Below are 144179 nucleotides of genomic sequence, written 5' to 3'. Positions count from 1 at the left end.
GTTTTATTTGATTCGGGTGAGGATAGAAGCTATATGAGTAGAGATTTTTGTGCTAAATTAAGTTGTCCATTGACGCCTTTAGATAGTAAATTTTTACTCGAATTAGCAAATGGTAAATTAATTTCAGCAGATAATATATGTCGGAATCGAGAAATTAAATTGGTTAGCGAAACATTTAAGATTAATTTGATACCAGTAGAGTTAGGGAGTTTTGATGTGATAATCGGTAAGGACTGGTTGAAAGGAGTGAAAGCAGAGTCGTTTGTTACAAAAATGCAATTCGCATTATACGAGAAAAAGGAAAACCCTTAATGGTGTACGGAGAAAAGGGCAACACGAAGCTACATCTTATTAGTAATTTGAAGGCACAAAAACTAATAAGAAAAGGTTGCTATGCTGTTCTAGCACACGTCGAGAAAGTACAAACTGAAGAAAAGAGCATCAATGATGTTCTCATTGCAAAAGAATTTCCCGATGTATTTCCGAAAGAATTACCGGGATTACCCCCACATCGATCGGTGGAATTTCAAATAGATCTTGTACCAGGAGCTGCACCAATAGCTCGTGCTCCTTACAGACTCGCACCCAGGAGATTAAAGAACTGCAAAGCCAATTACAAGAACTTTTAGAGCGTGGTTTCATTAGACCAAGCACATCACCGTGGGGAGCTCCTGTTTTGTTTGTCAAGAAGAAAGATGGTACATTCAGGTTGTGTATCGACTACCGAGAGTTGAACAAACTTACCATCAAGAACCGCTACCCACTACTGAGAATCGATGACTTATTTGATCAACTACAAGGCTCGTCTGTTTATTCAAAGATTGACTTACGTTCCGGGTATCATCAAATGCGGGTGAAAGAAGATGATATTCCAAAGACTGCTTTCAGAACACATTACGGTCATTACGAGTTTATGGTCATGCCGTTTGGTTTAACTAATGCACCAGCTGTGTTCATGGACCTTATAAACCGAGTGTGTGGACCATACCTTGACAAGTTTGTCATTGTTTTCATTGATGACATACTTATTTACTCAAAGAATGACCAAGAACATGGTGAACATTTGAGAAAGGTGTTAGAAGTATTGAGAAAGGAAGAATTGAACGCTAAGTTTTCAAAGTGTGCATTTTGGTTGGAAGAAGTTCAATTCCTCGGTCACATAGTGAACAAAGAAGGTATTAAGGTGGATCCGGAAAAGATAGAAACTGTTGAAAAGTGGGAAACCCCGAAAACTCCGAAACACATACGCCAGTTTTTAGGACTAGCTGGTTACTACAGAAGGTGCATCCAAGACTTTTCCAGAATAGCAAAACCCTTGACTGCATTAACGCATAAAGGAAAGAAATTTGAATGGAATGATGAACAAGAGAAAGCATTTCAGTTATTGAAGAAAAAGCTAACTACGGCACCTATATTGTCATTGCCTGAAGGGAATGATGATTTTGTAATTTATTGTGACGCATCAAAGCAAGGTCTCGGTTGTGTATTAATGCAACGAACGAAGGTGATTGCTTATGCGTCTAGACAATTGAAGATTCACGAACAAAATTATACGACGCATGATTTGGAATTAGGCACGGTTGTTTTTGCATTAAAGACTTGGAGGCACTACTTATATGGGGTCAAAAGTATTATATATACCGACCACAAAAGTCTTCAACACATATTTAATCAGAAACAACTGAATATGAGACAGCGTAGGTGGATTGAATTATTGAATGATTACGACTTTGAGATTCGTTACCACCCGGGGAAGGCAAATGTGGTAGCCGATGCCTTGAGCAGGAAGGACAGAGAACCCATTCGAGTAAAATCTATGAATATAATGATTCATAATAACCTTACTACTCAAATAAAGGAGGCGCAACAAGGAGTTTTAAAAGAGGGAAATTTAAAGGATGAAATACCTAAAGGATCGGAGAAGCATCTTAATATTCGGGAAGACAGAACCCGGTATAGGGCTGAAAGGATTTGGGTACCAAAATTTAGAGATATGAGAGAAATGGTACTTAGAGAAGCTCATAAAACCAGATACTCAATACATCCTGGAACGGGGAAGATGTACAAGGATCTCAAGAAACATTTTTGGTGGCCGGGTATGAAATCCGATGTTGCTAAATACGTAGAAGAATGTTTGACGTGTTCTAAGGTCAAAGCTGAGCATCAGAAACCATCAGGTCTACTTCAACAACCCGAAATCCCGGAATGGAAATGGGAAAACATTACCATGGATTTCATCACTAAATTGCCAAGGACTGCAAGTGGTTTTGATACTATTTGGGTAATAGTTGATCATCTCACCAAATCAGCACACTTCCTACCAATAAGAGAAGATGACAAGATGGAGAAGTTAGCACGACTGTATTTGAAGGAAGTCATCTCCAGACATGGAATACCAATCTCTATTATCTCTGATAGGGATGGCAGATTTATTTCAAGATTCTGGCAGACATTACAGCAAGCATTAGGAACTCGTCTAGACATGAGTACTGCCTATCATCCACAAACTGATGGGCAGAGCGAAAGGACGATACAAATGCTTGAAGACATGCTACGAGCATGTGTTATTGATTTCGGAAACAGTTGGGATCGACATCTACCGTTAGCAGAATTTTCCTACAACAACAGCTACCATTCAAGCATTGAGATGGCGCCGTTTGAAGCACTTTATGGTAGAAAGTACAGGTCTCCGATTTGTTGGAGTGAAGTGGGGGATAGACAGATTACGGGTCCGGAGATTATACAAGAAACTACCGAGAAGATCATCCAAATTCAATAACGGTTGAAAACCGCCCAAAGTCGACAAAAGAGCTACGCTGACATTAAAAGAAAAGATATAGAATTTGAAATTGGAGAGATGGTCATGCTTAAAGTTGCACCATGGAAAGGCGTTGTTCGATTTGGTAAACGAGGGAAATTAAATCCAAGGTATATTGGACCATTCAAGATTATTGATCGTGTCGGACCAGTAGCTTACCGACTTGAGTTACCTCAACAACTAGCGGCTGTACATAACACTTTCCACGTCTCGAATTTGAAGAAATGTTTTGCTAAAGAAGATCTCACTATTCCGTTAGATGAAATCCAAATCAACGAAAAACTTCAATTCATCAAAGAACCCGTCGAAATAATGGATCGTGAGGTTAAAAGACTTAAGCAAAATAAGATACCAATTGTTAAGGTTCGATGGAATGCTCGTAGAGGACCCGAGTTCACCTGGGAGCGTGAAGATCAGATAAAGAAGAAATACCCGCATCTATTTCCAGAAGATTCGTCAACACCTTCAACAGCTTAAAATTTCGGCACGAAATTTATTTAACGGGTAGGTACTGTAGTGACCCGAACTTTTCCATGTTTATATATATTAATTGAGATTGATATTTACATGATTAAATGTTTCCAACATGTTAAGCAATCAAACTTGTTAAGACTTGATTAATTGAAATATGTTTCATATAGACAATTGACCACCCAAGTGGACCGGTGATTCACGAACGTTAAAACTTGTAAAACTATGCGATGAAATATATATGGTTATATATTTAGTTAACATGATTTTATTATAAGTATGTATCTCATTATGTATTTTAACAATGAGTTATATACATAAAAAATGAGACTATTAATTTAAGAAACTCGAAAACGATATATATAACGATTATCGTTATAACAACGTCTTACTAGGTACATATGAATCATATTAAGATATTGATACACTTGGTTAATTATGTTAAATGATAAGTAAATATATTATTAAGTGTATTAACATTGAACTACATATGTAAAAACAAGACTACTAACTTAATGATTTTTAAACGAGACATATATGTAACGATTATCGTTGTAAAGACATTTAATGTATATATATCATATTAAGAGATATTCATACATGATAATATCATGATAATATAATAATTTAAAATCTCATTTGATATTATAAACATTTGGTTAACAACATTTAACAAGATCGTTAACCTAAAGGTTTCAAAACAACACTTACATGTAACGACTAACGATGACTTAACGACTCAGTTAAAATGTATATACATGTAGTGTTTTAATATGTATTTATACACTTTTTAAAGACTTAAATACACTTATCAAAATACTTCTACTTAACAAAAATGCTTACAATTACATCCTCGTTCAGTTTCATCAACAATTCTACTCGTATGCACCCGTATTCGTACTCGTACAATACACAGCTTTTAGATGTATGTACTATTGGTATATACACTCCAATTATCAGCTCTTAGCAGCCCATGTGAGTCACCTAACACATGTGGGAACCATCATTTGGCAACTAGCATGAAATATCTCATAAAATTACAAAAATATGAGTAATCATTCATGACTTATTTACATGAAAACAAAATTACATATCCTTTATATCTAATCCATACACCAACGACCAAAAACACCTACAAACACTTTAATTCTTCAATTTTCTTCATCTAATTGATCTCTCTCAAGTTCTATCTTCAAGTTCTAAGTGTTCTTCATAAATTCCAAAAGTTCTAGTTTCATAAAATCAAGAATACTTTCAAGTTTGCTAGCTCACTTCCAATCTTGTAAGGTGATCATCCAACCTCAAGAAATCTTTGTTTCTTACAGTAGGTTATCATTCTAATACAAGGTAATAATCATATTCAAACTTTGGTTCAATTTCTATAACTATAACAATCTTATTTCAAGTGATGATCTTACTTGAACTTGTTTTCGTGTCATGATTCTGCTTCAAGAACTTCGAGCCATCCAAGGATCCGTTGAAGCTAGATCCATTTTTCTCTTTTCCAGTAGCTTTATCCAAGGAACTTAAGGTAGTAATGATGTTCATAACATCATTCGATTCATACATATAAAGCTATCTTATTCGAAGGTTTAAACTTGTAATCACTAGAACATAGTTTAATTAATTCTAAACTTGTTCGCAAATAAAAGTTAATCCTTCTAACTTGACTTTTAAAATCAACTAAACACATGTTATATATATATATTATATGCTAACTTAATGATTTAAAACCTGGAAACACGAAAAACACCGTAAAATCGGATTTACGCCGTCGTAGTAACACCGCGGGTTGTTTTGGGTTAGTTAATTAAAAACTATGATAAACTTTGATTTAAAAGTTGTTATTCTGAGAAAATTATTTTTATTATGAACATGAAACTATATCCAAAAATTATGGTTAAACTCAAAGTGGAAGTATGTTTTCTAAAATGATCATCTAGACGTCGTTCTTTCGACTGAAATGACTACCTTTACAAAAACGACTTGTAACTTATTTTTCCGACTATAAACCTATACATTTTCTATTTAGATTCATAAAATAGAGTTCAATATGAAACCATAGCAATTTGATTCACTCAAAACGGATTTAAAATGAAGAAGTTATGGGTAAAACAAGATTGGATAATTTTTCTCATTTTAGCTACGTGAAAATTGGTAACAAATCTATTCCAACCATAACTTAATCAACTTGTATTGCATATTATGTAATCTTGAGATACCATAGACACGTATACAATGTTTCGACCTATCATTTCGACACATCTATATATATTTCGGAACAACCATAGACACTCTATATGTGAATGTTGGAGTTAGCTATACAGGGTTGAGGTTGATTCCAAAATATATATAGTTTGAGTTGTGATCAATACTGAGATACGTATACACTGGGTCGTGGATTGATTCAAGATAATATTTATCGATTTATTTCTGTACATCTAACTGTGGACAACTAGTTGTAGGTTACTAACGAGGACAGCTGACTTAATAAACTTAAAACATCAAAATATATTAAAAGTGTTGTAAATATATTTTGAACATACTTTGATATATATGTATATATTGTTATAGGTTCGTGAATCAACAAGTGGCCAAATCTTACTTCCCGACGAAGTAAAAATCTGTGAAAGTGAGTTATAGTCCCACTTTTAAAATCTAATATTTTTGGGATGAGAATACATGCAGGTTTTATAAATGATTTACAAAATAGACACAAGTACATGAAACTACATTCTATGGTTGAATTATCGAAATCGAATATGCCCCTTTTTATTAAGTCTGGTAATCTAAGAATTAGGGAACAGACACCCTAATTGACGCGAATCCTAAAGATAGATCTATTGGGCCTAACAAACCCCATCCAAAGTACCAGATGCTTTAGTACTTCAAAATTTATATCATATCCGAAGGGTGTCCCGGAATGATGGGGATATTCTTATATATGCATCTTGTTAATGTCGGTTACCAGGTGTTCACCATATGAATGATTTTTATCTCTATGTATGGGATGTGTATTGAAATATGAAATCTTGTGGTCTATTATTATGATTTGATATATATAGGTTAAACCTATAACTCACCAACATTTTTGTTGACGTTTTAAGCATGTTTATTCTCAGGTGATTATTAAGGGCTTCCGCTATCGCATACTTAAATAAGGACGAGATTTGGAGTATGATATTGTGTAAAAACTGCATTCAAGAAACTTATTTTGTTGTAACATATTTGTATTGTAAACCATTATGTAATGATCGTGTGTAAACAGGATATTTTAGATTATCATTATTTGATAATCTACGTAAAGCTTTTTAAACCTTTATTGATGAAATAAAGGTTATGGTTTGTTTTAAAATGAATGCAGTCTTTGAAAAACGTCTCATATAGAGGTCAAAACCTCGCAACGAAATCAATTAATATGGAACGTTTTTAATCAATAAGAACGGGACATTTCAGCCCAGGTCTTTGAGATTACCAGGAACATCTCTGATGAGGATCCTTTCCCGAGCCTGGCACACCTGGATTTGCCATCAGACCTTTGTCTAGATTCACTGCTAGGCCCTTAGTTGGATATAGGACAGCCGCTTGAGTATTTACAGAGACTTGAGGATGACAATGACCCCTTCGGACCTAATGGATACTTCGCAGACACCGCTCAGCACATTGGCCAGGATAGTATTCCGTAGAATACTCTACTTTATTTACTTTTAGTTTTATCTTTTTTGTGATGACCCGAAAAATTTCGACTAATTTAAACCAATTCTCTTTATGATTTAATATTATGTAAATATACATATATGTATGTATATATATATATATATATATATTATAAGATGTACAAGTAAAAACGACTTTCCTACAGTAAAACATTAATTGCTACAGTAAAAATGACTTTGCTACAGTAAAACACTATTTGCTACAGTGAAACCGTATTTTGCTACAGTGCTACAGTAAAACACTATTTGCTACAGTGAACACTATTTGCTACAGTAAAACACTATTTGCTACAGGAAAATACTATTTGATGTCGACGAACTAGCAAACAAAAACAGAAAAGGCGGCCATGCGATCGCATGGCAAAAACACTGAAAACTCATGCGATCGCATGAGCTACAGTAAATCGAAAAGTACTATAAAAAGGCCAGTTTGTTCGACGAAATACTTCACAATATATTTTCTTATGTAATATAAATTTTAATTTATAATTATAATTATAATTTTAATTTAAGTTAATAATAATAAAGTATATTCGAGGGTGTTTTAATTCGGGTTTCAAACCGCTTTAAGCTAAGGAAATATTGGGTATTGTTTGGGGTATTGTTCTTGAATCCAAGGCCAACCATACAGTCATCTACCGTCATTACGTCTACGCAATTTGCCTACAATATTGAGTCTCAATATTGAACTGTGAGTTTATAGTCTCCCTTTTTAAATACTTTAAATATTTTTGGGCTGAGAATGCATGCAATTTATTTTAAACGCGATAAGACACAAGTACATACTAAATTCTACACTGAGTTAAACCGGAAATCCCTTAGCTTTGGTAACTAGTAGCTGCCAGTACATAGGATATGGACTGGTGGGCGCGAATAATTGTATATGGATCCATAGGGCTTGACATCCCCGTCCGAGCTAGAGCGCTAGCCTTTTAACGGACGTATGTTATTTGAGTTTAAGACACGTTGGTTTGCGTGTATTAAAACGAATGGGGTAATTATCACTATAGCGTTAAGTTTAGTTACCAGGGTGCTCTGTTACGTAGAATCTATTGATAAACTTTTGATGAAATCTTGTGGTCTATCTTTATACATGTTTATGACTCGAGCAATTAAACCTATAACTCACCAACATTCGTGTTGACTTTTTTTAGCATGTTTTATTCTCAGGTCCTTAGAATGCTTCCGCTATGATGTGCTTGTTGCCTCCATGGAGTCTCTCATGCTTTGTACAAAGTTTATTGCATTCAAAATAAAACTGCGTTGTGTAATAAATAATTGGACTGTGATGTCAACCTGTAAATTAAAGACTTATGTATTTCGGGGTTTTGCTTATACCTAAGCACTCGCCCACATGTTTATAACTTTCTATGTTTAGAAAGTCACTTATTTTAATGAATGCAATATTTTATCAAAACGTATCATGTAGAGGTCAAAACCTCACTGTGGAATCAATGATTAACGTGCCGCGTCAATAGCGATTTTGACGGGTCGTTACATTTTTAAAGCATTGTATTAAAATTTTGTACATATAGTGAAAATGTTGCCTTTCTCTTTTTGTTCTTCATACAGAATTTTATCAAAGAGGCTAGTCATTTCCAGCACTAGGAGACTGACCGTAGGAAAGCCCAGCACTAGGAGACTAACCTGACCATAGGGAAGTAATCCTTCCTCAAATCTCTTTCAATTATCGCGCACTAAAATCTCTAAGTGTGGGGTCATCCCCGCACTAAACTTGGAGATTCTAGAAGCCTTGTCCTTAATATAAAATATATATAAAATATTCATTTTCAGAGAACATTAGGGACAATGTTCTTCTAAGTGTAGGGTATTGGGTAAAGGTTTAAAGAACAACTAATTTAAAGAACAGGTAATTTAAAGAACAAGTAACCGTAAAACGCTAAGTTTTGAAAAATTCTTTTGTCTAAAAGTGACTAGCAAGGAATATTTAGGGTAATTTCGAAAAATTCTTACCTTGTTTTACCCAAAAGATTCTATAAAATTGTTAGAAATCAATTTTCGGAACATTCACTAGAACGGAACGATTAAGCTGAAACTCATGATTTACGTCAAAAGATTTCTTTCGAAAAAATATGTCAAAGGCTACGCATGACCAAGCACGACCCTACTCCCAAAAAGTGAGGACTCTTAGACCCAAAGTATCTGTATGACCCATCAAATCTACAGTACTTTGTCAATTCAATTGATGAGCGTGCCGGTTTACGGTTTGAGTTAGAACTTGTCTTGACATACGTTTCAAAGTCAATGGTTAGTAAGCGTCATACGTGATGCAGGTGTGATACTCCTTCCGAAATCATTCTGAATAGAGAAGACAAAAAGCCATCCGTTTCCGTTTCCACTCCACGCAATTTAAAACCGACCAACTTACATAAAGAGTTGATGAATCAGAAATATTCACCCAAATTCACTCCCAAAATATACTACCCATTCACCTTCATTCCCTTTCCGCTTATCAAAAGATCCAGAGATTAACGAAGAGATAGATCGATCAAATTCGCTTCAAAAGCACTTGTTAAAAGAATCCGAACCCCTGACTATTTTTGATAGGTCAAAGACCTATTTTCGGTGAATTATCACTTCCTCTCTGGGCACCAGGAACAAATAGCAAAAGTTATGAAGAAAGGGTATGCCAAAAAAAAAATTTGATGAAAGAGCAAAGTCTCTAAATAAAGGCAAGAAAAACCGGAGAAGTTGCCTAATGATACGCATAATGATCCGTCTCAAAATAGGCAAGCATCTCGACAAAAATCTTACTCGGTACTACACATCCCAGGTTGCCGACTCCTTTCTCGACATCCGTTTGACATCTTCCTGGATATTCTACCATGACGGATAAATGGCAAGACCAAAAACCCGGATGACATACACACAACCGGCACCATACAGCCGGTCATGACAATCATAATCAAGCGTCACGAAACCAGTCATCATAATCACAACCGTTAAGAAACACTTGGAACAAGTGTTCGGCGAAGACCCACCCGGCGAGACTGAGAGCACCGTGATGCCTTAACCGGAATCAACCTGCCTTCAGTACCATCACGGCATTCCAACCCGACATGAAGATATTCTCCCGGGACAAGCACTCTGTCCCGGAGAAAGTGCACTATCCCGGAGAAAGTGCACTACCACGGAAAAGACGCTTTGTCCCGGAATGATCACCTGATAACGGAACGAGCATGCAAGCAAGTTGCATGCCACATCAGCCCGCAAATCTAGGGAAGTTCGTTATGATCTGTTATTCCCCACGAAAGGGACAGGTGCCACGTCACCCCTCGGGATTGACCAAGTTTGTTACAACCATGAAAGGGACATGTGCCACGTCACCATTCCCTCCTAAACATCTATAAATACATAAAAAAGATCTTTCATTCGCACAACACTGGATGCATTAATGTTACTCTGCCCAAAATCAATTGCGGTAACATCACTCCAGTCGTTAAACCAATTTCGGCCGGCACTCCGATCCTCGTCGGAATTAATCCTCACTCTTAGATATTAGGTTATTCGATTCCAATCGAATAAGGCTAATTTAATCGATTGTTTTACTCCCTTGGAATCCAGATTCCAAATAGGGGTTTGCACGATTATTGGAGTTAAAACAGCCAACCTACTCTTTTTCCCAAATCAAGCACTCAAACTCGAAATCTAATCACGCTTAACGATTTTGGTTTGATCAAATGGCGCCACCTAAAGGTACGAACAACACAGTGAAACCAAGTAGCAAAACGGCAAGCAAAAAAGGTACGAACGACGACGTTCAGCCACCTTCGAACAAAGGAAGCTCATCACCGATGGAACCACATCAACCTCAAAAGCAGTCAATCGCTCACATTCACTCCGGTGACGCGTCAGGAGACGAGATGAATGTCTCCGATAACGATGAGCATACACATGAGGGATCACCGCTTGGTGGAGACAGGTTGAAGCTCGGCACTCTTGGTCTCAAAACTGGAGGATTAAGCGGCATCGGATCGTCCCAGAACGACACCGACATGATCACCAAAATGATCTCAGTCGACGTTGAGAAGCAAGTAATCAAAAAGCTGAAGTCCATGCTGAATGATAACAGTCTAGCAGAAAGGCAACAATCTCAAACTCTAGACGTTCTGAAAACTGGTTCGATGCTAAACATCGGTGCGGGAAGTGGGGGTGTCAATAAGGAAGCGCAAACGCATAGTTAACCGAGCTTCTCGTGCAAGCTGCACCGCCGGCGTACAAACATTCCCTGTCACAACCCGCTGTCCAGGGGAAAGCACTTGAAAATCTCTTCGCATTAATCACCGGTAACAAAGCAAAGCGACCGGTTGAGACGTCAGCTACTAGCCAGAAGTTGTGCGAACGAATTCTAGCTGCACACTCCCCGCTAACATCATCATACCGGTCACTTTGGGGATGTATAATGGCACCACGGACCCAGACGATTTTTTACAAATCTTTGAAGGTGCCATGAAAACCCAACACTGGAGTGACGAGGTGGTGTGTCATCTCTTTCTGACGGTACTACAGTCGGCTGCCAGGGAGTGGTTTGCAAAGTTACCACCTAATGGAATCACTTGCTTCGCGGACTTGCGAGAAAAGTTCCTTATGCAATATCAGAACCTCCGCCGACACACGTATACGCACCTGTATGCTCACAAAATCCCAATGTACCGGGGAAAGAAGATCGAAAGCTTCATCACAAGGTATATGCTGGAATTTCAGAAAATCCTAGGACTCCCGTAAACACAGCAAATTTCCGAATTTATCACATGCCTGGACAAAGACGCACACCCGTCACTTGTCTCAGAACTCCGTTGGAACATCCGAGTACATTTGCAGATGTCGTAACGGTAGCCAGGCAATACCAACACTCGGGAAGGAAGAGGCAGGCTGGGTATCATTGAGAAGAGAGGAAAAGAGAAGAAGAGAGGAGAAGCGACAGCAGGCACCGCCATGACAGTAGCAGGCGCAGTGAAAGTCACAGCAAACATCACAACAGTCACGGTAAGAGTCATGACAGCCATAGGCATGACAAGAGCAGCCGAAAACCGTATGATAAAGGGTCCCTAATCGACAGCCTCTCCAAAACTCCAAGGGAGATACTATTAACAGAACCTGTAAAGGCAAAGTTTACTCCACCGGCACCGCTGGAAAAGTGTGACGGTCAAAAGTTAGACAAGTATTATGAGTTCCATGAAGACAATGGCCATGACATCAATGAGTGCAAGGCGCTGATACGCGAAATCATCGCCAAGATCAAAGCAGGTGAACTCAACCACTTGTTGTCAGGACGGAAGTTCAAAAAGGCTGACCCCAAAAAAACATTCAGCTGGTAGAAGGAAGACGGTAAAAAGCGAGAGAAGGCGAAGGATAAAGTTGTTATCAACATGGTCAATGTTCAGAAGGACGAGTTTGCCCCACAGAATTCCTAGAAAGATGCTACCATCACTTTCTCGGGAATACCGACACGGTACTCGTGGGATGAACCGGTAGTCATTACCGGCCTGACAGATGGATTCCCGGTGAACAAAATGTACACCGACACGGGAATTGAAGTCGAAGTGCTATATGCTCATTGCCTTTCCCAGCTCCAGAAGCGTGTCAGAAGAAAGATGAGACAATCTAACGCCATCATCTCTGGATTCTATGGTCGCACTGAAGAAACAATTGGAAGGCTCAAGGCAACGATCACGGTGGGTACTCGACCTTATCTTCGTAGTGAAGTCATCGACTTTTATGTCGTTAAATCTGTGACTGCTACGAACGTGATACTAGGAAGACAATTCTTCAAGAAGTTTGGTGCCATAGCGTCCACTGCTCATGGCGTACTCAAGCTCCTAACCCGGCAAGGCGTGATAACGGTTCAGTCCACCCAACACCCTTTTCCCGGTAATGAAGACATTCGATACAGACAAAACACCGAATCATGGAAGACACCACATGTCATGGAGGAAGAGCATGTTTCTGTTCTTAACAGGCTAACCTTTTTCTCCACGACTGCACATCCCGGTAGCAGAAGTTCAGACATGCTTCATAAGGCAGAAAAGGCAATTGCCGGCCAACGTCGCCGGTCAGAGTGGGAAAAATCATTTAATGAGAAGGCTAAAACCCTTAATCCAACACTCAAATGTTCAAGGACCGAAAGTCGCGAGAGTTCCAACCGAGACAAGATAGCGGTTTGGGAAAACGAAAGTGGCTGAATGAAGCAACCGATATTACGATGGGTACCATGGTTGAAATTGATCACCTCAACTCACGGTTATCTTGATTTTTTATCTTTTTCTTATAATAAAAGAACTGATGTATGTTTCTCCTTTTCAAGGAATCAATAAAAAGCTTTTTACCATTTGCAATAACTTTGTCATTATGTTATTCACAACAATTTTTAAACAACTATAAACAGCTAGCGGCAAAACGGATTCCGACATCCACATAAGTCCCATGCACGTTGTTTTGTACCCCCTAAAGAGGTGATTGCCTAGCCTTCGTTGGTACAAGTTTATACTGATAAACGACCAATGAGTAGATGGCATGAACACGCGTGACTGCACGGTGTACATGCCAAAACTAACACAAATGTATTCTAGGCATAATACGAAGATATGAACTAGTTCAACTCAAGAAAAATGGACACAATACACTTGAAATTAAAATTTCATTAGCTACGCATGATTCGTTACAAATCTTGACAGAAGTACACAACTACCACGGGACAAATGTTACAAAAATGGACATCCGTGATACATGCCCCGGATTCAAGGCAAATTCCCAATAAAACGGCGAACTTATATTCTGGCAATTGATCGACCGACATACCCCCACCCAACGTACGGATTCCGATCATCAAAATTAGGTATTCACTGTCGCCCGCGCCATAGGACCTTCCTGGAGGGTATTCGCTTTAAATCCCTGGCTTGAAAACAAGGTCAGATTCAAGATAATGCCTCCATGAAAGCGAAAACGTATCGGACGCACCAGGAGCAACAAGAACAAGACCAATGGCCCAATCACGGACGACGGGATAGCACACCTTTTTCAAGGATGACGGAAACTCAGATCTCGGCAGGACAAGCCGCCCTTTCTGGTTAAAACTGACCACGCAAGTATTACAAGTCACAAGAGCTCGGACCTAACCAGCTCACGCCTCATCAACAAATGGGGCGGAAACAAACCTCAACATATCCAGGAAGTACCCCCCTTAGGGTCAATACCTATGTGAACATATAGCTAAACATCAAACTCGGAGAACGATCAGACAAACTCGTTCCTCCCGGTAAAGTCAGATTTGCCCTCGGCTAAATCTTCGACTAAACCAACAAGAGTCGCCCGGCACCATAAAAAGCACGAGTATATCATAACGGGTTTCTCGTTTATTTCACGCGAACAAACAAAAATAAAAAGTTAAAGGGATTCACAGGTAACTTCCCAGTTACGGTTGCAAAAGATTCCTTCAAGACAGAATACGCCAGTATGAAGATGGAAAAATAAAAAGCGTATGTGTCACCAATACACTGTATAAACATTCATTTCAAGACAGAAGACAAATACAGATTATTTCATTGCTAAGCATGAAAGTTACACGTACAAAAGTTGAAAACCCTAACAACCTATGGCTTTCAGCATAAAGATATCGAGTCTCATACAAATAAAAGGAAACTCTCGTATATGGTCTGTCCAAGATCTCCCTGAAAAAGAAGAAAAGTGGGCACATATGTTGAAAGAAATCAAAAGCTCCCAAACGAGCAATCACCAACATGGCCTGGCTGGTATTGGGAAGATCGCAGGACAGGAGAGCGTCTGACGGCCCCATAGGTCGACATTCGAGTCTCAAAATCAACTGGAAGCACAAGAAACAACTTTCGTTCGCAAGGGATGTGCATAACACATCATTATCCGAGCGCAAGAGAATCGTATTCCTTGAGTCTGGAAGATCGAACAACCCAGAGACCAGTCGGATGACATAAGATGCATCGAACGACCACCGGCGTCCGGTTGCTTCCAATCTATCCGCAGTTAAAGGCGAAATACGTTCGGAAAAATCTAAGGATTCGAAACAAATCTTCAGACCCAAATCGAAGCCTGAAACAAAACAAAACAGCAATAAGAAGATAGAACAAGAAGAGAAGATAGAAAAAGAGAAGCACAAATGCTCACCAATGTCGTAGGTAAAATGGCTCAGCAAGTAACGGCAACGCCGTCCTTCGTGTATCAATAACAACAACAACAACAACAACATCAATAATTAACCAAGCAAAGAGGTTATTCATAACATCAAAAGACAACTTTTAAAGCCTGAGAATTTATAAAAGTAAGATGGTGCTGAAGAACAGAAATGTATAACAGTTGAAAGTAAAAAAGTGAAAAACTCAAGAGAAAAGCAAGGCTATTTATAGCCACCAAGGAAATAAGAAGTAATGACGAAAGTGGAAAAATTGCCCTTTGGAAAATGTTCCAAACCATCGATAAAAGGAAAAAGCATAAAAAGGAGGCGCATTTGCAGAAACTGTCTTTTCACGCTGACAAGCATTAAATGCACATCCAATCAGGAAGCGTGGCATTGTCTCGGAAGTTTGACGAAGGTAACCGTTCCGGCTACCCTCATCAAACTGGGGGGACTTAATGATACGCATAATGATCCATCTCAAAATAGGCAAGCATCTCGGCAAAAATCTTACCCGGTACTACGCATCCCGGTTTGCCGACTCCTTTCTCGACATCCGTTTGACATCTTCCTGGATATTCTACCATGACGGAAAAATGGCAAGACCAAAAACCCGGATGACATACACATAACCGGCACCATACAGCCGGTCATGACAATCATAATCAAGCGTCGTGAAACCAGTCATCATAATCACAACCGTGAAGAAACACTTGGAACAAGTGTTCGGCGAAGACCCACCCGACTAGACAGAGAGCACCGTGATGCCTTAACCAAAATCAACCTGCCGTCAGTACCATCACGGCATTCCAACCCGACACGAAGATATTCTCCCGGGACAAGCACTCTGTCCCGGAGAAAGTACACTACCCCGGAAAAGATGCTCTGTCCCTGAATGATCACCTGATAACAGAACGAGCATGAAGCAAGTTGCATGCCACGTCAGCCCTCAAATCTAGGGAAGTTCGTTAGGATCTGTTATTCCCCACGAAAGGGACAGGTGCCACGTCACCGCTAGGGATTGACCAAGTTTGTTACAACCATGAAAGGGACATGTGCCACGTCACCATTCCCTCCTAAACATCTATAAATACATAAACAAGATCTTTCATTCGCACAACACTGGATGCATTAATGTTACTCTGCCCAAATCAATTGCGATAACATCACTCCAGTCGTTAAACCAATTCCGGCCGGTACTTCGATCATCGTCGGAATTAATCCTCACTCTTAGATATTAGTTTATTCGATTCCGATCGAATAAGGCTAATTCAATCGATTGGTTTACGCCCTTGGAATCCAGATTCCAAATCGGGGTTTGCATAATTATTGGAGTTAAAACAGTCAACCTACTCTTTTTCCCAAATCAAGCACTCAAACTCGAAATCTAATCACGCTTAACGATTTTGGTTTGATCATTGCCCAAAGAAGAACTGCCGAAAGAGCCGAGAAAAATTCTAGACAAAAGTCTTAGCAAAATCCGCATCTTCCGAAGAAACCTTTTATGGAATTTAAGCGATTCTCTATCCAAAAATGGATGCTCTGAAGAATCGATATCTATCAATTCTCTCTTTAAATCAAAGATCTGGACACCTTTTCACCTTTCCACAAAACTCCTCAACCAACCCTATAACCCGTCTTCCTCTTGAAAGAATGCCTAGGAAGAAGATCAGTGTCGTCCTTACTTAACCGGTGGAGATATCGATGCTTTACCAAGCCTATGATGAGAACTGTTACACGACTGGCTTCTGAACAGCAATACAATTAGATTAGGGCACCCTAAACACTTGAGTGATATGAGTGATCCGCTAGTGAGGAGCCTGATCATGTATACTCTACATCTGGAAGTTGGAAAGTACGCCTTTTTCACTATAAGACACGATTAAAATCTAGCGACCAAAATCATAAAATCATCGAAGTTCGAAACTTTTTCTAATACTTTCGAAAGATGTGACGGTTTTTGATGAAGGCATAATAAAAGAATCCAAGGGTGGGTGAGGAAGAATCTTTCAGAAAGAACCTTATATTCCCGCTTTTTGCTTGAGGACAAGCAAAGCTAAGTGTGGGGTATTTGGTTACGGCCAAAAAGTCACGTTTTTACCCCCGATATTAGGCCCTAAATCCATAAAGATCCAAACTTTATCGCAAAAATAATTGCTTTGTCAGTTAATTTTGTAGATTAAGTAATTACGAAGGCGATGCAAAAAGAATCAAGTAAAACGGAGCTAAAACGAAGAATCTAGAGCGAAAACGGTGAAAGACAAGAAATCAAGTTATGATCCAGTGAAATCAGCTGACCAGGCAAGCCAAATGGCTTGCCAAACGAGCTGCCTAAAGGCTTTCCTGTATGTCAAACGGCCTGCCACACGGCCAGCACAAACGGGCATTGCAAACGGGCAAGGCTGGCAAACGGGCTCAGCAAACGGTCTGCCAAACGGCCTGCCAGCCGTTTGCTGGCAAAATTCAAGTCTATTTAAAGGGCTCTTTCTATCCATTTCAACATACACTAAATTTACAATTCATTTTATATTTTCATATTTTTTGGTTAGTTTTTAGTAGTATCTAGCTTAGCTTTTATTTTCTGGAGGATATCCCGGCGAGTCCCTGCGATCTCGGGCAGATTTCTTCAGGCTTTTCAGGTTTTTATCCGAAACGTTTGTCTTTTGTATTAAACATGTATTCTTACTTTTTATGTTTAATAATGCGTTTCGATATTACCATGTTAGCTTTATTAATCTATATGTTGCCATGATAGAAGTTTGGGTTAGCGTAGTTATGTTAAATTAGTACGGTTACTATTGTTATGCTGAACTTGTGAGTCTGATAGATTTGTATGCTAGCATCTTAAGGATTGACCAACCTAGGTTGTGATCAGGACTTGTCCACCTATATGAACTTAGCTACTTCATAGGATTAAGACCATTGGTTATACTGTATCTGAAGATTCTATGAACTCGGTATGGCTGGAGTTCTCGAGAGGCATTTAATGCGCTTTTATGACACAGAACTTAGGAATTGAGACATGAATGACCTAGTATGCCTATTGACTGTTCCAAGGAGACCTCTCAGGAGCTGTTAAGATCTAGCTAGTACCTTGACTATATGATCCAAACCTATTGCATGTTCTTATTTGATTGTTACCTTAGGATTAAGTCATATCAACTATCTAGGTATCTGCTAGGTTTCTATATGCTTTACTTTCAGTATATCAATTGTAATGTTGTATAATGTTTGATTTGGTATGATCTCATTAGTATGATGAAATGGTTGTTAGTTTTCATTTAAGATTTTGTCAACTTAACCCGACAGACTCCTTCCGTTTGTGATCAGTGTTCAATCAACACGGCACGTTGTTATTCAGTTAACTAAACTGATAATGAGGGTTAGGATTATAGCTTAACTCACTAGTAAACCTAGTACTTTACTAAGGATAACCTCTGAGGCATAGTTACCTTTCAATTATACGACCATGTGACATACTTTTCACTACTCAACAAGAACTCTGAGAGTCTAGAGATAAGTAGTTGTGTAATTGGCTCATCCAACCAGATCTGCACCATTCCAATCATAGCTTTAACATCAACATAATTACCTTTCCCTAGCCCAAACTAATATCTTGGTCAACATTTCCCTGATCTGCATACTCTGGATATCCTTCCATTTTATTTACTTTTCCCGCAATTAGGACCTTTAGCTTAAACCAACTACTATCCTTTATCCAGGTAATTTAAATAAAAGACAATTATCCACTTGATCTTCAATTCGTTAAACCATTCAAAAACACGATCCTAGGTTAACTTACACCTTCTACATTAGAAAGTTAAAAGTAAATTTAGGCCCCGCACAATATAAATAAAATAAACCCCTGTTCGCTACTCTGATCAGCTGATTCCAACGCCCTGCGGCCTAATGACACCGCACGAATAAAGACCGTCTGTTTCGGTCATATCAGGAGGCATCGGAACGGGACCGTTTTCAATGAACCATTTTGTAGTATTTTAATTTAGTTGATGTAATTAGAACTTTTTCATTTAGATGGCTTAAAAATAAGGGTTATAAAGTTCCTAATTTAAATTTATGGCTCTTACCCCTTTGCAACTTCTCTCTTAGCGCCTTGTTAGGGAGTGTTTTTCTTTAATAAAATTTATTCTTTGACCGTTAAGGAAAAAAAGACTATCAAAATTAAAATAGACACTTCTGATGGGACGAAATGAATAATATATAAGTAGTGTATTACCATGTTTGAAAAAGCATCGAGATTCAAACTAATAACTTCTTTGATATGGCATTCAATCATTTTGGCATCATTATTTGACAGATACATCAAGTAGTGCATAATGAAAAATAACGTGTTATTTGTTATAAAAGTCATGGATGCTAATTTTATTATTATTATAAACATTGTATAGTAGTTTTTTTTAGTATATATATGTGTGTTATGAGCACATAAGGTGTACACCAAAAACATATATAAAACACCTACTTCTCTCATATTCCCTCTATATACTTATTAATAGTCTACAGTCAAGAACCAGGCCACTAAAGGAAGTTATAAGCCTACAAAATTATAACACGTTATCAGCACGAAGTGCTCTGTATAATCAATGTTTATCTAAGCAAGCACACGTGACTAATCTAGGTAAGAAATTGTTTAACTTTTATTAACTCCACTAACATTTATATTTATGTTATTTAAGTTATATATGGTCGGTTCTACCACCTGAATTATATTTCTGTAATTTAACTTTTATTAACTCCACTAACATTTATATTTATGTTATTTAAGTTATATATGGTCGGTTCTACCACCTGAATTATATTTCTGTAATCTAACTTTTATTAACTCCACTAACATTTATATTTATGTTATTTAAGTTATATATGGTCGGTTCTACCACCTGAATTATATTTCTGTAATCTAACTTTTATTAACTTCACTAACATTTATATTTATGTTAAGTTATATATGGTCGGTTATACCGCCTGAATTATATTTTCTGTAATCTAACTCTTATTAACTTCACTAACATTTATATTTATGTTAATAAGACCTCATGATTGTACGCAACACGTCATTTGACAACACGGTACTTTATGTACGCAACACGTCATTTGACAACACGGTACCATGGGTCGAGATTAATTCCGATCGATACGAATACGATGGGGTTTTTATATGTTATCTAACATTTATGATTACTTATGCAATTAATCATTATTTATTTCATGCATACTAATGTTTATTCTTAGATTTATAATCTTAAAAGTTAAAATAAGAAAAAGTAGTTTGTATTTTTATTAAAGGTAAATCTTAAAAGTTAAAATAAGAAAAAGTAGTTTGTATTTTTATTAAAGTAAATCTTAAAAGTTAAAATAAGAAAAATATATTATAATAATATATATTATAACTTAATATATATTATAATAATATTATTAATAATATAATATGAACCTATATTCTATCCTTCCCTTATGGTTTTATTATTTGTAATCATACCATTATTCCTTTGTTTGCTACTTATGAATCTAAACTAATTCTAATTTCATGTTGTTATTTGTCTATAAAAAAATATTGATTATGATTATGATTATGATTTATGTTGTTCATCTTTCTGAAAATAGAAAATGTCAAACTTATCAAAGCTTGAGTTTGATGCCTTAGACGTATCGGGAACAAACTACACATCATGGGTTATGGACGTAGAAATAAATCTTGGATCATTGGGTATTCTAGAAACTTTAAAAGAAAATAATACTTGTTCCGATCAAGATAAATTAAAATCAATTGCTTTTAATCGCAAACATATTGATACCACTTTAAAACATATGTTTCTCACTATCAAATATCCACATGTTTTATGGGAAAGTATCAAGAGTAGATTCGATAATCAAAAGGAAATATTACTCTCAGCTGCGAGGGAAGAATGGAGAAATCTAAGGTTCCAAGATTTCAAAAAGGTAAGTGAATACAGCTCGGCCATGTTCAAGATCCGTTCAAAGCTTCAATTCTGTGGTCAAGAAATAAGTGATGCTGATATGATGGAGAAAACTTTCTCCACAATGCATTCTGCAAACATAACTGTGCAAGAAAATTTAATATTGCAGAATTATAAAACTTTTTCCAAACTTCAAACTTATCTCTTAGTTGCAGAAGTTAATAAAGAATTACTGATGAAAAATCAAGAATCTCGTCCTACCGGTGCGCTAGCATTTTCTGAAGCTAATGCTATTAACAATAATAATAATAAAAGAAGAAATGCACATGGACGAGGGCGTGGACAAGGTCGTGGCCATATTGGCCAAAACCATCATCATGGAAATTACCATAACAATAATAAAAATCATAACTATGTTCGAAATCACCCTTATGGTAATGGTCGTGGTGGTGGTCGTGGTCGTGGTGGTCGTGGTCGTGGACAAAGAAATAATAATCCAAAAAATTATAAAATTCAAACACCATACAATCCCACAAATCACAATGTTGAAGAAGGCTCTTCAAAGAATGTTGAAGATTCTTGTTACCGATGTGGTAAAATTGGCCACTAGTCTAAAAACTGCCGAACAAATCAGCATTCTGTTAATCGGTATCAAGAATCCCTAAAGGGAAAACGAAAAGAAGCAAATCTTGTGGATGACCTTGATACAAAAATCACTGAGCCAACTTGTGACTACTTTAATGAATAAATTTCTAATATCTATATATATAGATATCCTATTATATGTTTCCGTTAAATAAATGGTTGTAGATTTTCAATCTATACCATATCTAGTTTACTACATATTTCCTTATTATGTGCTATCGTTTGTAACATGTTTTGAATGTAATATATTGATGAATTATGTACTCATTATTTGTTTCTCATATTATTTTTTTTTTTTTTGAAGTTCATGATGTATACTGCTGGAGTAAAAAATCAGTCAAATGGTGGAGATATTTGTATTGCAGACAGTGGTGCCACTCACACCATACTCAAATCTAAAAAATATTTCACAGACTTGAAAGCAACGGAAGGAACTATACATACTATATCAGGTCCTGTGGACTTAATAAAAGGAATGGGAAAGGCAAAATTCATGTTACCAAATGGTACGAATTTTCTGATAAATAATGCCTTATTTTCTCCCATTTCAAAGAGAAATTTGTTAAGTTTCTCTGACATATACCAAAATGGATATGATTATCAGTCCGTGACAACAGAAAATGAAAAATATTTAAGTATCACTGATAAGAATCGTGTAATTGAAAAACTACCAAGACTTCATTCTGGTTTACATTATACACATATAAATGTACCTAAAGTAAATGTGGTAGTTAAAGAAAAATCACGTGATCATGTAATGATCAGTTTGTGGCATGAGAGATTAGGCCACCCAGGATCAACAATGATGAAAAGAATAATACAAAATACACATGGACATCCATTGGCGGATCAAAGGATCCCTCATGATGCACTTATCCCATGTACATCATGCTCACTTGGAAAGTTGATAATAAGACCATCACCTCTTAAGGTTGAAAAAGAATCACCAATGTTTCTTGAAAGAATTCAAGGTGATATATGTGGACCAATTCATCCACCATGTGGACCATTTAGATATTTTATGGTTCTAATAGACGCATCTAGTAGATGGCCTCATGTTTGTCTATTATCAAGTCGAAATATGGCATTTGCAAAATTTCTTACTCAAATTATTAAATTGAGAGCACATTTCCCTGATTATACTATTAAAAGGGTGAGACTAGATAATGCCGGTGAGTTTACGTCTCAAGCATTTAATAACTTTTGCATGTCTATTGCGATTATTGTTGAACATCCCGTTGCCCATGTGCATACACAAAATGGTTTAGCTGAATCATTAATTAAACGATTGCAGCTAATAGCTAGACCATTGATAATGCGAACAAAACTCCCAGTATCTGTATGGGGCCATGCAATTTTGCATGATGCATCATTGATTCGCATTAGACCAAGCGCAAGTCATACATATTCTCCCTTGCAACTTGCTTTTGGCCATCAGCCAAATATTTCCCACCTTAGAACATTTGGTTGTGCGGTTTATGTCCCTATCGCACCACCACAACGCACTAAAATGGGTCCTCAAAGAAGGATGGGAATATATGTTGGATATGAAACATCTTCAATAATAAGATATATTGAACCCATGACGGGTGATGTTTTTACAGCACGTTTTGCTGATTGTCACTTTAATGAAACATTATTCCCTAGATTAGGAGGAGAAATAAAAAATAAAGAAAATGATGTTTCATGGTGTGAACCTCAATTAATGTATCTTGATCCTCGCACAAAAGAATGCGAGACCGAAGTTCAAAAAATAATGCATATGCAAGAACTTGCGAATAAATTGCCTGATGCATTTACAGATACAAAAAGAGTGACTAAATCATATATACCAGCAGCAAATGCTCCAGCTCGAATTGAAATTCCAAAAACTGGCAATAATGTCATTCTTGAGTCATTGCCACGCCAGAAACGTGGGAGACCAATTGGTTCCAAAGATAAAAATCCTCGAAAAAGAAAATCAGCTGATAATGAGGTAAAAGAAAGTGTTCAAGAAGAATTACAAATCAATACTCCTTCTGCAGAGGAGATTGATGATGTCAATACGGAATTTTCAATCAATTATGCACATTCAAAAATATTATGGAACCGAAATGAAATGAAAAATCTTGATGAGATATTTTCATATAATGTTGCATATGACATCATGAATGATGATGATGATCCAGAACCAAAATCTGTCATGGAATGTCAAAATAGACATGATTGGGATCATTGGAAAGGAGCAATACGAGCTGAATTTGAATCGCTAAATAAAAGAAAAGTTTTTGAATCTATCATTCTCACACCTAAAGATGTGAAACCTGTGGGATATAGATGGGTTTTTGTACGAAAAAGAAATGAGAAAAATGAAGTTACAAGGTATAAAGCTAGACTTGTAGCTCAAGGTTTTTCTCAAAGATCAGGAATTGATTATGAGAAAACTTATTCTCCTGTTATGGATGCAATTACTTTTAGATACTTAATCAGCCTCGCAGTTTCTAAAAATTTAGAAATGCATCTCATGGATGTTGTGACTGCTTATCTTTATGGATCACTTGATAGTGATATATATATATATGAAGATACCTGAAGGATTTAAGGTATCAGAAGCAACCAATGCAAAACCCAAAGAAATGTACTCAATCAAGTTACAAAGGTCTTTATATGGGTTGAAACAATCGGGTCGCATGTGGTATAAACGATTAAGTGATTACTTGATAAGCAAAGGGTATACCAATAATCTTATTTGCCCATGTGTTTTCATTAAGAAAACAACATCCGGATATGTGATCATAGCTGTTTATGTTGATGATCTTAACATCATAGGAACAAATAAAGAGATCCATGAAGCCATTCAACTTCTAAAGAAAGAATTTGAAATGAAAGATCTCGGAAAAACCAAGTATTGCCTTGGTTTACAAATTGAGCATATGCCTAATGGTTTACTTATACATCAAACAACATATACTGAAAAGATTTTAAAACGTTTCAATATGGACAAGGCAAAACCGTTAAGTACTCCTATGGTTGTTAGATCACTTAATGTTGACACTGATCCATTTCGTCCCTGTGAAGATCATGAAGATATCCTGGGACCAGAAGTACCATATCTTAGTGCAATTGGAGCTCTTATGTATCTTACAAATTGTACAAGACCTGACATTTCTTTTGCAGTTAATTTGTTGGCAAGGTTCAGCTCAGCTCCTACCAAAAGACACTGGAATGGGATCAAACACATATTTCGATACCTTCGAGGAACTACTGATTTAGGATTATTTTATTCTAACGAATCAAAACAAGATTTGGTTGGTTATGCAGATGCAGGTTATTTATCTGATCCACATAAAGCTAAATCTCAAAATGGATATGTATTCCTAAATGGAGGTACCGCAATATCATGGCGTTCTCAAAAATAAACACTTGTTGCAACATCATCAAATCATGCCGAAGTGATTGCATTACATGAAGCTACTCGGGAATGTTTTTGGTTGAGATCAATGACACAACTCATTACTGATTCTTGTGGACTAGAACGCGATAAAAGTCCAACAACTATATATGAAGATAATGCAGCTTGCATAGCACAGATGAAAGAAGGGTATATCAAAAGTGACCGAACAAAACACATACATTCTAGATTCTTCTCATACACTCAAAATCTCATTAAGGACAACGTGATTGAAATGAGATATGTTCAGTCCAGCAAAAACTCTGCCGACCTTTTCACCAAAGCACTTCCAACTGCTATTTTCAGAACACACGTTCATAATATTGGCATGAGACATGTCCAGAAAATGTAACAATTCAGGAGTAGCCTACTTGAGGGGGAGTCAACTCTATGCTGCACTCTTTTTCCCTTAGCTAAAGTTTTATCCCAATGGGTTTTCTTTAGCAAAGTTTTTAACGAGGCAGTACTAGTTATTCTATAATAAAATTGTCATCCAAGGGGGAGTGTTATAAAAGTCATGGATGCTAATTTTATTATTATTATAAACATTGTATAGTAGTTTTTTTTAGTATATATATGTGTGTTATGAGCACATAAGGTGTACACTAAAAACATATATAAAACACCTACTTCTCTCATATTCCCTCTATATACTTATTAGTAGTCTACAGTCAAGAACCAGACTACTAAAGAAAGTTATAAGCCTACAAAATTATAACATTATTAACTTTGTACAAAAAATGCACAATTTTAATAAATTTATCAAAATCTATAGTAAATATTTTATCATTAGCATCCATATTTAAAGCATACCATAATAATATGGCCCTATAACAATATAAGTATTGGAAAACCCAACTAAAAACTAGTCAAAAAACCTTATAGCCCATGACAGGTGAGCCCAGGTTGGAATAACCCACACTAAGCAACTGATCCATAAACTTTGTATACACTTTTTTAAAGATTACTAAAATACACCATTCGTCCCTACACAAGTTGTGTGGACTCTTTCTGACTTCTTTCCTAGAAACGTTACCGTGTAAGTGAGATTACGACCCCGTACCTGAGCGCAAACATATTCGCACATGCACACATTCGGACTCAGATTTGTTCGGACGCCCTATTGTTTTCATGACCGAAAAAAACTTATGACCCCATGTATGGAGTCCACACGAACCTGCAAAAAAGTATGTGTGAACTTAATCTCGCACGTACCACCACCAAAATTGTGTGGATTAAAACCCACCAAACCCAAATATTTTTTTGTGTGAATTCAGTTACGACCCACAAAAACTCGAACATTTTATTGTCGAGAGTAAAGTTGGTTTGAAGACCATCAAGCACGAATTTGATTGCCTTTGGATGACGATTATATTCGAAAGTCCAATAGAATTCACGAACACGAGCTGGATAAACAGAAAGATTGTACTATATAAGACATTTGATAGAAAGTTCTTCAAACCGGTTGTACTCACAACAATGAAAGTGGGTGTTAGCTGTTCATATAAAACATCAACCATTTGATTCCTCTCTGGTAAGGATTGAATAAGAGAAATCTCGTCATTTTATTTATAGGCCTGAAACACTATCCAAAAAAATCTATAAAATGTCAAAAAATTATATTCAAAATCTTATCTTAAACCTTATCCAGATGACACACAATTCGCAAATGAGAGGCTAGTGACTTGCGTGTCAACATCACCATTCGACAACTATTCGCAAATTCCTGCTTGCAAGTCCTTGCAAATTGCAAATTTGCGATTGCGAGTGCATTTCAACAATCCTTTTTTTTTACAGTGAAATCTTATAAAAATGTTTGGAAAGATGACTTTTTAGTTAATTTGTCCTAATCTTCTTAGTACCAATTCCTATATATTTAATGGCAATCAAACATACACACCTCTAGATTCACATGTTACTTGCACCTTTCACCTACACATTATTTATACATTTCATCTAGATTATATTTGAACATCATGGTACCCAGTTTGACCCTTGTTTTGGCCTTTAGCTAGCCAGGGGGTATGTGTCCCAGCCATTTGTCAATACCACACAAAAGTCTGCACCAACTAAAAAATATGGAAATCAAGACTTTATATAACACCTTAATGTACTTTTTACAAGTATGTTTAACCCAAAGCTAACTATACATATATATATGGAAGAACACGGCGGGCAACGGTGGCCATTGGTGGTGCTAGCAGCATGCCCATTACAAGGCCACATGACTCCAATTCTTCAACTAGCAACAGCCCTTCATGCAAAAGGATTCTCAATAGCAATTGCTCATTCAATACAAAACCCACCCAACCCATTTAACCACCCTTCTGACTTCACATTTCTTCCACTTCCTGACAACATATCGGATGTTGATGACGCGGGTTCTTTCATTGATTTCACTAAAAGTCTCAACAGCAATCACAATAAAACATCATTCAAGGAACACTTGATTAGATTGATGAATAAAGGTAATAGGTACAAATCGATTGTTGTTATCTATGACAACCTTATGTTTTTCGCAGGGGGCGTTGCACTCGATTTAAATCTTGTGTCGATTCTTTTTGAAAGTAGTAGTGCAACTTTTTTTCTAGCGTGCTTTGCACGTCAGCAGCTAAGTCAGCATGGCAGATTTCTTGAAGAAGGTATTGGCACTTAATACGTATATATAATGCATTAATGCTTTAACTTAACACTGTTAACCAAATTGTTTTGTTTTTTAATTTATTTTGTTTTGCCTCCATAAATAGATAATAATAATAAGGTAAACTTCATTTATGCTCTTTACTTTTGCATATAAGACAAAAGGATAGATAAGATATAGGAGTTAAAACCGTAAAGTAAAGAAAAAGAAGTGTAATCATGAGATTTTTGAAACTGTGTTTTTTTATGACGATTAATTTGAGACGATGAGAGTATCATTTAGACTATTTGTTACGGGGAGTCGGGTTTTGTAATAAAAACGCTGCAAAACGACTGTCATGGGACGTTTTTATTCTTATTAGGTTTTTAGCGTGGGACAAAACACAAAAGGGCTTTGTGTTTGTGTAACCGAGTATAGTATATAACTCCTCTCCACTGCTACGTACTTTTATTTTGAAAGACAAGTATTTGAAATCATTGACGGGGAATAACCCACTCATCCGATCATTTTTCACGCACACACGCGCTTTCGAGCGGAAACCCGAACCGTAATATAAGGACCTTCCCGAGGGACAGAAGAAGTGGGCAGAAATCTTGAAATACGGGTTGGTAAAACCTCCACGCGGTCACCCCATAAATCGAGTAAGTACCCTGAAATGTTTCAAGGAATGAGGATCGAACTTGAGACCTCTCATCTCCATCAACACCGAAAGTGTTGGTGTACCACTAGGTCACAATGGAGGTACCACTACCATGCCGCATCACTCAGAAAGCTCTTCAGAAAGGCACAACGCCCACCAACTATTATCACATCACTCACATAAGTCTCAAAAACCCTCAATAGCCCCAATTATTCTTACATAGAATAAGGAAAAACTGACTTTGAGTGACTTTTTTTGGTTTTGTTTGCCTTTAATAGCCATATTTAAATATATGTAGGTATTCTTTTGAAGATCAGCAAGCTTAGTGTTAACTAACTGTTGTAGATGCTAAATCGATTTTAATACAAACGCTATACTCAATCTAATGCGTATAGTTCACCAAAACGACTTTAGTCGAATAAACATTAAATCTCGGGATCGAATAATAAAACATAATCACCTAAGAATAGATACCTTGAGATTTTATTCTTATTGGGATTGATTGGAATCGATAACACTCAGAGAGAATACGACTAGAGTTTGTGGAAGATGTGTAACCTGTGAATGAAACCCGACATCCTTATTAATATATTGTCAGCTCTTCTTCATGCGAAAGACTCTGACTTTCGTACAAAGGTCTTACACTTTCGTGCAATGACACTTCAACTATAATATTCTATCGTGCGATAGAGTGTTCATTCGTGCGAAAGTTTCTGACTTTTCGTGCGAATATACAGTCATTTTAACTTTGGGTCTACCTTTAACGATCTCGTTACCTAAACACCTAACGACCACATAAACACGTAGTAAACACAATCATTCAAGTAACGTAAAGACAAATATCTAAAACTCCATTGTCCATTTATAATACGGGGTAATGTTTAATATTAAATTAATGAAATAAACGTTACAAACGCAGCTGCTATAAAGGGACTTACATTATGCACTAACAACTACTTTATTCGGTTTTCGAATAATTCATACTCTGAACGGTAACAAATATAACTAGAACTCGAACTAAATGAAAAAAAACTGATTAATTTGTTAGATGTTACAGTAAATGATTTATGTAAGATTTACAGATTGGTGCCACGAATTAGCTCAATCAAGTTCGGCTTGTGATATTAAATGAGCCAAAATTTAACGAAAAAGATGTGTTCAATTAAATAATTATTGTTGAAATCAAATGGAAATCAAATTTAACTTACTTTTACCCGATCTCTATCGTGTGTATCGAACGTATATTTTTTTAGATCTCATGTGAAATTGACGTGGCATGTGATCAAGCACAAAAAGTGGTAACCTCATCCACGCAGGATGGGTGCATTATATTTGTTTATTTTAACAAGTTATCATAAAAATAGCAAAATCATGGTGTGTAACATAAAAGGGTATCCGTTATACCTGAATTTAACGAGAGAAAAAAAAAAGTTACACTAAAAAAAATATTAAAAAATAAGATTTTTTTAGTGTTTACCCCGCTCATAATGAAAAATTTAATAAATTTTTACACGCGCTCCATCTGTATCCGGATTCAAGTTCCACCATTGATCACTATGTGTTGAGTACATAAATAGACATTGTGCACAAGTTGATTGCGTTCCATAACTACTAGCAAGTTAATAGTTTACGTTTGTAGTAGGGTGTACATGTGTTTATTATCTCTTTAAAAAAGAAATATGTCATGTATTCTTTTGGGTTTAAGACAAATGAGGTATAGGATAATTCGTGCGTTGTTACAAAAAAAGATTTCGTTTTATATTTTGAAAGTTTATAAATACAATATGGAGTTGTAATCACTTGCATCAATAAATTTGCTTGAAAACAAAGGGACCAATGAGAACGCGACATGTGGCGCGAAAATCACATGTGATTTAAAAAAAAATTCAAAGTTTTTTTTTTTAAATTTTTTTTTTCGAAAAAAAAAAAATTTCGAATTGTTTTCCGAAAAAAAATTTTCGAATTTTTTTTTTTTAAATCATATGTGATTATGCATGTCAATCACATGTGATTGTAAACCTAATCACATTTGATTATGCATGGCAAATCCAATCACATGTGATTGTAAAATTCAATCACATGTGATTGTGCAGGTAAATCACATGTGATTGTAAAAAAAAAAAAAAAATTTAAAATTTTTTTTTTAAATTTCGAAAAAAAATAAAAAAAAATTTCAAAAAAAAATTTTTGAATTTTTTTTTTAATCACATGTGATTTTCGCGACACATGTCACGCTCTCATTGGTCCCTTGAATCTTAACTTAATTTATGGACTCAAATGAATAATCCTCATATCGAAATGATTTTGCTTAATATTCTGAGAGTTTATAATTAGAATCTGCATATCGACGATATATGTATGACCTTTTTATTAATATTAGTATTAATATTAATATTAATTAATATTAATATTAATATAAATATTAATTTAATTTAATTTTAATACTTATATACTAAAAGTGGTGGTTGTTTATGTAGTTTCAGTTATACCGGGTTGTCGTTTTGAGTTTGCGTTCACATTACAAACGGTCCCTCAACTTCGGTTATATTTACACGACGACCCCCTAAGTTTACACTTTTTCAAGGGTAAAAAGTGTAAATATATAATTTTATTAAAATAAAATAAATTAATTTCACCCGAATTTATAACGGGCCCTATCTTCTCGCTCGGTGCGAGTTAAATTTTTCCGAGACCACCGTTCAACTCGAAAAAATCTCACGAACCAACGAGACTAACTATACGCGAAAAGGACACTTCTCAAAAAACGTTAAACACCTCGAGCTATCTCCAATAAATTTCTTTCTGTTCGCCGCGAGTTAAATTTTTCCGACAGCACCGTTACACTCGAAAAAATTTATTGAACAAAACAAAACTAACTACGTTCGAAACAGATACTTTTTAAAAAACATTTAACACAACGACATCTAAAACGGCGCTTAACACATGGGCCGTGTTCCCCTCTATAAATACACAACGCTACGTTAAATATGAATACGCAGGCCGAAAGTCCCCGCCGCAACGCGCGAGCCGGTCTGGACTAGTTAAAACTATTTAAGAAAAACATATATATATATATATATATATATATATATATATATATATATATATATATATATATATATATATATATATATATAGCCATTAACTGCATGAATTCCATTTCCATCTTCTGGATTTCGGTTCTCGGACAATACTCATCAATCATAGCTGCTTTGAATTCCTCCCATGGCGTAGCATACGCCTCATCAATGCCTTTCGCTTGAGCTAACGTGTTCCACCACGTTAGTGCGCCGTTATATAGCGTGCAAGACGCAAACTTGGTCTTGTTGTCCTTCGAACAATTGCTAACTCGGAATACTGATTCAAGTTTCTCGAACCATCTGGTGAGACCAACCGGTCCCTCGGTTCCACTGAAGTTATGTGGTTTGCAGCTCTGGAATTCCTTGTAAGTACACTCATTTCGAACGGGTGGGATAACTGGTGGTGGTGGCGGTGGAGCTTGGAGGTTTCTTTCTGCTAGGGCTGCGGCTACACGTTCTTGGATCATCTCTTCAATTTGAGCAGCAGTAGGTGTGGATCGACCGTTAGCCATGGTATTCTATACAAACATTTTGACTCAAGTCAAAATTCAGCATTCAATATATAATAATATAGTATATAACAACCAACATGTAAACAGCACAACACATGTTAATTAAGTAACGCAAGTTGATACAAGTACCGCAAAACACCATACAGTAACGTAAATAGAACACTTGTGCAAAAAGTAACATCACAAAGTTTCCATTCATTAATAATAAGTTTCATACATCATGATAGATTCGTACAATACATAAGTGAAATATGAAACTACAACTAGATTACATCATGAAATCTAATACAAAAGGTCCTACGGTGAAGGTGGGTGTAGGATGTCTAAAACCTGAGCCAACTGCTCCTCGAGCTCAGTAACCCGAGCTAGGAGGGTTCCCACCTCCCTTGTCAATTCCTCGACAGTGGGAGATGGTGGGGCAGGCGGTGCTGGTGGTGCAGGCGAGGCCGGTGGAGCGGATGGTGCAGACCGCACGAAACGGGGTGCAGATGTCCCGGCTCCAGAAATAGTCAGCACGTAACGAGGTGCCTTACGTATGAGTGGGTCGGCAGGGTACGGCACAAGCCGCTTACGGGCAGTAACCCTCCGACGCCGACCAAAAGCGTCAGTGAAAGCACGACCTCCATTCACCCCTGGAATGATGGTGCCATCAGGACGGTACCGCTTCTTCGGCGGGGTGGAGGGTGCCTGTATAGGTACGTCATCAAGGTTCTCTTCGTCGGAGTCACTTTAGTCATCTGTAGAGGAGTCATCGGATGAAGGATCATCAGAATCATGTGGTGGTGACACGGGTGGCTGAACTGGTAGTCCGAAGGCGGCCAACATCTCTCTGTGTCTGCCTGGCGGAATCGGCACTAAACGTCCGTCGGGAGTGCGTCGGCAAGGCGTGCGCATATGGTTACGAAATGGACCTTCCCCGAACTCCGCGGGAATCTCAATCCCACCGATGCGGGGCTGTGACCCCGAGGGTCCGGGAGCAGACGGAGCTGGAATCTCCGTAGGGCCTACGTGTCCATCGGAAGTAGCCACTGGGGCAGGTGTACTACTACTGGCTCCGGAAGTAGAAGCGCCGGGATCACTAATGGGTAGCGGGACCGGTGGATCGGCAACGGTGGTAGGTGGAGTAGCTGAAGATTCTAGACTGCCCAAAATACTAGCAGGTGGTACATCCGACATCTGAACAAGGAAAATAAATTTTCCATGTCAGTAAGTCATAAAGCAAGCACGTATTAGACCAACAGTTTAAATCATGTATAACAATAAGTAGCATGGCAATAACAGCAAATCGTACGAAGGTAGCATGCAATCGAAAGCAAGTAATAGTAGTGAAATCATGTAGTAGCATACGGCATATAGCAGTAACAGTAAGCAGCAGCATGCAGTAAGTTTAGCGGAAACACGTAAACTAGCAAGTTGTAGATTAGTCCTATTAGTGAATCCTACTCGGGTCGGTCTTAGACTCACTAATGCAACCTAATTCCCTACAACCAACGCTCTGATACCAAATGTGATGCCCCGTACAAAACCATCGTGTACGAATCATCAACAACAGGATCATTACAAGGTTAAGTACTATATGCGTTTTCAAAAAGAGCTTGCATTCATTAATAAAGTGATGTCTAAACCAACATCGAATGTTTTACAAACCAAAAGCATGCTTCACTAAGTAGAAGTAAATAATAAGTGTATGTGACCACAACGGTCGTTACAAGTCATAGTTCAAAAGTACTAATGTTTGAATGCAAAATAAAGTAGTTCTTGCGATAACAACTCTAAGCAGCGGGTGTCTACAGCACGACTAGTACACAGCGGAAGCTAACCTCAAGCACCTGAGAAAAACATGCTTAAAAACGTCAACACAAAGGTTGGTGAGCTATAGTTTAAGTATAACAGTAAGTAAGGTAGGCCACGAGATTTCAGTGCTACAAAGAGCATTTCAAAACAGTATGATAAAGTATATGTTAACTGTGGGCATTTGGTAACTAACTTAACGTTTATACCCCCTGAAAGTACATTTGGCAAGTGCGTATGTCTACGAAGTATTAAACACTCGTTAAATGCTAGCGCTACTAGCCCGAGTGGGGATGTCAAACCCTATGGATCCATATCTAAGATTCGCGTTCACCGGTTCAAAAACCAATGACTAAACGTTACCGAGCTAAAGGGAATGTTTCTGCCGTTATATAACCCACACATATAAATTTTAAGTACTCGTGCCTAGTATGTAAAACATAAAATCTGCATGTATTCTTAGTTCCCAAAATAAGTTTAAAGTAAAAAGGGAATGCTATAACTCACAATGATAATGTAGTTTAAAGTCGGTTCGGAAAAGGTGTGCAAGTAATCGGTCCGAAGGTCCTCAACCTAAGGCAAATAGTACTAATTCAGTAAATCATCTTAATAGGTTTAAAAGTATGTATTTAAGGTCATAAAGGTCATCATCAAACAAAAGGCGTAAAGTAAGTTTCGTTTATGAAAGTAGTTTACAACAAAGGCTGACTTCAGTCAGTCACCACGGCCTCTACCCTTACTGAAATAAGGTGACACCAGTGACCATGGCTCCGTCTATGAGTCCCTTAAGTGTGGTAAAGTTTACAGAAGCAAACTCGTCTTCCTTTGACCGTGGCGACGGTCTAAGTGCGAGTAGGTCAGAAATTTCTGCACAACGTTAAAGGACATAGTGACGATCGGAGGGCCATAAATCCTAAACCGTAACTCGGATTAAGAAGAGTCCTATATGAAAATTTATCTACTCTAAAATTTCTATCTAAAAATAATGGTCTAAGTAGCCCAGGTCTACTGGTCTGTTACATAAACAGTAGGTCAGTAGGATTTGGATAGAAACAGTAAGTTTAAGTGAGTTCCGGTGGTCTTGGTGCTTGATGTTCATCATGGTTCTCATCCTTGATGCGTATAGCTTCAAGTGTACAACTCATTGATGTATCTACATCATCTTAACCAAGTCTTGACCATCATAACCCTAGTGCAAGTCTAAGACATGAAGCACAACTCACTTAAGAGTTGCATGTAGTTTGATGAACCAAAGTTACATCAAAGTCTTAGGTTTGACACTTACATGAACTATAATAGAAATATTGAACTCTAAACTTGAAAATAAACTAACTAATCAAGATCTTAAGGTGTAGAACATAGTTCTTAGTTACATCTTGAAGATCCAAGACTCAAAAGTCTAGATCAAGCATAAGTATACAAAGTTATATTTAAAGAAAACTCATTTGTGTGTTCTTGAACTTTCAAGGTTAACTTTTAGTTCAAGATTAATGAGATCAAGACTAACTTGTAGTACTTGACCATTTAAACTAATTACATGAAAGTAATGTGCAAGAAGAAGTAAACTAAGTAAACATATAATTTGTTCATGGTTGTTCATACTTTAAAGATTCAAACCAAAGTTTGATCTTTAGAAAGTAAACTTTAAAGTTTACTTCATGAACTTCAAGTATGAGTTTAATCAACACATGAACTTGCAATCTTTTAAGAAAGTATATGTAGAACCTAAACTAGAGAGTTTAGTTCTTGAATGTTCTTGTTAATACAAGATAAAGTGATGAACAAACTAGTGAGTTTGATTCATAATAACATGTAAGTAACTAACTAACAAAGACAAGTAACTAACAACAATGAACAACAAGTATCAAACAACAAATGATGATGATGATTAGAGGTGAATATAATTCGGTTTTCATTAAGTAAAAAGAGGAAGAACAAGTTGTTTAAACACTTACAAGAAGAGAGAAAAGTGAGAGAGAATGAGAGAAAAGAAGTTGCAAGAATGAGAGTGTTTGAAATTGTGAGAGAATGAGTGAATGAAGTAGTAAAAAAAAGAAATCAAAAGCCATCTAAATGGCCTAGGGCCGTCGGCCAGCTGCAAGGGGAGGGAGAGGGGTAAGGTTTGTTGGGTACTAGCATGCAAAGAGGTTAAAAGTTGGTTAATAGAATGGGTAACATGGGGATTATAAGGTAACTAGATTCCAATTGTTTCAACGAACTAGTTAATGTTTCAAGTAATACTTACAAGTGAAAGAGTGGGCTAACTAAGTCCACTAATAATGTAGGGTGGGCTTATAAAGTCCAATAACACTAATAAAGGCCCAAGTTCCAATAATGCACAAGTTAAACCAATTAAAGCCCAAGTAACTAACTAATAGTCTTAGTTAATTAAAATGATTAATAAAACTAATCATGAATACAAATAATATCTAAAAATATTATTCGTGAAAGTTCCGGGTGTCACAAAGACGTTTCGGGCAATTAAAGTCAAGTTCGGGCAATCATGGCAACATGTAAATGTAATAACATACATTCGTTTAATCACACGTATTAATAATAATAATTATTAATAAATAAATGTTGGAAAATCCAGAGTCGTTACATTACCCACCTGTTAAAGAAAATTTCGTCCCGAAATTTAAGCTGAGGTAGATGGAGGAGTCGGGAAAAGGTGAGGATACTTCCGCATCATTTGATCCTCTCGCTCCCAAATAAACTCAGGTCCTCGTTTGGCATTCCATCGTACACGTACAATCGGAATCTTGTTGTGTTTCAAAGTTTTGATCTCACGATCCATAATTTTAACAGGTTCTTCCACAAAGTGGAGTTTGTCGTCAATTGTAAGTTCTTCCAATGGTATGATAAGTTCAGGTGCAGCAAGACACTTCTTCAAGTTCGACACGTGGAAGGTAGGATGAACTGAGCTCAATTGTGCTGGTAGATCCAAACGGTAGGCAACGGGTCCAACACGTTCCAAAATTTCAAAAGGACCAATGTATCGTGGGTTTAACTTTCCACGTTTTCCAAAACGGATCACACCTTTCCAAGGTGCAACCTTCAACATTACACGATCACCAATGTTGAATTCAAAGTCTTTACGTTTAAGATCAGCATAACTCTTTTGGCGATCACGGGCAGTCTTAAGTCTAGCTTGAATCTGAGCAATCTTCTCCGTGGTTTCATGGACTACCTCGGGTCCGGTGATTTGCTTTTCGCCTACTTCGGCCCAACAAATAGGAGATCGGCACTTACGGCCATACAATGCTTCAAAAGGTGCAGCATTAATGCTAGAGTGATAAATGTTGTTGTACGAGAATTCGGCTAGTGGCAAATGCCTTTCCCAGGCCTTTCTAAAATCAATGACACATGCACGCAACATGTCTTCCAACGTCTGAATCATTCGTTCACTTTGCCCGTCAGTCTGAGGATGATAAGCAGTACTCATGTCAAGACGAGTTCCCATGGCTTCTTGCAAAGAACCCCAAAATCTAGAGGCAAAACGGGGATCGCGATCGGAGATGATCGATAAAGGTACACCATGACGAGATACAACCTCCTTGATGTAAAGTTGAGCAAGTCTCTCCATTGTATCAGTTTCCTTCTTCGCTAGGAAGTGTGCAGATTTGGTAAGGCGGTCAACAATAACCCAAATAGTATCGTATCCGCCCACTGTCTTTGGTAGCTTGGTGATGAAATCCATCGTTATCCTTTCCCACTTCCATTGTGGGATTTCCGGTTGTTGAAGCAACCCAGAAGGTCTCTGATGCTCGGCTTTAACCTTCGAGCAAGTCAAACACTTACCAACATAAGTCGCAACGTCCTTCTTAAGATTCGGCCACCAATACTGTTCTTTAAGGTCGTGGTACATCTTGCCCGCTCCAGGATGAATCGAATATCTCGATTTGTGGGCTTCATCAAGTATAAGGTTCCGTAGATCTCCATAACAAGGTACCCAAATTCTTCCGGCATAACATCGGAGTCCAGACTCCCTAACCTCGAATCGAGAGACAAGTATGTTCAAATGTTCGTGAGATATGTTCTCCTCCTTGAGAGCCTCATCTTGGGCTACTCTGATCTGACTGTTGAGGTTCGAATGGATGGTGATGTTCAGAGCCCTAACACGAAGAGGTGCCGTCCTCTCCTTTCAGCTCAAAGCGTCAGCTACAACATTGGCCTTGCCAGGATGATAACGAAGTTCACAATCATAGTCGTTGAGCGTCTCGATCCATCGACGCTGTCTCATATTCAGTTGCTTCTGATCGAAGATGTGTTGGAGACTCTTGTGATCGGTGAAGATAGTGCTCTTAGTTCCATACAAATAGTGTCTCCACAATTTAAGTGCAAAGACAACGGCTTCAAGTTCAAGATCGTGAGTAGTGTAGTTTCGCTCGTGAATCTTCAGTTGGCGGGAGGCATAGGCAATAACTTTTGATCGTTGCATAGTACACAACCAAAACCACTCTTCGATGCATCACAATAAACAACAAAGTCATCACTGCCCTCAGGAAGTGATAGAATAGGTGCGGAGGTTAACTTTTTCTTCAAAGTTTGAAATGCTGATTCGTGTGCGGGTTCCCAAATGAACTTCTTCCCCTTGTGAGTCAGCATGGTCAAGGGACGCGCAATCAGAGAAAATCCTTCAATGAACCTTCGGTAGTAACCGGCGAGACCTAGGAATTGGCGAATATGCGTCGGAGTAGTGGGGGTCTCCCACTTGCTGATGGCTTCAATCTTGGCGGGGTCAACTTTGATACCCTGGTCGCTCACAACATGACCCAGAAATTGTACTTCCTTCAACCAAAATTCACACTTGGAGAATTTGGCGTAAAGTTGCTCTTGTCTCAAGAGCTCGAGCACTAGTCAGAGGTGTTGCTCATGTTCTTCTTCGCTCTTAGGGTAGATGAGGATATCATTTATGAAGACGATAACAAACTTATCCAAGTACGGCTTGCAGACACGATTCATGAGATCCATGAACACGGTAGGTGCATTTGTTAAACCGAATGGCATCACGAGAAACTCATAATGACCATAACGGGTCCTGAATGCAGTTTTCATCACGTCACTTTCCTTCACCCTCAACTGGTGATAACCGGATCGCAAATCGATCTTTGAGTAGACACTCAATCCTTGTAGTTGATCAAAAAGGTCGTTAATTCGTGGAAGAGGATACCGATTCTTGATTGTCAATTTGTTGAGTTCACGGTAGTCGATACACATACGGAAGGATCCATCCTTCTTCTTCACAAATAACACAGGTGCGCCCCAAGGCGAGAAACTTGGTTGGATAAATCCTCGATCAAGTAGTTCTTGTAGTTGACTCTGTAATTCTTACATCTCAGAAGGTGCGAGTCTATAAGGTGCGCGAGCTACAGGTGCAGCTCCTGGCACTAAATCAATCTGAAACTCTACTGCTCTCTGCGGCGGCAATCCAGGCAATTCCTCTAGGAAGACATCGGGAAATTCGTTCAAAATTCGAACGTCGTTCACGCTCTTCACCTCAGTTTCTACCGCTTTCACATGTGCTAGGACAGCAAAACGTCCCTTCTTCATAATCTTTTGCGCCTTCACGCAACTAATGAGGTTCAACTTCGAGGTACATCTCTCTCCATAGATAACCAGTGGTTCGCCATCTCCTTGTGGTATGCGAAGTGCTTTATCTCCACAGATAATATTGGCCTTTATCTTGCTCAACCAATCCATACCAATGATCACGTCAAAGCTTCCCAGTTTGATAGGTATTAAATCAATTTCGAAATCTGCACCAGCTATGTTGATAATAGCTCCACGACTAATATGGTCAACTTTCTCAAGTTTTCCATTGGCGACCTCGACAAGCATACTCTCTTTTAACGGGACTAATGACCAATTAATCTTATCGCAAAAATGTCTACATACATAACTTCTATCCGCACCAGTATCAAACAAGACAGAAGCTAAAAGATTGTTGATTATGAATATACCTGTTACCAAGTCGGGGTTATCGCGTGCATCCCTTGCATTAACATTAAAAGCTCTACCACGGGGTGGCCCGCCATCTTTTCGCTTGTTTGGGCACGCATTTCTGAAATGGCCCGTCTGTCCGCATTCGTAGCACTTCTTCGGTCCACTGGTGTTCGGCTTCCCATTCAAAGTGGTGACCTTGCAGTCTTTCCCGATATGCCCAGCCCGTTGACACTTCTCACAGACAACATTGCAATACCCAGTGTGGTGTTTGTAATACCTCTTGCATTGTGGTAAGGTTCCCTTGTAGTTCGGGTTGGAGTTGGTGTTGTTGTTGGGGTTTCCACCATTGTTGTGCCTCTTGGCGGGGGTCTGGTCATAGGTTCTCCCCTGTTGTTGTGGTGGTTGTTGTTGTTGTTGTTATTATCCCACTTTCGCTTCTCGCTACTACCAGCCTCAAACTTAGCCTTCTCCGGCTCATCAATAAGAATCTAATTCATGAGGGTATGCGCCATGCGCATTGCTTCGGGAACATTCGGTGGTTTGGACGATGTGATGTTTCCTTTGATAGACTTAGGGAGTCCCCAGAAGTATCTCTCCATTCGCTTGAATTCTGGGGTGACCATTGTCGGACACATCAGCGCTAACTCCAAAAATCTCCTGTTGTAACTATCAAGGTCGTTCCCAAAGGCCTTTAACTACATGAATTCCATTTCCATCTTCTGGATTTCGGTTCTCGGACAATACTCATCAATCATAGCTGCTTTGAATTCCTCCCATGGCGTAGCATATGCCTCATCAATGCCTTTCGCTTGAGCTAACGTGTTCCACCACGTTAGTGCGCCGTCAGATAACGTGCAAGATGCAAACTTGGTCTTGTTGTCCTTCGAACAATTGCTAACTCGGAATACTGATTCAAGTTTCTCGAACCATCTGGTGAGACCAACCGGTCCCTCGGTTCCACTGAAGTTATGTGGTTTGCAGCTCTGGAATTCCTTGTAAGTACACCCATTTCGAACGGGTGGGATAACTGGTGGTGGTGGCGGTGGAGCTTGGAGGTTTCTTTCTGCTAGGGCTGCGGCTACACGTTCTTGGATCATCTCTTCAATTTGAGCAGCAGTAGGTGTGGATCGACCGTTAGCCATGGTATTCTATACAAACATTTTGACTCAAGTCAAAATCCAGCATTCAATATATAATAATATAGTATATAACAACCAACATGTAAACAGCACAACACATGTTAATTAAGTAACGCAAGTTGATACAAGTACCGCAAAACACCATACAGTAATGTAAATAGAACAATTGTGCAAAAAGTAACATCACAAAGTTTCCATTCATTAATAATAAGTTTCATACATCATGATAGATTCGTACAATACATAAGTGAAATATGAAACTACAACTAGATTACATCATGAAATCTAATACAAAAGGTCCTATGGTGAAGGTGGGTGTAGGATGTCTAAAACCTGAGCCAACTGCTCCTCGAGCTCAGTAACCCGAGCTCGGAGGGTTCCCACCTCCCTTATCAATTCCTAGACAGTGGGAGATGGTGGGGCAGGTGGTGCTGGTGGTGCAGGCGGGGCCGGTGGAGCGGATGGTGCAGACCGCACGAAACGGGGTGCAGATGTCCTGGCTCCAGAAATAGTCAGCACGTAATGAGATGACTTACGTATGAGTGGGTCGGCAGGGTACGGCACAAGCCGCTTACGGGCAGTAACCCTCCGACGCCGACCAAAAGCATCAGAGAAAGCACGACCTCCATTCACCCCTGGAATGATGGTGCCATCAGGACGGTACCGCTTCTTCGGCGGGGTGGAGGGTGCCTGTATAGGTACGTCATCAAGGTTCTCTTCATCGGAGTCACTGGAGTCATCTGTAGAGGAGTCATCAGATGAAGGATCATCAGAATCATGTGGTGGTGACACGGGTGGCTGAACTGGTAGTCCGAAGGCGGCCAACATCTCTCTGTGTCTGCCTGGCGAAATCGACACTAAACGTCCGTCGGGAGTGCGTCGGCAAGGTGTGCGCATATGGTTACGAAATGGCCCTTCCCCGAACTCCGCGGGAATCTCAATCCCACCGATGCGGGGCTGTGACCCCGAGGGTCCGGGAGCAGACGGAGCTGGAATCTCTGTAGGGCCTACGTGTCCATCGGAAGCAGCCACTGGGGCAGGTGTACTACTACTGGCTCTGGAAGTAGAAGCGCCGGGATCACTAATGGGTAGCGGGACCGGTAGATCGGCAACGGTGGTAGGTGGAGTAGCTGAAGAGTCTAGACTGCCCAAAATGCTAGCAGGTGGTACATCCGACATCTGAACAAGGAAAATAAATGTTCCATGTCAGTAAGTCATAAAGCAAGCACGTATTAGGCCAACAGTTTAAATCATGTATAACAATAAGTAGCATGGCAATAACAGCAAATCGTACGAAGGTAGCATGCAATCGAAAGCAAGTAATAGTAGTGAAATCATGTAGTAGCATACGGCATATAGCAGTAACAGTAAGCAGCAGCATGCAGTAAGTTTAGTGGAAACACGTAAACTAGCAAGTTGTAGATTAGTCCTATTAGTGAATCCTACTCGGGTCGGTCTTAGACTCACTAATGCAACCTAATTCCCTACAACCAACGCTCTGATACCAAATGTGATGCCCCGTATAAAACCATCGTGTATGAATCATCAACAACAGGATCATTACAAGGTTAAGTACTATATGCGTTTTCAAAAAGAGCTTGCATTCATTAATAAAGTGATGTCTAAACCAACATCGAATGTTTTACAAACCAAAAGCATGCTTCACTAAGTAGAAGCAAATAATAAGTGTATGTGACCACAACGGTCGTTACAAGTCATAGTTCAAAAGTACTAATGTTTGAATGCAAAATAAAGTAGTTCATGCGATAACAACTCTAAGCAGCGGGTGTCTACAGCACGACTAGTACACAGCGGAAGCTAACCTCAAGCACCTGAGAAAAACATGCTTAAAAACGTCAACACAAAGGTTGGTGAGCTATAGTTTAAGTATAACAGTAAGTAAGGTAGGCCACGAGATTTCAGTGCTACAAAGAGCGTTTCAAAACAGTATGATAAAGTATATGTTAACCGTGGGCACTTGGTAACTAACTTAATGTTTATACCCCCTGAAAGTACACTTGGCAAGTGCGTATGTCTACGAAGTATTAAACACTCGTTAAATGCTAGTGCTACTAGCCCGAGTGGGGATGTCAAACCCTATGGATCCATATCTAAGATTCGCGTTCACCGGTTCAAAAACCAATGACTAAACGTAACCGAGCTAAAGGGAATGTTTCTGCCGTTATATAACCCACACATATAAAATTTAAGTACTCGTGCCTAGTATGTAAAACATAAAATCCGCATGTATTCTCAGTTCCCAAAATAAGTTTAAAGTAAAAAGGGAATGCTATAACTCACAATGATAATGTAGTCGTAAAGTCGGTTCGGAAAAGGTGTGCAAGTAATCGGTCCGAAGGTCCTCAACCTAAGGCAAATAGTACTAAGTTAGTAAATCATCTTAATAGGTTTAAAAGTATGTATTTAAGGTCATAAAGGTCATCATCAAACAAAAGGCGTAAAGTAAGTTTCGTTTATGAAAGTAGTTTATAACAAAGGCTGACTTCAGTCAGTCACCACGGCCTCTACCCTTACTGAAATAAGGTGAGACCAGTGGCCATGGCTCCGTCTATGAGTCCCTTAAGTGTGGTAAAATTTACAGAAGCAAACTCGTCTTCGTTTGACCGTGGCGACGGTCTAAGTGCGAGTAGGTCAGAAATTTCTGCACAACGTTAAAGGACATAGTGACGATCGGAAGGCCATAAATCCTAAACCGTAACTCGGATTAAGACGAGTCCTATATGAAAAGTTATATAATCGAAAAGTTCTATCTAAAAATCATGGTCTCAGTAGCCCAGGTCTACTGGTCTGTTACAGAAACAGCAGGTCAGTAGGGTTTGGACAGAAACAGTAAGTTTAAGTGAGTTCCGGTGGTCTTGGTGCTTGATGTTCATCATGGTTCTCATCCTTGATGCATATAGCTTCAAGTGTACAACTCATTGATGTATCTACATCATCTTAACCAAGTCTTGACCATCATAACCCTAGTGCAAGTCTAAGACATGAAGCACAACTCACTTAAGAGTTGCATGTAGTTTGATGAACCAAAGTTACATCAAAGTCTTAGGTTTGACACTTACATGAACTATAATAGAAATATTGAACTCTAAACTTGAAAATAAACTAACTAATCAAGATCTTAAGGTGTAGAACATAGTTCTTAGTTAGATCTTGAAGATCCAAGACTCAAAATTCTAGATCAAGCATAAGTATACAAAGTTATATTTAAAGAAAACTCATTTGTGTGTTCTTGAACTTTCAAGGTTAACTTTTAGTTCAAGATTAATGAGATCAAGACTAACTTGTAGTACTTGACCATTTAAACTAATTACATGAAAGTAAAGTGCAAGAAGAAGTAAACTAAGTAAACATGTAATTTGTTCATGGTTGTTCATACTTTAAAGATTCAAACCAAAGTTTGATCTTTAGAAAGTAAACTTTAAAGTTTACTTCATGAACTTCAAGTATGAGTTTAATCAACACATGAACTTGCAATCTTTTAAAAAAGTATATGTAGAACCTAAACTAGAGAGTTTAGTTCTTGAATGTTCTTGTTAATACAAGATAAAGTAATGAACAAACTAGTGAGTTTGATTCATAATAACATGTAAGTAACTAACTAACAAAGACAAGTAACTAACAACAATGAACAACAAGTATCAAACAACAAATGATGATGATGATTAGAGGTAAATATAATTCGGTTTTCATTAAGTAAAAAGAGGAAGAACAAGTTGTTTAAACACTTACAAGAAGAGAGAAAAGTGAGAGAGAATGAGAGAAAAGAAGTTGCGAGAATGAGAGTGTTTGAAATTGTGAGAGAATGAGTGAATGAAGTAGTAAAAAAAATAAACCAAAAGCCATCTAAATGGCCTAGGGCCGTCTGCCAGCTGCAAGGGGAGGGAGAGGGGTAAGGTTTGTTGGGTACTAGCATGCAAAGAGGTTAAAAGTTGGTTAATAGAATGGGTAACATGGGGATTATAAGGTAACTAGATTCCAATTGTTTCAACGAACTAGTTAATGTTTCAAGTAATACTTACAAGTGAAAGAGTGGGCTAAGTCCACTAATAATGTAGGGTGGGCTTATAAAGTCCAATAACACTAATAAAGGCCCAAGTTCCAATAATGCACAAGTTAAACCAATTAAAGCCCAAGTAACTAACTAATAGTCTTAGTTAATTAATATGATTAATAAAACTAATCATGAATGTAAATAATATCTAAAAATATTATTCGTGAAAGTTCCGGGTGTCACAAAGACGTTTCGGGCAATTAAAGTCAAGTTCGGGCAATCATGGCAACATGTAAATGTAATAACATACATTCGTTTAATCACACGTATTAATAATAATTATTATTAATAAATAAACGTTGGAAAATCCAGGGTCGTTACAGTCAACCCGACTCGGTCAAACCCTAACAATTGATTAACCCGACTTGACTAATCAAACCTCAATGAGCTAACTCGAACTAGCTAGTCATTACATCACATGGTAAACCCACTTATTACCCAACATCACACATATATCAAAATAAAATAGGTACCGAATCGAATAGTACCTTAATCAAGCGTCGTTAGACCTTCGCGCTCTGTCACTATTCCACTCGGGGCACTCCGAATTTCGGTGTCCCTCCTTCCGGCACTTAAAACATGTGACCTTACCCGACGGACATTCACGAGACTTATGTCCTGTTTGCCCACAATTATAGCACGCGAATTTAGAACCACACGTGCCACTCATCTTCATGCTTCTGACACCTTCGGTAGCACTCTTGCTTTTCTTGTTCGAAAACACCGTCGCTTCGAACTTCCGCTTACTAACATCGGAACCGCTTGCCTTTGAGACAAGCGTCTCAAAACCCTTCGCAACATTAAATAACTCATCAAAGGATTTCACAGAACCCCTACTAATCTTCTCCTGATAGTTGTCATTTAAAGTTCGATAGAAATCTTCCATTAGCATATGATCGTTGCCGGTATACTCCGGACAAAATTGGATCTTCGACAAGAAAGTGGACTTGAGAGTATTCAAATCCATAGACCCTTGCTTCAACACAAGCAACTCGTCTTTGAGCCTCGAAAGATCGGCTGAAGTTCGGTACTCCTTGAAAAATTCCGTCTTGAATTCATCCCACGTGAATTCCATACTTTGTTCCTCCCCATAAAGCCGAATCTTTTCGTCCCACCACATTTTGGCATCACCCCTTAACATACTACTTTCGTACCTCGTCTTCTCATCGAGAGGGCATTCACAAGTACGGAAAGCCCCCTCCATATTGGAGATCCAACGATTGCTCTTATGTGGATCTCGTTCACCATCAAAAGTGGGAGGTTGAGCATCCTTGAAATTTTTGTAGTAGAAGTCTCGCCTTCCCACATTATCTTCATGAAGAATAATCTTAACTTGTTCCTTGACTAGATCGACTACTTGCTCGTCAATCGAATCTAGGAACATCTTCCTAACGTCCTCTAGAAAGGCCGTGTGACGCCTTTGCATAATGGCCTCAACCTTGGCCGTGAACTCGGAGTCTTCGCCTTGATCATCGTTATCATGTCCGTTCCTCGTATTCATTCTAAGAAATGAACTCGGTTAGGAACGCAACACGAATAAATTACATACACCGCCACGATCTATGTTCACAATCATATAAATATGTCACCGTTCGTACACCCCATCTAGTTCAATACTTGTTGTACATTACTCACTTGACTTGGCTTGCAACCGTAATAATGGTCGCGAAGCATTATTACGCTCGCATGCCACGCCGAGCTCATAAATACAACAACCATCTCGCTAGATGTTCAACACAAAACAACATGATTAGTAACAACATAATCAACACGTAGCTAATGCACCTATTCTCTAAGGCACTAACTAAAACCCGAACCGACCTGTAATCCTACAAGTCCCGCAACAATTAAGCACACACAAAAAGTTTAAGTCTAGGCGCCTATCTCAAGTTACCTAAATCCCTTAGACCATGCTCTGATACCACTTGTAATGACCCAACCTGTCGTATTTCCGGCCCATAATTTTTTTTTCTTTTTATCATAATAATATGTGCACATTAGTCCATTTATGTTTCCGAAAACATCATCATTACAATAATAAGTTTAAACCTCTTTAAAGCATACAATACATAAATTAAGTTTACAAAACGGGAATACAACCCGGGACCCATTTGACGTATCCAAAAGATAGTTCATGACCCGACTAGTTCACTTTACAACCAAAACCGAGCATGGTGATTGGGAACGCTACCCAATCCTAATCAAAAGTATAAAGTAATCCGTAAAGCACTAGCCCCCAAGCAAACCCGAGCCGCCACTTGCAACCTATAAAAATATAAACAACGAGAGGGTAAGCTAATTTCTTAGTGAATGCAATACTTATACATATACATATATAGTTTACCTACACGCATCCACTTACAAAATACCATGCAAACAGTGCATTTACGAGCTAGCATCACCAAACATATAACTAGCAACAACATTAGTATATCGATCACCACAATAATATACTAAATCATAACAATGCATAAACATACCAAACCATTCCCCGCTATGGCACTACCGACTTGTAGACGACCAATAATGTCGAGTCTCACAATCATTATAAGGTGTCACCGACTTGTGAATCACCAAAGGGTGTCACCGACTTGTGAATCCCCCACCAATACATATGGGTCACCGACTTGTGAACACCATGTGGTGTCACCTACTTTTGAAGCACCACTAAGTGTCACCGACTTGTAAAACACTATGAAGTGTCACCGACTTGTGAATCACTTCCTGACATATGGTGTCACCGACTTGTGAATCACCATTAGGTGTCACCGACTTGTGAATCACCTATCGAGACACTACCGACTTGTAGTTCTCATCCCATCATACCAACAAATAAGTCACTGATGTGCGAATCGTGTCATATAATTTATATTAGGAAAAATACCGGTTATTAGAACTATTACACAACTACGGGCAGTGTACCCGATCGTGTAGTAGTATAGATAATGGTTTAGTCCGTGTATCGTTCCAAGGACAGTTGTATGAGTCAAACTATAATTAAAAACTATATTATGATTAACTAAGTAAATGAAACTAAAGGTACAAGATAATTTGTTTTTGCCCTTTAACGATGGGCTAATCAAGACAAGTTCTAGTTTACAAGTAAAAGAAAAGTTTTTGGTATTTTTGGTTTTAAACAATTGTAAATAAAGCAAGTAAGATAGTTGATTTAGATCAAAGAGATGAAATGTTCATCTAGATCTTTTACCCTCGGTATTGGATGTAAGTTTTGATATTAAGGCCCGATTGAATGATTTTGTGTGTAAGTTACCTATTAAATTCACCAAGAGTTCTCTTTAGTAAATATGCAAACACAATTACAAGATCAAGGGTTCCCTTTTCACTATAGTTCTTGTATTTGTAATCGGATAACTTAGCTAGTTCTAAGGCTTGAAACTTGACTTCTATGTTCATAGTTATCAATAATTGTACAAACGTTCGTTGCATATAATTAATCCCTATATCGTCTAATCATTTGAATTTAATTTACCCATTTGGTCCGGTTTAGTAAACAATCAATCTAAGACAAGTTGATTGTAAATCAATATGATAAATCAACAAGAGTTCTCTTTATCAACAACATATCAATTAACTAGATACAAATGATTTTAACATCAATAAGCATTTTCTTGATTCAAGCTTAAAACTATCACACATAATACATACAATCAATAAGTTTACATCCAATACCTTGGTTATTAATCTAGACAAACATTATGGAATTAGCCAACAATCATGCTTGAAAACTTAAACAAAATAGTAACAAAGATAGAATTCATTGTAATACAAGATTGACCTTTTAGGAGTAATCTTGGATGAAGCTCTTGAATGATCCTTGATTCTTCAATGATTTGAGTACATAGATGCACTTTGATAAGCCCAAGAATTACTTTGATTCGTATGTTTTAGTCTCAGAACAGAAAAGAAACCGGTACCCTCTGAAATAAAGCTGGACATGGAATTAAATTGGCTGAACAGTAGCTGGAAAGTGGGGTGCGCCAAGAGCACCAAAGAGAGTGCGTTGCGCGCACAGTTCACCTACTACCCTTTTGCTTTACAGCTTGTTGTACTGGTAAAAGTGCGCGGAGGGGTGCACTGAGCGCACAGTAGTGCACGGCGCGCACTTTGCTTGGTGCACTTTGGTTTTGCTTGGGAAATCCTCTGATCAAAATATGACATTGTGCGCTGCGCGCACCCTTAGTGGTGCGCTGAGTGCACCTCACTGTTCTTGGATTTTCTTGTCTTGGTTTCGATCTCTGAGCAGTATCACTCATTTTCTTAAATGTTTCTTCAAGTTTACAATGACTTTAGACTAGATTACAATAATATAAAATACAAACGGAAATACAATACATTCATACGAAATGAACATCAATAGGACTCGATATTGCGACTAAAGATATATCTAATTTGAGCAATATCAAATCCGCCATACTTAGCTCTTGCTTGTTCTCAAGAAAGTCTTGTTCTAATCATAGGTATACAAAACATCAATATATACGAATCTCACAAAAAAAATTTTTTTTTTTTTTTACACATCACACTAATCACACGGAACTCGCAAAACACACATTATTTTGGAACACAAACTCACGCTTTATGAAACACATATTTACACAATTTGGAATACACACTCTTGAGGTACACACACAATATATGAAACACACGCACACATTTGAATTGTTTGGGAGAGACGAACTTCGGTGAAAGTTTTTTAAAAATTTGGATCCTTAGGGAAAATTGGATCTTTGAGAAAACGTTTTAAGATTTTGAAAATGTCGATGCTAGTTTGTAAACTAGACACGTTTTTCGGTTTTAACCTCAAATTCCGGTTGAGGGTAACTGAAAACCTAAGTCTCAGTCGGCGATTAGCAAGCTATCCGCCCTCATGATTGTAGTATCATGGAACTCTTAACTGGGCGCCCCCTGACGTGATATAAATATCGGTCTTTCATGACAATTTGTACAATTTAGATCAAGGGTTAAAACTGCGAAGACTGAGCTATCGCGTGGGACAGATCCTGCTCCAGCTTATATACCGTAATCGGTTTTACACTGGACAGCTCCTTGGATTTACCCTACCAAGTTTATTTTCGGGTTTGAAAGTTCAAGACTTTTCCTTCCCACTTTACCTTTATATCGTGAAATGATATTGGTATAAAATGACATAGTTTAGGAAGTTTGCTATATCAAGTAAGGCAAAATTCGGAAGACTTTACTTCCTTCAAGGATGGACTAGATGCATCCTTTCCGTTTAGTGACTTTTATTCCTTTTATTTTCAAGCTAAAAAGTACTTAAATCTCTTTATTTTGCAAAAATTTGTGATATTAATTCGAAACGATTAGTAAAATTTCCCCATACTAGCCTTTTTCGCTAAGACTTTTTAGTTCGAAAATTTAAAATTTCTTAATAAATTGCGAAATTAAGCCCAAGCTGCATACCTGAGAGAATTACCCTCCCCCATACTTAAGATTAAGTAAGGCCCTCATTACTTAAAATCAGAAAAATTTTAAAAATTCACGAGGGCACTAGTGTGAAAAGAGTTCGAAAAACCTTGGTATAAAGCCGGAGATCGGGAAACTTAGGTGAGCGATGGCGCTGAACTTAATGCCAGCATATGAACATCGTTCATTCCTTGATCTCTATCACAAATTCTAAATTAATTGTACCTCGCTGAACTTAATGTCAGCATCACTAAACCTTAACAATAAGAAACAAACAAACAAACTAACTAACTAATATAGATAAAGGTGGTGTATTCAACACAACCACCCACAAATGTTATCCCTACAACATAAATAGTTTAAAGATTATTACAAACCAAAAATAAAAACTGTTATGAAAATTACCAAAGTGTTACCAAACGTTACCAAATAGGGAATATGAGCCCTCTAATTGTCACCAAAGAAGTTACCAAAAGGCCAGTCGGAGTAGGTGCCCGAACCATCATTCCTAGGTCTTCCATGCGGGTATTATTTCTCAAAGCGTCTTTGTGCATCTTGTATGGATGTTTGTTCATCATATAATGGAGGACTAGGAATTCGGTTTGGGGTATGGTAATATGTCGGGTTTTGGTAGGAGGTAGCATAATACTCTTAGGGGTTTTGCATATACAATCCAACATTATGGCGAAGCCAATCGCCCCTATAGTTCCCCCACCTTTGATCATACCGTGATGCCTTGTTATGCTCCCTCTGTGCTTCCTGAAATTGGTGAAATTGTGTCTGTTGTTGCTCATATTGGTTATCTCTATTTTGGTAACCGACTCGCATATCATGGAAGCCCATAATAATTTCATCCAATTCATCTTCCCTTGACCTCTGTTGGCGCCTACGCCTCCTCCTTTCTGGTTGCGGTGAGTCCTCTTGACCTTCTTCTTCAGGTGCCTCCATATGCACATCTTCTTCTTCGTTTTCTCTTCCTACACCACTGCCGCTGGCTTCATGATCATTTGCACGAGGCGGTGTGTTTACCCTCGGAACAAATGGAATAAGCCTTTGATGATTATTATAGGCCAAAAATTCTGCATTCAAATAATAAGTTTTGTTCAAAGGCTTCATTGTTGTATTGTTTGGAATTAACCGAGATAAATTGACACCAAAATGCCTAGCAATCTGGGTGATGTATTGCCCACCAACAATCAGATTCAACCCTCTATCTCCCCTTGAATTATCAAGATAACTTGTCAATGTAGATGGAATGTCGATACTGCTTTTGTTGTAGATTTTATCTACAAGAAAAACATCGAGACGTGTTACTTTATTGGTGCCATGTTTTCTTGCATTAAAAGTACATGCAACGAGCCGATGAATCATTCTTTTATCTTTATTGGTTATATTAGTATACTTGCTTCGGATAGCGGAAAATTGAATGTCGCTAGTATCGGTCCAAAACGGGCGTGGATCATAAGAATCGTCATAGTACTCGGATGACCGTAAATAAGTATTAAGTTGGTCATCATCAAGCTTGCCATATAACCCGAATATTCGAGCAAGCTCAATTTGACTAATTGCCAGATCGACCCCACCTAAACGAAATCTATTAAAGCCTTGACTTGTTGGATCCATAATTAGATCAAAACATAAAGAGGCTATGAACTCTTTGCATAACTGTGGGTATAAAACATCATTGAACCTCATAATTCGTTCCCATGCCCTGATTGTTATTAATCTGCCCGTTAAAAGCTGGTATTGTACCTCTAACATTCTAGCCACTCTATCATACTCCAGTGCTTCCACCAATGGAGCCGGGTCAAAATACCACGTTGCATCGCATGATTTTTCCGCCACCCAATTATAAGCACTTGTGTAATCTGGATGGTCTCGGACATAGGCTAGCCAAAGCCTTGGGTCATTTTGATCCGGTGATTGTTGTCGTTCTTCTGGTGAAGAATGTCGTTCATCCGGTGAAGAATTTCATTCTTCAGATGAGTGCTCTTGTTCTTCACGATACCGATGTAAAGGCTCTTCTTGCTGTTGATTTCTCCTTGTCCTAAAGTTGTACTGCATACATAAAACATACACCAAAACAAAAGAGGCGCATAGAAAATAGTATGCGTTAGTGTGAGCTCATCATAAATCAAGTATATGTTCAAAAATACATATAACACATAATTATGTTGATCATTCATGTAAACATTTTCTTAAAAGATCCAAGATTAACATAGTTAGTCTAGCGTTTTAGATATCAAATTTGAACATGGACCTCATATCATTCTCATCCCTTTAACAAAACTATCACTTTAGACACAAAGTGATGGAAACTCAACAATTTTCAATCATTTATATCAATTAAGAACCAAAACATGAACCATGTCCTGCTCAATTGTGATACATACTTATGAAGTACACAAAATATCTCAAAACATTCTCAAACACTTAGCTAGGAACCAAATTCAAAGCCAAAATTTGGATATAAAGTCTACATAAACCCTAGAATCATGAATACACCCTAAAAACACAATGGAGTATGATTTCAAGGCATACAAGTCAATTATAACAACCTAAAGCATGTTAATGTTTATAAAAATTACTAATTCAAGAAAACCCACATAAATTTTTTAAACAATCAAAAAATTAAGCATGAAATCGAAGTTATGGAAAGAAAATTAAGTGGAATCATATGAACATACCCTAGGCATCTTGAATTAGGCTTGGATTTGAGAAGATTTGGTTAAGATTGGAAGGATTGAAGTAGGGTTTGGAGTGTTTTAGTGAAAGAGAGAAAATGAATATGAAAATATGGGTAAGGAATGGACAGAAAACGAATGTGTGGTGTTAAAGAGGTGATAAAATAGTGGATCCCACAAAAAATTGAAACAGATTCGAGCTAAACGGGAGAGTGCGCCGAGCGCACACCTTAGAGGTGCGCGACGCGCATTAGTGCTCAAATTCAGAAAACCTTCTGTCCAAGTTTTTGTAAAGTGCGCTGAGCTCATAGAGGAGAGGTGCGCGGCGCGCACGTGGTGTTTTTCAGCTATTTTTGTGTTTGGTCAGTACAGGGAGGTTGGTAACAGGCTGGTGATCGTAATAGTATTCAAAAATAAGTGTAAAATCACTCAAAATCATATAAATCACACAAAAACATATTTACACATGTGAACTTTCTTTAACGAGTCGTCCACCCAACTCGTCCCCATTTTCGATTTAGGCTTTGTTTTCGAAGTTGAGGTTAACCTCGTCTTCGATTTCCAGGGGACCATCGACATAGTGTTTGACCCGGTGACCATTCACTTTAAAAATGTCGCCCTTCCAGTTCACCACTTCAATTGTACCATTAGGGTACACTCTTTTAATAACAAATGGTCCCGTCCATCGGGACTTAAGCTTTCCTGGCGATAACTTAAAACGGGCATTGTAAACAAGGACACGATCTCCTTCCATGAATTCCTTTGGACTTTTCAATCACTTATCGTGCCATTGTTTGGTCTTTTCCTTGTAAATTAGAGAGTTGTCATAGGCTTCAAACCTCAACTCGTCTAATTCATTTAGTTGGGTCAAACGTAACCGACCCGCCTCCTTGTAATCCAAATTACATGCCCTTAACGCCCAATGCGCTTTGTGTTCAATCTCCAAAGGGAGATGGCATGCTTTCCCGTATACCATCCGGAAAGGAGTGGTTCCAATAGGTGTTTTGTAAGCCGTGCGAAAGGCCCACAATGCATCGTTTAATTTAACAGACCACTCTTTCGGATTTGCACCAACGGTCTTTTCAAGTATGCGTTTTAAAGGCCGATTGGTATTCTCCACCTGCCCACTTGTTTGAGGATGATAAGATGTTAAAATTTTATGGATAACTCCATAACATTTCAACACCTTTTCCATTTGCGCATTGCAAAAGTGGGTGCCCCGATCACTAATAAGGGCTTTAGGTGTGCCAAATCTTGAGAAAAGTTCCATCAAAAAGGTAACTACAACTCAGCCATCATTTGTTGGGAGAGGTTTTGCCTCCGCCCATTTGGAAACATAGTCTATGGCAACAAGTATGTAGAGATAAGAATGAGACTTTGGAAAGTGCCCCATATAGTCAATTCCCCAAACATCGAACACCTCGCATACTTGGATGCTTTGTTGAGGCATCTCATCCCGTTTGGTGATTTGACCGGCCCGTTCGCACGCATCACAAGCTTTACAAATGTCGTGGGCATCCTTGAATATTGTAGGCCAATAGAAATCGGCCTCGTAAATTTTCCTCCCCGTGATTTGGGGACCAAAGTGTCCACCCGTAGGACAAAGGTGACAATCAAGCAGAATTTCGGTGCATTCCTTCCCCGAAACGCACCTGTGAATAACTCTATCTGCACATCGCCTAAATAGATAAGTATAACACCCCTGTTTTTTTTTTTAAAGTCACAGCGGAAACCTGTCTATTAAATCTGATACATATATATAAAAGACACTTGTACTATATTTTATTTACATCATATCATTTATTTAAAGTCCATTACATATATTAAAAACTGGGTGTTACATTAAAACAACGGCACTAGTTACAAAAGCCGCGACATCAGAGTTTCGACTTGTCAAACATATCTTCCAGCATCTCATCTTCACCCTGATATCTAACATACAACAGAACTTAATCTGCAAAGGGTGGAAATGTGGGGGGATTAGCACAACTGCTAAGTGAATAGAATCTATCTAACGGATCAAGTCTAAGCATCAATCCCGCAACCATATAAAAGTATGCTAACGTCCTAACAGCATACAAACAAAGACAACGACAATATGAGGATCGGCGGCTTGTACGAGCACACGACTCCTAGTTGATCGGGCTAGAGTCTACCGATAGTCCTCGCTACTCGATTCACAGTATAGTCATTCGGACGCAGGGGATGCGTCATTCAAACTATACTCCATAATCAGTAGCCTTTGGACCCAACCTCCCCAGGCTCGGTTGACCTCATACGGACTCTAACCTCCCTAGGCTTGGTTATGAGTCCCCAGCCTCCCCAGGCCCGGCTGGCGTCAAACACAGTGCACATAATATCACACAATATCATCAACATGTAATAATTCACAAACATGTTAACCATTATCTAAACATGGCAATCAGATATCTAATCATGGCAATCGGATATAACCACAGTCTAATAAAATAGAGTAAACGACAGTAGCGCGGCTTGCTACACAAACTCTATCCTTAGATAGACCCACTCACCGATTGTCAGCTAAACTCGGTAGTCTAATGTCACCGAGTCTTCTCCTCGTCTGTATCACCTGAGGACAAATACTGAACAAGTTAGTAAATCACATCACATTTACTAACAATATTACACTATATATATATATATATATATATATATATATATATATATATATATATATATATATATATATATATATATATATATATATATATATATATATATATATATATCCTCTATATATAAACATGTATATACAAATTACGTCACATCTTAATAATATATGTATATATATATATATATGTGTGTGTGTGTGCGTGTGTCCACATAACACTACATATATAAATCTCAACACATCATGCATATACACTTGACACGACATCGTGGACGTAACAAAACCAACAAATACCCATATTGACTCAATATAGTCCAAAAGGGTCAAATGGGGTCAAAATGGTGAATAAATCAACACATGAAGCATAGAACAAGTGTACGGGTCATCGGGGTGCAACCACGCCAAGCCAATGCGCGCTACGGTGGGCGAAGCGCAGCAGAACATCAGCATAAAGGCTGCAAACAGCAGCTAACAGCAGCTCCAGCTGCAAAAATGCTGCAGAAACAGCCCGCGCGCAGCAGCAAAAACAGTAGCAGCAGCTACGCTGCTGTCCCTCTCGGATTCACCCACAAAAATCGAGTTTCGAGCAGTTTTTTGGTCAAGAAACAAGTCCACGATCATACACACATATATATACAAGAATATATATATACATACACTTATATATGCACTTATATATACATACACTAAACATGGCCAAACGCGCGGGTCGTCACCCTTTCACACAATATATAACATATTCCATAATTCATTTTTACACTAATAATCACACGATCTCGTAAGCGCATACCATTATATTTATTTCGAACCAATATTGCATTTATACTAAAAGTCCCCAAATCTATACAAACGGGTCAAAAAGTTCATATAGTCAAACAAATTAACACAATATCATACAAACGGTTCGCGGGTTAAACGGACACAAGCCAAAGGTAAACAATACCTTATAGGTGTACTTAATCATATACAGACACTTATATTCATTTAATAACACCAAAATGGGTCAAAGTCCAAATGGGCGATACAAACCAACAAAATCTTACACAAACGGGTCATGGTACAAACAAGTAACCCAAAATTCAAACAATTCAAATAATTGGGTCAAAGACTAAACGGGAGGTCCGAATGACATAAATAACACAATTACAAATTAATTCCAAGTTCCAAACTAACAAACGGGTTACAAGCTTAAATGGGAAAAAAAACAGAGTAACAATCTCATTCAAACGAGTTAGGGACCAAACGGGCAACCAAACCACCTCATGCACCAAAAGAAAATGCAAACCACCGCCACCGGCCGCCAACCGCCACCACTAGCCACCAGCTGCCGCCGGCAGCCGTGGTGGCAGCCCACCGAACAGCAGCAACAGCAGCTTTTAGCTGCTGTCCACCCCATGGTGCACCCCCAAATTTGATATTTCTTGCAATTTAAGGCCAAATACAAGTGTACATACAATCAATAATAATTATCTAACACCAATCTAGCATTTAACAAGTAATTTTATCTCCAAAATCCAAGAATTAAGCACTACTTGCATCATTTTATAAAACTAATCATAAACCCTAAATTAATATAAAAGAATCACAAAAAGGAAGACAAACCTTGTTAGAGAAGCAACAAAACATAAATGGAGCTTTCAATTTCATCACCATCATCATCAATAAAAAGCTAGGGTTTTATGGTGGTGGTGATGGGTTCGTGACAGAGAAAACGAGAGGGGAAGGGAAGGAACAACTACAAAATAAAGATTGCAATTGACTTCATCATCTTCAAAATTTAAGAGATTAAAGTTCATGTATGTGTGTGTGTTTTGATAGATAGAAACAAGGAAAGGGAAAGAAGACCACGAACAGTAAAATAAACAAGGGTGTGGGGCGGTTTTGAGTTATAAAAAGGTATTTAATCCCATACCCGATAACACACGAGTATTTACCTGTTTACTGAAACGTAACACACTTCATTCGGTAGCCCAAACGAAGTCCAAATTTAATAAATAAATAATTTCTGTGACCCTTGTCATAAAACGCACACACTGGACTAATAATTAATTAAAAGCACTTGATAATTAATTATTTCACTAAAACACACTTTTAAAATACTAAACGGACAAAAAGGTAATTTCACCCAGGCCCGCCACCAGGATGTTACAATTCTACCCCTCTTAAAGAGATTCCGTCCTCGGAATCTGGTCAGCTAAAGTCAACGAAGGTTATGGGTACCACAAACCACCACAACGGGTCACTACGAGACCTAAGTCATACCACATCTTACAGTAACAAACTTTACAAAGTTCTGTCCATCTCTCGTTGGTCAAGTAAAAACTCACTGAGTCAATAGTCAAACACGATAGTCTGATAAGACTACCGCCTAAGGGTCAAGACCCGCTAAATTTACTTATACTATATGATATCTGAATCGTTCCTCACACACTTTGGTCTAGATTACAGTCCTCACCACTTACAAAAGTAATTAAATACTGAAAACCTGCCGCTATCTAATAACTGAACAAGTCTAATTCCGCCCGAATTACAAACTTGATATGTCATCAATCTTATTAATTACCACCAAAATTCCACCTCAAGTCTAAGTTCTACACACTAACATCTCGAGTCACCACAAATGACCCACTACATTATATCTATCACTCATGATATGGGGTAATCCCCGTGTCATCGTTCATCGAATTTCCCAAATTAACTCAGTCTAAAACACTGATTAATGGCTATCATTTACCTTAGAACACACAAACTTAGCAAATTTCATCACCACGGTATCGCTAAGTCATCCCGGATTACACTAAGTTACCCAAATTCCGTAATTTAATACCTGTTTCAAACCTGATATTTAAGAATTTCGTCGAAATTCGCTCAATCATGCCGATGTTCACTCACTAATTCATTAACTAAATGGCATTCATGGTCCACTTATTCATCGTAAAACCGCTTACTACCACAGTTGCAAGTTAAATCTAATCACTAAATCACGAATCCCGAGTATAGAATAACCGTCATCCTATACCGGGAGTAATTGTCTACTGGTCTTTTCCCTCAAATAACCTTAATTCATGCACTCGATATCGCTAAAGTTACATCATAAAGGTCACTACTCGATTATGATTCCATCCGAATCCACAATTCAACCTGTCTAACCAATAACTTTCACAAAATCTAGGCACATTACCTCTGTCGGTACCAAGTCAGCAAGGTCAAATTTCGGTCAAAATCCTCCAAAATTTAAAACAGACTATCATTCACTACATCTCCTCCGACTCCTGAAACTACTGTATGATTTACCATGATGTATTCCCGTTGGCCAGGCGTAATACATAATCCCAAATCATACCTTCATTTCGGGTATTTCGGAGTAAGACCCTAATCAAATCCGTCAATCCATCGCAGTCATATCTACTCTGATCACTGATAGTTACAAAATCCACTAATAACAAATATATTCTAAACTCAGGGTTTCTAAATTTGTTATCCGATTACAACTATCCTGGCACATTTTCATTGTTCAAATGTACCCAACTAATCCTTCTTTCGCAACACACTAGTAAATTCCGACACTTCTCTCTAAGTCTTATACAGTTACAATACCCCCGATCATGGTATTATCAATTACATCGATTCGTCCTTAAGTAATACTAATCACAAATTCACTCACAGTCGGACACTCACCCTAGTCTTATGGTCAACTTACACCCAAAATACTCACTCCTCGGTCTGGTCAAAGTCCATCTCTATCTACTCAAGAGACCAATACAAGAGAACCGCCTACACTTACAATCTAAAGACCACGCACAAGGTCACGTTTGGCCAAAGAAGAAAGACATTTCTTTAGGACAACTTTACGGGTCCTACACAACAAGTCCAGTCATACAGGGATATTACAAGGATACTACTGGTCCAGTCACATCTACTGGTTAAGTAACTTTCTATCAAACATGCGGATTATGCCTCATATAGCTACTCAATAGAGTTCGAGTCTCTGGTCAAGATATAAGCGGACTACGACTCTAAAACAGTCTCTTCGGGTCACTATGTGTCCCACCGGTCAACATTCAACGATAAAGAAAAAGACTTCTTACAAGTCTTGATTCCCACTAACAGATCTGGCATAGCAATATAAACTAAGTCTGGACTAACAGGCCAATCGCATTTAGTATATCTATCCAATACCTAAAGCATGGCCCTACAACAACAATACTAACACGTCAACAGGTTGCACGCATGACAAATAACCTGTCTCAATTAGCATGGCAACCTATTACAATAATTAAGCCACTATGCACTACTAAGCAGGAAACTAGTGTAAGACCATCTAAACAGTTTCCACTATATCAAGCAACAAATGTCTAGCATACATTTTCACATTGACGACTTACTATGTGCAACTAAATATTACCAACTGTATCAATAAAAATTACAAAAATGTAATAAACATGTACCATGAGTCGAGTCGTCATATGTATCACTAGCCTCTGACACATCTATCATGCTCCAACTATATCCACTGTGGGTTTCCTTCCCTCTTGTCACACCACAAGAGCAGAAGATTACCCGGCTGAAGAAATCTGTGCCCTAAACCCCGCCCCAGAACTCACACTCCGATATGTCGAATACTGAAACACTCCGTGTCCCATACACTGACAAATCCAATATATATACTACCTCTGCAAGAACCCAACTTGATGTCTTGATCTGTCATATCACATCTCATAAATATCATCGATAGAATAAATCATATCCCAAGGTAGGGCGACATGTATATATCACCCCCGACCTTTTAAAAAGAACCCGTACCGATCTATCTTGATTCTTCTACTTGGTTAAGTCCACTAAACTTCCTAGATTACTGTCTGATTTAACCTGGAATACCCAAGAGGTCAACTACTCAAATTCTGTCTAGCGGAATCCTTTCATTTATTATTACTATTATTATTTTATTATTTTTTTACTGGTGACGAATGCTTATGTATCAGATAATGGTACTGTTGTCGAGCTATTACTGAGGTTGCATCATCACTGACCGAGAAACATTACCCACCATGATTTCATCTAAACAGAAACTGAATACCCACCTGACATTGACTAGACCGTCTGATCAGAAGGCACAATATCTGAGTCCACCTACACTTACTGCTCTAACTCATATTACCTGTCATGAACCTTCAGTAACTGTCCTTACAACCCTGACATCAGTTTCCGAGATTTTTTCACCTGATACACATCTGTACTCTGAAGCTCTGACTGTTCCAGGGGAGTTGGGGGTCATAGCGTCACCGTCACAATCAGCCATACCTGTAATGCACAACATCTCACACCAAAGCTTAGTATAACACTGGTTAGTAACTAACAACTAACGTCGTTATACCTATCTCATTCACTTAACCCATCCTTCAAGATATGTTTGACTCGACAGGAGATGTGGGAACATGTCACTTCCGTGAACACGCTGCCAAATCCATGCTCTGATACCAACTTATAACACCCCTGTTTTTTTTTAAAGTCACAGCGGAAACCTGTCTATTAAATCTGATACATATATATAAAAGACACGTGTACTATATTTTATTTACATCATATCATTTATTTAAAGTCCATTACTGTAGAGACCCGTCCTAATCCATCCAGACGAAGTCCATATCGATTACAAACGATTCACAACAGTTGATTACATCGCGAGGTAATTGACCTCTATATGATAAATTTTACAAACATTGCATTCATTTTTAAAAGACAAACTTTCGTTACATCGACAGTTGACAGGCATGTAAAGCATTTCATAATATATCCAAATATAATTGACTTAATAATAATCTTGATGAACTCAACGACTCGAATGCAACATCTTTTGAAATATGTCATGAATGACTCCAAGTAATATCTCTAATATGAGCAAATGCACAGCGGAAGATTTCTTTCGTACCTGAGAATAAACATGCTTTAAAGTGTCAACCAAAAGGTTGGTGAGTTCATTAGTTTATCATAAACAATCATTTCATAATTTTAATAGACCACAAGATTTCATACTTCCATTTCTCATAATCATACGTCCCATGCATAGAGACAAAAATATCATTCATATGGATTGAACACCTGGTAACCGACATTCACAATATGCATATAAGAATATCCCCATCATTCCGGGATCCTCCTTCGGACATGATATAAATTTCAAAGTACTAAAGCATCCGGTACTTTGGATGGGGCTTGTTGGGCCCGATAGATCTATCTTTAGAGTTCGCGTCAATTAGGGTGTCTGTTCCCTAATTCTTAGATTACCAGACTTAATAAAAAGGGGCATATTCAGTTTCGATCATTCAACCATAGAACGTAATTTCGATTACTTGTGTCTATTTCGTAAAACAGTTATAAAAGTTGCGCATGTATTCTCAGCCCAAAAATATAAAGGGTAAAAAGGTAAATGAAACTCACAATACTGTATTTTGTAGTAAAAATACATATGACGACATTGAACAATGCAGGGTTGGCCTCGGATTCACGAACCTATATCAAGTATTAACACATTATAGTATAAATCAATTAAGTTTATATATTTGTTATGTATTAATTATTCTTATAATATATTATGATACTTATTTGATATTTAATTAATGTTATATCAATAATATTAGTTGAAACATAATTTTATGTAATATTAGCATATTTTATGTAATAATATATTATATATATATCTTTTGTTTTGTAAAATTAATAATTGTAGAAATACCTAAGGATAATAATAATAATATTAATAATAATAATAATTTTTAAAAGTATAAAACTACCTTAGGAGTCAGTTTTAAAAAAATTGCACCAAGCCAGGCTCGAACCCGAGACCTCTCGCTCATTCATCAACACCCTTAACCATTCCTCCATTTCAGTTTTTGTGATTTATAATACAAACCCAAATACTTATCTATTACATGTTTCAACCCACTTCATCTTCTTCACCAAAATCTAAACAATCAAACAACTTCATTCTTAATAGTCAATCATCAAAATAGTTTTAGGACTTCTAAACAAACATGAAACAAAAAATAAAAATATGTTCATGATATAAAAAAAATGAGGAAAAAAACAAAAAAAATCCTACTGCTTGCTGGTAGCCAAGAAAAAAATAAAATTTGTTTTCAATTTTGAGTTCGTTTTGGACAATCTTTACAACATGAAACATGTTTCAAATCATTCCTAAAAACTATTGAAATCGTCAATTGAACTTAAAACATCAAAACAAGGTCTAATTTCTCCAAGAACAAAACAGTTGACTTTTGACAATTTAACTTTGACTCGCAAATTCGAATTCGTTATCAAGAATTGGAACTTGAGATTTTGCAGGAAGTTTAAGTAAATGATTCCTAACAACTCTACATTTTTAGTTTTTGAAATTTGTTTCGAATTCACGTTAGTGTATATCACTGTGAAGAACTCAAGAACTCAAAAATTGATTTTTAGATTAAGAGTGTTATAGGTTATGATTACAACATGAATTGTGTTGCAAATCATTCCTATAATTTTTATGGATCATCAAATTAACTGGAGATATCAAAACAAACTCGAATTTGATTCAAGAACACTTAGTTGACTTTGAAAACCAAAACTTTGACTCTCAAATTAGAAATTAATAGAAAGAATTGAGGATTGAAAACTTACAGATAGTTTAGATAGACGATTCCTAACATGACTGCATTATTACATTTTGAAAATTTGTTCTAAATCAAAATATGGTGAAAAAGATGAATGTACAGAGTGTCGAGCTTATTTTCTGGGTTTTCTTTGTTTTCAACTCAAATTGCAGTTTGTAACTTATATAGAGTGATTAGGTACATGATTTAACAGTTAAATTGATTTCCAATTGATTTGTGAAGTAGACTTGTAACAAACTGGAGACATGAAGTACGTAAATTATTTTCATGTGAAGAAAAAGAAAAAAAATTGATAGTTACTTCTAACAGAATGGGATTCCCTATTTTTATTTTTAATAAATATTAATAGTAAATACCCTAATAATATTAATAATAATTCTAATAAAATAACAAAATAATATCATAAAAATGATAATAAATAAAAATAAGAATTCGTTTAAATCATAAATAAATTTTAATCTTAATTATCTTGTACATTATTTTACATTTTCAATTCAAATGATTATTTTGTATTTTATTAATACAACTTAATATGCACTCTTATATTTATATATGTATATATATTTACATATTTATTTACACACAATTGTTCGTGAATCGTCAGAAATAGTCACAGGTTAAATGAATCTATATAAATAGTTCAAACATTTCGAGACTCAACATTACAGGCTTTGCTTATTGTGTTGGAACATATAAAGATTAAGTTTTAATTTGGTCGGAAATTTCCGGGTCGTCACAGTACCTACCCGTTAAAGAAATTTCGTCCCGAAATTTGAGTGGAATGGTCATGGATGACAATAAGTATGTTTTCATGACGTATCCGAGCTAGAAATTAGAGTTTTATCATCAGTGAGTAATATAGGTAAAAAAAAATTTGATTACGCGAAGAGTATAATCGAAGCTATCGCAAGAGAGGGAACTGATGACGTAGTTATGATTGATTTCCGGAATTCATGGGATTTAAAGAAAATCTTTGTAATAAGATTTGGTTCTTCGGCGATATAGGAAATCAGATCTTCTTTGATTAAATGCAATAATCTGTTTCGATTGCTCTGTCGGATATTTTACTATAAATCCACTCCCTTCGTTTCCTTATTTTCACAGCTCACACCTTCCATTCTTTCTCCCCTGATTCATATTTTTAAAGCATTCATTAATATGCTCCATCCAGTTCTGATCCTTGATATACTCTTAACTTTCATATCTGTCATTCTTCTCTTTCATCTACCACCGGAGGATTATATTTACTTCTACTATTATCTTGGGGTTATAGTGTTTTTAATTTTCCCGTGCCTTTACGTGGCAATACGTATTGATATGCACGGTTTGTAATTTATGTGTTGTTGTCGAGCTTTATATTTTCTTTATATTCAAGAGTTCCATACTTTCGTCTCCTCTTCCCGACTTCAAGTCAAGCGAATAATGGTCTGGAATTCGTAGATATGGATTTTGAAATGAACATAGTTAATGTTCTAGAAGGAAATCGTAATGGCAAGATCTTGATTTTTCAAATTACTAGAATATCTGAAAAGATAGAACTATTAAGAATATATGTTCTTGATATACTTGGAGATTGGGTAGAATGTAAGAGTCGTGTAACATGGCACATGATGACGTTATGATCTGTGAATAATCACGTTCCATTAGAAACTCAGCATGACTTACTGTAATATAATCACGTTGATCAAGTGTCATTATATTATACTAACTCATGCATCAGTTCCCAACATTACTTCAATAACATTCATATTTCAAGCTCGAAAGTTTACAGAATATAGAAACTAACAGTTTCTATATGATGTAACACTCATAGCACGACGAGATTAATGATTTCAGATAAGAATTGTTATGAAAATATTCTCGGAAATATCAAAGATATTTATGATGATATTTTCAGAATTTCTGAGATCGAATGTTGATGAAGAAAATCCTTTCGCAAGGATTTAGAATAAATAAGGAGCAAGATATTCACTAAAGACTTCATCAGAAACAGAATCATCAGGGTTCTTTATGTACAAGTTTAGTCCTTGTGATTTGCTCAGAGTCTCCTTCATGGTTTGCTCAATTCGTTTTTCAATACCAAACTTCCTTTTGAGCTTTTCCAACGTATCTTTTTTTTTTTATCAAACTTTTGACTGTTAAAATCATCCATAGTTTTTGTTGCTTCATTCAACTTTTCAAAATTTAGAGCATTAATTCACAGACTGGGTGCTTTTCTGAATTTCAGAATGGAAGATCATAGTTCTAAGAGATAAATGTTATATGGATACATATAACTGTTGATGTGGAAACGTTGCGAGACTCAAAATACAAATTTGCTGATTCCCGGTAATTGGTATGGCAGTTCTCGTTACAAGATGCGGATGAGTATATGATAGGGTTTCAATGAATAAATATAATGATTTGTCAGAGAGATTTAAGCCAAAAAAAACAACGAGGCTGCTGGTACGTCTTCTGGTAATATGGTGGAATATAAAAGAATTCTCCGTTATAAAAAGGGTAATTGTATATATCAGGATTATAGTAAGGATACTTCGAATGAAAAGTCGAAGTTGACTTGCTGGAGCTGTGACAAAATTGGCTACTTTGAAAAGGGATCGGAAAGTTATTTTTGCTAATAAATGCCAAAGGATCTGATGCGGCTACGTGTTAAACTTTTACTCAGTTGCCGAGAGTTTCTCAGGTGCATAACTATATGCATAAACCTTTCCTTCCGTAGATGAAGTGCGGTTGATTCATCCTATCGATTGAGGTGTTTTCAAGAATCATGAAAGGTTTGAACGCAGATTGTAATCGTCAAGATACAGATGAGGTTTAAGATGAGATCAAGTGGCAAAGTTGAAGATATGTTTAGTTTCATATGTTATAATCAATATTTTAATTCATTTTAATTATCCAATGTCGACAGTCCATATTTGATAGTCCACAATTAACAGTCCGATAATACATATATAGCTTAATATATAATATCCGAATTAATTTAATACGTATCGGGACCCGTGTACATGTCTCAGACTCGATCACAACTCAAAGTATATATATTATTATAGAATCAACCTCAACCCTGTATAGAGAACTCGATCATTACTGCATATAGAGTGTCTATGGTGATTCCAAATAATATATATAGATGCATCGATATGATATGTCAAAACCTTGTATACGTGTCCCGATATTTAAAGTGTGTAAAATAAATAACAGGAATTAAATAACGATAACTAAAGTGCGTAAAGTAAATAACAGAAACTAGATGACAATAAATAAAATTGCGGGAATGTAAATTGCGATAATTAAATTGCAATAAATAAAATGCGATAAATAGAATGTAATCAGTTAGCTAGGAACAGTTAGCTGGAACAGTTAGCATGGTTTCTTAACAAAATTACATATTGTTAATTAGTCTGTTTCTAATCAATTTTTATTGTGTTCATTATTTCTTCATTATGCCACTTGTTGGATTCTGGTAAGTAAAAATCTAAATATGAAATTGAATTTGAATGAAAATGGTTATTCTGTGGTGAACGGATTCGTATATCGATAGATGTAGGTAGGATGGTAATCGACCGTTGAATCAGATTCGAAGACTGTACAATGTAACTTATTAATGTGAAATCTTAAATATTTCTCGGGTATTACCTACCCGTTAAAATATTTTTACCATTAACAGTTTGTACGAAAGAATTTTTAATCACAATCTTTATGAAAATATATTTACATATATATTTTCTTCAGATGTAATTATGGATTTAATGAGTCAATGTGATATTAAACTCATCAGATTTACGATTAGAACTATGATACATAATCTCTGAAACATTAGAGTTTACATAATCGTCATGTCGAACGAATATAAATGATGTAGAATGATTTGTGGAACGATAATTATACTCGAGGTACAGAATGAGATGTTGAGGCATGGATTGTTGAAACTTGGGTTGTTGGTGGTACTGGTGCCATTGGTGCTAAGGCTGGTGATGTTACTGGTGTTGGTGATACTGTTGATGATTGCAAATTGTATACCGTGCTCTCTAAAGTTAATACGCGAGCTCGGAGTTCTCTAACTTCTTCTACTAACCCGAGTTGTTTATCAATGTGAGGTAGAGGTCGGATATCTTCTCTAGTTCCATTAATGGTAGTTTCAAGACGAAAAATTCTTGCAAATAGGGTATAAACGGTATTGCGAACGGGTTCGCCGGTGAGCGGGTCAAGTACTCCAAGGTTAGGTGGTAGATTTGATTCATGATATGGAGTACCTTCTTCCTTTCTCCATAGGGTGAGTATGTCGCGAACCCATCCCCATTTTCTCCAGTAATCACGGTAGTTGATTGGTTGGTGTGCTCCTGTCACGCTGTCTTTGGAGTCAGAGGAACTTGGTCGATTCGTAGAGGCCATCTTAAACGATCTCAGGAAAGATTTTTGGTATGAAGAGTTTAGTTGCATCAATTGATAGTTAGATGGTATTCTCAATGCATAATTTGCATAGGTATATATAGTACCAGGATCCCTTAAATTAAGGAGAAATTTACGAGATATCAGGCAAGGTCTACAGTAACAGATACACTAAGATATGAATTGTCAGATACGCTAAGATATGAATTTTGTCTGTACACTATTCATGCAGTCAATGCAGTAAAATGTGTCTAGACTAAGAATAATGAGTAGGTAATTTCCTAAGGATGATAAGCAGATGTTTTCCGATAAAAATGATAAGCAAAACTTTTGACATGCAGACACGGTCGAAGTCCAGACTCACTAATGCATCCTAACGACTATCAGTTAGGCACGCTAATTCAAGACCTGGTTCGCTAAGACCACAGCTCTGATACCAACTGTAGAGACCCGTCCTAATCCATCCAGACGAAGTCCATATCGATTACAAACGATTCACAACAGTTGATTACATCGCGAGGTAATTGACCTCTATATGATAAATTTTACAAACATTGCATTCGTTTTTAAAAGACAAACTTTCGTTACATCGACAGTTGACAGGCATGTAAAGCATTTCATAATATATCCAAATATAATTGACTTAATAATAATCTTGATGAACTCAACGACTCGAATGCAACATCTTTTGAAATATGTCATGAATGACTCCAAGTAATATCTCTAATATGAGCAAATGCACAGCGGAAGATTTCTTTCGTACCTGAGAATAAACATGCTTTAAAGTGTCAACTAAAAGGTTGGTGAGTTCATTAGTTTATCATAAAGAATCATTTCATAATTTTAATAGACCACAAGATTTCATACTTCCATTTCTCATAATCATACGTCCCATGCATAGAGACAAAAATATCATTCATATGGATTGAACACCTGGTAACCGACATTCACAATATGCATATAAGAATATCCCCATCATTCCGGGATCCTCCTTCGGACATGATATAAATTTCGAAGTACTAAAGCATCCGGTACTTTGGATGGGGCTTGTTGGGCCCGATAGATCTATCTTTAGAGTTCGCGTCAATTAGGGTGTCTGTTCCCTAATTCTTAGATTACCAGACTTAATAAAAAGGGGCATATTCAGTTTCGATCATTCAACCATAGAACGTAATTTCGATTACTTGTGTCTATTTCGTAAAACAGTTATAAAAGTTGCGCATGTATTCTCAGCCCAAAAATATAAAGGGTAAAAAGGTAAATGAAACTCACAATACTGTATTTTGTAGTAAAAATACATATGACGACATTGAACAATGCTGGGTTGGCCTCGGATTCACGAACTTATATCAAGTATTAACACATTATAGTATAAATCAATTAAGTTTATATATTTGTTATGTATTAATTATTCTTATAATATATTATGATACTTATTTGATATTTAATTAATGTTATATCAATAATATTAGCTGAAACATAATTTTATGTAATATTAGTATATTTTATGTAATAATATATTATATATATATCTTTTGTTTTGTAAAATTAATAATTGTAGAAATACCTAAGGATAATAATAATAATATTAATAATAATAATAATTTTTAAAAGTATAAAACTACCTTAGGAGTCAGTTTTAAAAAAATTGCACCAAGCCGGGCTCGAACCCGAGACCTCTCGCTCACTCATCAACACCCTTAACCATTCCTCCATTTCAGTTTTTCTGATTTATAATACAAACCCAAATACTTATCTATTACATGTTTCAACCCACTTCATCTTCTTCACCAAAATCTAAACAATCAAACAACTTCATTCTTAATAGTCAATCATCAAAATAGTTTTAGGACTTCTAAACAAACATGAAACAAAAAATAAAAATGTGTTCATGATATAAAAAAAATGAGGAAAAAAACAAAAAAAATCCTACTGCTTGCTGGTAGCCAAGAAAAAAATAAAATTTGTTTTCAATTTTGAGTTCGTTTTGGACAATCTTTACAACATGAAACATGTTTCAAATCATTCCTAAAAACTATTGAAATCGTCAATTGAACTTAAAACATCAAAACAAGGTCTAATTTCTCCAAGAACAAAACAGTTGACTTTTGACAATTTAACTGTGACTCGCAAATTCGAATTCGTTATCAAGAATTGGAACTTGAGATTTTGCAGGAAGTTTAAGTAAATGATTCCTAACAACTCTACATTTTTAGTTTTTGAAATTTGTTTCGAATTCACGTTAGTGTATATCACTGTGAAGAACTCAAGAACTCAAAAATTGATTTTTAGATTAAGAGTGTTATAGGTTATGATTACAACATGAATTGTGTTGCAAATCATTCCTATAATTTTTATGGATCATCAAATTAACTGGAGATATCAAAACAAACTCGAATTTGATTCAAGAACACTTAGTTGACTTTGAAAACCAAAACTTTGACTCTCAAATTAGAAATTAATAGAAAGAATTGAGGATTGAAAACTTACAGATAGTTTAGATAGACGATTCCTAACATGACTGCATTATTACATTTTGAAAATTTGTTCTAAATCAAAATATGGTGAAAAAGATGAATGTACAGAGTGTCGAGCTTATTTTCTGGGTTTTCTTTGTTTTCAACTCAAATTGCAGTTTGTAACTTATATAGAGTGATTAGGTACATGATTTAACAGTTAAATTGATTTCCAATTGATTTGTGAAGTAGACTTGTAACAAACTGGAGACATGAAGTACGTAAATTATTTTCATGTGAAGAAAAAGAAAAAAAATTGATAGTTACTTCTAACAGAATGGGATTCCCTATTTTTATTTTTAATAAATATTAATAGTAAATACCCTAATAATATTAATAATAATTCTAATAAAATAACAAAATAATATCATAAAAATGATAATAAATAAAAATAAGAATTCGTTTAAATCATAAATAAATTTTAATCTTAATTATCTTGTACATTATTTTACATTTTCAATTCAAATGATTATTTTGTATTTTATTAATACAACTTAATATGCACTCTTATATTTATATATGTATATATATTTACATATTTATTTACACACAATTGTTCGTGAATCGTCGGAAATAGTCACAGGTTAAATGAATCTATATAAATAGTTCAAACATTTCGAGACTCAACATTACAGGCTTTGCTTATTGTGTTGGAACATATAAAGATTAAGTTTTAATTTGGTCGGAAATTTCCGGGTCGTCACAATTACATATATTAAAAACTGGGTGTTACATTAAAACAACGGCACTAGTAACAAAAGACGCGACATCAGAGTTTTGACTTGTCAAACATATCTTCCAGCATCTCATCTTCACCCTGATATCTAACATACAACAGAACTTAACCTGCAAAGGGTGGAAATGTGGGGGGATTAGCACAACTGCTAAGTGAATAGAATCTATCTAAGGGATCAAGTCTAAGCATCAATCCCGCAACCATATAAAAGTATGCTAACGTCCTAACAGCATACAAACAAAGACAACGACAATATGAGGATCAGCGGCTTGTACGAGCACACGACTCCTAGTTGATCGGGCTAGAGTCTACCGATAGTCCTCGCTACTCGATTCACAGTATAGTCATTCGGACGCAGGGGATGCGTCATTCAAACTATACTCCACAATCAGTAGCCTTTGGACCCAACCTCCCCAGGCTCGGTTGACCTCATACGGACTCTAACCTCCCTAGGCTTGGTTATGAGTCCCCAGCCTCCCCAGGCCCGGCTGGCGTCAAACACAGTGCACATAATATCACACAATATCATCAACATGTAATAAGTCACAAACATGTTAACCATTATCTAAACATGGCAATCAGATATCTAATCATGGTAATCAGATATAACCACAGTCTAATAAAATAGAGTAAACGACAGTAGCGCGGCTTGCTACTCAAACTCTATCCTTATATAGACACACTCACCGATTGTCAGCTAAACTTGGTAGTCTAATGTCACCGAGTCTTCTCCTCGTCTGTATCACCTGAGGACAAATACTGAACAAGTTAGTAAATCACATCACATTTACTAACAATATTACACTATATATATATATATATATATATATATATATATATATATATATATATATATATACATATATATATATATATATATCCTCTATATATAAACATGTATATACAAATTACGACACATCTTAACAATATATGTATATATGTGTGTGTGTGTGTGTGTGTGTGTGTGTGTGTGACCACATAACACTACATATATAAATCTCAACACATCATGCATATACACTTGACACGACATCGTGGACGTAATAAAACCAACAAATACCTATATTGACTCAATATAGTCCAAAAGGGTCAAATGGGGTCAAACGGGCAAATAAATCAACACATGAAGCATAGAACAAGTGTACGGGTCATCGGGGTGCAACCACGCCAAGCCAACGCGCGCTACGGTGGGCGAAGCGCAGCAGAGCAGCAGCATAAAGGCTGCAAACAGCAGCTAACAGCAGCTCCAGCTGCAAAAATGCTGCAGAAACAGCCCGCGCGCAGCAGCAAAAACAGTAGCAGCAGCTACGCTGCTGTCCCTCTCGGATTCACCCACAAAAATTGAGTTTCGAGCAGTTTTTTGGTCAATAAACAAGTCCACGATCATACACACATATATATACAAGAATATATATATACATACACTTATATATGCACTTATATATACATACACTAAACATGGCCAAACAAGCGGGTCGTCACCCTTTCACACAATATATAACATATGCCATAATTCATTTTTACACTAATAATCACACGATCTCGTAAGCGCATACCATTATATTTATTTCGACCCAATATTTCATTTATACTAAAAGTCCCCAAATCTATACAAACGGGTCAAAAAGTTCATATGGTCAAACAAATTAACACAATATCATACAAACGGTTCGCGGGTTAAACGGACACAAGCCAAAGGTAAACAATACCTTATAGGTGTACTTAATCATATACAGACACTTATATTCATTTAATAACACCAAAATGGGTCAAAGTCCAAATGTGCGATACAAACCAACAAAATCTTACACAAACGGGTCATGGTACAAACAAGTAACCCAAAATTCAAACAATTCAAATAATTGGGTCAAAGACTAAACGGGAGGTCCGAATGACATAAATAACACAATTACAAATTAATTCCAAGTTCCAAACTAACAAACGGGTTACAAGCTTAAATGGGAAAAAAACAAAGTAACAATCTCATTCAAACGAGTTAGGGACCAAACGGGCAACCAAACCACCTCATGCACCAAAAGAAAACGCAAACCACCACCACCGGCCGCCAACCACCACCACTGGCCACCAGCTACCGCCAGCAGCCGTGGTGGCAGCCCACCGAACAGCAGCAACAGCAGCTTTTAGCTGCTGTCCACCCCATGGTGCACCCCCAAATTTGATATTTCTTGCAATTTAAGGCCAAATACAAGTGTACATACAATCAATAATAATTATCTAACACCAATCTAGCATTTAACAAGTAATTTTATCACCAAAATCAAAGAATTAAGCACTACTTATATCATTTTATAAAACTAATCATAAACCCTAAATTAATATAAAAGAATCACAAAAAAGAAGACAAACCTTGTTAGAGAAGCAAGAAAACATAAATGGAGCTTTCAATTTCATCACCATCATCATCAATAAAAAGCTAGGGTTTTATAGTGGTGGTGATGGGTTCGTGACCGAGAAAACGAGAGGGGAAGGGAAGGAACAACTACAAAATAAAGATTGCAATTGACTTCATCATCTTCAAAATTTAAGAGATTAAAGTTCATGTATGTGTGTGTGTTTTGATAGATAGAAACAAGGAAAGGGAAAGAAGACCACGAACAGTAAAATAAACAAGGGTGTGGGGCGGTTTTGAGTTATAAAAAGGTATTTAATCCCATACCCGATAACACACGGGTATTTACCTGTTTACTGAAATGTAACACACTTCATTCGGTAGCCCAAACGAAGTCCAAATTTAATAAATAAATAATTTATGTGACCCTTGTCATAAAACGCACGCACTGGACTAATAATTAATTAAAAGCACTTGATAATTAATTATTTCACTAAAACACACTTTTAAAATACTAAACGGACAAAAAGGTAATTTCACCCAGGCCCGCCACCAGGATGTTACAATAAGGGTCTTCCCAAAAATAGTATTTTAGGTCACTAAAGAATTTCTTCCTTTTCTGATGTGACCAACCAGTTTCTAGGTACCCCCAACAATGTAATTGGCGAAATCAACATACCACGGGTCTTCCACCTTCTCTACTTGCATGAGGTATTCACCGGGAAAATCATCTTTAATACTCGATTCATGGAGTACTTCAAGATTAGGATTTTAAAGTCTAGAAAGATGGTCAGTCGCGAGATTTTCGGCACCTTTCTTGTCCCGGATCTCGATATCAAATTCTTGCAAGAGCAAGACCCATCTTAGCAATCGAGGTTTGACATCCGGTTTAGAGAAAAGGTATTTCAATGCCGAATGATCGGTGAAGACAATTGTCTTCGATAGGACAAGATATGATCAGAATTTGTCAAAAGAAATGACGATAGCAAGTAGCTCTTTTTCCATTGTTGTGTAGTTCAATTGGGCTCCTTGTAAATTCTTGCTTGCATAATAAATGGGTTGAAAATGTTTCTCAACCCGTTGGCCCAAAACTGAACCAACTGCAAAATCCGATGCATCGCACATTAGCTCGAATGGTAATGACCAATTTGGAGCTATAATTATTGGTGCGTTAACAAGTTTTTGTTTTAAGATCTTGAATGCCTTAGTGCATTCACTCGTGAAAACAAAGGGTGCATCTTTTTCGAGAAGTTTATTCAATGGCGTTGCAATTTTTGAAAAATCTTGAATGAATCGCCGGTAAAACCCGACATGCCCGAGAAAACTTCTCACACCCTTCACATTTGAAGGAGGTGGAAGGTTGGCAATGACGTCAACCTTTGCTGGATCCCCCTGAATACCAACAATTGAGATTTTGTGCCCTAAGACGATGCCTTCTTTAACCATAAAGTGGCATTTTTCCCAATTAAGCATTAAGTTCGATTTCTCACACCATATAAGCATTTTTTCCAAATTTAGAAGGCATGAATCGAAAGTGTCACCGAAAACTGAAAAGTTATCCATGAACACTTCCATGCAATCTTCAATCATATCGTGGAAAATAGCCATCATGCACCTTTGGAATGCTGCTGGTGCATTACATAGACCAAAGGGCATTCGACGGTATGAAAAGGTGCCATAGGGACACGTGAAGGTAGTCTTTTCTTGGTCCTCGGGGGAGATGAGAACTTGAAAGTACCCCGAAAAACCATCTAGGAAACAATAAAAGCTATTTCCCACTAGTCTCTCTAACATTTGATCAATGAATGGTAGCGGAAAATGGTCTTTTCTTGTGGCATCGTTTAACTTATGATAATCTATACAAACTCGCCACCCGGTCACAGTTCGTGTTGTGATAAGCTCGTCCTTATCATTTGTGGTAACAGTTATGCCACCCTTTTTAGGAACACAATAGACGGGCTTATCCACGAACTGTCTGAGATTGGGTAGATTAGACCTGCATCTAGCAATTTAATGATCTTCTTCTTAACAACATCTTACATATGAGGATTTAGCCTCCTTTGACGTTGCACCACTGGTTTGGAATTTTCTTCCATTAAGATCTTGTAAGTGCAATAAGAAGGACTAATTCCTTTTATATCATGAATTTTCCATGCAATAGCCAGTTTGTGGGCCTGTAACAAGGAAACAAGACGTTCTTTTTCATGTTTAGAAAGGAGTGAGGAAATAATTACCGGAAGCTTCGAATCCTCCTGAAGGAAAGCGTACTCAAGATGATCAGGGAGTGGCTTAAGCTCCAAAATTGGAGGTTCCTCAATTGAGGGCTTACTCTGGTAATCGCTATCCTTATTCAGTTGTTCTAACTCTTCCTCAGTTGGTTCATACCCATTTGCCATCAAAGTGGCCACCACATCCATTTCTTCAACAGAAAGTTCTTCATCTCCACTTGCAAAATCGTATACACCTGTTTCATCCGATTCGGGAAATTCCTGAAAGAACTCATAATGCGAATCTATGCTTTGCATAAAATAACAAGTATCATCTGAAGATTCAGAATATTTTAATGACTTGTCAATTGCAAAAGTCGCTCTGGCTTTACCAATTCTAAGGGTCAACTGCTGATCATAAACATCAATGACACATCTAGCAGTATTTAAAAATGATCGACTCAAAATAATTGGTATTCTGTCATCAACTTCCATGTCTAAAACCACAAAGTCTGCCGGAAAAATCAGATTTCCGGTCTTAACTAACATATTCTCTATTATTCCTCGAGGGAATTTTATAGAGCGATCAGCTAGTTGAATAGCCATTCGTGTGGTTTTGAGTTCCCCAGGGGCTAATTTAAGGTAAATTGAATAGGGAATCAAATTGATACTAGCCCCCAAATCGGGTAATTCCCTCATACAATCAAGGTCACCCATTAAACAAGGAATAGTGAAACAACTCGGATCTTGAAGCTTTTCGGGAAGTGTGTTGGACACCAGTGCTGAACATCTAGCATTTAAAGTGACCAATGGAACTCTTTCCATCTTCTTGCAGTTGGTGAGCATGTCCTTCAAGAATCGAGCATATTTAGGCATACCTGCAATAACATCAATAAAAGGTAAATTTACGTTAACTTTCGTGATGAGCTCCATGAATCATGACTTCTCTTCCTCGAGCTTCTCCAATCTTTGTTTTCTTGGGAATGGGAGCGGTGGTTGATACACTTTAACAACCAGTTTGACTCGCACCGTGTCTTCTTGACTTTCCATGTGCTCTTTGTCAACACCTTCAACCACATTTTCTGGCTCCTTATCTTTCTCCGGTTCATTCACACTACCTGGTACATTCTCTTTCGTTAATGGAACATGAAAGTCAGAGACTTCTGGCATCCTTGTGGATCATAGGTTACCCCACTTCGGGTGGTGATAGCTTTTACTTGCTCGTTTCGGGGATTAGATTGCGTGTTGCTTGGCAATTCCCCCGGTTTTCTTTCGCTTAACAATTTAGCAAGATTACTCATTTGTTGTTCCAATACTTGAATGGAAGATTGTTGGTTTCTAAATTGTTGCTCATTCTTCTCATTCGTTTGGCTTATATTGGTGACAAGTTGAGTTTGCGATGCAATTAACTTCTCCAACAAACTCTCCATATTTGACTTTTTCTCTTCATGTTGGGGTTTTTGATAAAAACCCGAAGTTTGTTGTTGGAACCCACTACTTGACCCTTGCTGGAAATTGGAATTTTGGCCTTGAGGGTTGTAAGGGTTATTGAAGTTTCGGTTGAATTGGGCCCGTCCTTGAAATTGATTATTGTTCCTTTGGCTTATGAAAGCCATTTTTTCTTTCTGGGCCATCGTTAAACCTGCATCACAATCTTTTCCTAAATGTAAGCCACCACAGTATTCACACCCCACCTTCATTCCATGGATTTCCTTGGTGATCTTTTCCATGTTTCAAGCAACACCATCTATCTTCACGCTAAGCGAAACCAATGTCATCATAAGCACCGGTGCTTGAGACTTGAGCATGACGGGTCATGGGTCTTTCTTAATGCCATTCATGAGAATATTCGACTTGCTTTTCGATTATCTCATAAACGTCTTGCTCAGTTTTGTCCATGAGTAAACCTCCTGCTGCTTGATCAATGGAAATTTGGGTTGTAACATCACAACCCTTGTAAAAGATTTGAACCTTTTGGAAGGTATCCAAACCATGGTTTGGACAACCTCTTAACATCTTTGAAAATCAATTCCAAGCTTCATACAAGGTTTCCAACGTCTTTTGACAAAATTGTGTTATTTCTTGTTGGAGTCTTGCGGACTTGGAAGTTGGAAAGAATTTTTTTAGAAATTTTTCTAACATACCATCCCAAGTGTCAATTGTACTCTCGAGCAAAGAATCTAACCAACTTCGTGCTTCCCCGTGGAGTGTCCAAGAGAAAAGTCTTAAAAATATGGCTTGATCGGTGTCCGCTTGAAGCTTGAATAGAAGACATATCTCTTGAAAAAGACAAATATGCTCATTAGGATCTTCATTTGGTCCCCCACCAAATTGGCATTTGCTGTTTATCATCTGGAGAATAGGTCCTTTTATTTCAAATCTTGCCTCACCCGTGGGCGGAGTAATTGCGCTGCCCTGACCGGTTCGGGTGGCCCTCATTTTGGCCGCCATCGATGGTTTTGGAATTTCATCCGCCATTTCAAAAATTGGTGGATCAGTGGGTTCTCCTTTTAAATAACGTGGCTTGGTTGTACTTGATGATTCTGAATAAAAGCTTTCTTGTTTTGATGAAGATTCAAAAACTTCAAGTACTTCTTTTGGTATTCTTCCAAGCTTTCTGTCTGGTTCCGTAAGTGGTGTAAGTAGCGGAGAATCTGAATTTCGGGTATGTGGCATATGCAACCTAAAATCTGTCAATCACACAACTAACAAAACTATTAAACGCACCGATTCTATAAGTTTAAAAATCAAAGACTATTAATAATTTAAAAGAATTAAGAAACTACTTAATCACAAATTAGTTAATAATTCTATTTTGATACAAAACTGTCCCCGGCAGCGGCGCCAAAAACTTGATGTGCAAATCGTGTCTTATAATTTATATTAGGAAAAATACCGGTTATTAGAACTATTACACAACTACGGGCAGTGTACCCGATCGTGTAGTAGTATAGATAATGGTTTAGTCTGTGCATCGTTCCAAGGACAGTTGTATGAGTCAAACTATAATTATAAACTATATTATGATTAACTAAGTAAATGAAACTAAAGGTACAAGATAATTTGTTTTTGCCTTTTAACGATGGGCTAATCAAGACAAGTTCTAGTTTACAAGTAAAAGAAATGTTTTTGGTATTTTTGGTTTTAAACAATTGTAAATAAAGCAAGTAAGATAGTTTGATTTAGATCAAAGAGACGAAATGTTCATCGAGATCTTTTACCCTCGGTATTAGATGTAAGTTTTGATATTAAGGCCCGATTGAATGATTTTGTGTGTAAGTTACCTATTAAATTCACCAAGAGTTCTCTTTAGTAAATATGCAAACACAATTACAAGATCAAGGGTTCCCTTTTCACTATAGTTCTTGTATTTGTAATCAGATAACTTAGCTAGTTCTAAGTCTTGAAACTTGACTTCTATGTTCATAGTTATCAATAATTGTACAAGCGTTCGTTGCATACAATTCATCCCTATATCGTCTAATCATTTGAATCTAATTTACCCCCTTGGTCCGGTTTAGTAAACAATCAATCTAAGACAAGTTGGTTGTAAATCAATATGATAAATCAACAAGAGTTCTCTTTATCAACAACATATCAATTAACTAGATACAAATGATTTTAACATCAATAAGCATGTTCTTGATTCAAGCTTAAAACTATCACACATAATACATACAATCAATAAGTTTACATCCAATACCTTGGTTATTAATCTAGACAAACATTATGGAATTAGCCAACAATCATGCTTGAAAACTTAAACAAAACAGTAACAAAGATAGAATTCATTATAATACAAGATTGACCTTTTAGGAGTAATCTTGGATGAAGCTCTTGAATGATCCTCGATTCTTCAATGATTTGAGTACATAGATGCACTTTGATAAGCCCAAGAATTACTTTGATTCGTATGTTTTAGTCTCAGAACAGAAAAAGAAACTGGTACCCTCTGAAATGAAGCTGGATATGGAATTAAATAGGCTGAACAGTAGCTGGAAAGTGGGGTGCGCCAAGCGCACCAAAGAGAGTGCGCTGTGCACACAGTTCACCTACTACCCTTTTGCTTTACAGCTCGACATCGCACGTTCAAATTTGTTGTGCTGGTAAAGTGCGCGAAGGGGTGCGCTGAGCGCACAGTAGTGCGCGACGCGCACTTTGCTTGGCGCACTTTGGTTTTGCTTGGGAAATCCTCTGATCAAAATATGACATTGTGCGCTGCGCGCACCCTCAGTGGTGCGCTGAACGCACCTCACTGTTCTTGGATTTTCTTGTCTTGGTTTCGATCTCTGAGCAGTATCACCCATTTTCTTAAATGTTTCTTCAAGTTTACAATGACTTTAGACTAGATTACAATAATATAAAATACAAACGGAAATACAATACATTCATATGAAATGAACATCAATAGGACTCGATATTGCGACTAAAGATATATCTAATTTGAGCAATATCAGTCACCGACTTGTGGCACATACCAACATAATACTCACGATGTGGCATCGAAGACCCACATCGCACCCGAGTAAATAAACTACATACATACATGTATAAATATTCCACTCACCTCGATTACTTGAAGAAGCGTAACTCGCAAACTTGAACTTCTTCCACCGACTACACGTATATCACCTACGGAAATCATACATACAAATAAGCTACAACTTAAGCTTATTCAACTTAAAACATCACAAGTGTAATTTCGACTAATTACACTTGGCCAACTTTGACTAAGTCAAATCTCGCCCGAACTTCTCATAATCACAATCAACTTGTGATTATGTTCCAATAACATCTTTTAAACAAGGTTTGATCAACCAATCTCCCATTTGGACTCACGACCCGCCCAAATTGACCTAAAGTGTAATTTACACCTTTTTGCACTTTTAACGATACTCGAAAGTCCAAAACTAACGAGACCACTTCCCGCATTCTCGAAATACCTAAATACACCTCTTTTAGTCTTTGAACGCATTTTAATTCGACATTTACATAAAATCCCATTTTGACCTAAAATCGAGTCAAAACACTCATTTTACATACTTACACTTCAAATCACTTTCAACAAAAGTTAATTGGTGATTTAAACTCCTAAACATGTTTACCAACTCACCAATTTCATCATCCAACCCTAAACCCACTAAAATGGTTTTCCTCACCATTTACTAGTTCAAATCTTCAATTTAACAACTACTGGGGTTTTGCTCAAGATCATACAATCAAAAGTCCTAAATATAAACATGAACACAAAAACGAAATTCAGAGTTTGGGCTTACCACTAGTATCAACTTGTAGCTAAGAACGAGGAGAACAACGTTTCTTCTTGCTCCAAAGATCGAATCACGAATCTTCACACCCAATTTACACTTTGAATCTAGGAAGGTTTTAGGATTTGAGAGAAAAGAGAGAAAGAAAAGAGAAAATAAAATGAAATAAAGGGATAAGGTTAGGTGGTTATGAGCTGGTCACGACGCGAAAAGACCAAAATGCCCCTAAATCCCCTTTTTAAAAGCTGAAACGGATCAGACATGCAGACAGGTCACGGCGCGACCCAGTGCTCCGCGGCGCGGTGTTTAAGGTAAAACTTCGAACTAATTAAGTGCCCTCCTGATCTTGATTTGCTTGCATTCTCGCGGCGCAGACCAACATGTATTTTGTCCAATTTTCTGTTAACTAGTCCAAGACTCGTAGCATGACTCGTACCCTTCATACTCGCTTCGTATATACACTTAAACACAACTACGATAACATGTTCGGTCCTATATCTTACATACACTACTCACGCCTTCATACCATGCATATACTTATACATGTATACATTCTCATGTATATATATATCTCGTGTACTCCATATACATAACGTATATTTATCAATATATACATCTAACATCTTCATGTACATATTTACACATATAATACACTCGCTACGTACACTTTACGCCCGAGATAATTATTCGAAATATCCGGGTCTTACAATATATATATATATATATATATATATATATATATATATATATATATATATATATATATATATATATATATATATATATATATATATATATATATATATATATATATATCACAAATCAATAATCACATATAAATTAAATTTTATAAATAGATAAAAGAATAAAAGGTATTAAAAAACAAGGGAAAGAGTTTCAAAAAAAAAACATTTTGGTTTCATATAATGAAATTACAATGAGATGAAATGAGATGAGTGGACTTTAGAACAATGTCAATTGTATTTTCTGAAAAATGTTTAAGTTGCAACATTATTAATTGAACTAGCTTCATATTTAATGTTAGCTATTTTTTATTGTAATATTCATAATATGTAATGTGTATTGTTCTGTAGTCTCATTGAAGAGATTATTTGTCCATTAGCACAATTTATATTTTCTAAATGTTAGTTTTATCTTTAAATTATTATAAGGTAAATTTTACAGAATTTATATTATTTTTAAAAATATTTTATTAAAAATAATAAATATAAGTAAAATTGAGAATTAATTATACATATTACTTATTTTTTAATATAAACAATTATTTTAAAACTTCGACACTTTTCTATTAGGTAGTATGTAACATATATTTCTTTCTGTTTACCCGGATCTGACTATATGAATGAAAATGATGGTAATTTCTTTTATGCGAAAAGATTTTGTGATGCAGGAGATTGTTCCTAATTATGATCCCCTAAGATACAAAGATCTACCATTCTCAAACTTGCCCATAGAAGATTGGAGAGAAATGGGTGAGATTTTTGCCCAACTTTCACACCCATCGGCCATTATATGGAACACTATCAACTTTCTTGAGCATAAAGCGTTAACTCAAATCCACGATCTTTATCAGGTTCCAATTTTTGCAGTTGGGCCTCTACACAAAATGACACGAAGCCCAAATACTAATTTTCTTAAAGAGGACACCAATTGCATAATCTGGCTAGATAATCAAGCGCCCAAATCTGTGATCTACATAAGTTTTGGAAGCATAGTTACTTTGGACGCGAATGTGCTAACTAAGATGGCGTGGGGACTAGCAAATAGCAAGCAGTTGTTTTTATGGGTGGTTAGGCCTGGTTCAGTACGTGGATATGAATGGCTTGAGTTTTTGCCAGAGGGGTTCGTAGAGGAAACTAGAGGTCGGGGTTTAATTGTGAAATGGGCTCCACAAAAGGTGTGTTGGCCCATTTTGAGGTTGGTGGATTTTGAACTCATTGTGGTTGGAACTCAACGTTGGAGAGCATTTCAGAAGGGATTCCGATGATATGCCAACCAAGTATTGCAGACCAATGGGTGAACACGCGTTATGTGAGTCACGTGTGGAAGATTGGGCTCGAATTGGAGTGTTTTGAGAGGGCGGAAATTGAAGAGATTATCAAAAAAGTAATTGTGGATGATGAAGGAAAGGAAATGAAAGTTAGAATTAATGAGATGAAGGAAATGGTTAAAGAATTAATGGATACCGCTAACAACTATTTGCCTAAAAAAGCAAGTAAAGGGGTTGTTTACGCTTCTGATTCATCCAACTGCTGCTGGAATTCCATCGGCAACTGGAAAGCTTCATCAAAAATTTTACATGCGAAGAGATCGAGTAGGAAAGGAAAAGGCGTTGAGGAACCAAGTGGGATTAATTGTGTGACATGTGGTAGTAGAAGATCAAAATTGAGTAAGAAGTCATCGTCGTCTAGGAATAGCAAGAAAAAGGAGGTGAGCCAATTGATATCGGAAAACAGTATTGGAGTAGAGGAATTCGGCACCAATCTTGGTCTAAAATGGACCAAGAAAGATATGTAAGTGTCTTTTTCTCTGTTCGTATCTTCTGTTTATTAATGAAGATTATCTCCTTAAACATTCGTGGGTTCGGGTCCGGGAAAGAAAGTAAATTTGGTGATGCTAAAAGCTTATGTTTCGTAGAAAGGCCCTCTATTCTAGCGTTGCAAGAAACGAAATGTCATAAACTAGTCGACAATTGGTTATTCGGGCTTTGGGGTTCTATTGATTGTGGGTATGTTCAAAAAGAAATGGTTGGTAAGTCGGGCGGACAATTATTAATTTGGGATAAAAACATCTTCGAGGTTTCTAGTGAGTTAATTGGAGACTTTTTTATTGCTATACGGGGAAAATGGAAAAAGTCGGGTAATGAATCGATTATTGTCAATGTGTACGGTCCGCATGATGAAGCTAACAAATGTAAATTTTGGGATTCGATGGACAAGATTTTGTGTATTGATGGTGTGTCGTGGGTCATTTGTGGGGACTTTAACGAGGTTAGAGATAAGTCGGAAAGATTGAATTGTGAATTTTATGATAATCGGGCTAAGAGGTTTAACGAGTTCATTGACAGAAATAGTTTAGTGGACATTCCTTTGGGTGGGAGGAAATTTACTAGGGTTAGTGATGATGGGATGAAAATGAGTAAGCTAGATAGATTCTTGGTTTCAGACGACTTTCTTAAACTTTGGACCGATCTAAAAGTGGTGGCTTTAGATAGAAGTGTATCGGACCACTGTCCTATTTCGTTGTCGGATGGTGAGGTAGATTTTGGGCCTAAACCGTTCAAAATCTTTGATGATTGGTTCGTGGTTGAGGGTATTGACAAGGTTATTGCCGATTCTTGGTCTGGTCCAATGGGGGGTAACCGGAAAGATTGCGTTTTCCGTAACAAGTTAAAAAGATTAAAAGGTGACCTTAAAGAATGGAGTAAAGTTCACTTTGGTAAGCTTGATAGTGAGATTGAGTCGGTTAAAAAGGTAGTAACGGATCTTGAATTGAAAGCTGAAGTAGGTTGTTTGAATGATGAAGAGCGAGCTAAATGGCTAACCTCGAGAAAAACATGGATGGAAAAGGAAAAAATTAAGACAGGGATGCTAAAGCAGAAAGCTCGTGTTCGATGGATGACTGATGGAGACGAAAACTCAAAATATTTCCATAATTCCTTAAAGAGAAAATATAATAAAAACAACATCCGGGGGATTAATGTTAACGGGTCTTGGTGTGAAAATCCTAATACAATCAAAGAAGTTGCTTTCAACCATTTTAAGAGCATTTTCGAGGTGCATAATTCGGATGGACCAAGCCTTGAAGGGCTGTTTTCTGAATCGATTTCATCAGCGGATAATGAGCTCTTAGAAGCTCACTTCACGGAAGAGGAAATTTGGGAATCGGTCAAATGTTGTGGTAGTTCGAAGGCCCCGGGACCGGATGGGTTCAACTTTGGTTTTTTCAAAAAGTTTTGGTCCATAATCAAAGATGATTTGATAGGTGCAATCAACTGGTTTTGGGTTTTTGGTGAGTTTTCAAAGGGTTGCAATGCTTCTTTTGTTTCCCTTATTCCGAAGAAATCGGATCCGCTGAGTTTTAGTGATTATCGTCCGATTAGTCTTATATGCAGTTATTATAAAATTATCGCGAAAATGTTGTCCTTGAGAATTCGTAAAGTGGTACCTCGTCTTATAGGGATGGAACAAAGTGCGTTTCTTGGGGGTAGATATATTCTTGATGGTGCGTTAGTTGCTAATGAAGTAGTCGAAGATCTTAAAAGAAACAAAAAGCACGGCCTAATTTTTAAGGTAGACTTCGAGTGAGACGACCCGACCCAATCCATAGGGACGAATACAATAACATATGATAACATTGCGAGGTACTTGACCTCTATATGATACATTTTACAAACGTTGCATTTATTCTTAAAAGGCAAACTATCATTACATCAATATTTGACATTTTCGTCTAACATTTCATAATATCCAAATGACCTAATCTGTCATTTACTTATTTATATTCTCTATTGAACTCCAATGACTCGAATGCAACGTCTTTGTATCATGGCTTAAAAGGTCCCAAGTAGTATCCTTAACATGAGCTAATGCACAGCGGAAGACTTAATTCATACCTGAGAATAACATGCTTTAAAACGTCAACATAAAGTTGGTGAGATATATAGGTTTGATGCTAGCAGCGTTATAACAATGGAACACAAGATTTCATATATAAACATTTTAATAAAAATATTCTAAGTGGTTGAGCACTTGGTAACCATACTTAACATTTAATCACGTCGCATATTCCCTTTATTATGAAATCTTACTACACCGTACCAAGGTGTAGTCACGAAACGAAGTACTGTGCAACCGTTGAATACTGGTCGTCCAGTCCGGTTGGGGTTGTCAGGCCCGATAGATCTATCAACAGGATTCGCGTTTACAATACCGCTGTAAATATTAGTTACCAAGCTACAGGGAAGTATGCCAGTGGTACAACTCAACGTAGAATATATTTTTCAGTTACTTGTGTCCATAGCGTAAAACATAAAATACATGTATTCTCATCCCGAAATATTTAGAGTTTAAAAGTGGGACTATATACTCACTTTTGTCTTGAAGATATGTAATTTCGACTTGGTCTCCGATTGATATCACGAACCTATCCATATATAATATATCAATACCTTTTCTTTTTAAACAATCGTCACATATATATACTTATAATACTTTTAATACTTTTAATAATTCCTTAGTCCGTAGTTAGCAGTCCGATGTTAGTAATTCAATTTTAATGGTTCATATTTAGTTGTTTAATAAACCCCCAATGAAATAAATAAAACCCCCATCGTATATGTATTGGTCGAGATTAATCTTGACCCATGGTACCGGTGTTGTCAAATGACGTGTTGCGTACATAAAGTACCGGTGTTGTCAAATGACGTGTTGCGTACAATCATGGGATCTTATGATTAATCTTCTCGTATTGTTTACGGGTGATCCTGAACCATATAAAATTAAATTATGAGTACATATGTATAAAATATCATGTTACTTTAGGGAGATGTGATTTATTTAATTTTCTCCAATTATTTTCGTGGCTAAACTAGTCTTGGATATCCGATTTTGTTTTGGTCATAATTTCTTCGTTACAACTCCGTTTTCGTTGATTCAACTTTCCACTTCCTTGGATCGAGTCCCTCTTTAAGAATATGAACTGTAAATACCTTAGTTTGTATTCGAAATCATAGGTCATAGGTCAAATTTTGGTGAAACTTATGAAGTTAATCATTTTTGTTACAAAAACATCATTTAATGACCATTTTTCTAAAAATACTTATACTATGAATTAAATCATGAACTTTTTATGTGTTAACATATTCATAAGAAATATCATTTTTCCAGAATATAAACCTCCAATTCAAAGTTCAAGATGGTTTTTAATTATCCAACCCAAAACAGCCCCCGGTTGCACTCCGACGTCATAAAAACAGTTTTTTAAGGTATTCTTTGAAAAACCAAGTTATACCTTGTTAAATTAGCATATATTTAAGTTATATTACAGGTCTTGAAGTATTTTAAAAGTTAAGTTAGAAGGATCTATTTAGTTTGCAAACAAGTTTGGAATCATTCAAACTATGTTTTTGTTGTTAAAATTGTATACCATACAATAAGATAGCTATATATATATGAATCGAATAAGGTTATGAACAAAGTTACTACCTCAAGTTACTTGGACAAGATTGCTATAAAAGAGGAGTAAAAACCTAGAACCAAAAGAGTGATGAAATTGGATGAAAGATTGGAAGCAACTTAAGACATAAACTTGAATTGAAAGTTGTATTTTTGTAGTGTTTTTGTTGATCTTTTTATGGTGGTGTTTAAGGTGATTCTTGAGAGGATTTTTGCTGGAGTTCTTAGAGAGACATGAGGCTAGTAAGTGTGTGTGTTTAGCTAGAGAAATTATGTTCCAAAAATTGAAAATGGATGCATGTATTTATGGTGGTGTAAAAGGTGTATAAATTTGTAATTTTGTGAAAAGATCTTTTAATCATGTGAAATTGTCATACTAAATAACAAAAGTAGTTACCTTATACATAAGGCATGAACAAGGGCTGGTTGGTGGTGATTTGATGTGTATATACCAATAGTAAATATGTATAGAAGCTAGGTATGATACGAGTACATATACTCTAGATATACGTATAGAAATCTTGTGAAAAATGGAATGAGGATTCAAATATAGCTATCTTTTGTGAATATACTTATATTGTTTTATGTATTTAAGTCTTTAAAAGTGATTAAATACATTATATATACGATATATGTATAAACATTATAGGTCGTAAGTATTTATGTCAAATAACGTTACGTATAGTTATCGTTTTGAAAGCTTAAGTTAGTAGTTTCAAAATATACTTATAACTTATTGTTATTAATACAAAATGAGATATTTAAACATCCTTAAATCATGTTAAATATGTATATATACATATATATACACAAACGTATAATTAACATATATTGTATAGTTCGTGATATCATCGGTCAAACTAGACGGTTAAACGTTATGTAAAACTCTTTTCAAAATCATAAATCTCAACAATTTAGATTGCTTATCATGTTGGTAAGTTTTAATTTATGTAAATATTAATCTTATAAGTGTAAAACGATCGGAAAAATCCGGGTCGTTACAGTACCCACCCGTTAAAGAAATTTCGTCCCGAAATTTGGTAGAGGTTGTCATAAATAACAATAGGAATGTTTTCATGACGAATATGAGGTATTAATAGAGTTTTATCATTATTGGAAGATATGGATAAAACGATTCGGTCATGTGAAGCGCACGAGTGAAGCTATCACAAAAGAATGAAATGAGTGAATATAGAATTGTTTTAACCGATGTCGAGATTAGGATTGATTTCCAGAATTTAAGGGATTTAAAGAAAATCTTATGTAATAAGATTTGGTTCTTCGATGATTTAGAAAACAGGATCTCCTTTGATTTAATGCGATAATCTGTTTCGATTTCTTTGTCGGATATTTCACTATAAATCCATCTCCTTCCCTTTCTTACTTCCATACCTCACATCTCTTACTCTTCCTCCTCTAATTCATACCTTAAGGTATCCTTTAAAATGCTTCATCCCGTTCTGATTTTTGTTATACTTCTAACTTTCATATCTTTCATTCTTCTCTTTCATCTACCGCTAGAAAAATCTATTCACTTTTATGATTTTCTTGGAATTATAATGTTTCTAATTCTCCCGTGTCTTTACGTCGCCATACGTATTGATACACATGGTTTGTAGTTTCTGGGTGGTTATTGGGTTTGATATCTTTCCTTATATTTCGATGCTCCTGCTTCTGTTTTCCATAATCATTGTCATCCATAGTTAATACTCTCTCCTATTTGCTGTAATCTATACCCCAATTTCTATTTTGGGACTTTGTCCCTTCGTTTCTTCTTCCCGTCCTTGAGTCAAGCGATCAATAGTTCGAAATTCGTAGGTATAAAATTCGGAATGAACATAGCTAATGCTCTAAGAAAGGAATGGTAATGGCACGATTTTGATTTGTCAAATTACCAGAATATCCAGGAAAATAGAACTATCAAGATGATTTGTTCTTAATATGTTTCGGAATTGGATAGAATGTAAAAGTCGTGTAACATGGCACATGATGACGGTACTGTGAATCATCATATTCCATTAGAAACTTAACATGACTTACTGTAATATAATGAAGTTGATCAAGTTTCATTATATTATACTAGTTCATGCATCAGTTCCCAACACTGCTTCAGAACATTCCTATTTTAAACTTGAAGGATTTAGAAACTAACACAGTTTCCTTTATATTGTAACGCAGATATTACAGAGAGATAAATGATTTCAGATAAGGATAGTGGTGAAAATATCTTCAGAAATATTGAGGATATTTATAATGAAAGATATGATAATATCTTGGAATTTCTAATGTCGAAGGATGATGATGAAGATTGACCCGTAAGGGTTTAGATTCAGAAGCAAGGTGTTTGCTACAGAATCGTCATAATTCTTTATGTACAAGTTTAGTCCTTGTAACTTGTTCAGAGTCTCCTTCATGGTTTGTTCAATCCGGTTTTCAGTACCAATTTTCTATCGAGCGTTCCTAACACTTCCTTCTTTTATCATCAACATTTGGTCATTAAGACCTTCTACAACATGCTGCTTCGTCAGTATTTTCAAAGTTATCGGATCTGGGTCATTGGTTATCAAACCAAGATGGTTTAAGGAGAATTGTATTTTTAGATGATTAAACGCTGATGGTAATATGATGGAATATAAAAGGTTCTCCGGTAACGATGGCGAAAGAACAACGTATATATATATATATCGAGATTGTAATAAGAGTAGTCTTACTGAGATATCGAAGTGGAGCTGTGACAAAATTAGTTAATTGAAAAGGAATCGCGTGATTGTTTTTGCTAATGGATGATAAGGAATTCGATGCGGATACGTTTTAACTATAACTTCGAGTTCAAAAATTTTTAGGTGCATAACTGTATGCATAAATCTTTATTCCGTAGACGAGGTGCGGCTGGTTGAACTTCTCGATCGAGATGTTTTCAAGAATCATGAAAAGTTGTGAATGCGAATTGTAATCGTCAAGATACAAATGAGGTTTAAAATAGAATCAAGTGGCAAACTTGAAGGATTGTTTAGTTTCATATGTAATAATCATCATTTTAACTCATTTTTAATTGTCCAAAGTTAGCAGTCCAATAGTCCGATTGTCCAATGGTTCAATAAATTCATATATGAACTAAATATATAATATTCGAATTACTTAATACGTATCGTGACCCGTGTACTGGTCTCGGTGTCGATCACAACTCAAAGTATATATATATTTTGGAATCAACTCCGACCCTGTATAGCCAACTCCCACCTTCACATATAGAGTGTCTATGGTTGTTCCGAAATATATATATAGATGGATCAATATGATAAGTCGAAACCTTGTATACGTGTCCCGTTATTTAAAATGCGTAAAATAAATAAATATATATCATGACCCATTATACAACGTGTTGTCTCAGAATTAATCCGACGTGTTGTTGTACATGTGTCCCGACGGTATGTAAAGTACAGAAATTAAAATTGCAAGAATGTAAATTGCGATAAATTAAATATTAATCAGTTAGCTGGGAACAGTTAGCCGGAACAGTTAGCGTGTAATCCTATCACAATTTCAATTAATTAATTCATCTGTTTCTAACAATTTTTATTTTGCCAATGTTTCTTCATTATGCCACTTGTTAGATTCGGATAGGTAAAAATCCAAATATGAAATTTAAATGGAAATGGTTAATCTGGGGTGAACGGATACGTATATCGGTAATTGTAAGTAGGATAATAAATGATCGTTGAATCAGATTCGAAGAATGTACAGTGTAACTTGTTAATGTGAATTCTAAATATTCCTTGGGTACTACCCACCCGTTAAAATATTTTCATCATTAACAGTTTGTACGAATGAAATTTTTAATTACAATCTTTATGAAAATATATTTGCATATATATTTTCTTCGGAGGTAACTATGAATTTAATGAGTCAATAAAATATTCAACTCATTTGATTTATCGTTATTACTAGATTACATAATCTCCAAAACATTAGAGATTACATAATCGTCATGTCGAACGAAGAACGATACGTAAAGAAGAGGTAATCGGTGTAGAATGATATGTAGAACAAAGATCATATTCGAAGTTCAGATGATGATGTTGAGGTACGTGGTGCGGATGTGATTGTTGGTGGTGGTAATGATACGGTTGGTGTTGATGCTGATGATGTAGTTGACGTCGATGATGCTACTGGTACTGAAGATTGCGAGGTTGATGTTGTTAACGGTACTGGTTATGCTGCTGGTGCTGGTGCTGCTGCTGGTGTTTGTAACCTTCGCACCGTGTTCTCCAAAGCCGTCACACGAGCGCGAAGTTCGTTAATTTCTGCTAGTACACCAGGATGATTGGCGGTTGGAGTGAGCGAATGAACAAGATCCGAAATATGGGATAGGATATAATCGTGACGAGATACTCGAGAAATGAGAGAGAAAATGGTTTCTCGAACAGGTTCGCCGGTAAGTGCTTCAGGTTCGTCGCCAATGGGGCAATTCGGTGGGTGAAAGGGATCACCTTCTTCTTGTCTCCAATAATTTAGTATACTACGAACCCATCCCCAATTCATCCAGAATAGATGATGAGAAATTGGTTGATCCATTCCAGTGACGCTGCCTTCGGAGCCCGAATGGAAATCCATATCAGCGTAGCTGTCGGAGTCGGAGGAATTCGAACTGGACGCGGAGTTCATCTTGTACAGTCGGGGAAATGAATTTTTGGTTTGGAATAGATTATAGGAGTTGGGTTTGGTATTCTTCAATACATAATTTACATATGTATTTATAATACTCAAAATCCCGTGAATTACGGAGAATCTTTGAAATTCGTCAGGCAATGTCTATAGCAACAGATACGCTAGGATACGAATTTTGTCTATACACTATCGATGCACCAAATGCAGTAAGACGTGTCTAGACTTAAGAATACTAAGCAGGCAATTCTTAAGGATGATAAGCAGATGATTTTCGACTAGATATGATAAGCAAAACTTTTGACATGTAGACACGGTCAAATTCCAGACTCACTAATGCATCCTAACAACTACCAGTTAGACACACTAATGCAAGGCCTGGTTCGCTAAGACCAACGCTCTGATACCACATGAGACGACCCGACCCAATCCATAGGGACGAATACAATAACATATGATAACATTGCGAGGTACTTGACCTCTATATGATACATTTTACAAACGTTGCATTTATTCTTAAAATGCAAACTATCATTACATCAATATTTGACATTTTCGTCTAACATTTCATAATATCCAAATGACCTAATCTGTCATTTACTTATTTATATTCTCTATTGAACTCCAATGACTCGAATGCAACGTCTTTGTATCATGGCTTAAAAGGTCCCAAGTAGTATCCTTAACATGAGCTAATGCACAGCGGAAGACTTAATTCATACCTGAGAATAACATGCTTTAAAACGTCAACATAAAGTTGGTGAGATATATAGGTTTGATGCTAGCAGCGTTATAACAATGGAACACAAGATTTCATATATAAACATTTTAATAAAAATATTCTAAGTGGTTGAGCACTTGGTAACCATACTTAACATTTAATCACGTCGCATATTCCCTTTATTATGAAATCTTACTACACCGTACCAAGGTGTAGTCACGAAACGAAGTACTGTGCAACCGTTGAATACTGGTCGTCCAGTCCGGTTGGGGTTGTCAGGCCCGATAGATCTATCAACAGGATTCGCGTTTACAATACCGCTGTAAATATTAGTTACCAAGCTACAGGGAAGTATGCCAGTGGTACAACTCAACGTAGAATATATTTTTCAGTTACTTGTGTCCATAGCGTAAAACATAAAATACATGTATTCTCATCCCGAAATATTTAGAGTTTAAAAGTGGGACTATATACTCACTTTTGTCTTGAAGATATGTAATTTCGACTTGGTCTCCGATTGATATCACGAACCTATCCATATATAATATATCAATACCTTTTCTTTTTAAACAATCGTCACATATATATACTTATAATACTTTTAATACTTTTAATAATTCCTTAGTCCGTAGTTAGCAGTCCGATGTTAGTAATTCAATTTTAATGGTTCATATTTAGTTGTTTAATAAACCCCCAATGAAATAAATAAAACCCCCATCGTATATGTATTGGTCGAGATTAATCTTGACCCATGGTACCGGTGTTGTCAAATGACGTGTTGCGTACATAAAGTACCGGTGTTGTCATATGACGTGTTGCGTACAATCATGGGATCTTATGATTAATCTTCTCGTATTGTTTACGGGTGATCCTGAACCATATAAAATTAAATTATGAGTACATATGTATAAAATATCATGTTACTTTAGGGAGATGTGATTTATTTAATTTTCTCCAATTATTTTCGTGGCTAAACTAGTCTTGGATATCCGATTTTGTTTTGGTCATAATTTCTTCGTTACAACTCCGTTTTCATTGATTCAACTTTCCACTTCCTTGGATCGAGTCCCTCTTTAAGAATATGAACTGTAAATACCTTAGTTTGTATTCGAAATCATAGGTCATAGGTCAAATTTTGGTGAAACTTATGAAGTTAATCATTTTTGTTACAAAAACATCATTTAATGACCATTTTTCTAAAAATACTTATACTATGAATTAAATCATGAAATTTTTATGTGTTAACATATTCGTAAGAAATATCATTTTTCCAGAATATAAACCTCCAATTCAAAGTTCAAGATGGTTTTTAATTATCCAACCCAAAACAGCCCCCGGTTGCACTCCGACGTCATAAAAATAGTTTTTTAAGGTATTCTTTGAAAAACCAAGTTATACCTTGTTAAATTAGCATATATTTAAGTTATATTACAGGTCTTGAAGTATTTTAAAAGTTAAGTTAGAAGGATCTATTTAGTTTGCAAACAAGTTTGAAATCATTCAAACTATGTTTTTGTTGTTAAAATTGTATACCATACAATAAGATAGCTATATATATATGAATCGAATAAGGTTATGAACAAAGTTACTACCTCAAGTTACTTGGACAAGATTGCTGTAAAAGAGGAGTAAAAACCTAGAACCAAAAGAGTGATGAAATTGGATGAAAGATTGGAAGCAACTTAAGACATAAACTTGAATTGAAAGTTGTATTTTTGTAGTGTTTTTGTTGATCTTTTTATGGTGGTGTTTAAGGTGATTCTTGAGAGGATTTTTGCTGGAGTTCTTAGAGAGACATGAGGCTAGTAAGTGTGTGTGTTTAGCTATAGAAATGATGTTCCAAAAATTGAAAATGGATGCATGTATTTATGGTGGTGTAAAAGGTGTATAAATTTATAATTTTGTGAAAAGATCTTTTAATCATGTGAAATTGTCATACTAAATAACAAAAGTAGTTACCTTATACATAAGGCATGAACAAGGGCTGGTTGGTGGTGATTTGATGTGTATATACCAATAGTAAATACGTATAGAAGCTAGGTATGATACGAGTACATATACTCTAGATATACGTATAGAAATCTTGTGAAAAATGGAATGAGGATTCAAATATAGCTATCTTTTGTGAATATACTTATATTGTTTTATGTATTTAAGTCTTTAAAAGTGATTAAATACATTATATATACGATATATGTATAAACATTATAGGTCGTAAGTATTTATGTCAAATAACGTTACGTATAGTTATCGTTTTGAAAGCTTAAGTTAGTAGTTTCAAAATATACTTATAACTTATTGTTATTAATACAAAATGAGATATTTAAACATCCTTAAATCATGTTAAATATGTATATATACATATATATACACAAACGTATAATTAACATATATTGTATAGTTCGTGATATCATCGGTCAAACTAGACGGTTAAACGTTATGTAAAACTCTTTTCAAAATCATAAATCTCAACAATTTAGATTGCTTATCATGTTGGTAAGTTTTAATTTATGTAAATATTAATCTTATAAGTGTAAAACGATCGGAAAAATCCGGGTCGTTACATCGAGAAAGCCTTTGATTCGCTTAATTGGGATTATCTTCTTGAAGTGATGAAATGTATGGGGTTCGGTACCAAATGGTGCAAGTGGATTTCCTCGTGTCTTAAATCGGCTACAATCTCCATTCTCATAAACGGGTCTCCGACAAGTGAGTTTAATCTTAAAAGGGGAGTTCGCCAAGGTGATCCTTTATCGCCTTTTCTTTTTATTATTGCAGCGGAGGGACTTAATATCCTAACGAAAGTGGCGGTTGAGAGAGGGATGTATAAAGGGGTGGAGGTGGGTAAAGATAAAGTCGTCATCTCCCATTTGCAATATGCGGATGATACGATTTTTTTTGGTGAATGGAGTAGACGTAATGCGCGAAATTTAATGTACTTGTTGGAATGTTTTGAACGGGCTTCGGGGTTGAAGGTTAATTATAATAAAAGTCAATTATTTGCGATAGGCATTAGTAATGATAATGTGGAGGCTCTTGCGTCTTGGTGTTCGTGTCTCGGCGGTCGATTGCCTTTCATGTATTTGGGTATTCCCGTGGGTAATAGGATGAAGAAATTGAATGATTGGTCCCCGGTGATCGAGAAATTTAACAAGAGGTTAGCAGATTGGAGAGCAAAAATGATTTCTTTCGGTGGACGGTTAACTTTAGTTAAGTCGGTTCTCTCTAGCCTACCTCTCTATTACTTCTCGCTCTTTCGTGCCCCTACTTGTGTGCTTAATTCTCTCGAGAGTGTGAGACGGAATTTTTTTTGGGGCGGGACGGGTTCTAATTCTAAAATGTCATGGGTTAAGTGGGAAAAAATCCTTCTTCCTCACGAAGAAGGAGGTTTAAATATCATGTCCTTAAAAAGTAAAAATTTGGCTCTTCTTTGTAAGTGGTGGTGGAGGTTTAAGACCGAAACTAACACTTTGTGGGTCACCGTTATTCGTAGCATTTATGGTTCTAATGGAGGTCTTGTACTTGGTAACGGACTTGCCCGGAATCCAAACGCTAGCCTTTGGAATTCTATTTGTGATGCAGGAAAACATGTGGACGGGTTAGGGATTTCTTTCTCTAATTCTTTCATACGCTCAATCGGGGATGGGAAAAGCACTTCTTTTTGGGATGACATTTGGGTGGGGAACGCAAGCTTTAAGGACAGATTCAAAAGACTACACAGGCTAGAGATCGACAAAGATATCAAAATCAGTAGCAAAATCGAAGAATTTAAGGGTGATGGGCTCGGCAATTGGGCCTATCCACCGATGGGCCGAACGAATAGTGAACTAAATGAGTTACGTGATACTGTTCGGAACTTGCAGGTGACCGAAGGTAAAAAAGACTGTTGGAGCTGGAATCTTAATTCGAAGGGCATTTATACGGTCAAGGAATGTTCGGTTATTGTTGACAAAATCATTCTACCACGTGCGGTTAATTCTATTGAGTCGTTGCGAAATGGTTTGGTTCCAAAAAAAGTGGAGGTGTTTATTTGGCGGGCGAGATTAGGACGTATACCGGTAAGATTCGAGTTAGATAAACGGGGCATCGACTTGAATAGTGTGAGATGCCCGATTTGTGATGGTGACATTGAGACGGTGGAGCATATACTTTTTTCTTGTCAAGTGGCAAAAGACATTTGGGCTAAAGTTCTTAAATGGTGGGGGTATAATTCGGCTATATTCGGGTTTGAGGATATTTTTAATGGTACTTTCGGTTGTGTAGCACAGGATCATAAAAAGAATCAATGGCAAGCGGTATGTTGGGTGGTTTGTTACATTCTATGGAAGAATAGAAATGCAAAGGTGTTCAAGAATAAGCTCGAGACGGTCCCATCTTTATTTAGCGAGGTTCAAGTTCTTTCATATGATTGGATTTCACTACGTTGCAAGGGTCATATTATGGATTGGCTACAATGGTTCTCACACCCTTAGTTTTAACCCCTTTTGTTAGTTGCAATCTTTGCAATTAGCTTAAGGCGATGTAATTTGTTTTCCTTATTTCTTTCGTGATGTATCGTGCTGTTAAGGTTGACCAGTCAACCATGTACTATTCGTGTTTGTTTAATATAAGTCTTTCTTGCTTTTCAAAAAAAAAAAAAGTAGTGGTTTTTCATATAATTCATTTGAGAGTTTGGTGAGTTTTATTATAAATGTTAACGGTCAAAAAAATGGTAAGGCAACAGATTGAATTGGTGTTTTGTTGAAATTATTATCATTGTTTTCCTATTTGGATCAAAAGTGTTGATGTATGTTTACGAATTAACTTATTATTTAAGTAAAACGTACTTCTAACTTTTATGCATCACTTTCTCGTCAATAGTTGCAAAATACTTCTTTCCACTAAACGAGTAGCATATAAATCACATATGTCACTATGGAATTGTTTGATAATCTTAGAATTTTCTCTCTTTTTGTCGAAAAACATAATTTAGAATTGAAATAAATGTGATGATCAAAATATGCTACAATTACTCAGACCTAAATGTCTCTCAGTCTAAAGGTTCTACGGCCTAATTGACCATACAACAGATGTTAGACCTAATTACAAAACAATTACAATGAACCAACCGGGATTGACTACCAAACCAACATTGAAATAATGAAAATGATCGAGATAAAAATTGGTTGTTTGGTTCAATATTAGAAGATAAAATTACGTCATTAGTCCCTAATGTTTGTCGAAAGTTTCATGGATGGATCTAAAGTTTTTTTGACGTAGATGACCCTAATATTTAAAAAAAGTTGTGGCGTTGGTCCGTTAAGGTAACAAACGTCAAATGTCAATCATTAGTATGCATCACGTGAAGTGAAAGGCTATCTAATCATTTTACATGTGCAATCTGTTAACACAGATTTAACCCATTCGTTTTGATTTGTTACCTTCAGGGATCAACGATACAACGTTTTTATATATTAGGGTTATTTACGTTAAAGAAAATACTTCATGTTCATCCACGAAAACAAAATAAATATTAGGGACCAATAGCGTAATTTGATTATACTATGAATAAATAAACATCATGCAAATGGTAAACGACATCTTTGGTGTCAGTGGCGAATTTAGGTGTAAGCCCGTGTGGTCACATGACACTACTAGTTTGAAAATTTTTAGTAGAAAATACCCGTTAAATTGTATAGGACACCCCTAAATTTAATTGAAGGACCCCATATATTTTTTAAATTTATAGTTTTTCTTTTAAATTGTACAAGACATTACTAAATATAATTATTCGGACCACATATACTTTTTGAATTTGTAGTTTTTTTCTAAGGTAATTACCACTAAAATAGTATTCAAATAAAAAATAGTATTGAAAAATTTTTCTGGACTCCATTGAATTATAATCCTGGAATCGCCACTGTTTGGTGTACCTTCGATCTTCATAGGTATGAAAAAGTATTAAATATGTGTAATATCCTTAATGAGTGAGCCTAGTTACATAAAGTTACTACAATGACCCACATAATACCTAATGGCAAAAAAAAAAAAAAAAAAAAAAAAGGGAGAAAAAGTTTAACGGGTTGAGAATTGAACCTCCGTTGATCAAGTTTGTAAAAAATTCATAATAGTCCATGGACCATTTTTGCAAGTATTTTCAAAACAAATATATATGTTATACTAAATTTCCTAATTAATGTATATTTTACGCAGTATGTTGTATGTATGTTTATTTATGTAGGTATGCTTATGTATATTTATGCACGTTCATATGTATTTATATATGTTTCTCGTTCATGGTGTAACTTTTCTTGCCTTTCCTTGAGATCCGTATTGCACTCGGGTACGTATCAGTAATTTTTCAGAGGTCTTCCTGAAAGCAATCTCTTAGTCATAGAATGAAGAGAGAGACGACTTTTTCTCCCGTGAGTGAAAAACGACTTCTCTTCTATTTTAGAATAAAGAAAATATTATCTACATCTCACTTTCCCATACCCCGCAAGCGCGAGATTGGGTGTTGTAAATTTCCTAATTCAAAAACAACCTAAAATGCCAAACGTCGACGTTTAGTTCTAAACCACACATCAAATACAATAAAACGCCCAACGATTCACCCCATGTCCTTGAGTCACGAGATAGGGAGAGGTCATGACTTCGATCCTTAGGGATGCTCCTGATTTCTTTAAACCAATTGAATACTAATAGTGTTGCTATATATTGACCCTATAGGGAGGTTTTACCGGCCCGCTCGATGGGATAAAGGCTCGACCACATGTCCGTATGGATTGTGGTTCATTGTCCCCTAGTTAGCGGTTCGGGTTTCCGCCCGAACGTGTACGTGGGTGACAAATAAGAATATTCGATGTCAAAATTGCCGTTAAAAAAATACAATAAAACGCCCAAAAAGTTGATCTTTAATAGACTAATAGTATATATGATATTGCGACTTTGTCCAACATAGACGTGGTAACAAAGTTAAAATTGGTTCCTAGTTGCAACATCGCAATCTATACTTCGTTTAGGACATAAACAGGGGTTAGGGTATTTCCATACAATGCAATGTTTCCATTTCCCTGTACTTGTGAAGTTGAATGTTTTCTCGTGTACTCGTGGACATGAAATTTTGTGATTATTTGAACCAAAATAACCTGTTTAAGCTCGATCTAAAATTTCTATATGATTAAGAAAATATGATTCAAATAACAATTAAACAAAATATTTTTTCTACGATGAGATAATTTACAGTGTGTCTTCTGAAATTCTACTAAAGATCATGGACGTAATATGTAATTACGGTATGCCTTTTATGTAGGAATATTGTTGAGGTAAAGTCGGCTCAAACGACCAAATCCATCTAATCTGTATTTGTACTACATTTAAATAACCAATTAACATCGTACTATCACAACAATTTTACATACAATAATCGTACTACGCTTACTATAATCACTATTTAAGCATCCACAACTTAATTACTATGAATGTTTCTACCAAAAACAATTACTAATCAAGTTATTACGGTTAAATTTCTATGGCTCCACCACCAATGATGAACGGAACAATGGCAATGCCACGTCGGAAAAAAATGATGATGCACATGACGTTTTATTGGGGAAAAGACGCTTTGATCCTATTTACGGGTTGGCCTGGGACTGATACTGCCATGTATTTTTTGGCACTAGTTTTTGTATTTTTTCTGGCTCTTATTGTCGAATATCTTGCTCGTTGTAATCTTATTATGATGAGATCAAACGCGTATTTTACTCCAACATTGGTGTACGCTTTGCGCGTAGGGCTTGGGTTCATGGTGATGTTGTCGTTGATGTCATTTAATGTTGGTGTGTTTTTGGTGGCGGTGTTAGGTCATGGTTTAGGATTCTTTTTCTTTCGAGTGATCATGAAATTGCCAGATCGGACACACGATGATGTTTCGGGGGCTTGTTAATGATTGCCCAATTTTCGTAGTAGTTACTATTGTATTTTGTTTTAATAATATTGTATTTTGCGATAACGGCATTCATCCTCACCCAATGAAGACGAATGTGCTTTTTGATTCTGTATGTAATTTTTTTTTTTTTAATTGGCTTTGTAATTTCTCTTTTTCTAATTCAATGATTGTTCTAAAAGAAAGAAAAAATTACATCTTTGTAATCATTGAAGAGGCTGATTGATTTTTATTTTTGTACCAATAACTTTAGCTAGTTCAATTTCCTCACAACTCATAAGTGTTAACCAGTTGCTTAGTAGCAACTACAGTGGCGGAGCCAAAAAAAAAAAAAAAAAGGAAGTTGTTAACTAGTCCGATCTTTGTTATTGTGAAAAATTTTCCCTATCGGAGAATATTCTTTGATACGCCAGTTAGCATGTCGTATGATTAGAATGTATGTTACAAAATCATACAATCTTTGTGATCACTGATGCGCGGTAATATGCTCAAATCATAAGACGTACTATATCACTTTGTATGCTAACAGGTAACAAAAGTTTTTGTCTTACCAAAGGGTCATTGGCCTAGCGGTATCGAGGTGACCCTTTAAACCTATAGGTTGGGGGTTCGAATCCTGGGGTGGACATGTATATATTCGCTTTTAAATTCGTGTATGGGTTTGTTTTTGCTTTTCAAAAAAAAAAAATAATAACAAAAGTTTTTGTCTTGGACTATTATTATATATATTATTATATATATTACTATTATATAATATGAATACTAAAACTAAATAAGAAAAGGGTTATTAATCAAAACGCGAGGGTACTACAACAATTCGCCTTAAAAAAATAAAATTGTCAAAATGCCTATACAAGTCACAAGACCTTGCGACTGACATGACCCAGGCAAACTTGAACTTTGAAACGTCAAATTCTTTGATCCATAGCTCCAATTTAGACACTGTTTTTTGAAATCGTGTTTTTCTTTCGATATCTCTCCGTTGGCGAACTGCCGACAGCGGTTTGTTCCAACACTTATTCAAAATTCGGCTTCGAAGACCTTCAATTCTTTGATTTTGACTTTTAAATGCATTTTGACCGCTCATAACTTGCTATAGAAATTTCTAATTAGTGATTCGTTTAATTCTTCACCATTATTTATTGAACGGAACCAATCCCCTTAACCAATTAGAACTGTGCATTATACAACTTCAAAATCACACATTTGTACATAAATAAATCATAACTCGCAATATGCAGTCAATTTTTGAATAAATTGGGACTTCGGTTTTAACAAAAACATATAGATCGTTAAAAAATACACACTTTCAGAAAAAACGATGCCTAAATCGAGCTACGAATCAAAAGATTGATCATGCCCGATTGTGCCAGTCGCAACTTGAAAACCATGAATGAAATTGCTCAATATTCAACAACCCAAGAGCCCTTTTTTCAATTACAATGTGTCTATGCTAAAGTTAGAAAAGACGCGAGACGGGGATAAATTGATCAATACGGGTCAAAACAAACATTTACCAATGTTGACTTTTAAATAAAAAATAAATTATATATAAATATTTCAAACATAATAAGTATTTTTTACATAAATATTGTATAAATAAATGATTTACAAATAAAATGATGTGGTGTTAGTTTAAATAACATATAGGGTTTTTATAATGTTTTCTATGATTATAGTGTATTTATTAATTTATTTTTAGAGATGATATGTTGGTCGGTATTTTTCGCAACTAATTTTTAAATGGGCTTGGTATTTTCGTTTACACTGAAACAAGGCTAGACAAAAAGTCAATTTTGACCTGACTCGACGACTTTTCACAACTTTGACCTAACCTTTTAGCGTTGACCGGCTATTAGATGTTTTTAGGCAAACATGACGGGCTAGTCACCAAACCACCGCAACCATAGTCTAAGCAACATCAACACATATCCTACAACTTGCATCCTAATCAACAACGGGCTTTCAAGTCGGGTAATGAAATTACTTAACTTATTACTAGTTACTAGTTATCATCCATCAAAACATATCAAGATCCATTCTCACCAAAAGGTCTACAGATACGAAAAAACAAGAGCGCCAAATATATTTTAAAATATATAAATATAAATATAGGATATACGAGCAAGCTTAGTCAGGTGTGCAGATAATTAGCAGCCATCATGAGCTCCAACGTGAGTTCGGGTTCAATATAGAATTCAGTCTCCTTTCCACTGCAAAAAGGGATGTTTCCATGTTAGAATTGAGATCAAAAAAGGCCATTCAACCACTGTTATTTTTTATTTTATTTTTTAAATATAAGAATAGAAGAATGTTATACTCCGTAATACGTATAGTATTTTAATACTTTCAAATATTCAAATTTCAAATATTAAGATAAAGCTAGAAGATAAAATGAGACTGATGTACGATTGGAGTAACTATAGTTGCATTGAGAATGTATTCGTCTTTAACATTGCTAAATAAATTCAACGATAGAACTTGATATAATAATATTGATCAACCGCACATGACTCATTGATGCAACAGGGTTGTCTGAATAATGTAGAACCCAAGCTGACACAAATCCCGTATGCGCAGCAGCAAATATGGTGTTGAGATTCTTATTAAGGTCATGGGAACTGCTTTTATTTAGGGTACCATATTGGGGTCTAGCTAACGTAACAGATTGCACAAACACTACATCTTTTCATTGTGCACAATCAGCCAGTACCAGAAACGTTTTGCTAGATAACACACAGCAGAGTGTAATAACATCATAATAATATATTAGTGTTTTGTAAACATGAAAGTACAATTAACAACTCACACACATACACCTCCTCATCAGCCTCCTATCATGTTAGTTATTCGCCTATTCTAGGAATATAAACATATTTCATTTGGATCACTCTGCTAAATGCTTCTCTAGTCTATACATACAATTTACAATCTCAAAAGATACAACTGAACTTTTCAAATCCTGAATCAGATTTAACATGTCATTCATATAAAACTCGACAGTTTTACAACAGAAAGTACGCATCATAGCCTAGGAAGACACCTCCATTTATATAAATACATAAACAAACAGGAAAATGATAAAAAATAAAAAACACCATCAACAATGAATAAAATCCAAACATTAAGTATTAGGGTAGATGACACAAATGTACCTAACTTCATCGAAATTAGGTAGCTACGTTATTCTATCCCGCCGAAAATGGTTCTTCGGTTATCAATTTGAAAATATATGGTACTTATGCTATTTTACAGTGCCGTGATGCTTTAAAGTTCAATCAATTACAGAAAAATACCTTTTGACAGTAAAACACGGAAAAAAATTGATCCCGCAACCATCAGTAAGCAATTTGTATATAAAATCAAAGATCCATTAAGTTGATAAGAACAATTGAGTACCCGAAATGATCAATTTAATTTATTTATTAGTACTACATCATTGTACCATTTACCCTAGACACAATTCTATCAATCAGGTTCCAATACCTATGCAAATGTAATCACATAATCAAAAATTAATATTAATATATAAATAATTATAATTTATAATTATACAAAATAAAAGAGGAATTGAAGAAAGTAACCTAGCGTATTGAAGAGACCAATAAAAATACTGGCAGATTTTTTCGAGAATGGTAGAAGTTATCTCCGGGAACGTAACTTCTCGGTGCTCCGTTTCAGCAAAACCTCCTGTCGTTGAATAATAGTTCAATTGAAGTGAATCGAATTGGTAAAAATTGGGGGAAATCTAGGGTTAGGGTTTTAAAAAATAAGAAATGGGGGAAGTGTATAATAACCTGGAGAAGTGAGCATGTTACGGATGGTTTGAGAAACCATAGCAGCATTCTTATCGACGATGAATTCGAATCCTTCTGAACTGATTAGCTTTACTGTTTCTTCTTTTTTCATGTTTTTTATCTTTCACACACCTTTGGACTTTGGAATTGGTAGTCAAAGTAAGTAAATAGACAAAAAGGTTTTTGGTACAAATCTGTATTAATTTTTGCCCCTTTTGATTTTGTTAAAGATGGAAAATAAGTTTTTTTTAAAGCTAAAATAACGATTAAAATAATAAAAATAAGTTTTTTTAGCACTACATATAACACTTTGTTTAACGTAGCGTGCTACATCCATTTTTCACTCAGTATGTTGGCGACATGACACTAGCTCGGCATTCTGGGTGGGTTTTCAACAGTGGTGAGCTAGATGATGGTACGGAGAAAGAAGAACCGTGTTAGTGTACGTGGCGATGATGTATCAGACAATATCTATGAATGCTACATTTCAAATACATACATATACATTTTACATTGGTCTGCAATATATATATATATATATATATATATATATATATATATATATATATATATATATATATATATATATATATACACACATACATATACATTGCAGATGTAAACTGAATAAAACACAACCATATACGTTTCATTTTCTCCCATATTTTATACTTGAATCTCTCAATTTTTCTCCAACTCCATCATAACTTCGTGTTTCGTTACATTTAACGTTCGTTATGGTGAATTTTTTAACGAAGACATAATAGAGTACCGCGTTGGTGGGAAAAAACGTTAGAAGATGTTAACATTACCAGCTATGATTTAAAGACTTTATTCGATATGTTAAGACGAGAACTTGATCATTTTGCATCGCAGTTTGCATATTATGATAAAGACTGACGAGAACTCCGTTTTATTAAAAACGAAAAAACGGTATGAAATAGTCGAGAAAGTTGTTTTACGCTCGAAACGAATTGAGTTGTGCACTAAAATTGGTTCAGCCTATCTTGGTGCAAAATTGACCAAAATCTAGCATAAATAGTGAACCAAGGTGCAGGAAAAGTTGAATGCACAAAGCAACATTGAATGTGCAAGTTTATTTGAAGAAATTGACTCATGTTGGAAGTGTAGTGTAATGGTGCGGCGCACCAAATCAAAGGAAATGATGAAAATCATATCAGAAGTCAAGACAACATTCTCACGTTATATGGTGCGGCGCACCACCTATTAGGTGTGGCGCACCTGTCTCTTAGCAAATGGTGCGACACACCATTTAACTGGTGTGGCGCACCTGCGCTGTTTTGGGTCCAGAATTTTGCAACTATAAAAGGGAAAAGATAGGGTTTGGAAAAGGGACCTGCAGTTTTAGATCTCGAATTTCACCTAAAAATCATCATCTTCATCACAGATTAAGGATTAGAGGGGCTATTTGATTGCTAGCTCAAGGATACACTTAATTTTATCGAGATCTTCATACTGTTCACCATTTATAGTTGTTGCTAGATCTCAAATTGGTACAATCTTATCTAATTTGTAATAATGATGTTTGTTTGCTCATTTACTACTTTGATTAGTGTTATTTTAGTCATGCTTGGCTAGATTTATTGTGTTTGTTTGTTTTTTGAACCTCTTTGTATGGATTTGCCCTAAGTTAATGAGATATTGATGTTTGAATGAATCACTGAGTTTTATTATTGAGCTTGATTGAAGAACCACTACTATATGAGTTTTAAGCTTAGCTTGATTGAAGAACCACTACTATATGAGTTTTAAGCTTCCTTTGATCATATAAATTGTTAACCATTGCTTAGTGATTTGAACTCGGATACGATTTATACTTCAACACAAATAACTGATCTAAACCACTAAGTTAGTGATTTCAATTGATTGTGTCTTTGATTTGGTTGGTGATTCAAAGGGCTTTTAGTCAAAACTATGGGAGTGTTATTTATTTCAAGTGATTGATTTGATTAAAGCATTTTATGTGAATTCAATCCAAGATTATAGTCTTGGCAATTTCTCAACTTAATTGGTCATCTAAGGGAGTCTACGTGAGTTCATAACCTTAATTGATCAAAGTTTAGTGGTAACATTAAACACGTAATAGTTCATCATCATTGTGCAATAAAAGGAAAAAGGGGCAATCCAATGCTTAGAGGGGATCAATGCAAGTGAACACGTTTAGTTATTTGATAACTTATTTCGCTATTTGCTTATATTGCAAGTGTTAGTTGTTAGTCCCAATGGAGAAGTTCCTCCATCTAAGTCCTCAACGCCACATCAGCACTTCTTCCCACTTTCTTCTCAGGATTAAACCCAGGACTAAACACTCACAACCATGACACTCCTTCCTTCCATTTAATTAATTAAATGTACAAGTTTAAAAGCAAAAAGTACCATATAATTATACAATATCCCCGTCCTCAAATATTTCAAGAAAACACGGAACCAGGGACAAATTGTAGGGCGGCACTGTGAGCGGAGGGCTGGACGCCTTGCTGCCATCAGAGTCCACCTTGTGGGCTGAGATGTGGGCGGAGCCGTTGGGACTCCCCTAAGTAAACAAAAATATATTATCCAAATCAAGAGTGATATTATTATCTTAAAAGTGTATGTCCGTGATTTTGCGAAATTAATAATTAATAATTTAATAATATTAAATAATAATAATAAAATAATTGTATTTTTAATATATAAAAGAAAATAAAGATAATTGAGTTTCTTACAAGTTTTGGGTTAATTTAATCAATGGTTGACTTGAAAAATGAGTCAATTATAACATTAAGCTATATTCAGCCTCGAGAATTGATCGGGCAAATTTTTTTTTAAAATCGTAACAATTTTTTGAATAAAATATGGAGGTTTTGGGGCAAAAAATTGAGTTTTTTTGGGAAAATTATGAAGGCTTTTGGGTAAAAGTTGAAGGTTTTTGGGCAAAATTTGAAAGTTTTGGAGCAAAAGTTGGAGAATTTTGGGCAAAATTCAAAGGTTTTTGGGGCAAAATATGTAGGTTATGGGGCAAAAAAAAAATTCACCGAGGGCAAATTGAAAAACCCAAAATTTTAACACTGAAAAAAATCCACTGGGGGCGGGCGCCCCCTGCCCGCATGTGACGCCCCGTACAAAACCATCGTGTACGATTCGTCAACAATAGGATCTTCACACGGTCAAACACTATATGCTGTTTGAAAACCAGTTTGCATTCATAAAAAAGATAGCGTTTTACAAAAGATAACGTGCATCCTACGAATAGGAGCATAAACATAAGAATTTGACCCTAAGGTCGTTACAAAGCCATTGTTTGAAATTAACATAAACTACGAATGCAAAAGAAAAGTTCCATGAATGAGACATCTCTAGTAATGCAGCGGATAACTAATACAGCAGGTCCTTAACAGCAATTCAATAACAGCATGACAGCAAATCTAACAGCGGAAGCAAGAAACCTCTAGGCACCTGAGAAATACACGCTTAAAAGTCAACACGAATGTTGGTGAGCTATAGTTTAAGTTGTAACAGTAACGTAAGGTAGGCCACGAGATTTCAGTGTAACAAAACAGTATGAAAAGTATATGTATAACTGTGGGCACCCGGTAACTAGACTTAACGTTTATAACCCACTGAAAGTACACTTGGCGACTGCGTATGTTCACGAAGTATTAAACACCCGTTAAATGCTAACGCGACTAGCTCAAGTGGGGATGTCAAACCCTATGGATCCATATCTAAGATTCGCGTTCACCGGTTCAAAAACCAATGACTAAACGTTGCCGTGCTAAGGGGAATGTTTATGCCGTTGTATAACCCACACACATATAAAGTTTAAGTACTCGTGCCTAGTATGTAAAATGTAAAAAGCGCATGTATTCTCAGTCCCAAAATAATTAAAGTAAAAATGGATGCTATAACTCACAGTGATAAAAGCGGTAAAGTCGGTAATGAAAGTACGCAAGTAGTAAGTCGGTTCGAAAGGTCGTCAACCTAAATCAAGGGTTACTAGGTCAGTAGGTTATCTTTATAAATTCTAATAGTGCATAAAATAAGTTTAAGTGTCATCATCATCATCATTCATCATCAAAAAGCTAAGTAAGTTTGACAAGAATAGAGATCGAAAGAATAGGCTGAATTCGGTCAGCTGCTACGACCTCTACGTAAATCGAAAAGACGCATAGTCAGTGGCTATGGCTCCGTATATGAGTCCCCTAACCGCTGACCAATTTTCAGAACCTAACTCGTATTCGTTTGACCGTGGCGACGGTTTAAGTGCGAGTAGGTCAGAAATTTCAGCACAACGTTAATAGGTTGTAGTGACTCTCGGAGGGCCATAAATCCTAAACCGTAACTCGGATTAAGACGAGGCCTAAACGAAAAATCATCTACTCAAACCGAACTAACTGAAAATAAACTTTTCAGTAGCACAGTCTACATGATCAGATACTAAAATCAGTAGGTAAGTGCTCCGGTGGGGTTCTTAATGCTTGATGCTCATCACGGTTCTCATCCTTGATGCTTGTAGCTTCAAGTGTACAAATCATTGATGGATTAGCATCACCTTGACTAAGATTCCACCATCAACACACAATATGTTAAGACCAAGTTGTAACATCCCGTTTTCCCGTACGTATCGAAAGGTACATACTTAATCATTTGTACGTTTATAACTCGTTAGCTTATGCGTAAATGTATGAATATATGTGTAGATATATATATACATATATGTATACTTGATAATGTGTGCATATATAAGTTTAAACATGGGTTTTGTTAGCGTTAAGTCTTGTGAGACTATTGGTGAAGGCTAGGTGAATATAGGAAGCGGGTTTGGAATGTACAAATTAAATAAAATATAAATTTGTTTAAGGTTGTCGAGCTGTTCAGGTACAGCCTTAAGCCGCACCGCGATGGCCTTGGTCGCGCCGCGACAATGGAAACAAATTTGAGTCTGGAAGGGGTTTAAATAGGATCACTGGTGCACGTTGTTCGTCGCGCCGCGATAAAGGGTCTCGCGCCGCGGCATATCAAGCAAACCTGGATCAGAAAATGGGTTAAGAAGGGTCGAATTTCCCTTTATACGTCGCGCCGCGACGAATGAGTCGCGCTGCGGCAGTCCTGCTGGACAGATTCCGGACTTTGCTCTTTTTAAGGGATTTCAAGGTGCAAATTAGTAATTTAACGTGTAGATCTGATGGGAGCATTAAATCTCCACCACTTGTTCATTTAATTCATTTCTTTTTCTTTTTTCTTTCCATTTTCTCTCCCAAAACACAAAACCCATTTAGATTAAATTTAAGATTTGGAGTTGGAGATTTTTGAATCAAACCTTGGAGCAAGATTTAAAGTTGTTCCTTGTGTCTCTAGCTACACGTTGATAGTCTCGGTAAGTTCTAACTTTATGTTTTAAGTTTTAATTGGTTAATGGCTAAGGTTTTGGTTACTAGAGACTTGTATGACCCATTTGAGGGTAAAATGGGTAAATTTGGGTTATGTTGTTGTAATGAAACCCTAATAGCCATAAACTAGGGTTTTGGTCTTGTGATTTGGGGTTGTAAGTGTCAAATGGTGTTGCTAGTCACTAATACACTTTTAGATTTATGAAAGAAGTGTTAATGGGTAAGTTTGGCTTGATTGTGAGGCTAAGTAATTAAAATGGGTCAAAAATGTACTAGTTGACCTAGTTTGGGTGAAATAGGTATGAATTACCCTAAGTTTGTGTTAATTGAAGTTAGTAGACTTTAATGCACTAGCTTTAGTGATTAAAGTCGGGTCTTGGCCATTTAAGGGCGGTATTGGTGTGGTCGAGTCATTTAATGCGAATTGGGTCATTAAATGCTCAAGTATGTGTAATGTGGTTAATTCCACTAGTTTATGTATTGAAATTGTACTTAATGTATTAGGTACATTGCTTTGAAGTTCGGAAGTACATAGTCATCATCCTTGTGTCAAGGTGAGTGGAATAATTATGCGTGTACGTATATAATGTATTTATTTTTGTGGTATGAATGTGGAATTGTCGCGGTGTTCACGACACCACATTCTAGTAGCGAGTAGTATTGTCGCGGTGTTTAAGACACTACTCATTGTTAATTGACATGTGGTATTGTCGCGGTGTTTAAGACGCCACATTGTCATGAGAGTGGAATAGTCGCGGTGTTCAAGACACCACTCATTGTTTTGATTGACGTGTGGATTCATCGCGGTGTTTAAGACGCCACATTGTCATGAGGGTGAGTTAGTCGCAGTGTTCAAGACATCACCCGGGGGATTAGTGAATACGCGGTGTTTAAGTAACACTAATGGATGTTATGAACTCCAACGGGCTTTCAGATAACCATGGTTGTGTGAATGTGTATTCAGCATATTACATTGTGAACTATATGCTACTATTGACGCTAGCTTCTTGTGATTTGCGGATCTTGGTTTATGCTTAATGTTTGCATAGTTGTCGAATTGCTAGCTTGTGTACGGTATTGTGTAAGTGATGCAAGTAAGTAGGTTATATATGAACATGTATAATTATTGTATTCACTAAGTGTTAGCTTACCCCTCTCGTTGTTTATCTTTTTAGTCGCAGGTGCGGTTAAGGGCAAAGGGGTTATCGGGCATTAGGTGGCCCTTGATGATGTTTTGTTGAAGCTTGGAAGTTGGCCTAACGTTTTGGGTAGTTTAGTCCCAAACCATGCTCAAGTGTCGTTTGGATTATAAACTATCATTTGTAGTGGGTCAAACTTGTATTGAACTTAATTAATGGCCTTCGTGCCTTTTGTAAACATTTAAATTGTTGTACGTTTAAATGAACTTTGTGGAATGGTTTACACGTTTAATTGGCGCGTAAATGTGTATTATTTTAAAAAAAAAAATTATCGTATGGAATACGGGTTGGGTTGTGGTATCAGAGCATGGTCTAAGGGATTTAGGCGACTTGAGATAGGTGCCTAGACTTAGACTTTATTGTGTATGCGCTTTTAGGCGGGACTTGTAGGATTTCGGGTCGAATCGAGAATTTGTTAGTGCTTAGGTTTATGTGATTTAACCTTGCACTAATTGTTTGGTATTGTAGTTGTAGTCATCAAGCGAGATGGACATTGTACTAGCAAGTTAATGCGACGTGCTCGCATAGCAATGACTAGCTACCATTGTTACGGGTGCAAATCGTGTCAAACAAGCAATGTACGACGATTGTTGAGCAAGATGGGGCGGTATGGCGTATATGTATGTGTGTCATGTCTTTCGTTTCGTTGTTTAATCTTTTCCGTTTTATAGAATGAAGATGAGAAACGGACACGACACCGAACATGATAACGGAGATACGAGTGGGGACGCCGAGTTGACGGCCAAGATTGAGGCCATTCTTAAAAGTCAAAAGGCGGAGTATCTTAGGGATATCAAGAAGATGTTCCTAGATTCAATTGATGAGCAATTAGTCAATGTAGTAAGGGAACAAGTTAAGGCCGTCCTACATGAAGATAATGTGGGAAGACGCGACTTTTTCTTTAAGAATTTCAAAGATGCTCAACCACCTACTTTTGAGGGCGAAAGAGACCCGTTGAAGAGTGCCCGGTGGATCTCCGATATGGAGGGGGCTTTCCGTACTTGTGAATGTCCTCTTGATAAGAAGATAAGGTATGGTTGTAGCATGCTGAGAGGTGATGCTAAGCTATGGTGGGATGCGAAAATCCAAGTTTATGGTGAAGAACAATGCATGGATTTTACTTGGGATGAATTCAAGGTGGAGTTTTTCGATGAGTACCGAACTTCGACCGATCTTACTAAGCTTAAGGACGAGTTACGTTCCTTGAGGCAAGGGTCGATGGATTTGAACACTCTCAAATCCGTGTTTTTATCCAAGACCCAATTTTGCCCGAAGTATGTCGGGAATGATAAGATGTTGAAAGAAGATTTCTATCGGGTCTTGAATGATAGTTATCAAGAGAAGATAAGTGTGAATGTAGTAAAAAGCTTTGATGAGTTGTTTAACATGGCCAAAGGTTTTGAGGCACTTGTGTTGAGAAAAAGTGGCTTTACCTTGGGCAAAAAGAAGTTTGAAGCTACTAGTCAATCGAATTTTTCTAACAAGAAGCATAAGAAGGGCTCTGAGAGTGTTGGTAGCATGAAGAAAGGTGCTTCGGGGGATTTTCTATATTCTTGTCACAATTGTGGGCGAAGGGGGCATATGGCCCGTGATTGCACCAACCCATCTTCCACAACAAAACTCACTTGTTATAATTGTGGTAAGGAAGGGCACAAGAAGTCGGAATGTCCCGATTTGATTAATGATAATGTTAAGAGGTTAGAGAAGGCGACGGGTACGGCCCGGGGGCGAAATTATTTGATGACCAATGATGAGGCCAAGCATTTCAATGAAGTTGTCTCAGGTACTTTCATGGTTAACTCTAATCCGGTAAGGATATTATTTGATAGCGGTGCTAATTTGTCTTTTGTGTCACCTCGATTTGTATCTAAGCTTAACAAACTGCTAGCTAAGTTAAGCCGTCCGGTAGAAGTTGAAATAGCGGACGGCAAGACGGTGCTAGTGGTTGATGTGTGTAAAAATTGTGATGTTGTGTTTGGTGCCGAAAACTTTAAAATTGATCTCATCCCTATGACTTTGGGCGATTTTGATATCGTTGTTGGTATGGATTGGCTCGTTCGAAATAGAGCCGATATCGCATGCCATGAAAAATCTATTCGAGTGAAGACCCCAAGTGGGGGAGAGTTAATTATTCACGGTGATAAGCGTAGGAGACTTGTGCCGATATGCACTTTTGCACGGGCACGTCGTTCTCTTGTTAGTGGTGGCATGGCTTTTCTTGCCCATGTTGTTGATACTCGTGATGGGCCACCACCTATACGTGAAATTCCGGTGGTTAGTGAGTTCGAAGATGTTTTTCCGGATGAGTTACCGGGGGTTCCGGAGGAAAGACAAGTATAATTTCGCATTGAGTTGGTTCCGGGAGCTACTCCCATTGCTAAAACTCCTTATCGTTTAGCGCCAAGGGAAATGCAAGAGTTGTTAAATCAAACCCAAGAGTTGCTTGAAAAGGGTTTCATTCGACCGAGTTCCTCGCCATGGGGTGCTCCGATTTTGTTTGTGAAAAAGAAAGATGGAAGTATGCGGATGTGCATCGATTATAGGGAGTTGAATAGAGTGACAATCAAAAATCGTTATCCATTGCCTCGGATTGACGATTTGTTTGACCAACTCCAAGGTGCGACGTATTTTTCTAAGATTGACTTACGGTCCGGCTATCATCAAGTGCGGGTCCGTGAGGAAGACATAGAGAAAACGACTTTTCGAACGCATTATGGGCATTTTGAGTTTGTAGTTATTCCTTTTGGTCTTACGAATGCACCGGCGGCATTCATGGATCTTATGAACCGAGTGTGCCAACCTATGTTGGACAAGTCGGTAATTGTGTTCATTGACGACATACTTGTTTATTCTAAGAGTATGAAGGAACATGAATGTAGTGACCCGAACTTTTCCGAACCTTTCTATGATTATATGTTTAATGAAAACTATATTTACATGATTAAATGTTTCCAACATGTTAAGCAATCAAACTTGTTAAGACTTGGTTAATTGAAACGGAAATTTTGTAAACGTCTGATTACCCAGTTTGACCAATGATTCACGAACGCTATAAGTTGTATATGACATGATGATACATAAATGAATATATATATATATATATATATATATGTTTAACATGATATAATGTTCATCAAGTATCTCATTAAAAATAGTAACAATAATTTATATACTTAAAAAGGAGACTATTGACGTATGAAACTCGAAACAATACATATAACGATTATCGTTATAACCACGTCTTACTAAATATATATGAAGCATATTAATACATTGTTATATTATATATAACATGATAATATGATAATTAAATATATCATTAAGTGTATTAACAATGAACTACATAAGTAAAAACAAGACTACTAACTTAAGGATTTCGAAACGAGACATATATGTAACGATTATCGTTGTAACGACATTTAAATGTATATATCATATTAAGATATATTAATATATCATAATATCATGATAATATAATAATTTAAAATCTCATTTGATATTATAAACTTTGGGTTAACAACATTTAACAAGATCGTTAACCTAAAGGTCTCAAAACAACACTTACATGTAACGACTAACGATGACTTAACGACTCAGTTAAAATGTATATACATGTAGTGTTTTAATATGTATTCATACACTTTTGAAAGACTTCAAGACACTTATCAAAATACTTCTACTTAACAAAAATGCTTACAATTACATCCTCGTTCAGTTTCATCAACAATTCTACTCGTATGCACCCGTATTCGTGCTCGTACAATACACAGCTTTTAGATGTATGTACTATTGGTATATACACTCCAATGATCAGCTCTTAGCAGCCCATGTGAGTCACCTAACACATTTGGGAACCATCATTTGGCAACTAGCATGAAATATCTCATAAAATTACAAAAATATGAGTAATCATTCATGACTTATTTACATGAAAACAAAATTACATATCCTTTATATCTAATCCATACACCAATGACCAAAAACACCTACAAACACTTTCATTCTTCAATTTTCTTCATCTAATTGATCTCTCTCAAGTTCTAACTTCAAGTTCTAAGTGTTCTTCATAAATTCTACAAGTTATAGTTACATAAAATCAAGAATACTTTCAAGTTTGCTAGCTCACTTCCAATCTTGTAAGGTGATCATCCAACCTCAAGAAATCTTTGTTTCTTACAGTAGATTATCATTCTAATACAAGGTAATAATCATATTCAAACTTTGGTTCAATTTCTATAACTATAACAATCTTATTTCAAGTGATGATCTTACTTGAACTTGTTTTCGTGTCATGATTCTGCTTCAAGAACTTCGAGCCATCCAAGGATCCGTTGAAGCTAGATCCATTTTTCTCTTTTATAGTAGGTTTATCCAAGGAACTTAAGGTAGTAATGATGTTCATAACATCATTCGATTCATATATAAAAAGCTATCATATTCGAAGTGGTAAACTAGTAATCACTAGAACATAGTTTAGTTAATTCTAAACTTGTTCGCAAATAAAGTTAATCCTTCTAACTACACTTTTAAAATTAACTATACACATTATAAATATCTATATGATATGCTAACTTAATGATTTAAAACCCGGAAACACGATAAACACCATAAAACCGGATTTACGCCGTCGTAGTTACAACCGGGGGCTGTTTTGGTTTGGATAATTAAAAACTATGAAAAACTTTGATTTAAAAGCTATACTTCTGGGAAAATGATTTTTCTTATGAACATGAAACCATATCCAAAAATTATGGTTAAACTCAAAGTGAAAGTATGTTTTTCAAAACAGTCATCAAGATGTCGTTCTTTCGACGGAAATGACTACCTCTTTCAAAAACGACTTGTAACTTGTATTTCCGACTATAAACCTATACCTTTTATGTTTATTTTCATAAAGTCAAGTTCAATACAAAACTGTGGCCGCTTAAATCACTCAAAACGGATTAGAAACGAAGAAATGGCGAGCAAAACAAAATTGGTAAAAACTACTCATTTTAGCTACGTGAAAATTGGTAACAAATCTATTCCAACCATAACTTAATCAACTTGTATTGTATATTATGTAATCTTGAGATACCATAGACACGTATACAATGTTTCGACCTATCATGTCGACACATCTATATATATTTCGGAACAACCATAGACACTCTATATGTGAATGTTGGAGTTAGCTATACAGGGTTGAGGTTGATTCCAAAATATATATAGTTTGAGTTGTGATCAATACTGAGATATGTATACACTGGGTCATTGATTGATTCAAGATAATATATATTGATTTATTTCTGTACATCTAACTGTGGACAACTAGTTGTAGGTTACTAACGAGGACAGCTAACTTAATAAACTTAAAACATCAAAATGTATTAAAAGTGTTGTAAATATATTTTGAACATACTTTGATATATATGTACATATTTGTTATAGGTTCGTGAATCGACCAGTGGCCAAGTCTTACTTCCCGACGAAGTAAAAAATCTGTGAAAGTGAGTTATAGTCCCACTTTTAAAATCTAATATTTTTGGGATGAGAATACATGCAGGTTTTATAAATGATTTATAAAATAGACACAAGTACGTGAAACTACATTCTATGGTTGAATTATTGAAATCGAATATGCCCCTTTTTATTAAGTCTGGTAATCTAAGAATTAGGGAACAGACAACCTAATTGACGTGAATCCTAAAGATAGATCTATTGGGCCTAACAAACCCCATCCAAAGTATCGGATGCTTTAGTACTTCGAAATTTATATCATATCCGAAGGGTGTCCCGGAATGATGGGGATATTCTTATATATGCATCTTGTTAATGTCGGTTACCAGGTGTTCACCGTAGGAATGATTTTTTTCTCTATGTATGGGATGTGTATTGAAATATGAAATCTTGTGGTCTATTGTTACGATTTGATATATATATATATATATATATATATATATATATATATATATATATATATATATATATATAGGTTAAACCTATAACTCACCAACATTTTTGTTGACGTTTAAAGCATGTTTATTCACAGGTGAATACTAAGAGCTTCCGCTGTTGCATACTAAAATAAGGACAAGATTTGGAGTCCATGTTTGTATGATATTGTGTAAAAATTGCATTTAAGAAACATATGTCGATGTAATATATTTCTATTGTAAACCATTATGTAATGGTCGTGTGGAAACAGTATATTTTAGATTATCATTATTTGATAATCTACGTAATGCTTTTGAAACCTTTATTGATAAAATAAAGGTTATGGTTGTTTTAAAAATGAATGCAGTCTTTGAAAAACGTCTCATATAGAGGTAAAAACCTCGCAACGAAATCAATTAATATGAAACGTTTATAATCAATATGAACGGGACATTTCTGTTGGTATCCGAGCGTTGGTCTTAGAGAACCAGAATTTTGCATTAGTGTGTCTTATCGAGTTTGTTAGGATGCATTAGTGAGTCTGGACTTCGACCGTGTTTACTTGAAAAATGATTGCTTAACAAATTTTGTTGGAAACTATATATTTTTAACATGTGAATATTATGTGATATATTAATCTCTTAACGCGTTTGATATTATGTGATAGATGTCTACCTCTAGAACAAGTCCCATTGACTCACCTAATAATAATGAAGAGTCAAATGTAAATTGGAATGATTCGTGGACTGATTCACAAGTTCCCGAAGAGGAACCGGAAGAAGAGTCGGAACCGGAAGAAGAGTCGGAACCGGAAGAAGAATCGGAACCGGAAGAAGAAATAGAACCAGTGGGGGAAATAATAAAACGGTTAAGTAGAAGAAAATCCTCAACCAACCGACCAAAGTTAATTATGGTCAATGGTGTTTCCGCCAAGGAAGCAAAGTATTGGGAGGATTACCAATTCTCCGATGAATCGAATCCCGACAAGGATTCCGATGATGTTATAGAAATTACCCCAACACAATTTAATAAGGCAAAAGAGAACAATAAGGGAAAGGGCATAAAAATAGAGAAATTTGATTCCAAACTCGATGAACTTTATATGTATCGTCAACACCCGTATTTCTTAAGTTGTGACAATAACCCGGGAACCTCTAAACCACCAGGTTTTTCTAAACCAATGTGGAAAACGACGGCTCGTATTAGGGGAACATCATATATCCCTAGAAACTTGACAAAACGAACCAAAATCGAAGAAGAAGAAACGAGCGAGTCGGAATAAGATAGTTGTATTCGTGTGGTGTAATATATGTAATATAGTATGCTTATGCTTTATGATATATGTAAAAATTGCTTGTATTAATAAGTATTTTTTTTTTTTATGAATCTAACTCTTGTCTATTTTACAGTTTAAAAACACAAAATGGATAGACAACCCAATATTTTAAGAGACCTACCCGGAGACATGATTGATGAAATCTTGTCTAGAGTCGGTCAGAATTCCTCGGCACAACTATTTAAGGCGAGATCAGTTTGTAAGACATTCGAAGAACGTTCCAAGAATGCCTTGGTTTATAAAAGGCTTTCGTTCGAAAGATGGGGGATATCACATTGGGAAATCCATAAGTTACGATGTGTTTACTTTGACGCATATATTGCGGGGAACCCAAATGCTATTTTACGCAACGGGTTAAGAAATTATTTTGACTCAATATATCCGAATACAGGACTTCATGATTTAGAAAAAGCGGCTAACATGCAACATAAAGAAGCATGTTATGCTTATGGGTTAGTAATGTTCGCTTCTCACCAAAGTGAGAACAAGAACATCGGGCTACAACTATTAAACAAAACATTCCCACAAGTGACGGAGTCGGTAATTGGGGTAAGAAATGAGGTTTTTAGATTGTTACAGGACTGTTGGACATTACGTAACCCTCGTCCCTTTGACGACGTTACAACACACTGTCTTATCAACAGCCATAACGGTTATGTTCCACAAGACCAAGGATGGGAAGTAGTCCTAGTAAAACCAGAATGCATGACTTGTTTCTGGACGTATGAATTACGTGTCTTTATTACCTTTGTTGAATGACTTGTGTACTAGCTAGAATTATCTTCACAACCATCTTGTATCAAATTTATTGTGTGCTATATTTCATGCTATATGTAAAATAAGCGGTATTGTAAGTTTGTAAAATATTGTGTAAAAGTTTGAACGCGAAATATTATTATAATCAGTTTTTCATATAGAATTGTAGTAGTTGAATTGTATATTAGCTACTAAGTATGAACTTAACGGGTAGGTACTACCCGAATTTAAACCTATAAAACGCTAATATGAAGAAAAAGCTTTTATAAATGAGTTCATATTATGCTACGAGATACTATTGACTACTCTTAATATTCTGTATGATTAACTTGTTTCATTTGACTATTTTGAAGGAAATGGCACCAACTACTCGACACACCTTGAATATGAGCGAAGAGGAATTTCGTGCCTTTCTTGCTTCAATCATAGCCGCAGTACAGGCTGTGCTACATACCAACAATAAGCCTGGATCTAGCAGTACAGGAAATCGTGTAGGATGCACCTACAAAGAATTCACTACCGGCAAACCTTTGGAATTTGATGGAACCGAAGGACCGATCGGATTGAAACGGTGGACCGAGAAGGTCAAATCGGTGTTTACCATAAGTAAGTGTACTGAAGAGGACAAAGTGAAGTACGCTACGCATACCTTCACAGGTACTGCGTTAACATGGTGGAATACCTATCTAGAGCAAGTGAGACAAGATGATACTTACGCACTACCGTGGTCAGCATTCAAGCACTTGATGAACGAGAAGTACCGTCCCAGAACCGAGGTCAATAAGCTCAAGATAGAACTTAGAGGGTTACGAACCCAAGGATTTGATATTACCACGTATGAAAGACGATTCACAGAATTGTGCCTATTGTGTCCGGGATCGTTCGAAGATGAGGAAGAGAAGATCGACGCGTTTGTGAAAGAATTACCGGAAAGAATCCAAGAAGATATAAGTTCACACGAGCCCGCCTCCATACAACAGGCATGTAGAATGGCTCACAAACTAGTGAACCAGATTGAGGAAAGAATTAAAGAACATGCGGCTGAAGAGGCCATTGTGAAGCAAGTCAAAAGAAAGTGGGAGGAAAATGGTGATAAGAATTACCAATACAACAACAACAGCAATTACAACAATAATCGCAACAACTATCCCAACAATCGCAACATCAATCGCAACTACAACAAATGGCCAAACAACAACAACAACAACAACAACAACATCAACTACAACAGTCATCCCAACAACAATAACAACCGAAACAACAACAATAATCAGAAGCAGCTATGCCAAAGGTGTGAAAAGTATCACTCGGGGTTCTGCACCAAATTTTGCAACAAGTGTAAAAGAAATGGTCATAGCGCGGTGAAGTGTGAGGTCTACGGACCAGGGGTTAGCAGAACGAATGGAACAAATGGTGTCGGAACGAGTAATGGTGGAGCAAGTAGTGTCGGAGCAAGTTATGCCAATGTAGTTTGTTATAAATGTGGAAAACTGGGCCACATTATTAGAAATTGCCCGAACCAGGAGAACACGAATGGACAAGGCCACGGAAGAGTTTTCAATATTAATGCGGCAGAGGCACAGGAAGACCCGGAGCTTGTTATGGGTACGTTTCTTATTGACAATAAATCTGCTTACGTTTTATTTGATTCGGGTGCGGATAGAAGCTATATGAGTAGAGATTTTTATGCTAAATTAAGTTGTCCATTGACGCCGTTGGATAGTAAATTTTTACTCGAATTAGTAAACGGTAAATTAATTTCAGCAGATTATATATGCCGGAATCGAGAAATTAAACTGGGTAGCGAAATATTTAAGATTGATTTGATACCAGTAGAGTTAGGGAGTTTTGATGTAATAGTTGGCATGAACTGGCTGAGGAAGGAGAAAGCAGAGATCGTATGTTATAAAAATGCAATTCGCATTGTACGAGAAGAAGGAGAACCCTTAATAGTGTACGGAGAAAAGGGCAACACGAAGCTACATATTATTAGTAATTTGAAGGCACAAAAACTAATAAGAAAAGGTTGCTATGCTGTTTTAGCACATGTCGAGAAAGTACAAACTGAAAAAAAGAGCATCAATGATGTTTTTGTCGCAAAAGAATTTCCTGATGTATTTCTGAAAGAATTACCGGGACTACCTCCACATCGATCTATTGAATTTCAAATAGATCTTGTACCAGGAGCTGCACCAATAGCTCGTGCTCCTTACAGACTCGCACCCAGCGAGATGAAAGAACTGCAAAGCCAACTGCAAGAACTATTAGAACGTGGTTTCATTCGACCAAGCACATCACTATGGGGAGCTCCTGTTTTGTTTGTCAAGAAGAAAGATGGTACATTAGGTTGTGTAATGACTACAGAGAGTTGAACAAACTTACCATCAAAAACCGTTATCCACTACCGAGAATTGACGACTTATTTGATCAACTACAAGGCTCGTCGATTTATTCGAAGATCGATTTACATTCTGGATATCATCAAATGCAAGTAAAGGAGGATGATATTCCAAAAACTGCTTTTAGGATGCGTTATGGTCATTACGAGTTTATGGTTATGCCGTTTGGATTGACTAACGCACCAGCTGTGTTCATGGACCTTATGAACCGAGTGTGTGGGCCATATCTTAACAAGTTTGTCATTGTTTTCATCGATGACATACTTATTTACTCAAAGAATGATCAAGAGCACGAAGAACATTTGAGAAAAGTGCTAGAAGTATTGAGGAAAGAAAAACTGTACGCTAAGTTTTCAAAGTGTGCATTTTGGTTGGAAGAAGTTCAATTCCTCGGTCACATAATGAACAAAGAAGGTATCCAGGTGGACCCGGTAAAGATCGAAACCGTTGAAAAGTGGGAAACCTCAAAAACTCTGAAGCATATACGTCAATTTTTAGGATTGGCTGGTTACTACAGAAGATTCATCCAAGATTTCTCCCAAATAGCAAAACCCTTGACTGCATTAACGCATAAAGGGAAGAAATTTGAATGGAAGGATGAACAAGAGAAGGCGTTTCAGTTATTGAAGAAAAAGCTAACTACGGCACCTATATTGTCATTGCCTGAAGGGAATGATGATTTTGTGATATATTGTGACGCCTCAAAGCAAGGTCTCGGTTGTGTATTAATGCAACGAACGAAGGTAATTGCTTATGCGTCTAGACAATTGAAGATTCACGAGCAAAATTATACGACGCATGATTTGGAATTAGGCGCGGTTGTTTTTGCATTAAAGACTTGGAGGCACTACTTATATGGGGTCAAAAGTATTATATATACCGACCACAAAAGTCTTCAACACATATTTAATCAAAAACAACTGAACATGAGGCAGCGTAGGTGGATTGAATTGTTGAATGATTACGACTTTGAGATTCGTTACCACCCGGGGAAGGCAAATGTGGTAGCCGACGCCTTGAGTAGAAAGGTCAGAGAACCCATTCGAGTAAAATCTATGAATATAATGATTCACACTAACCTTACTACTCAAATAAAGGAGGCGCAACAAGGAGTTTTAAAAGAGGGAAATTTAAAGGATGAAATACCCAAAGGATCGGAGAAGCATCTTAATATTCGGGAAGACGGAACCCGGTATAGGGCTGAAAGAATTTGGGTACCAAAATTTGGAGATATGATAGAAATGGTACTTAGAGAAGCTCATAAAACCAGATACTCAATACATCCTGGAACGAGGAAGATGTACAAGGATCTTAAGAAACATTTTTGGTGGCCAGGTATGAAAGCCGATATTGCTAAATATGTAGGAGAATGTTTGACGTGTTCTAAGGTCAAAGCTGAACATCAGAAACCATCAGGTCTACTACAACAACCTGAAATCCCAGAATGGAAATGGGAAAACATTACCATGAATTTCATCACTAAATTGCCAAGGACTGCAAGTGGTTTTGATACTATTTGGGTAATAGTTGATCGTCTCACCAAATCAGCACACTTCCTGCCAATAAGAGAAGATGACAAGATGGAGAGGTTAGCACGACTGTATTTGAAGGAAGTCATCTCCAGACATGGAATACCAATCTCTATTATCTCTGATAGGGATGGTAGATTTATTTCAAGATTCTGGCAGACATTACATCAAGCATTAGGAACTCGTCTAGACATGAGTACTGCCTATCATCCACAAACTGATGGGCAGAGCGAAAGGACGATACAAACGCTTGAAGACATGCTACGAGCATGTGTTATTGATTTCGGAAACAGTTGGGATCGACATCTACCGTTAGCAGAATTTTCCTACAACAACAGCTATCATTCAAGCATTGAGATGGCGCCGTTTGAAGCACTTTATGGTAGAAAGTGCAGGTCTCCGATTTATTGGAGTGAAGTGGGGGATAGACAGATTACGGGTCCGGAGATAATACAAGAAACTACCGAGAAGATCATCCAAATTCAACAACGGTTGAAAACCACCCAAAGTCGACAAAAGAGCTACGTCGACATTAAAAGAAAAGATATAGAATTTGAAATTGGAGAGATGGTCATGCTTAAGGTTGCACCTTGGAAAGGTGTTGTTCGATTTGGTAAACGAGGGAAATTAAATCCAAGGTATATTGGACCATTCAAGATTATTGATCGTGTCGGACCAGTAGCTTACCGACTTGAGTTATCTCAACAACTCGCGGCTGTACATAACACTTTCCACGTCTCGAATTTGAAGAAATGTTTTGCTAAAGAAGATCTCACTATTCCGTTGGATGAAATCCAAATCAATGAAAAACTTCAATTCATTGAAGAACCCGTTGAAATAATGGATCGTGAGGTTAAGAGACTTAAACAAAACAAGATACCGATTGTTAAGGTTCGATGGAATTCTCGTAGAGGACCCGAGTTCACCTGGGAATGAGAAGATCAGATGAAGAAGAAGTACCCACACTTATTTCCAGAAGATGAGCCAACACCTCCAATCGCTTAAAATTTCGGGACGAAATTTATTTAACGGGTAGGTACTGTAGTGACCCGAACTTTTCCGAACCTTTCTATGATTATATGTTTAATGAAAACTATATTTACATGATTAAATGTTTCCAACATGTTAAGCAATCAAACTTGTTAAGACTTGATTAATTGAAACAGAAATTTTGTAAACGTCTGATTACCCAGTTTGACCAGTGATTCACGAACGCTATAAGTTGTATATGACATGATGATACATAAATGAATAAATATATATATATGTTTAACATGATATAATGTTCATCAAGTATCTCATTAAAAATAGTAACAATAATTTATATACTTAAAAAGGAGACTATTGACGTATGAAACTCGAAACGATACATATAACGATTATCGTTATAACCACGTCTTACTAAATATATATGAAGCATATTAATACATTGTTATATTATATATAACATGATAATATGATAATTAAATATATCATTAAGTGTATTAACAATGAACTACATAAGTAAAAACAAGACTACTAACTTAAGGATTTCGAAACGAGACATATATGTAACGATTATCGTTGTAACGACATTTAAATGTATATATCATATTAAGATATATTAATATATCATAATATCATGATAATATAATAATTTAAAATCTCATTTGATATTATAAACTTTGGGTTAACAACATTTAACAAGATCGTTAACCTAAAGGTCTCAAAACAACACTTACATGTAACGACTAACGATGACTTAACGACTCAGTTAAAATGTATATACATGTAGTGTTTTAATATGTATTCATACACTTTTGAAAGACTTCAAGACACTTATCAAAATACTTCTACTTAACAAAAATGCTTACAATTACATCCTCGTTCAGTTTCATCAACAATTCTACTCGTATGCACCCGTATTCGTGCTCGTACAATACACAGCTTTTAGATGTATGTACTATTGGTATATACACTCCAATGATCAGCTATTAGCAGCCCATGTAAGTCACCTAACACATGTGGGAACCATCATTTGGCAACTAGCATGAAATATCTCATAAAATTACAAAAATATGAGTAATCATTCATGACTTATTTACATGAAAACAAAATTACATATCCTTTATATCTAATCCATACACCAACGACCAAAAACACCTACAAACACTTTCATTCTTCAATTTTCTTCATCTAATTGATCTCTCTCAAGTTCTAACTTCAAGTTCTAAGTGTTCTTCATAAATTCTACAAGTTCTAGTTACATAAAATCAAGAATACTTTCAAGTTTGCTAGCTCACTTCCAATCTTGTAAGGTGATCATCCAACCTCAAGAAATCTTTGTTTCTTATAGTAGGTTATCATTCTAATACAAGGTAATAATCATATTCAAACTTTGGTTCAATTTCTATAACTATAACAATCTTATTTCAAGTGATGATCTTACTTGAACTTGTTTTCGTGTCATGATTCTGCTTCAAGAACTTCGAGCCATCCAAGGATCCGTTGAAGCTAGATCCATTTTTCTCTTTTATAGTAGGTTTATCCAAGGAACTTAAGGTAGTAATGATGTTCATAACATCATTTGATTCATATATAAAAAGCTATCATATTCGAAGTGGTAAACTAGTAATCACTAGAACATAGTTTAGTTAATTCTAAACTTGTTCGCAAATAAAGTTAATCCTTCTAACTACACTTTTAAAATCAACTATACACATGATAAATATCTATATGATATGCTAACTTAATGATTTAAAACCCGGAAACACGATAAACACCATAAAACCGGATTTACGCCGTCGTAGTTACAACCGGGGGCTGTTTTGGTTTGGATAATTAAAAACTATGAAAAACTTTGATTTAAAAGCTATACTTCTGGGAAAATGATTTTTCTTATGAACATGAAACCATATCCAAAAATTATGGTTAAACTCAAAGTGAAAGTATGTTTTTCAAAACAGTCATCAAGATGTCGTTCTTTCGACGGAAATGACTACCTCTTTCAAAAACGACTTGTAACTTGTATTTCCGACTATAAACCTACACCTTTTATGTTTAGTTTCATAAAGTCAAGTTCAATACAAAACTGTGGCCGCTTGAATCACTCAAAACGGATTAGAAACGAAGAAATGGCGATCAAAACAAAATTGGTAAAAACTACTCATTTTAGCTACGTGAAAATTGGTAACAAATCTATTCCAACCATAACTTAATCAACTTGTATTGTATATTATGTAATCTTGAGATACCATAGACACGTATACAATGTTTTGACCTATCATGTCGACACATCTATATATATTTCGGAACAACCATAGACACTCTATATGTGAATGTTGGAGTTAGCTATACAGGGTTGAGGTTGATTCCAAAATATATATAGTTTGAGTTGTGATCAATACTGAGATATGTATACACTGGGTCGTGGATTGATTCAAGATAATATATATATATCGATTTATTTCTGTACATCTAACTGTGGACAACTAGTTGTAGGTTACTAACGAGGACAGCTAACTTAATAAACTTAAAACATCAAAATGTATTAAAAGTGTTGTAAATATATTTTGAACATACTTTGATATATATGTACATATTTGTTATAGGTTCGTGAATCGACCAGTGGCCAAGTCTTACTTTCCGACGAAGTAAAAAATCTGTGAAAGTGAGTTATAGTCCCACTTTTAAAATCTAATATTTTTGGGATGAGAATACATGCAGGTTTTATAAATGATTTACAAAATAGACACAAGTACGTGAAACTACATTCTATGGTTGAATTATTGAAATTGAATATGCCCCTTTTTATTAAGTCTGGTAATCTAAGAATTAGGGAACAGACACCCTAATTGACGCGAATCCTAAAGATAGATCTATTGGGCCTAACAAACCCCATCCAAAGTACCGGATGCTTTAGTACTTCGAAATTTATATCATATCTGAAGGGTGTCCCGGAATGATGAGGATATTCTTATATATGCATCTTGTTAATGTCGGTTACCAGGTGTTCACCATAGGAATGATTTTTATCTCTATGTATGGGATGTGTATTGAAATATGAAATCTTGTGGTCTATTGTTACGATTTGATATATATATATATAGGTTAAACCTATAACTCACCAACATTTTTGTTGACGTTTAAAGCATGTTTATTCTCAGGTGAATACTAAGAGCTTCCGCTGTTGCATACTAAAATAAGGACAAGATTTGGAGTCCATGTTTGTATGATATTGTGTAAAAACTGCATTTAAGAAACATATGTCGATGTAATATATTTCTATTGTAAACCATTATGTAATGGTCGTGTGTAAACAGTATATTTTAGATTATCATTATTTGATAATCTACGTAATGCTTTTGAAACCTTTATTGATAAAATAAAGGTTATGCTTGTTTTAAAAATGAATGCAGTCTTTGAAAAACGTCTCATATAGAGGTCAAAACCTCGCAACGAAATCAATTAATATGGAACGTTTATAATCAATATGAACGGGACATTTCAATGAACACCATTTGCGTGAAGTGTTGGAGACATTGCTAAAGCAGAAATTGTATGCTAAGTTCTCCAAATGTGAATTTTGGCTTAGGGAACTTCAATTCCTTGGCCATATTGTGAATCAAGAAGGTATTCAAATAGATCCGGGGAAGATAGAAACGGTGAAGAGTTGGGGACGACCGACTACGCCTACAGAAATCCGAAGTTTTCTCGGACTGGCCGGTTATTATCGTTGGTTTATCCAAGACTTTTCTAAGATTGCTTCTCCTTTGACAAAGTTGACGAGGAAGAACGTAAGGTTCAATTGGGAGAACGAGCAAGAAATTGCTTTTCAATTGTTAAAAGAGAAGTTGTGTTAAGCTCCGGTGTTGGTATTACCGGAAGGGGTAGAAGACATGACGGTTTATTGTGATGCTTCTTTAAATGGGCTCGGGTGTGTTTTAATGCAAATAGGTAAAGTCATAACTTATGCCTCTCGACAATTAAAGGAACACGAAAAGAGATACCCGACTCACGATCTTGAATTAGCGGCGGTGGTACATGCGTTGAAAATTTGGCGCCACTACTTGTATGGTGTCAAGTGTACGATTTATTCGGATCATAAGAGTTTGAAACACCTCTTTACCCAACGAGATTTGAATTATCGTCAACGTAGATGGATGGATGTGGTAAAGGATTATGATTGTGAAATACTTTATCATCCGGGCAAGGTGAATGTGGTCGCGGATGCGTTAAGTCGAAAGAGTCATCACCCGGCATTACGATTGGGATTGTTAAGTATGATTATTACTAATAATTTTCTTATAAAGCTTGGTGAGATTCAAATAGAGGCTTACGTTCACAACAAACACGAAGAATGAATTGTAGGACAATCGGAGTTCATCACTATGGGCTCGCGTGGTTTGTTGTCTTTTCAAGAAAGAGTGTGGGTGCCTAAGATGGGTGATTACCGGCGAGTGCTACTTGATGAAGCACATAAGTCAAAGTATTCCATTCATCCGGGCGCGACGAAAATATATCATGATTTAAGGAAAGATTATTGGTGGCCGGGCATGAAATGTGATGTTGTGAAGTATGTGGAGCAATGTGTCACGTGTTTGCAAGTTAAGGCCGAGCACCAAAAGCCGTATGGTAAGTTACAACCGTTAGAAATCCCGAAATGGAAATGGGAGCACATTACCATGGATTTCATTACAAAGTTACCTAAAACGGTGAGAACCCAATTTGATTCGATTTGGGTGATTGTTGATCGATTGACGAAAAGTACTTTGTTTCTTCCCATTCGGGAAGCGATATCGTCGGAGACCTTGGCTAAGTTGTTTATCAAGGAAGTCATCTCTCGACATGGAGTTCCTATATCTATTATTTCGGATCGAGATACCCGTTTTACATCTCGATTTTGGGAAAAGTTTCATGAAGATATAGGTACACAATTGAAGTTGAGCATGGCATACCATCCTCAAACGGACGGTCAAATCGAACGTACGAATCAAACTTTGGAAGATATATTACGAGCGTGCATTATTGATTTCGGTGGTAGTTGGGATGAGCATTTGCCTTTGGTGGAATTCTCGTACAATAATAGTTATCATACTAGTATCGGGATGCCGCCATATGAGATGCTTTATGGGCGTAGATGTCGAACCCCGATTTGTTGGGGTGAAGTGGGACAAAAGGAAATCGGGAGTACCGATTTGGTTTTAGAGACGAATAGCAAGATTGATATGATTCCAGAGCATTTGAAAAAGGCTCAAGATAGGCAAAAGTCGTAGGCCGACAAACGTAGATGAATGATCGAATTCCAAGAAGGTGACATGGTGATGCTTAAGGTTTCGCCATGGAAAGGTATTATTCGATTTCGAAAATGGGGAAAGTTAACTCCTCTGTTTATTGGACCATTTAAGGTTTTAGCTCGTGTTGGTGAAGTCGCGTATCGTTTGGAATTACCCGAAGAGCTTGCGGGGATCCATAATACATTTCATGTTTCCCATCTCCGTAAGTGTCTTGCGGATGATTCATCTTGGGTGCCATTAGACGAGATCGAGCTAAACAATAAGTTAGAGTATATTGAAGAGCCGATTGCCATACTTGATGAGAATGTCAAAAGGTTGAGACATAAAGAGGTTAGGACTTTTAAAGTTCAATGGCGTCGTAGTAAGGGTTCCGAGTTTACTTGGGAGCCCGAAGAGTTTGTGTTGGTTTATCTTCCTTCTTGTCATGTGGCTTGGATCGCGAGGACGCGCACCGATTCAAGTGGGGGAGAGTTGTAACATCCCGTTTTCCCGTATGTATCGAAAGGTACATACTTAATCATTTGTACGTTTATAACTCGTTAGCTTATGCGTAAATGTATGAATATATGTGTAAATATATATATACATATATGTATACTTGATAATGTGTGCATATATAAGTTTAAACATGGGTTTTGTTAGCGTTAAGTCTTGTGACACTATTGGTGAAGGCTAGGTGAATATAGGAAGCGGGTTTGGAATGTACAAATTAAATAAAATCGAAATTTGTTTAAGGTTGTCGAGCTGTTCAGGTACAGCCTTAAGCCGCGCCGCGATGGCCTTGGTCGCGCCGCGACAATGGAAACAAATTTGAGTCTGGAAGGGGTTTAAATAGGATCACTGGTGCACGTTGTTCGTCGTGCTGCGATAAAGGGTCTCGCGCCGCTGCATATCAAGCAAACCTGGATCAGAAAATGGGTTAAGAAGGGTCAAATTTCCCTTTATACGTCGCGCCGCGACGAATGTTTCGCGCCGCGGCAGTCCTGCTGGACAGATTCCGGACTTTGCTCTTTTTAAGGGATTTCAAGGGGTAAATTGGTAATTTAACGTGTAGATCTGATGGGAGCATTAAATCTCCACCACTTGTTCATTTAATTCATTTGTTTTTATCTTTTCTTTCCATTTTCTCTCCCAAAACACAAAACCCATTTAGATTAAATTTAAGATTTGGAGTTGGAGAATTGTGAATCAAACCTTGGAGCAAGATTTAAAGTTGTTCCTTGTGTCTCTAGCTACACGTTGATAGTCTCGGTAAGTTCTAACTTTATGTTTTAACTTTTAATTGGTTAATGGCTAAGGTTTTGGTTACTAGAGACTTGTATGACCCATTTGAGGGTAAAATGGGTGAATTTAGGTTATGTTGTTGTAATGAAACCCTAATAGCCACAAACTAGGGTTTTGGTATTGTGATTTGGGGTTGTAAGTGTCAAATGGTGTTGCTAGTCACTAATACACTTTTAGATTTATGAAAGAAGTGTTAATGGGTAAGTTTGACTTGATTGTGAGGCTAAGTAATTAAAATGGGTCAAAAATGTACTAGTTGACCTAGTTTGGGTGAAATGGGTATGAATTACCCTAAGTTTGTGTTAATTGAAGTTAGTAGACTTTAATGCACTAGCTTTAGTGATTAAAGTCGGGTCTTGGCCATTTAAGGGCGGTATTGGTGTGGTCGAGTCATTTAATGCGAATTGGGTCATTAAATGCTCAAGTATGTGTAATGTGGTTAATTCCACTAGTTTGTGTATTTAAATTGTACATAATGTATTAGGTACATTGCTTTAAAGTTCAGAAGTGCATAGTCATCATCCTTGTGTCAAGGTGAGTGGAATAATTATGCGTGTACGTCTATAATGTATTTATTTATGTGGTATGAATGTGGAATTGTCGCGGTGTTCACGACACCACATTCTAGTAGCGAGTAGTATTGTTGCGGTGTTTAAGACACTACTCATTGTTGATTGACATGTGGTATTGTCGCGGTGTTTAAGACGCCACATTATCATGAGAGTGGAATAGTCGCGGTGTTCAAGACACCACTCATTGTTTTGATTGACGTGTGGATTCGTCGCGGTGTTTAAGACGCCACATTGTCATGAGGGTGAGTTAGTCACGGTGTTCAAGACATCACCCGGGGGATTAGTGAATACGCGGTGTTTAAGTAACACTAATGGATGTTATGAACTCCAACGGGCTTTCATGTACCGTTCCCTTGTATGATTGGATAACCATGGTTGTGTGAATGTGTATTTAGCATATTACATTGTGAACTATATGCTACTATTGACGCTAGCTTCTTGTAAATTGCGGATCTTGGTTTATGCTTAATGTTTGCATAGTTGTCGAATTGCTAGCTTGTGTACGGTATTGTGTAAGTGATGCAAGTAAGTAGGTTATATATGAACATGTATAATTATTGCATTCACTAAGCGTTAGCTTACCCCTCTCGTTGTTTATCTTTTTAGTCGCAGGTGCGGATAAGGGCAAAGGGGTTATCGGGCATTAGGTGGCCCTTGATGATGTTTTGTTGAAGCTTGGAAGTTGGCCTAACGTTTTGGGTAGTTTAGTCCCAAACCATGCTCAAGTGTCGTTTGGATTATAAACTATCATTTGTAGTGGGTCAAACTTGTATTGAACTTAATTAATGGCCTTCGTGCCTTTTGTAAACATTTAAATTGTTGTACGTTTAAATGAACTTTGTGGAATGGTTTACACGTTTAATTGGCGCGTAAATGTGTATTATTTTAAAAAAAAATTATCGTATGGAATACGGGTTGGGTTGTTTCACAAGTAAGGATACAACTCAATCAAGAGTCTTAGATGGATGATGAACCAAGGTTACATCATATCCTTAGTCTTAACACAAATACAAGTCCTATTTACAAACAAAGTTACAAACTTTACATCAATCAAACAAGTATGAACATGATCTAAGTCAAATGAAGTGATGGAACCCTAAGCAAGAGAGCTTGGATCCTATTCACACAAGTTACAAGGTTGCAAAGCTAGAAAGCTTGAACCTTTATTGTTCTTGAAGATCTTGAAGCATAAAGCTTAGATCTTTAAGTTACATGAAGATTACAAACACAAGTTTGAATCTTTTTAACAAAATAACAAGATCATAAGTAAGAAAACTTAGATCTAACAAAAAGAATGATGATGATGGCCACGAATTTGAATAAGGAAAAAGAAGAAGAAAAGTAAAACTTACAAGTTTTAGAGTGAGAAAGACTAGAAAGGAAATAAGAGAGCAAGTGTATGTAAAATTCAAATGAGAGCAAGTGTTAAATGAATGGGTTAAGGGTGCTATTTATAGGCAAATGGGGTGTGGGAATGGCCATATGGCCGTGATTTTGGTAGGGGGAGGGGGGGACACAAAGTTGTTTTTTGGTTAGTGGTTGTCTAAAATAGGTACTTATGCTAGGATCCCATGTAACATTATGGATAATACTTGACATTTTTGCTAGCATGTTCCCTCTAATTAAATGGGTAATTGTCTTATATATTAATGAGTCACTAGTAATTAATAAGTGGGCTAATTAATTGGGCCACTAGCTAGAGTAGGGTGGGCTTAAGTCCAACAAGGTAGAAAGTTCAACAAGACTAACTAGTAAGCTTAATTAAATTCCTACGCGTAATTAAGCATCCAAAAACCCAGGTAATTATTATTATAAAATAATAATTAATATTTCGCAGTCATAATATTCCGGTTACGACAAAAGTCAAACGTGTGCGCAGTCCGCAGTTTATTCGAAACGTCAAGTAACACTAACGGTTATAAAGGCTTCCGGTGAACAAGTTAAGTATCCTACGTACTCTAAGACACGTTTTAACATATAATTGGAAGTAAATCACGTATAACAAGTTTCCAGAGTATAAAGTAACATAGTACGCACAAACACGCAGTTTCGCAAAAATACAAGGCACGAAAGCAAGTCGAAAAAGTCGAGTCGTTACACCGCATGTATTTTCGCCAATGTCTCCAATAACGAATAGACTAGCTCTATTTCAAAAGTTGAGGCGACCGGAAGAGAGGCAAGTGAAGTGAGACTATCATTAAATTAATGATTGAAAATCATAAGTATGAACTTATAAATATTTAACTTTTAGAAAAAATACTACATATCACATCATTATTACTTCCCTTTTATATTTAAGAAGAAGATTAATACAGTCAATAATTGATATTAAATATTATATTTTTTTGTTAAAAAAACAAATTATATATGACTCCATCCGTCTCATATTAATTTTTACGTATCTTTTTTATCTTGAATGCAAAATGTCAATGCATAAAAGTAACTTTATTTTATTACTAGTGAAATGACCTGTGAAATTACGGGTTTGCTTAAATGAAACAATTTAGTGACATGTTTTATGTATTAAGTGAATGTAAATGCTAAAGTCATTTATTTTAATGACCTGTTTGACTAACAAACTTGTCGTTGTTTTTACAAATATATAGAGACATGTATTTTCGTATACATATGTAACGTAATTAATTTCGTAAAAAAAATTCATATTTGAATATTAATAATATAATAATTATAATTATAATTATTATATTAAAAGTAAATAATAATAATAATAAAGTTAGTTCAAATTTGAGTATTTTTATTTTTAATAATAATAATAATTATTAGTAATAATAAATGTTTTTTAAAAAACTAAAAGTACAATTTAGAAGAGATTAGTATTTTATTTTATAAAAGTTTTCGTATTATTTTTTTAATTAAATTAATATATAATTATAACATCATCATTGTAAAAATTTAAAAGGTAATTAGTTTAATGATAACATTCTCATTTTATAGCTTTATATGACTATATAGATAGATAGAAGATTTATAAATATATATATATATATATTATAATATTATATATTATATATTATATTATATATAATATTTATAAAAGTGAAATATTTAGAATTTAGATTAAATTTAGATAAATCCATTAAATAAAGGGCGGGAATACACTAGGGTTTAGAACCCCAAAAATCGTTTTAAGAAATTCAAAATTCAATCGAATTCAACTTCCGGTCAGAAATGGCGGCAGGTGGCGGAGGGAGAGCAATCAAGGTACTAAACGTTGCAGAGAAGCCATCAGTAGCAAAAACAGTATCAGGAATACTATCACGAAACCAGGGTTTAAGAATGCGAGAAGGAAGATCACGTTACAATAAAATATTCGAATTCAATTACACGATTCAAGGTCAACAATGTCAAATGATGTTTACATCTGTCACCGGACATTTAATGGAGATCGAATTCGATGGCCGGTATCGAAAGTGGCACTCGTGTGATCCAGTTGATCTGTTTCAAGCGCCAATTCAAAAACATGTACCAGAGGTATGTATCTACATTACTTTGAATTTGTGTTCATTTTGGAGTTATTTTAGTTAATTACTATTTTTTTTTTTTTATATTTATGCTTATGCTTATGAAAAGGATACTGTAATATGTTAATGGTAGAATATGTTTCATTTGGATGTTGCTGTAAGAAAACGGGTATGAAAACAGACAATCTAGATTGGTTCCTGAATCGTGAAACACTTTCCTAATTAAGTATTTTGCCCCTCACAAGCCTCGGGTTTACACGAAATCCTAATTGGGATGAGACAAAAACGATTTTGTTTCCAGGCAAGAAAAAATCAAAATCACGTATGAGAGAATCTGTGTGCTTCTGTATGTGTTTTTGCGCTGCCCCTTGGACCCCGCAAGGGCAGCCCCCTTGATCCCCTCAATTTGCGCGGCAATTGTTAGCAAACTCTCCGAACCCGTTGTTAAGTATAACTAGTTAACTCTTGCATTCAAGTAAATCCCAATTAACTAAAATTATTGTTAGATGACACTAAAATAATCACCAACAGTTGTTTTTTTTTTTTTTTTTTTTAGTTTGTTGCCTGTTAATATGTATTGAGTTCAATTATTACCTGTGAATTTGGCTACGGTGTATGTAATCAAGGACAAGGTAGATATCAAAAGGACCTTAGAGGAGGAAGCTCGAAAATGCCAATGGCTTGTTTTGTGGCTCGATTGTGATCGAGAAGGAGAGAACATTGCATTTGAAGTTGTGGAAGTTTGTTCAAGTGTGAATTCTCATCTCAATATTTGGAGGGCTCGTTTCTCTTCTTTAATTGATCGGTATGATGTTCAGATGTTCGTTTTTATATATTTGTGTATTTTAATTTTAGTTAACGCCAAATAATTTACAACATTTTTTTATTGGCCAGGGAAATTCATCAAGCTGTGCAACAGCTTGTGCGGCCTAATCAATTATTTTCTGATGCTGTAGATGTTAGGCAAGTGAGTACTGTCACCTAATTGGTCTATGATTCTATCTGTTTATCTCTCTATTATAAACACTTCACTTTCTGCTATTTTTGTTCATAGTTGTAAGTGGTAGGTGGCAAAATGGGTGGGTAGGGTAAGTTGGGAAATGGGTGGTCGAAATGGGTTAAGATGAATATGGGTCAGATGATCTGAAACATCGTTTGTGGAATGCTTTTGTAATTCGTTATAAATGGTTATAGAGGTTGATAAAATATGATTGTAAAAGTTGTATTATATGCAAGGTTGGAAAAGTCGCTAAACGGAGACGAGTCGGGGATTAGTCGGACTTTGACTAATGTTGACTTTTATTAAACATATATTCTTCAAACATAGGTATACCTCACACATTTTGAGTATAAAAATTATTATAAATTTGACCTAACTTTGACCAACCTTGATATTGACAGAGTTTGGCAGACTTAAACCCGACTCAGACAGAGTTTTTAACTTTGACCGACTTATTAGATGTTTTGGGCAAAACGGGACGGGTTAGTCACCAAACCGACTAGTCTGCCGAGATGGCCGCTTACAACACTGACTATATGTATAACGAATTAATTTTTTGGATAAAATGATATATGAGGTTTTATGCACTAAAAAGACTCTTCTGGCTGACTATTGACTTGCGGGTCTCATTTGTTTCATTTTCTTTTATGTTTTGAGATAAACATAAAATAATTAAATTTGGCATCTACTTGTTAGATTATCGGACTATGTGGTGGCATTTGCAGGAAATAGATCTTCGAATCGGTGCATCCTTCACAAGATTTCAGACAATGCTACTGAAAGATGCCTTTGTTTTCAATTTTTCTACAGACGGTAGAAATCTTGTCTTAAGCTATGGTCCTTGCCAGGTATAAGGCTGTTTAACAAAAGAAGTTTAAGAAAGCCTAATGCACATTATCTCATTAGACAATGAAATGATTATATATTTGTGATTATCGTTCGTTTCAGTTTCCCACATTGGGATTTGTTGTTGAACGTTATTGGGAGATATTGGCTCACGAACCTGAAGAATTTTGGAAGATACAGTGTTCACATACAACTGACGAAGGCACTGCAAACTTTAATTGGATGTAAACTTTAAACAACTTATTTCCACCTAATCGTGTTTTCTTTCTAAACTTGTTGGTTGAGTGAATTAGCTCATTTAGTATCTATGTTGCAGGCGTGGGCATTTATTTGATTACACCTGTGCAGTATTACTTTATGAGATGTGTGTCCAAGAACCCATTGCAACTGTAAGCCTCGAATATATAACCAGTTTCCTGAAATACTCAGATTAATAAATAAATTTTTTCATGTTCAGGTCACAAAAGTTAGACAACAGGAGAGGCTCAAATACCCTCCTCACCCTTTAAACACTATTGAGCTAGAAAAACGAGCTTCACGCTATTTCAGGATGAGTTCTGAACAAACCATGAAGGTAAATTTATGCGAAAATAAAACTTAAGTTGGTTTTATAGAAATTAAACTTTTGCTTATATATAATTTGCCCGCTTAATTTATCCATAGATTGCAGAAGACCTGTATCAATCTGGTTTCATAAGTTATCCTCGTACAGAGACTGATTCCTTCTCAACACGGACTGACTTGTGTGTGGGTACCTGTCATTTTTCTTGTACATAAACAAAATACACCATAGTCTATTCTTTTGTTTTCTGGTGTTATATCATAATTCAGTTTTTTTGGATGGTTTTAGATACTTGTACAAGAACAACAGGGGCATCCTGTGTGGGGCCCATATGCACAAAGGCTGTTGGATCCTTCATCTGGACTATGGAGGAACCCAAGTAGCGGTGGGCATGATGACAAAGCCCATCCTCCGATCCACCCAACTAAGTTTTCGCCAGGAGAATCTGGATGGAGTGAGGATCATCGAGTAAGTTTATTACTATAATAATCTTCTTAGTAAATGTGGTTTGAGTTTCTTAGTAGATTTTAACGTGAATTTGTTACAGAAGCTGTATGAGTTGGTTGTTCGTCACTATCTGGCATGTGTTTCACAACCTGCTGTTGGAGCTGAAACTACAGTTGAAATAGACATTGCCGGTGAGATGTTTTCAGCATTGGGAAGGACCATACTTGCTGTGAGTTTAAGCTTAACCATTCGAATTATAAGCAAAATGCACTCATGTTATTTATATTTTGTGATATAATTCTTTTACAGCAACCTTTTAATTGCTATTTTGCACATATCTTTGATGTCATAAAACTTTGGTTGTGACATTTTAGAAAGGCATGCTTGTTAGGTTTCTGTAGTGTGTTGATTTCTATTTTTAAGGAATGAACTGTTGATTGCTTCTGTCTGTAGTCGGTCCTAGTTAATCTCATATTGCAATTTTTTTATCCTACTTTGTCTTACAGTACAAATATGTATAATACTTCATGATACAGTGTATTAGAACTTAGAAGTGTGTATGTTATGTATCTCCTAAATATGATGCTATCAAGGTTCTAAAAGTCGCAAGTCGGGGACGAGTTGGTAGGGACGAGACGGGGACACGTTGGGCGTTGACCAACGTTGACTTATAGTAATGAATAAATTAAACATAAATATATCAAACATAAAACATAAAAATATTAAAAATAGATATATGGCACAAAATGTGATCTTAAAAAATATGAATTTTTTGACCTAACTTCGACTTTGACCCGAATTTTTAGCCTTGACCAACTTTTAAGGTTTTTTTGGGCAAGTCAGGATGGGCTAGTCCTCAAACCGACGTGCCAACCGACTTTTATTACAGTGGCTGCTATTTATATGCTCATATGAAGTTTCTCTTTTGTTAGCTTTTTTCTTATTTAATATTTAGTATAATGGTTAATGGTGGTATGTTGACATATTGTACAGAAAAATTATTTGGAGGTCTATCGATTCGAATCATGGGGTGGATCACTAATCCCAAGCTACACATTTGGACAGCAGGTTTGTATTGGAACACATGTTATTCTTACTACCATAACTATTAATTAAGTTTTCATCATTGCAATTTATTTGTATCATAAAGTATCCTGCGATGCCTAAACTTATAAACTACTTCCCAAAATGCTTAACAAAATTTTTGTATAATAATCGTTGTGAATTGGTGAACGAAAGTAATGTGTACATCAGTTATCAACTTTCGTGAAGTAAGTATATTTTTAGGGTGTCAATTGATTTCATTAATTTTCAAATGGAAGTAGTTACTTCTTTTTTTTTTTTTTTTTTTTTTTTTTTTTTTAAGGTTTGCCTGAAAATGTTGCAGTTCACTCCAACATCAATGACTCTTGACTCAGGGGTTACAAGACCACCACCTCTTTTAAGTGAATCGGATCTTTTAGATCGTATGGACAAGGTAAGGAACTTTAGTATTTCGTTCTGTTTTAATATTTTAACATAAACAATACTAATAATAATTGTTGTAAGAGAAACTCCACTTGTCTCAACATCTTCGTTTTGTAATTTTATTAGGCAGGCATTGGTACAGATGCTACAATGCATGATCATATCAAAAAGCTGACAGATCGGTTTTACGCTACTAAAGAGGCCTCACATTTCAAGCCAACTAATCTTGTATTTCTTCTATCTAAACCAACTAATTGTTTTTCTACTATTTGTTACTAATTTTAGTTACAAATCTGAATGGATTACAGGGGGAGGCATTGGTTATGGGATATGACGATATGGGGTGAGTAAGGCAGAACTATTTTTTATTTATTTATTTTTTTATCATTTTTTATGTCATGACATATATCCTTGTCTTCTGATACTTATTATACTTGTTAAAATTGGAATCCTAGAAACTATGTTGAGATGCATAAGTTTTATCAATGTATTTTTTGACACTTTCAGGTATGAACTTTGGAAGCCGTATCTGCGTAGTATGATGGAAGAGGACATGAAAGCAGTTAGTGTAGGCAACAAGAGGAAAGATGATGTTCTTGCAACTTGCTTACAACAAATGAAGGCTTGTTTCTTAGATGTAAGCAGTTATTGTCCTTACTTTTAAAAAAATTCTATGTTTATATTGTTTAATCTTTATACATCTATGACCAGTATGATACCATATCAGTTTCTACAGTATGATACATGTACACTTCATAATTAGTTTGGTGACACTTAAAGTAACTGTTGGACTAATTTGACTCAATTCCAATTTGGATTATGAGTTAGGCCACCTAACACATCTAGATGGATCACATGGGTGGTTGTTGAAATATGCATTCAACACATGGGATTATTCAAGGTTGACCATGAAATGTCTTGAATTCACACATGCATTCATATGGCTCATTTCAACTATAAAAGGAAATGCTTGGAACTTCATTTAGGCATCCCATTCTTCACATCTTAAATCCCATCTCAAGTTACATAATACTTGAAAGAGTCTATAACACTCTTGTGAGAAGTATTGTAGAAAATAGAGAGAGTATAGAATTGTTAAATAAAATTCTATACGAGTGAGTTACGAGGGAAGTGTAATAATCTAGTGAGTGGTCCAAATACTTTGTTAGTATTTTCGGAGCCTAGATTGAGTGATACATTGTAACCTCGGGTTTGCCATATTTGCTAGTAAAATCCATCTCTGCTTCCGCCCGTGGACTAGGCCTCACGCCGAACCACGTAAATCCTTGTGTCTTTATTTATTGCTTAATTGTTCTATTAATTTCTCGGGGTCTTGAAAGTGCGCTAAATCACAACAAACTGGTATCAGAGCTATAGCTGTGATTAAATATACAAGATGACGATAATAAGGTCCGACGTAGAGAAATTTAATGGCCAGAACGATTTTGGTCTTTGGCGAATGAAGATGCGGGCTCTACTGAGCCAACAAGGTTATTTGTTAGCTTTGAAAGGGAGAGAACATCTACCCGAAAAGTTGACAGATGAAGAGAAGGATGAACTTCTGGAAAAGGCACACGGCATGATTATTCTAAATCTTGCCGATTGTGTGCTTAGAGAAGTTGCGGCAGAAACCACACCGGCTGGACTTTGGAAACAGCTAGAAACTCTATATATGACTAAGAGTCTCACGAACCGGTTGTATATGAAACAACGGTTGTATACTCTTCGGATGAAAGAAGGTTCACTAAATGATCACATCGATGAGTTCAATAAAATAATTTTGGACTTGAATAATATTGGTGTGAAAATTGATGATGAAGATCAATCATTAATTTTCTTATGTTCCTTGCCAAAATCGTACGAGCATTTGGTTACAACTCTACTATATAGTAGAAAAACTATTTCCATGGAGGATGTCAAATCTACCTTGAACTCTAGCGAGTTAAGGAAGAAATCCTCGGCGGATTATCTGGAAGAGAGTGCAGAAGGTTTGGTGGCAAGAGGAAGACGTAATGATAGAGCATCAAGTAGTAACAACAAAGGTCGTTCTAGATCGAAACCAAGATCTAGAAAGATCAAGTGTTACAATTGTCACAAGGAAGGTCACATGCGTAGAGACTGTCCAGACTTAAAAGGAAAAAGAGAGACTTGGAATGCAGCGGGAGCCAATAAAGTTGCCGCGGTTGCAGAAAATGATTCTGATGGTGCAAATGTTCTTAGTGTTACCGATGGCCTCTCAAGTAATGAGTGGATTCTTGACTCAGGTTGTTCTTATCATATGTGTCCTATTAGGGACTGGTTTACTACCTATCAACAAATAAATGGTGGTAAAGTCCTTATGGGAAACGATGTAGCTTGTAAGGTTGTTGGCATAGGAACGATCCAAATCAAGATGTATGATGGCACGGTGAGGACGTTGACAGATGTCAGGCATGTTCCAGAATTGAAGAAGAATCTTATTTCCTTGGGTACGCTGGACTCCATCGGCTGCGAGTATCGAGCCCGAGGTGGAGTACTAAAAGTCTCTAGAGGTGCACTTGTCGTGATGAAAGGTGAAAGGTGTAACGGCCTTTACCTGTTAAAAGGTAGCACGGTTACTGGTGCGTCTGGAGTTTCTTCATCGGCTAAAGATGTAGATACCACCAAGTTATGGCACATGCGCCTTGGGCACATGAGCGAGAGAGGAATGATGGAGCTTAGTAAACGAGGTTTGCTGTGCGGTCAGAATATCGGAAAATTGGAATTCTGCGAGCATTGTGTATTCGGAAAACAGAGCCGAATAAAGTTTGGCACAGCCGTTCACAGGACGAAAGGTACTTTGGATTATATCCATTCAGATCTTTGGGGTCCATCTCCTGTTCCTTCAAAAGGTGGTGCGAGATACATGTTAACCTTTATTGATGACTATTCGAGAAGAGTATGGGTTTATATCCTTAAACGTAAGGATGAAGTCTTTGTCAATTTCAAGCAATGGAAGATGATGATAGAGAAGCAGACTGGAAAGTTCATTAAGCGCTTGAGAACTGACAATGGACTGGAATTCTGCAAAGGCGAATTCAATGAGTTCTGTAAGAACGAAGGCATTGTGAGACACCACACAGTGCGGTTTACACCACAACAGAATGGCGTTGCAGAACGGATGAATAGAACGCTCCTTGAGCGAGCGAGGTGTATGCTCTCAAATGCAAAATTACCAAATATATTTTGGGCTGAAGCTGTCAACACAGCTTGTTATTTGGTAAATCGGTCTCCATCAACGGCAATTGATTGTCAAACTCCTTTGGAGAAATGGTCAGGTTCCCCTGCAAGTTACAGTGATTTGAAGATATTTGGTTGTCCTGCTTATGCTCATGTGAAAGATGGTAAACTTGAGCCGAGGGCTAAGAGATGCATATTTCTAGGGTATGCAGATGGGGTGAAGGGTTATAGATTGTGGTGCCCTGATGGTAAATCATCCCGATTTCTCATCAGCAGGGATGTGACATTTGATGAGTCTGCTATGTTGAAAAAGACAGAGGAGGAACAAGTAGTTGCTGGAAAAGATCGTGAAGTTGAAGAGCAGGTGGAGCAAGAAATAGAAGTTTCACAAGGAGTAGTACAAGATACTCCTGTCGAGCCCGTTGTAGAAGATGTACATGACTCTGGTGTTGATCAAATGACACCAGAAGATCAGTCAGATGAACAACATGATCTACAGAATTATAATCTAGCAAGAGATAGAGAACGACGAGCAATAAAACCACCACAACGGTTCGGGCATGCAGATTTGGTAGCTTATGCCCTGAGTATGGCAGAAGATATAGAAGTCCAAGAACCTGCTACATATCGTGAAGCTATAAGTGGCCCAGAATCTGCAAAGTGGTCTGTAGCTATGAATGAAGAGATGGAGTCTCTTTATAACAATCATACGTGGGAGCTGGTGAAACCGCCAAAAGGTCAGAAGATTGTTGGATGCAAATGGATCTTCAAAAAGAAGGATGGAATTCCGGGTGTAGAAGATGAAAGGTTCAAAGCACGCCTTGTAGCAAAAGGCTTTACTCAGAGAGAGGGAGTTGACTTTAATGAAGTTTTCTCACCGGTCGTAAAGCATACATCTATTCGCGTGTTACTTGCCATGGTTGCTTTACTTGATATGGAGCTGCAGCAACTAGATGTCAAGACAGCATTCTTACATGGTGAGTTGGAGGAACGGATCTTTATGCACCAGCCAGAGGGATTTGTGGTCAAAGGAAAGGAAGATTATGCTTGTTTGCTGAAAAAGTCATTATATGGCTTGAAGCAATCACCTCGACAATGGTATAAGCGGTTTGACGTATTCATGACTAGTAAATGTTACTCGCGGAGTGATTATGATAGTTGTGTATATCACAAGAAGCTTCCAGATGGCTCGTACGTTTATTTGCTGTTATATGTGGATGATATGTTGATTGCTTCGAAAAACATGTCTGAGATCGATCAGTTAAAATCTCAACTCAAAAGTGAGTTTGAGATGAAAGATTTGGGTGCAGCTAAGAAGATATTGGGAATGGAGATTATCAGAGATAGACGTGAAGGAAAATTGTATTTGTCACAAAATAAATATATTGAGAAGGTTCTTCAGCGTTTTGGGATGGATAACTCCAAACCGATTAGTACTCCACTTGCTGCACATTTCAAACTTTCATCGGCGTTATCACCAGAAACTGAGGAGGAGGTAGAGCATATGTCACATGTTCCATATGCTAGTGCTGTGGGTAGCATCATGTATGCTATGGTATGTACTAGACCGGATATTGCACAGGCGGTAAGCGTGGTGAGTAGATATATGGATTGTTCAGGGAAAGCTCATTGGAAAGCGGTGCAATGGATTCTACGGTACCTCAGAGGGACAACAGATATTGGCTTAGTATTTGATAGCGGTGGTAATACTAATGTTACCGGATACGTTGATTCAGACTATGCTGGTGATTTGGATCAGAGAAGGTCTCAGAAGGGGTATGTTTTTACTCTCGGAAGATGTGCTATTAGTTGGAAAGCAACATTACAATCGACGGTTGCTTTGTCAACAACTGAAGCGGAATACATGGCTCTGACTGAGGGTGTGAAAGAAGCAAAGTGGCTGAGGGGTTTGGTTGGTGATCTGGGTTTGCAACAGGACGAAACTGTAGTGCATTGTGATAGCCAGAGTGCCATACATTTGACTAAAAACCAAGTGTATCATGAGAGAACCAAACACATTGATGTACGGTATCACTTTATTCGAGAAGTCATATCAAAAGGAGTTATAATTGTCAAGAAGATTTGCACGGCAGATAATCCGGCAGATATGTTGACTAAGCCCGTTACTACAAACAAGTTCGAACACTGTTTGGACTTGGTTGGCGTTCGAAGAAAGTGATGAGCCCGAGAGGGCTGACGGGAAGCGGAGATTGAGAAAAGATAGCAAAGGAATGGAATGTTCGTCAAGGTGGAGATTTGTTGGACTAATTTGACTCAATTCCAATTTGGATTATGAGTTAGGCCACCTAACACATCTAGATGGATCACATGGGTGGTTGTT

General features: G+C 36.5%; 2 protein-coding genes, 1 non-coding gene and 2 pseudogenes across 3 annotated transcripts; 4 read left to right on the top strand and 1 right to left on the bottom strand.

The window, feature by feature from the left end:
• The first annotated feature begins 27115 nt into the window (after positions 1-27115).
• Positions 27116-83414, top strand: LOC139870519 (UDP-glycosyltransferase 76H1-like; annotated as a pseudogene).
• On the top strand, positions 77597-77703 carry LOC139873942 (small nucleolar RNA R71). Its single transcript, XR_011767652.1, has one exon. It is a non-coding gene; the product is annotated as a small nucleolar RNA R71 (small nucleolar RNA).
• Positions 83415-99969: 16555 nt separating the features above from the next.
• Positions 99970-100383, top strand: LOC139870518 (copper transporter 2-like). Its single transcript, XM_071858306.1, has one exon. The coding sequence runs from the start codon at positions 99970-99972 to the stop codon at positions 100381-100383; it is 414 nt and encodes a 137-aa protein (XP_071714407.1).
• Positions 100384-102361: 1978 nt separating this feature from the next.
• Positions 102362-104566, bottom strand: LOC139873515 (uncharacterized). The gene is made up of 3 exons (XM_071861442.1): positions 104181-104566; positions 103968-104073; positions 102362-102596 (listed from the first exon to the last, which is right to left on the bottom strand). Exons 1-3 carry the CDS (start codon positions 104290-104292, stop codon positions 102518-102520), a joined length of 297 nt encoding a protein of 98 aa, XP_071717543.1. The 5' UTR covers positions 104293-104566; the 3' UTR covers positions 102362-102517.
• A 29459-nt stretch (positions 104567-134025) lies between these two features.
• The window catches only part of LOC139873118 (DNA topoisomerase 3-alpha-like), a 14772-nt pseudogene continuing 4618 nt past the window's right edge, over positions 134026-144179 (top strand).

This window comes from Rutidosis leptorrhynchoides, chromosome 10, assembly GCF_046630445.1.
Source record: "Rutidosis leptorrhynchoides isolate AG116_Rl617_1_P2 chromosome 10, CSIRO_AGI_Rlap_v1, whole genome shotgun sequence".
NCBI classification, from domain to species: domain Eukaryota; kingdom Viridiplantae; phylum Streptophyta; class Magnoliopsida; order Asterales; family Asteraceae; genus Rutidosis; species Rutidosis leptorrhynchoides.
Note: the sequence above shows the minus strand (reverse complement) of the source record. Positions and strands in the feature narration are given on the sequence as shown.

Bases quoted from the DNA above. Each gene is read 5' to 3' on its own strand.
- LOC139873515 (XM_071861442.1), bottom strand. From the start codon at position 104,292: ATGAAAAAAGAAGAAACAGTAAAGCTAATCAGTTCAGAAGGATTCGAA. The intron at 104,074-104,180 runs GTTATTATACAC...ATTCAACGACAG, and splicing joins TAACATGCTCACTTCTCCAG to GAGGTTTTGCTGAAACGGAG. The intron at 102,597-103,967 runs GTTACTTTCTTC...CCCTTTTTGCAG, and splicing joins TGGTCTCTTCAATACGCTAG to TGGAAAGGAGACTGAATTCT.
- LOC139870518 (XM_071858306.1), top strand. From the start codon at position 99,970: ATGGCTCCACCACCAATGATGAACGGAACAATGGCAATGCCACGTCGG.